This window comes from Caretta caretta, chromosome 7 (genome assembly GCF_965140235.1).
Source record: "Caretta caretta isolate rCarCar2 chromosome 7, rCarCar1.hap1, whole genome shotgun sequence".
Taxonomy (NCBI): Eukaryota; Metazoa; Chordata; order Testudines; family Cheloniidae; genus Caretta; species Caretta caretta.
Window position 1 is genome coordinate 109,750,073 of NC_134212.1, and position 144,179 is coordinate 109,894,251.

Consider the following 144,179-nt stretch of genomic DNA (forward strand, 5'->3'; position numbering starts at 1 on the left):
TCTGTAATCTGCTTTGTTCTGTCTGTTATCTTTTATATTCACTTAAAATTTGCTTTTTATAGTTAATAAACTTATTTCTTGTTTATAATATAACCCTGTTTGTACAATTCTCAGTTGGGAGGGAGTGGGGTAAGAGGCTGTGTATATCTTCCTCCACATTGAGGGAGGAAGTAGATTTCACTCTAAGGGAGGTGGACACCTGAGTGCTGAGGCAAGTCCCTTAAGCTGAAACTTCCCAGAACTGATCTCCGTGTCTGTGTCGTTCTTCAGTTGGGTGTAGCCCTGTCTGTGTGTGTGTGCTGGAGGAGGCTTAATAGCTTGGCTCAGCAAGACAGATAAAAAGGGTGCTCATGTTGGCATAACAGGTAGGCTCAGTGGTAACTCCGCACATCAGGTGGCATCTTAAGGATGCAGCCCATCACACACCCCATCGAAAGAGGCCATATTTTACTGTTGTTTAAATCTAATGCAATATGGAGTTTTAAAGTGTAGGGTGATGGTGAAAACTCACCAATATTACAGGTGACAAAACTGGCCACCTAACTCACCCATTATTTTATAATTTTCCTGCTGCTTGCTTCCTATGTGTGCTATTTTCGCAGTGATAGCAGGTAGCAAATTGTGGTGATTGTCAGCCCCTTACTAAAATCTTTCCCACACAACTTCCCCTCATATGTAACAGAGGTTAACTAAAGAGGGTCTAATGAGCAGAACAGTCACTTCTCCATATATTACCAGAAAAACAAGACCATATCCTTCCCCCAGAGAGACACACACAATATGGGCTGTGAGTACTTCTCTGGGGTGCATTGGGGGTGGGGAGAGAGGGAGGAAGGGAAGGAGAAATTTCTGTCTAGGTTTTTATACAGCACTTAGCATAGTGTCAGAGTGCCTTAAATATTTGGGAATACAGTGATGATAAATGGTACAAGGAACATATTTAGGAAGCCCAACTGTGACAGGCAGCCATCCCATTGTGGCACAACCTGCCCCTACAGGTATTGTTCCCTTAGTTCCTCCTTGATTCTTACAAGAAATTATTTCAAGGCCAGAACCCTTCAGCCATGATCTCCCCTTTGTGAGGTTTCATTTACTAGATCTTACAGCATATCAAATTTGTTTTTAGCACCTAAAGTCCAACCTTTGTTCCATCTTGATTCAGGGTTCCCACAGCCCTCCTTCTGGGCCTGTGCAATACTTCAGGCAGGTAGTTTTCCTTCTTTGAGCCAGAAGTCCCACAGCCCTTTTTCTGGAGTGTGTATGTGTTGCTTCCCATCAGCTCTTCCCCTTATGTGAGGCATCTCACAGCCCTGTTTCTGGGATTTGTGCTGATAACTCAAGTGGGCTTTCCTTCCTTGAGTCAGGAATCCCACAGTGCTCCTTCTAAGGTCTGTGTGGGATAATCAGGCTGGCTAAAGCCCTCAATCAGCCTTTTCTGAGCTTTTCCTCCTCTTTGGCTTTGCCACCCAGCAGGCAGGCCACAAGCAAACTCCCCCTTTAGATCTCTGGAGGCTTCTCTTATCACTAGGCCTGGCCTAATTTAGCCATATGTGGCTACAGTACTATAATTCCTCTCTTCCCCCCCAAGGAGAAGAGCTGAGTCACAGCAGCTAGTCACCACATTCTATTTTTGTGTCTTTTGTACCCTCTTCCCACACTCACGTCTTCTTTCATCCCCCTTTCCTTATGATCTGAACTACCTTCCCACCCAGGTTTGGCAAGTATGGATTTTCCAGGGTAGGGAGTGGTGGTGGTCCAGGCTTTCCATGCAGCAAAGGCGGTTAACTTGAGGTGGGGTGTTGTGATTGGGGTTAGGCCAGGATGTGGTGTGGTTGAATCAATGGTTTCTTTGCAGCATGGGGGAGTTAGGTGGAAGGGGCCAACTTCAGGCTTTCCCCTCAGGATGGGGTATCAGATCTGGCATGTGGGGTAGGTTCAGTCCTTCCACAGCGTGAAGAGGAGCTGGATTCCCTGGGAGAGTTTGGGATGGGTGAAACCAGGATGTAGTTGGGCTCAGTCTTCCCCAGGGTGCAGGAAGGTGGCTCTCCCATGGTAGGGATTGTATTTGGGCTATCTCAAAGTGCAGGGGAGAGGGAGAAAACAGGCAGATAGTCTGGAATTAGGTGCTGGTGGACCCCCTGTGAATAAGAGCTGGGTAGGAATCATAGAATCATAGAATATCAGGGTTGGAAGGGACCTCAGAAGGTATCTAGTCCAACCCCCTGCTCAAAGCAGGACCAATCCCCAATTTTTGCCCCAGATCCCTAAATGGCCCCCTCAAGGATTGAACTCACAACCCTGGGTTTAGCAGGCCAATGCTCAAACCACTGAGCTATCCCTCCCCCCCAGGAGGGTCCCGGGACGAAGGTCAGGCTCAGGGTGTAGGGCGGGTGGCTCCCAGGCTTGGTGTATGTCAGGGTGCGGGGCGGGGGGCTCCCAGGCTCGGTGCAGGGCAGCTGGGTGGCTCCCCAAGGGTACTGCAGGGAGCCAAGGGGCCACCCGCTAAGCTCTGGCTCAGGGCTCGCTCTGGCATCTCTCCCCGACGCTCTCTGAGAAACCTGCCGCCCTGGGCGCCCGCAGTCTATACGGGAAAGCCTGGCTCTGCCAGCCCGCCCCGCAGCGCCAACCAGGCCGGTCCCGCCCCCTGCGCGGCGGCCCCGCCCCGCGGCCGGCTTGGCAGCGCCCCCGGCCGGGCCCGCCTGTCACTCCGCCGGCCCGAAGATGGCTGCTGCCTTGCGAAGGTTGCTGAGGCCCTCGGTAAGTGCGCGGGCTCCGCTCCCGCCCCAGGCCAGCGGCCCCCGCTCTCCGGGGCACGTGGGGGCCGCCTGGCTGCGGGGCGCTCTAGGGCCGGGAGGCCAGTTTCTGGTGCACTGAGCCCCTTTCATTGCAGGGCTCCGGGATGGGTAGGTGACCCCCCCCCCACACACAATCCTGGGGGCACGGAGCTCCCCCCACCCCGTGCACGCTCTCGGCCGGCCCCCTGAGCCCCCCGCTCTTGCACATGCGGAACCTCTGCCCTCTCTCCCTCCAGGTAGCCCGAGCAACAACTCCCTTCTCCTGGGGGGCCTGTGCGGCTGCCCTGCGGCCCCCTGTTCCTGCTGCTGCCGCCGCCGCCGTCGGGAGGGAATGCACGGCTCGGGCAGAGCTGCCCCTTCCCCGGTTCCATTTCAGCACCAGTAAGTCAGAGCCGCCCCTCACCGCCGCCTTGCCAAGAAGCGTCAGCCGCCATAGCGCATGGCGGGCAAGCGGGCGCTTCTGCCGGGGCGCCCACGTGGGTGGGACTGAAACCAGCCGCAGGGGTTACAGTGTAGCTCGGAGCAGATGCGTGGGGCTTGTGGATCAATCACACGCCTGCAAAATCCATTGCCCTCCGGTTTCCGTCTCTTTCTAACTTCTTCACTGATAAAGTAGCCCTTCATCCTAATCTGATGTTGGGATGCTAAATTGATGGTCTAAGAAGGTGACCTCGTGTTGGAGACTATGAGAGCAGGGCAGGTTGGACTGTATGCTCTTGGGATGGTAACGTCTGCAGAGCTGCAATTTCACAGTCCTGAAATGTTGATCTTTGTCTGGATAATATGCAGGTAAAGTGACATCTGCAAGTGTAGCCATGCCCTAAAGTTTTTCTCTTTACAGGATTGAGTGGGAAAGCATACTCTTCTAAAATGTCACGTTTGCACATGGAGTATCTTTGCTTCTCAAACATGTAAACTCCCCCACCCCCCATTGCTATAACGTAAAAAGGCAAACAAAATCCTAACATAATATGATGAGCACAAATAAATATATTCAAACTACAACATGGTGGATCTTGAGCCTGATGTACCCCTTTCAAGCGTTGATTTGTCTTGTGTGCCCCCAAGTTTCACCTCACTTAAATCTTGCAAAATCAGACATAAAAATACAAGTGTCACAGCACACTATTACTGAAAAATTGCTTACTTTCTCATTTTTACCATATAATTATAAAATAAATCAATTGGAATATAAATATTGTACTTACATTTCAGTGTATAGTATACAAAGTAGTATAAACAAATCATTGTCTAAAATTTTAGTTTGTACTGACTTTGCTAGTGCTTTTTATGTAGCCTGTGTAAAACTAGGCAAATGTCTAGACGAGTTGATGTACCCTCAGGAAGACTCCTCTGAGTATGGTTGAGAACCACTGACGTACAGTATGATTCATTCTTTCTAGGTTCTTCAAGGTTTGTTCCTGCCGTTACCCAACATGCCCCATATTTTAAAGGAACAGTTGTTGTCAATGGAGAGTTCAAAGAGTTGAGCCTAGATGACTTTAAGGGAAAATATCTGGTACTTTTCTTCTACCCTTTGGATTTGTGAGTGTAACATTTTTTAAAAAAAATAATATCTAGACTCCTGCTCAATCAGCCAGAAACAGCATGTTGTGGGTTTCTATCTCTACCAACATTTCATTTGACCTTCTCCTGGGTATCCTTGTCAAGCAGAAAGCATGTCTGTTTCTAGAGTGTGAATGATAAACGTTGGGGAGGAGATAGTTTCATACTGCAACAATAGTTCTGCTGGCTCATTTGAGTGTAAAGCTGGGAACAAACCCTGTTGCCTCTGGAGCCTCCAGGGCTTCAGAACAGAATCGGCTCCACTGCATAAGGGGATCCTGGTTGCAGAGAACTCCTCTGCCTGTGTGCCTTGGAGCTCTGTCACCATGAAGGGGTTTACTTAGGGGTGGGCTATGGCAAAGCTGGTAGATCTGTGATTAAGCAGCACCAGTAAACAAAAGCTGTCCAGATTGGGAGTTGTGGGTTGCAACTCACATAAAGTCCTGAGCCCACAATAGTAGCTGTGGAGTGGCTCTGCTGGTGGTGTAGCTGGGAGAGGATTCCATTTTCAATCCCTCCACCTAGGTTCCGCTAATGTAGAACTTTTCTGCAAAATCTGTTCACTAAGAGCTAGCTGGATGAGAACTCATGAAAACATCTTGCTTGTTGAAAATGTAGACACAAAAAATCAGCGTACTATTTAACTGCATTGCAATTGCTGTTTTTCTGAGACTTGTTGAAACTGATTCAGCTACTTGAAAACTTGAATCAGTGATGAAACAGAACTGTAAAACATGCTATATAAGTAATACAGCAGTGTGTTTTGTGCCTGGAAACCAATGTTTCCTCGTTCTTTTAAAAATTCTTTGTGAGGCTTAGATCTGGAATAATTACAACTTACTTACTTTCTTTTATTTACTGTCCTTCTTCCCACCCAGCACTTTTGTATGCCCGACAGAAATTGTGGCTTTCAGTGACAAAGCTAATGAATTTCATGATGTGAACTGTGAGGTCGTTGCTGTATCTGTGGATTCTCACTTTTGTCATCTGGCCTGGATAAATACACCGCGAAAGGTAGGAGTCAGGAGGCTGTTTTCTCACTAACAGCACTTTGGGGAGTGCAATTAAGAAGCTGTGTAAAATACTATGTTTGCTCATGCAAAGACACTGATTGCCTTCAAAAGAGCATTTCAGCTAGGATTCAACTCTGCAAACCCTTACTATCAAGCATAAATTTCCACTCTCATTTTTGAATAATCTTTCTCTAATTGAACACAAGTTCATACAGAGGCATTTCCTAAATATTCAACTTGCATACATTATTTACAGTAGTTTATTTTAGGAGAGGCCTAAAAAAAAAGCAAACAAGAAGAAGGAATTACCTGATTGTAGCATTTGACAGCTTTTCTATGTGAGTATATTTAATATGAAATCTTATTTTAAGTATTAAATTTTGAAGCACTGTCTTCCTCATCCAGTTCTTTTAAAATAAAAAATGTGGCGATAGATAATAGTTTAAAAACTTCTTTGCCATATTTAGCTAATAGTTAACTTCTGAGTTTGAAGTAATAACACAACCAGAAACTTTGCTTTTCTGTCTAGTATGTCTCAGTACTCTTGAAGCTTACACAGTGTGATTAAATGTTAACTCCTGAGTAAAACATATAATGCATATTCTATTTATGAAATACCTTAAATAAAGGTAATTATTACTTGTGATCTTCTACATAAAATTTAGTAGTTACTACATATGTCTGCAGTGTACATGTAACTAGTAAGTAGTTAATCAGTAGCTAACTTTGACAACTTCTTTCTGATTAAATTGAAACAAAGAATAAAAGGTTGTTAGGATTTTCGGTAGCTTTCAGCTGATGCTGTAAATCCCCTAACAGCCTTGTTTAAGACACACACAAAAGCTTAAAACTTCTTGTGTAATAAGATGGTGCACCTAACTCCTTGAGAGAAGGAGGAAGTGCTAGGGAGGACTTGTTCTTACTGTCAGGCCTCTTTACATTAAGTAATGCCAAAATGTTGTTGGTCTTCTACCAGTAACCAAACTAGAAAACCTAATGGGGCAGTTCAAGAAAAGCTCATATCTGATGTCATCAGTTATTGCTAATTTGGTTATGTGGAAATGCTTCATTGTGTTTATACTTCCAAGCAAAAGTGTAGGTGGGTCAGGACCAGTTTGTATAATTGCAGATTCATGTGAAGGACCATCAGCTGATGTTGCCTTCTTCTGTGGGTTTGTGTGTGTGTGTGAGTGTGTGTGTAATATGCAGACAGAGGAGAAAGCTAATTTTGTTAAAGTCTGTCATGCCTAATATACTTGGACAAAGCTTTGCCTTGGGCAAATCAGTTTTTATTCGTATTAAAGTTGGATCAAAACTCCAAAATGTGAATATTGGCTTTGATTTATAACTTTATGTGTGCAATAGTACTTGGCACCTGTTTCATCCATAGGTCTCAAAGCACTCTATAAAGGTGGGAAAGTATTGTTCCCATGGTGCCTTTGAGAGAAACTGAGGTTCAGAGAAACAAAGGCCTTGATTTCTTGAACACTTATGTGAGTAAAGTTTTATGCACAAGTATGAGTTGTTCTGTCGTGGATAGGTATGTGCAGAATCAGGGTCTGTGTGATTGCCCAAGGTTGTACATGGGTTCATTGACAGTGCCAGGAATAGAAAAGCGAACAGATTTATCAGTCTCGTTTCAAGGATAGGTTATCCTGTGGTGGTCAAAATGTTGCACAATTCAGTACACACTCTCACTCGACTGCCCAAATATAGGAAAATATGTGCTTTAAATACTGAATCTATTTACATACAGAAAATGGAATATCTTTGACATATTCTAACTGTTCCAAAATAAACGTTACTAACATGAGAAAAATGCAAACATCTGTACTTGTACATGGATATTCAATTTTTATAATTAAAGTGACATCTCTCTTAGTAGATCATGTGGAATTGATGCTCTTTTATTTAATTAAAGTGATCACCTAGTGCATAAGGGGAAATAATTTCCCCCAAAATCTTCTCATTGCTGTTATGGGTGGTCTCGTATCTCCTGTGTCAGCAGTCTGAAAATCATTAGTGTAGAAGGGCTTCATGCTCTGGAAGGTGGTGTTTTTAAAACCAGCAATTAAATTCACTCAAAGCAAGTGAACTAATTATACCATGTTAAGAGCCTAGTTTAATAAAGGCTCAAGAATGAAAGTTTTATCAGTGCTGTGACTCCTGAAGGGAACTCCTAGTAGGGCAGTGATGCAATGAGAATAAAAAACTAAATAGATATTCAGTCTTCACTCTTTATTACGCTCAAACTTACCTTTCTATTATTTATTTCTACTAGAGTGGTGGCTTGGGACATATGAATATCCCACTTCTGTCAGACCTGACGAAACAAATCTCCCGAGATTATGGTGTGCTGTTAGAAGGATCTGGTCTAGCACTAAGGTAGGACCTTGTTCTCTGGTAACCTCCACTGTTCCCTAGTTATGACAGTGCCAAGTTTAAAACTGCATGGGCCATATTGTACTCCCTTTCCCCGCAAAAATCTGTGCGAGGGTGAAACACAAGAACGCTGGCTTGTTTTGCAGTTTCTGCAGAGTGTTATAGAAGGTGGGGGAAGGGTATATGGCCTTATGGAGAGATAGGTCAGGGTGTGAAGCCTCTGAAACTTATCTATCCAGGAACACTCGTGGGGAAAGAACGTTCTGTTCTGACTCTCCTAACCCAATGCTTGTTCTCTTCCCTATCTCTCTAAGATTCTATTAGTACTATCTATCTAATTGATAGTACTAATATCTATGCAGAGCTCCATGCAATTTTGAGGAGGTCAAGCAGCACAAATGCTCCAATCTCCCCCTTCTTGAATGCCCATGGACTCCTAGCTGCACATGTTTGGCACAGCGGGATTTGCCACATGATTGCAAGGAAGAGTGCACGCTACTTGGCACTGCTTTGTATTTCCCTCCTCTGTGGACTGAGGACCTTTTGTGACCTGTGTATTTGAGGGCGCATGAGTTCTATTTCTTATTGCTATAAAGTAATAGAGAACAATAGTGATCCCAGAGCTCTCTTTTTAACTCTGCTTCATAACCCTTTTGTTTTTAAAAAAAAAAAATGTGCTCAACTTTTTGTCTAAATTATTTGCTAGGAAGGAACTTGAGTATTTGTTGCCAAATCTAATTAATTCCACCACTTTAGTAGTTAAAGGGTGAGATTGAGACGTTCTTTTAAATGCATAACCAGATATCCTTGTAACGAAGGCTTAGCCTCAATCCTGTATTCTATATGCAGACAAAACTCAAAGTAGCACCTTAAAGGGGTTTTGGAGTGCCTCAAAATAATAAGTTTCAGAGTAGCAGCCGTGTTAGTCTGTATTCGCACAAGTACTCCTTTTCTTTTTTCAAAATAATAGGGAGAAGTGGTTTCAGGACCTGGAAAGCATGGGTGGGATTAATGCTCTGATTACACTTTTGTAATCAGCATCTTTAGTTTTGACTATTGTCGTTACTACTTCTTAGCTATCTTATTGTGCAAAGTACAAATTAGCAAGTACTGTACAAATGTTACATATCACTATTCCATACACTATGGTATAAGTGATTTAGAATAACTCTGTGAAATAGATTTCAGCATGCACAAGAAGCAAGATACAGAATTCATATTGCAAAGGTTCAAAACATCTTTGTTCATATACAGAGGTCTCTTCATCATTGATCCTAATGGAGTCATCAAGCATCTGAGTATCAATGATCTCCCTGTTGGCCGCAGTGTGGAAGAGACCCTTCGCTTGGTGAAGGCATTCCAGTATGTGGAAACTCATGGAGAGGTTTGCCCAGCAAACTGGACTCCAGAGTCCCCTACGGTATGTGTTGGTTAAGTATCACCATCCAAAATATGGACCCAATCCTGGAAAATGTTCCACCTTATTGCATGGAAAGTCTGAAGACTGGGCACTATAGTATGAAAGAACTTGTTAATTTAAAAGTCTTTTAAGTTTTGATTGTATGAATTGGTGCCCTCAGTCTGAATCAGTTAATGTGCATACGCAATACTCGAAGTTACATGTGTAGAAAACATTCACATTTGTATTCTTCTGAGAGCACAAAATCCCTCCTTCCACGCAATACGTATGAGTGCATGCAGTCTTCGCTTGCTTCCCTTGTTAACTGTCATGACAGTCTGCCTGGATTTGCCCTGTGTTTTGTATAAATTTAAATTAGGGCTGTCAAATGATTTTAAAAAATCGCAATTCGTTGCACGATAAAAAAAAAGTTCCGATTAATCAGAGTTTTAATCGAACTGTCAAACAATAGTAGAATACTAATTTAAATTTATTATAAATATTTTGGATGTTTTTCTACATTTTCAAATAAGTTGATTTCAATTACAACACAGAATAGAAAGTATACAGTGCTCACTTTATATTTTTTTATTACAGATATTTGCACTGTAAAAAAGTGTAATCTACAAGTTGAAGCATGAAAGGCTATGCAAATGTTTAGCATATCTGGCATGTAAATACCTTGCAATGCCAGCTACAACAGTGCCAATATGAATGCCTGTTCTCACTTTCAAGTGACTTTGTAAATAAGAAGCGGGCAGCATTCTCTACTGTAAATGTAAAAAAACTTGTTTGTCTTAGCGATTGGCTGAACAAGAAGTAGGACTGAGTGGACTTGTAAAACTGTAGAGCCTACATTGTTTTGTTTTTGAGTGCAGTTATGTGGGGAAAATACCTACATTTGTAAGTTGCACTTTCACGATAAAGAGATTGCACTACAGTACTTGTATGTGGTGAATTGAAAAATACTATTACTTTCTCTTGTTTCTTTTCTACGGTGCAAGTATTTGTAATCAAAAATAACAAAGTGAGCACTGTTCACTTTATGCTGTATGTTGTAATTGAAATCAATGTATTTGAAAATGTAGGAAAATATCAAAAATATTTCTAATAAACAATTATAGAATACCAATTTAAATTTAACAGTGCAATTAAAACTCTGATTGATAGTCCTAGTTTAAATTTTTTAATGTCTTGCAGTTAAATATTTTTCAGTTTTCTTTTTGCAGCTGAGAAGCCTGCACTTCTGTTAAAATACCTTTGTACGTTGCTTCTCATGAGTGAGTGGACATTCAGAAATAACTGTGTGGTTTATTAAAGCATAAACAGTATTCTTAAATGGAATCTTAAATATAAAGCCATAATTTTTTTCTCATACACTTTGTGTATATACCAACTTGTATAAAACTGTCTCTCTTTGTTTACAGATCAAGCCAAGTCCAGAAGCTTCTAAAGAGTACTTTGAGAAAGTGCATAAATAGATCATCAGATACAGCTAGGTGGCAATGAAAGAGTCCTTATTATCGTTACTTAGAAACCATATGCTGGATTTCCTAAGGAAGCAGTCATGATTGCATTTAAATGCAATTTTTTTTATTTATTTTTTTGGTGTTTAAGAAAAATTGTTAAATGCTGAAACATTAAATAGTTACATAATCAGCAAGTTTTAAATCATATTCTTGGAGCTGTTTTTTTCCCCAGAGAGTGTGTACTGCCGTCCCGTATGTCTCTGTATTCAGCCATTCTCTTCTTTATCTCCCCCATGTATATGTGCCTGTGACTTAAGGGGGGCAGGAGTACTAACCTTTCCTCCTTCCTTTTAAGCAGTCCTGGCATAGAAATGGTGCCAGGCTTTATGTGCACACATAAAAATTGGATGATAGACTCTTGTTTCTGAGAGCTGGAAATACTGAGCTGTAGAGTGGATGATACAGAGAAATATCTGGAACGTGGTTCCCTTTAATTTGCCAGTAGCTCTTTAGGCAGGGATGGAAGAATTCCTTGTACAAATTATGTTTGTTTTTTTTCCAAACTGCTTCCACATGCAAACATGATTTGGAGGTAGCAGTAACAAATGTCTACAATCGTTCAGCTAAAATGTATTGGAATATATAACATTAAATGAAGAGTAACTGCGTTCCATTTAGGAACTGGTGGAGATGTGAACTTAACTCTAATCGTGGTACATTTACTGGCACTTAATAATTTCTGTTTTGCCTTTTTAAATAGTTGGTCATACATTTAAATTGTCTCTTGCACTAAATGCAGATTTCCAAATATTGTAGTGCTTGATGTGTAATTATGTTGGAAGATTCAGTAAGTCTGTTTAAGATCTAATATGGCTTCCTCCTGAAATGATTTTGAGCATATATTTTTTTCTTAAACTATGAAATCATTAATAAATTAATCTTAAAGCAGACTGTCTACAGTATTGTTCTAACTACCATCTAGGTTGGATGTTCTTGCTCCTCTGCTTACCGGAGATTGGGTGTGTTGTTGAATTAAGTTTTATCTCCCACAGCCCCACCTACTACCACTTATAAGCTGCTAGTGGCTACAGATAAATGCAGAAGAAACTGGACCATATGTGTGGCAAAGGGAGCAAAGGAATAGCTGCTGAAGGACTGGATAAGTGAAAACTCCTTAAAATCCTGGATAAACAAAATGAATCTATCCACCAGCAGGGGTAGAGAAGAAATAATGTGGAAGAATGAAGGTGGAAGCCTATAAGAGCCCAAGTTGGAGCAGTGGATAGCTGGACTAGTTAGTTCTTTGCTAACTAATCTAAGAGAATATTGCTCTAAACTTTAATTGACTAATTTGTCAAAATGCTAGAGTGACCAATGAAAAAGGCTTCTCTTGTATCATGCAAGAGCATGTGGAGTGTTCATTTAGGCACATTGACCCAAAGAGAGTGATAGTCAATGACTGAGCTCTTAGCTCTATATACCTACCAGGAATCTTTTTGACCCCGTCAAACCTCATATTAGTTTAGTTTTTCATACTTGTAGTATTAACCAGGTATTTGTGAAAATTTAAGATCCTAGTCCTGCGAAGACTTGCACATGCTTCCTCTATGCATTGTGTGTAATCCCATTGACTTCAAATCAGTGCTCTTTGTTTAAATATCAAAATTTTCTAGTTAGGAAAAAATCTCTACTTTGGGTGTATTTTCAGTTGCTAGAACTGAACAGGCATATGGTGAGTCACAGCTGGGTCTCACTGCTAGGTAAGTTGTAAGTAATTATGTCTTATCTAGTTCAACTGTAAACCCTTTGTGGCAAGGACTTTCTTACTATGTGTTTCTACAATACCTACTGCAATGGGCCCTGATAGTGTTGGGTCTTTAGGGCACTACTGTAATGCAAATACTAAATAATCTTGATTATTAAATAAGTTCTTGATTATACTATAAATTTTACATATACTATATCTGTTCTCTCCCCTGCTTTTTTATGACCATCAATTTGGCTATCACTGCTTCGGGCTTGTCTACACTACAACACGGGGTCGATCTAAGATACGCAACTTCAGCTACAGGAATAGCATAGCTGAAGTCAACATCCTTAGATCTACTTACCACGGTGTCTTTACTGCGATTAGTCGACAGCTGATGCTCTCCTGTCTACTCCGCTTGCGCTTCTCTTTCTGGTGGAGTACTGGAGTGGACAAGAGAGCGCTCAGCGGTCGATTTATCACATCCATACTATACTACCCGATCCGGTAGGTAGTGTAGACAAGCCCTTAGATTTTTTTTTTCCAGAAATACTGTCTGCTGTAGGATAGTGGGCACTTGTTTCTAGTGGTCTTAAGAGCTCTTTGAACAGATACCATGACAGGAGTCGTATTTTTTTTTTTTTGAGTTATAAACAATTGTCCCGCATGGAAGGGATTTTCTTTAAATTAGTCCACTATTCTCCCTGCCATGTTCTGCTGTCCCCCAAAATCAATTAATATTAGACCACCACATAGTGAAGAAACTGAAAAGTAATTTCAGCAGTTCCTGGGCCAAGGTGGTGAACCTTTAATCCATAGCAGAAGCTAGAGGATTAAAATTGCTGGCATGAAGAGTGCTGGCAGCCCCTCACATAACAGGGAAGTTCACAGCACAAAAGGACCCTTATAATGTATTAGTTTAATCTAAAATTTAAATCTTAACTCACTAGTTGAACTAAAAGGCAGGAGACATGAACAATGCAAATGAGTTCAGTATAAATAAAACCAAGCAGACTTGAATCTGGTGTTCTTGTTTTGCTGTAAGCTTTTCAACTTTGTCAATTTAAAAATAAACCCTGGAAGGTAGGATGTACAAATCATAAATAAGATATAGCCAACACTATGTTCCCTAATCAAGAATTGGGATACCCAGGGGTCAGTACAAGGGCCATTTCCTAAGCATTGGGGAGGGCAGTTGGTTATGGTTTGGGAGTGTTCTATTATTTTTGCCTCCTGTAAAAGGGGCAATGATTTTTTTCTTAAATAGTGCAAGAATCAGGGTTGGTTGGTTTGTTTGTTTTTTCCAAATGGGTGTAGGAGAATTAAGCATCCAAATTCCGTTGTAATTCAGAAGGGATGAGGTGCCCACCTCCCCCTGCTCCTTTAGAAAATCCCACCCTGTCTGTGTAAATTGGGGGGGAATCCCTGGGCAGGTGTAGCGCACGGAGGAATTAAGCTAGGGGCTGGGCTTAGAGGAAGGGGCTGTCTCGGGCCGTGCAGCTACTAGCCGAGGCGGCTGTCCCTCGTTTCAGCGGCGCTGGCCATTTCTGTCCAGGGGTCTAGGCGCATCCAGCTAGTGCGGGGAAAGGCAGCTCAGGAGCCCGAGCTGCAGCCAACGCCCCGCAGCAGGACCAGATCTAAGCGGCCTGCGCTCGCCAGCAACGGGGAAAGGAAAGCGGCTGCCGGGAGTGTGCAGCAGCCGGAGCCTCCCCGTGGCAGGACCTTTTCCGGCGCGGCACAGCGGCTGCTCAGCCTCATGGATGTGAACTTGCAATTCTGGAGCACGGAGGGCAAAGTAGGGAGCGGGAGAGCCCTGCCCGGGCAGCGGGGGCTCAGGTCGCGGGGCGCGGCGGGGCGGGGGGAGAAGCAGGGGGGCAGCCCAGCGAAGAGGCATTTCTGGCAGGGCGGCCGGGAGCAGGAGATTGATCGCATCGGGTCACGCCAGAGCCTGCCGCGGGGAGTGCGGGGTCAGCCATGCGCACTGTGGCCCTGCGGGAAGGAGACTTCCTTGCCCCTGCAATTACCCCGCTCGCCTCCCTCCACCGCTGAAGGTCCCAGGCATTCGCCCTAGGACCGGGGAAGAGGCCGCCCCGACATGCGGGGGAAGGCTGGGTGCACATCCTGCCCGGATCTGCCTGTGCAACCAGCCAGTTTTACAGCTGTGTGCTTTAGGGTGACCAGCCCTCCCCATATGAGGGGCTTTGTCTTATGTATGTAACTCTGGTACCCCATTAAAAAGTCTCCCGGTTTTTCACACTTGCTGTCTGGTCACCCTAGCTTCATTTTATGAGGTGCCTTGGTGGCTTTTGTCTCCTTTTTTGGTTTAGACAGCGCCCCTAACCCGTGATGTCACTCCAAAGCACACAGTTGAACTGCTAGAGATGCCAAACCTACTGCTCCCCAAATGAGGTGGGAAGGAACGTAACCATTGCCAAGTGCATTCCTCCCCAGGGTCTTAGCAAGCAGATTTGCTTTGTTGCAAGTTTTACGAGCTCAAAGGCAACCCTAGTTTTCTCGCAGATAAAAGTTTTTCTAATCATAGCGAAGACAAAAGGTGGCTCTTAGCTTGTGACTGTCATTCTGGCTACCAGATTATAACAAAAAATAGGGGGTTGCTATTGCTCATGGAAATAAAAAGGAGTTGAAAAAACAAAGAAGTAGAGATTCTTGGTTTCTTTCTGACAGCTACAAAAAAGAGTTAATTAAGCTGAACTGCAAAATATTTGTACAGTTTCCTTAATGTATATTTTTATTAGTCTTTTTTCCAAAGATTTCTTCACTGGACAGATATTTTAGACCCTACAACCTTACTGAAATCTAATGTAAGTACTTTACCTCTTTTTACAAAATTACAGTTTAACAGTTGTACCTTTGCACATGACTTGAATGTGTGGGTGATGTGAAGTGAGACATGTAAGCACAGGCTGTTCTGCCCAAGACTCAAAGGATCCGCAGGAGCAAATCCCAACTGTGTTGACTCATCCCTTCCTTACATTGATAAAATGCATTTCATAAGGTTTACTGTGATAAGCCCTTACAGTTGGGGTGTCCACGTTAGATATTAAATATCCCATAACAGTTATTGTAGGAAACTAGGATTTTCCTTGCTGTCCAGCATACTTCCTCAGTGTTGCAGCTGCACTGACGTTCAGGGTCTTGCATGGCAGCCATATAACCTGAAAACGTCCAATTAAAAATACATTGTGTTGCACCTTCCTACAAATTCTACCTTTAGTATTATCTGTTAGAATCTGCTTAGACTTTGGCAGTATAATGTGGCAGTTCACGTTTCAGTGAAATTTATGATTGAATTTAGGGGCCACAAAAGTGAAGGAATAATAGCCCTGCCCCATGCCAGGTACAGTACAAAACGGTGCAGTGTAAACTTCTGTGCATCTCTGCAGTTTGTTTCCACTACGGGCCTGTCTATATTAGGGCAATCTCCCCCGGCTGCCCTTTGAGCTGTTCCACTGTCTGGAATCTCTGAAGTGCTGCCTGCTGCAGCCCTGCCACAGACAGGCTTGTGAAGAGGTCCTCAGAGGACCCCCCTATGGCTGTCCTACACAATGTCTGCAATGGGGGAATTCTTACCCAGCTGGTTTTTAGGGCCCCTTTATGCCACATAAAAGGGCAGGGGGGTAGATCCACGCTGAGGGTAGATTCTCAGCTGGTGTAAATTGCCATACTTCCATTGAAGTTCATAGAATCATAGAATATCAGTGTTGGAAGGGACCTCAGGAGGTCATCTATTCCAACCCCCTGCTCAAAGCAGGGCCGATCCCCAACTAAATCATCCCAGCCAGGACTTTGTCAAGTCTGACCTTAAAAACTTCAAAGGAAGGAGATTCCGCCACCTCCCTAGGTAACACATTCCAGTGTTTTACCACTCTCCTAGTGAAAAAGTTTTTCCTGATATCCAACCTAAACCTCCCCCACTGCAACTTGAGACCATTACTCCTTGTCCTGTCATCTTCTACCACTGAGAACAGTCTAGATCCATCCTCTTTGGAACCCCCTTTCAGGTAGTTAAAAGCAGCTATCAACCCCCCCTCGTTCTTCTCTTCCGCAGACTAAACAATCCCAGTTCCCTCAGCCTCTCCTCATAAGTCATGTGTTCCAGTCCCCTAATCATTTTTGTTGCTCTCTGCTGGACGTTTTCCAATTTTTCCACATCTTTCTTGTAGTGTGGGGCCCAAAACTGGACACAGTGCTCCAGATGAGGCCTCACCAATGTCGAATAGAGGGAAACGATCACGTCCCTCCATCTGCTGGCAATGCCCCTACTTATACATCCCAAAATGCCATTGGCCTTCTTGGCAACAGGGGCACGCTGTTGACTCATATCCAGCTTCTCGTCCACTGTCACCCCTAGGTCCTTTTCCGCAGAACTGCTGCCTAGCCATTCGGTCCCTAGTCTGTAGCAGTGCATGGGATTCTTCCGTCCTAAGTGCAGGACTCTGCACTTGTCCTTGTTGAACCTCATCAGATTTCTTTTGGCCCAATCCTCTAATTTGTCTAGGTCCCTCTGTATCCTATCCCTATCCTCCAGCGTATCTGTCACTCCTCCCAATTTAGTGTCATCTGCAAACTTTCTGAGGGTGCAATCCACACCATCCTCCAGATCATTGATGAAGATATTGATCAAAACCGGCCCGAGGACCGACCCTTGGGGCACTCTGCTTGATACCGCTGTCAACTAGACATGGAGCCATTGATCACTACCTGTTGAGCCCGACAAACTAGCCAACTTTCTATCCACCTTATAGTCCATTCATCAAGCTCATACTTCTTTAACTTGCTGGCAAGAATACTGTGGGAGACCGTGTCAAAAGCTTTGCTAAAGTCAAGGAACAACACGTCCACTGCTTTCCCCTCATGGCCTTTCACCACTGAAAACCAGGTTCGATAAGGATTATTCATGTATGTAAGTGTTTTATTAATGAGGTAAGCCCCAGTGAAATGAGTGTGGCTACTTATGGGGGTAAATATTCTGAAGGTGTGGCTGGTTGGAAATGTCTTTGATCTAGAACTTCTTGTGATTTATACATAATATGTTTCACCTCGGTAAATAAGATTATTTTTTGATGTTAGACTCGATTATCAGATTTTAAGGTGTAAATATTCAGGTATAAAGGTATTTCATTAATTATATAGAAACTGTCACAAACTTTTGTGGCAGAATTTTTCCCCCTCTGGTCTATTGATTCTGCTTCATTAGAAGCTTATCATATATAGAAACAATACATACAGCTGGCATATCTGCTACTATCTAGTCATTTTTGTCCAAAGTGATGGAAAGAAAATATTGCAACCCTTTCTGTATATGACAGGTTTCAGAGTAGCAGCCGTGTTAGTCTGTATTCGCAAAAAGAAAAGGAGGACTTGTGGCACCTTAGAGACTAACCAATTTATTTGAGCATAAGCTTTCGTGAGCTACAGCTCACTTCATCGGATGCATTCAGTGGAAAATACAGTGGGGAGATTTATATACGTGGAGAACATGAAACAATGGGTGTTACCGTACACACTGTAACGAGAGTGATCAGGTAAGGTGAGCTATTACTAGCAGGAGGGTGGGGGTGGGGGGCAACCTTTTGTAGTGATAATCAAGGTGGGCCATTTCCAGCAGTTGACAAGAACGTCTGAGGAACGGTGGGGGTGGGGGATAAACATGGGGAAATAGTTTTACTTTGTGTAATGACCCATCCACTCCCAGTCTCTATTCAAGCCTAAGTTAATTGTATCCAGTTTGCAAATTAATTCCAATTCAGCAGTCTCTCGTTGGAGTCTGTTTTTGAAGTTTTTTTGTTGTTTCATGTTCTTTATGTATATAAATCTCCGCACTGTATTTTCCACTGAATGCATCGATGAAGTGAGCTGTAGCTCACGAAAGCTTATGCTCAAATAAATTTGTTAGTCTCTAAGGTGCCACAAGTACTCCTTTTCTTTCTGTATATGTTTTTGAAATCTTTAATTCATATTTTTAAGTGCAAACCAGATTAAAAAAAATCTGTGAATTATCTTGACTGTGACCAAAAATTGTTTATATATAAATTTTTCTCAAGACCTACAGGGTTACAGCTGAAGTATGAAGTAAGGCAGAGTGTTGCAAAGGGAGATGATATGTTCATGATGCAAAGGGAGATGTGTTCATGATGAAAAGTAAGGTCACCTAGTAGTTCCCTCCTAGAAGATCCTTGGAATGTCGAGCCTCCAAAATTAGAGTCCAATATGTATACAGTCCCTTTTCCTTGTAAGTATATGTGTATTTTTTATAAAGTGGTTAGAGGCAAAAAGGCATCCTTTCAAAATTCGAAGTTAAACCCTACCGAGGAAAATAGAAGGGAGCATAAACTCTGGCAAGTCAAGTGTAAAAGTATAATTAGAAAGTCCAAAAAATAATTTGAAGAGCAACTAGCCAAATACTCAAAAACTAACAGCAAAAAATTTTAGTACATCAGAAAGAGGAAGCCTGCTAAACAATCAGTGGGGCCAGCGGATGATCAAGGTGCTAAAAGAGCATTGGAGGAAGATAAGGCCAATGCAGAGAAACTAAGTTAATTCTTTGCATCAGTCTTCACTGCAGAGGGTGAAAGGAAAGTTCCCAAACCTGAGCCATTCTTTTTAGGTGACAAATCTGAGGAACTGTCCCAGATTCAGGTGTCCATTAGAGGAGGTTTTGGAACAAATGGATAAATTAAACAATAATAAGTCTGCAGAACCAAATGGTATTCACCCAAGAATTCTGAAAGAACTCCAAATATGAAATTGCAGAACTATTAACTGCGGTATATAACCTATCATTTAAATCAGCTTCTGTACCAGATGACTGGAGGATAGCTAATGTGATGCCAATTTTTAAAAAAGCCTCCAGAGGTGATCCTGGCAAACACAGGCCAATAAGCCTAACTTCAGGACCAGGCAAATTGCTTGAAACTATAGTAAAGAACAGAATTATCAGATACATAGATGAATACGATTTGTTGGGAAAGAGTCAACACGGCTTTTGTAAAGGGAAATCATGCCTCACCAATCTATTAGAATTCTTTGAGGAAATCAACAAACATGTGGACAAGGGTGATTCATTGGATAGTGTACTTAGACTTTCAGAAAGCCTTTGACAAGATCGCTCACTAAAGGCTCTTTAGCAAAGTAAGCAGTCATGGGGTAAGAAGTAAAGGTTCTTGCGTGGATCAGTAACTGGTTAAAAGATAGGAAACAAAGGGTAGCAAAAATGGTCAGTTTTCTGAATGGAGAGAGGTAAATAGTGGTGTCCCCCAGAGATCAGTACTGGGACCAGTGCTGTTCAACATATTCATAAATGATCTGGGAAAAGGGGTAAACAGTGAGGTGGCAAAATTTGCAGATGATACAAAACTACTCAAGATAGTTAAGTCCCAAGCAGACTGCAAAGAGCTACAAAGGGATCTCACAAAACTGAACGACTGGGCAACAAAATGGCAGATGAAATTAAATGTTGGTAAATGCAAAGTAATGCACGTTAGAAAACATAATCACAACTATGCATACAAAACAATGGGATCTAAATTAGCTGTTACCACTCAAGAAATAGATCTTGGAGTCGTTGTGGATAGTTCTCTGAAAACATTGGCTCAATGTGCAGTGGCAGTCAAAAAAGCTAATAATGTTCGGAACCATTAGGAAAGGGATAGATAATAAGACAGAAAATATCATAACGCCTCTATATAAATCCATGGTACGCCCACATCTTGAATATTGCATGCAAATCTGGTCACCCCATCTCAAAAAAGATAGAATAGAATTGGAAAAGGTACGGTGAAGGACAACCAAATTGATTAGGGGAATGGAATAGCTTCCGTATGAGGACAGATTAAAAGGACTGAGACTTTTCAGCTTGGAAAAGAGATGATTAAGAGGGGATATGATAGAGGTCTATAAAATCTTGATTGGCATGGAGAAAGTGAATAAGCAATTGTTATTTACTCCTTCACATAACACAAGAACTAGGGGTCACCAAATGAAATTAATAGGCAGCAGGTTTAAAACAAACAAAAGGAAGTACTTCTTCACACAACGCACAGTCAACGTGTGGAATTCATTGCCAGGGGATGTTGTGAAGGCCAAAACTATAACAGGGTTCAAAAAAGAACTAAGTTCATGGAGAATAGGTCCATCGATGGTTATTAGCCAGGATGGTCAGGGATGCAACATTGTGCTCTGAGTGTCTTTAGCTTCTGAAGCTGGGAGTGGACGACGGGATGGATCGTGCGATGATTGTCCTGTTCTGTTCATTCCCTCTGAAGCACTTGACATTGGCCACTGTTGGAAGACAGGGTACTGGGCTAGTTGGACCATTGGTCTGACCTAGTAAGGTCGTTCTTATGTTGCTCTTACGTTAAAAGTTCAGTTGTAATGGAAAGCTGTAAGGTCCAAAACTTAATTTTAAACTTATTAAAGTTAAGATGCTGGAGGATCTGATGATGTAGTGACTCGTATTTACTTGGCTGGCTGACCTATGTTGTGTTTTCATTTAAAATTAGACATTCAGCTGCTTGTGAGGAAAACAAAACAATATCTCTGGTGTGCAAGTTGCTCAAGCCAGCAAACATGCACGTGCATAATTTTAACCAAGTAGTTCCATTGACTTCAGTGGGACTGTTCACATGCTTAAAGTTCGGCACTCGCACAAGTGTTTGCAGGTTTGCCACCTAAAATAACGCACTGGACCTGATAATGCTATAGACAGTGGGGTTGACATAAATAATGTGTGTGCGCATAATCTTGAGGCCACTGAACTGGTGTAGTTCAGATCAGCATGTATGTGTAAAAGCATATGAGCATGATGGTCTAATTTTGTATTTACAAGCACCAGGCCAGCACAGAAGGGCTGTTACAACAGAAGTTTTGGATGGAGGAGTGGGGATGGGAGGAAGGTATTGGAAAAGAATGACTGATCTTTATTTCTGGTTTTGTTTTTTTAGGCAGAAATAGAAAAATCCAGATTACTTTTACAAACCGGTGCTCAGACTCTTCAAGAGCCTTTACGGGACAAAAAGGTATCTAACACATATCCTCTAATAAACTGTATATGTTTGTATATATCCCATTTGAAGTATTTGACTTTTCTTTTAGCAGCCTTATTTAGCTCTTGGAGCTTGGGGGTTTTGTCTGAGTGATGAACGAGGGTCCTTCTTGCTGGACTTCTAAAATGACTTCTTAGGAGCAGTTTATATATAATAAGATTTTAGGAATGTCACTTTGTGTGTCACTCTGAAGCCTAAAATGCCGGAGTTGGTGTGAAGCGATGGAAACAGCTACAAGCATGGCTGAGAGCTCTTTTTGTTCAGAACATCACCAGGTTCAATCATCGCCAGGAATTGCAATCTGTTGCACCCAGTTTTTAAGTTCTCAGCATCTGTTGGCATTTTTACACGCATGACTGTATGACCTATACCCAACCACACAGATTTCAGCAACTAGTTGCTCTTACAGTAGAATCTTAGAGTTACGAACTGACTGGGCAACCACACACCTCATCTGGAACCAGAAGTACACAATCAGGCAGCCGCAGAGACACCGCCCTTCCCCCCCACTCCCCCACGCCAAAAAAAAAAGCAGCAAATACAGTACAGTACAGTGTTAAATGTAAACTACTAAAAAAAATGAGTTTAAAAAAAAAAAGATTTGACAACGTAAAGAAACTGTTTCTGTGCTTTTTTCATTTAAATTAAGATAGTTAAATGCACCATTTTCCTTCTGCATAGTAAAGTTTCAAAGCTGTATTAAGTCAAGGTTCAGTTGTAAACTTTTGAAAGAACAACCATAACGTTTTGTTCACAGTCACAAACGCTTCAGAGTTATGAACAATCTCCGTTCCCAAGGTGTTCATAACTCTGAGGTTCTACTGTAATTAATTTGGACAGACTATTTGCTGGACCCAAATGATATATTTAAGAGTTATACCTGAGTGTGTGTCTATTTGAGTACTTTATAGTATTGCTTATGGAAAATAGAGGCTACATACTTCATGAATGAAACAGCTGTCATGACTGTATTAGAAAAGGCAGGTACTGAGAGAGCCTGAGATACATACGGGGCCCAAAAAAAATTAAAAAAAAGCTTCAACAAGTCTGCGTTACCACCCAGATTTTCTGTCTCTTATAAGCTGGTAGAAGAATTCCTAGGGTAGCTGCTGACCTTAATTTTGGACTCCAGTTCCATCATCCAAGAAAGTATCATACATTTGTGCATAATATTGTTCTCTTAAAAAGTGCCAGAGAATCATAGGAATCAATCCTCTTGATAACCTAATACTTCTGCTTTCTCCCACAGCTCAGCCGTAGAGTCTGTACATTCTTGTCTGATGTGTACTATGCAAAATCTTTATTACACTTATTTTAAATCATCGATGCTTCATTGTCACATGGGCTGCAGATGAACTGTAACTATTCCAGCTTGGTCTGTCCATCAGTTCTCATAAACGAAGCAGTGGCAGGCTTGGTCAATACTTGGATGGAAAACCTCTGCAGAGAATCTTTCTGCAGGAAGTAGTACTGAACTGGGGATTCATCAGGTGGAATTCTTTGGTTCATCACTGAATCACATGTCCCAGCCTGGTGTTAGATAGCGCTATGTCACTAGAGGTGCTGCCTTTGGGATGAGATGTAAAATTAAGGCATGACCCCTTGTCATTATTAAGATTTTCCTGGCCCTTTTTTGGAAGGGCTGGTGTGTTTATACTTTAAGCCAAATTAAGAGCTGGTGGTATTCTATCCTGAAATTCCATTGCTATTTCGGCTGTATTTTTACTCACTTTCCAACCTGATGGTTTTGTATGTTCTAATACTGCTAGACAACAATACACAACATGTCAGGACAGAAAAAAAAATAAAATATTGTATTCAGTAGAATCCCTGGGGGAATTTTAGGGAGAATATAATCAAACGGGTGTGTGTATGACATGCTATGTATAAATGTCAGTTATCGTTACAGAAAGATTATATAGAATAAACAAAGTTAGAAATAAGATTTTAGCCATTAAACCTCTTATGAAGTGCCATTGCTAATCTTATTTTCAAATCATGCTAGGTAAAACAAGCCTGGAAGCTGAGTCTGGTGAGTTTATAAAAGATGTTGGAATTTACTTCTCATATTTTTCATTTAGGCTGAGAGAGATGTCCTAACTTTCTTTTCTTTTTCTTTAAGTCCTCTGTGCACCCTGGTACTGGCGAGATAATTCCCCTTGTGTTTAGACCACCAGGTCAGTTGCTGTAATAGAAGCTTACTGCACATTTTTGACAGGTTTCCAATGACAAACGCTTGGGGGCCCTTCTAGTTACAGAAAAATGAGGCCACTGTTATTCATGTTGGTTATATTTATCTCAGTTGAAGACTATTCCTGTTGTCCTTTAAAGAAAATTGATTTGTATACACCTTTCACATAGTTCATCTGCTCTGAGCAGTGTCTGCACACTGACTCCCTAGGGGGAAATATACTGACCAGTCACTAGTTTTTGGCACCATATGAACGGTACCCAAATCTCTTAATGTATATTGTGGTGCACTGTGTTTTCCCTTAATCCACACAGCTATGGTCTGACACAACCGGCTTTGCTCCAGGCTGGCTGGAGTCCGTCCTGTGGGTAGAATCTGGTTGGGGTCATGAAATATTAAGCCAGGATTGCACGGAGTTTGGATGAGACACAGATATACTTTCACAAAGGCTATTTATTCATTACCTAATGTAACCTCTCACTTTTCTTATGCAAATCTTGTACCACAGTTGTCTTTTGGGAGGGGTGAAATGAATTCCCTATAGAGTTATCAGAGTAGCAGCCGTGTTAGTCTGTATCCGCAAAAAGAAAAGGAGGACTTGAGGCACCTTAGAGACTAACAAATTTATTTGAGCATAAGCTTTCGTGAGCTACAGCTCACTTCATCGGATGCATTCAGTGGAAAATACAGTGGGGAGATTTATATACACAGAGAACATAAAACAATGGGTGTTACCATACACACTGTAACGAGAGTGATCAGGGAAGGTGAGCTATTACCAGCAGGAGAGCGGGGGCGGGGGAGGGGAACCTAAGAGACTGCTGAATTGGAATTAATTTGCAAACTGGATACAATTAACTTAGGCTTGAATAGAGACTGGGAGTGGATGGGTCATTACACAAAGTAAAACTATTTCCCCATGTTTCCCCCCCGCCCCTCAGACTTTCTTGTCAACTGCTGGAAATGGCCCACCTTGATTATCACTACAAAAGGTTTTTCCCCCCAGCTCTCCTGCTGGTAATAGCTCACCTTACCTGATCACTCTTGTTACAGTGTGTATGGTAACACCCATTGTTTCATGTTCGCTGTGTATGTAAATCTCCCCACTGTATTTTCCACTGAATGCATCCGATGAAGTGAGCTGTAGCTCACAAAAGCTTACACTCAAATACATTTGTTAGTCTCTAAGGTGCCACAAGTACTCCTTTTCTTTCTATAGAGTTATGTAGCTTCCCATTAGCACTGTTGCTGCGGGCTGTTGCATTTTGTGAGAGCAGTATCTTGGAGATGCTTCTACCTTCTGGTTAGAGAATGAGAGACAAAAGTCAAACCCCAGTGTTTTCTTTTGGACTAGTCATATTTGTTTCCTCTCCCCTCATCCCCAAGCCAACTACCCAGCCCCACAAGTTGATTTACTAAAAAATTTTGTTTCTTCTTTTAGCTTTCCTGCCCTTAGTCACCCCATTGGTGAGTAATAATGGAAGATTGCAGTGGATCTATGTGTGTATTTATAATTATCTAAATTTTCAGAAGTGATGAGTCATTTTAGGCGTCTCAATTTCTGGGTGCGAGATGTCGAGTTGGATACCCAAAAATCAAGACACCCCAAACCACTGGTCACTTTGCTTTCCAAACATTCAAGAACATTGTTCACACATGAAAGTCAATCATTCACATGTCTTCTGTCGAAATTCATGAGCCAGTTAGAACAAGGCCTGACTTTCCTATGTTTACCCAGAATTGAATTTAGAGAGAAACACAGAAAAGCCTCACACTCTGCTGTTTGGAACCAGAATATTATCTACTTGCAAATAAATTGCAGGGTGCCAGTGAAAATACACATGGGCGGAAAATAATTCTTCTAATAATGCCCCCAAAGTTTATGTACTTGGTATATGTCACAATTTGGGGAGCTTTAATAGATAGGGCTAGATTAAACCTTGGCATAAACTAGTACCACTCCTCATTGACAAGAGTTGTGTATTAAATGAAGTGTGTGTTGCACATCCCTCTCCGTGGATTTGAACTCCACTCATTTGATAACTGCTACATCTTGGTCAACATCATGGATTGAACTAGGGATCTCCAGAACTAAAAGCATGACTCCTGAGAGCTTGAGCCAAAGAGTCAAGCTCTGTAGCTGAGAGCTGTGACAGACCCGTAGCCTGTGGATCAGGGACAAGTAATGCACATTGACCCCTGTGGGTTACAGTTGCACAACTTATGCCATAACTGAATTTGGTCCATAAATCTCAAAATGTAGCAGCTGGAAAATAAATCCTTAAGGATCAGGCCTGGGATCAAATTAGGCTTAGCATCTGTACCCTCCAACGAAGACTGAGTATCTGACTCTTGTTCTTCCTTGTATCTAATATTTTATGATCTGACTTCATTTGTTTCTCTTTGTATCCCACAGCTGTGAAGGTGTCTGTTATTCCTGGTGTGAGAATGTGTCACCTAGCTAGTCTCGTACCCACTGTTTGAATGACTATTTTACTTTTCTATTAAATGGGAAAGTAAATATGCTTGGATATATGGAAGGGATATATGGCTTGTTGGGCCACTAAGGGCGAATGAGGTGTCCACAGCAAGAAACTACTGGTGTCTTTGCACAACAGCTCCCCTAATAAGCCCCTGTCTTGCCTGAGGCCTTTGGTGCTATTGTAAATAATAATAAATAATAGATTAGTCTCCTTCATACTTAAATCAGCCACTTCTGTCCATAGGGCCCTGGATTCACTGAGACTAACTTTCCCTTGGTGCTTTTCTCTTAGGTTTTTGCTAGTTTACTACCACAAAGAGGAGCAAAGCAAGCATTTATTTGGCAGGTAACCATTTTCATTCTACAGTTATAAGTCTGTTACCCAAGATCCAAAAATATACTGTTGTTTACATTCTCCTTTTCTGCAGTTCCTGTTTCATGCATACGCTGCTGGATTCACCATAGCAAATGGAAATGCTACACCTAAAACTGAAGTATGTGGGTTTTTTTAGATTATTATTATTTTTTAGTTGCATGATACCACTTTGAACATGAGCTGATGAAATTGAATTTACATAGTGTGTGTGTTCTGACTTTTAGGAAACAGCATTGCCACAAAAGCTGCCAGAAAAGCAACTCCTTCTGAGCACAGGTGCCATCTCTTATGCAGCATGTATAGGAGTACGTATTTGCATGATCTCAATAATTACTTTCTGATACTCTGGCGTGGGGGACTGATAATGGGATTGTCACAAGGCCTAGTACCCTCCAAGTCAGTTCTTCCAGAGCCCAAAGTCACGCTAGCTAATTTCCTCTCAGTCCTGTTGGGTATAGAAGATTGCAACCTCTGTTGCTCTTGATCAGGAATGCAAGCCTTTACCTTTGCTATTTACTCATCTTCCTCTGAGGTTAGAATTTAGTAGCTTTTTTCCTGCCAGTATTAAATTTTGTTTTTATCATTCTCTATCTCTGTTAGTCTAGAAAAATAGAGAAGAAACCACAAAATGAACACTGGTTCTACAAAACATAAACTAATTTAGCAGGTCATCATGAAATATTATTAGTTAGGTTCTAGATCCAAGTTTTTAGCTTATACCTACCTTTATAACTGACTGAATTGAAATGCCCGAAGCCATGGTAAAGTTTTGGATTTGACGCTATGAACTTTGGGAATATTCAGTTTGGGAGTTTTGGCCTCAGTCTGTTATCAGATTCAGGGGTTTTGATTTATGAGGATTTCAGACTCCTGGGCTGTTCAATCACCACTAAATTCAAGCACACAATAAGTATATCTAAGATTTATTGAATTACACTATAATTGGCAAAACTTCGTGAGTGTGGTGATATGTATTGCTAAGAAAACTTAAATGGTTTTTAGTTCATTTTCCACACCTAGATAACATAGTGTCTGGGTGCTTCATAAATATCTAGACAGATTGTTCATATATTTTTATTCCCATTCATAAGCTCTTTTTAGTATCTGTTAATTTCACAGTTGACATTTTTATAGCCCATGTGCTGATACTGAGTAGTAGAGACTACTGTCCAGAATATAATTATTAATTACCATTTTTCTTTGATAAAGGTTTCATTTCCCCTTTTTTCTGTAAAACGTGTAATCACAAAAAAACCCAGTTATTAGAGAAAATTTGTTCTCCTTCAAATTGGTAAACCAGATTCTTTTTTTAACAGCCTAGTTTTATCAAAAGCATTTAAAATACAAAGCCACAGGTTGTTTTCTTTTTCCAATCTGTGGCCCAAATTTCATTATTGGTTTAATTATTAACAGAATATGTGTTTCTTCCAAATTTCTTAGGCATTTCCTCACTTTGTCATGACACAAAATAGAGTGAATAATCCTTCTATGCAAACGTTCTTCAGAAAAATTTTACCCATTCCACTTCTTGGTGAGTAAAAGTAAATTGAAAACAAATAGCTGTGGATTTGTTCTTGTATCTGTTACAGCCCATGTGCTGCCGTCAATCTACCTTTAGAACTTCTATATCTTTATATAGAACCAAACCAGGATATAGCCCTTCATCTTCACCTGCTGCCTTCACTGGGTACTTTATTTTCTGCATGAAAGTTAATGAAAGTTTATATCTAGCTATTTTGCATTCTCTGTTTAAAGGTCAGTGCTATGAACTGTCATAAAATCCTAGGGCATTCTCCTTACTTCCATATACAGGACATGCAACCATTTCTCTTGAGGAAATAAATTCCTGTGCATGTTATGTGCCACAGTTTTTCTCCGGTGTGCGACCTCTTTGTCAGTGAAGACATTATCTCTGCAGCCACTGTTGTGGAAAGAGTGAGACTCATTACAGCAGGTTCTTGTCAACTTTGTAAGGCTGTCAAGCTAAATTTGTCACTGGCGTAACTCCATTGAGGTCAGTGAAGTTTCACCTGGGATGAACCTGGCCTGTAATTTAATGGCTGAAAGTTGCGTTCATTACTGGCATATTATTTCCCACTGCCATTAAAAGGAAGTGGCAACCTTTTTTAACTGAAATTTATAAGGTACAATAAATGCATTCCATATAACAGACAGGATGACAACAGGGCCTGTGGCTTCCCGACATGTTCTTTGGATCTGCTTAGAAGCCCACTTTTGATGGAACAGAAATGAAAATACTGAGAGTCCAGATCTTCCGAGTTCTGTTTCAAGTTCTGACACTGACTCTCCTCCCCTTGGACTGGTCACTTAGACCTGTGTCTCCTCATCTGAAAACGTACTTAATGATAGGAATGTTGAAGGCAATTGGTGACTATTGGTCTTAGTGTTTGAAACAAATTGTGCTGACAACTTTATGGAACAGCTCTTCAAAAAGTTAATGAAAAGATAAACCTAACATTTCAAAAAGGGCTAGCTCCCCAGCACTCCCTTGGTATGTTTGGCCCATGCTGCTCTTCACAGTTCTTCGGTCACCTTCAGAGTTGAGAGCTTATTTTTGGTAAGAGTTTTATTATGACAGCTGAGGCAGGAAACCCATTGGACTCTCAACTCCTCATATTCTGTATCCCCTTGTGTCATTAGCCTAGGATCACAAAACTTTTTTCAGTGGCTGACACTACACTGGATATTTTAAGACAATGGACTGCTAAGTCCAGAAGGGAAATGAAATATTCTTGTTGTGTACCAGGTGAATGGGATTGCTCTGAATTAAAGCACTGAGGCACATTATTTGAGGTGTGCGGTTGGGGAGCAAAGTACATAATTGAGTTCTGTTAATCATATCACTGAGCAGTGTGCAGCTTAGTGCAGAGGGCAGTGGACTGAGACTTGGGATACCTCAGCTCAATTCCTATCAAGTACGACTTGCGGAGTTCATCCCAGAATATCACTGGAATTTTAAAATGTGCATTAATTATAAATGTCCTAATATTGAATTGGTAAAATCCAATTGGGGCAAAACAACTTTAAAAAACAAACAAACAAACACAAAACCTTTTTACTTTTACAGCCTGCCTGAGTGCATTTAATGTGATGATTGTCCGAGGAACTGAGTGTGAGAATGGAATTGAAGTTATGGACAAGAATGGCAAGGTCGTTGGAGTGTCACAAAAAGCTGGGTTGAAGGTAGGCAACCCAAGATAGGTTCATGCTGGCTTGTTTTCACTCCCAACAAAAAGCTGGCCTTAGTATTGAGAATAGAGCGAATTAAGTATATTGGAGCCAGGAACTTCTGTGTTTTATTCCAAGCTTATCCACCGATTTGCTCTGTGGCCTTGGACAAATGCCTTTAAGCCAGGCTGGCTTTGTGCAGGTTGACAGGGGATAGACACCCCCTTGATCCCAAGGAATCCAGTGCAATGGACAGCCTCAGTGGCACAAGACCAGGCACTTTTCCCTTCCTTCTAACCCTCGTGGTGCAGACCACTATGACAGAAGAGAGAAGGCTGCATGTGGGTTGGGGATGCCGGGGGAGATGGGTCACTTTGAATCTATGAGAGCAGGTGCAGCTCAGTACCTTTAAAAGGCTACTTTTGCAAGGCTGAACTAGTTTAAAATAACTTCCATGTCAGATAATGCATCAGTGGGAACCTTCCCTTTTTGAGATAACACAGAATCCACAACTGGTATAGTCGCCACTTGAAAGAGTTTAGTTTCCCTTTTAGAGAGAAACCCTACCAAAAATGTCGACCCTTCACTTAACTGCACGAAATCCTAGCGTGGTATAGCACCTAAGGAAACGGGGTCCTGGTCCATGACTAGGTATGGTAATACAAATAATAAGTTACCAAGACTAAAAGCAAAGCTGCATGAGTGCAGCGTGGGAGCGTCAGGTAGCTCTAACTTGAATCACATTTTTCTTAGGCAGTACAAGAAACAGCTTTATCAAGAGCAGCCTTTTTTGGGACAGCAGTAATTATTCCAGAGTCTCTTCTATACTTCTTGCAACGGTAAGAGGTTCTACTACTGGGGTGTGTGGCTGTCAAGTTCTGGGGTGCAGTCCAGACCACTGAGGGGCTGTGTCACCACCTGCCCTGCAACCTTGGGCGCCTCACAATGCTTTGCTGCTGCAGCTCCCAACCTGGGATGCTCACAACCAGGCTATAGATCACACCCTGAGTCTGTGTACAGCTGTAGCGCTGGTCTAACAGTTCTGACCCCAGAAGCCTGTCAGCAACACACCACTCACAGTCTGGCTTCCACCAGCCTTGGTTACTATTTGCTGCGTGACCCCAACAAACTCCCAGTTCCCGATTTCCCCCAAAACATGTGTTCTGCACTGTCCAGCCCTCTCCTGTACAGTTCAGATATTAAAGGTCCATTGCCTCTGTAAAGGGCCAATATTCAACAGTTTGCTGCTTTAACTGGAGTCACCAAACAGTTCAGTTTAAACACAACACTAGATTGGTTTAGATTATCACATGTTCCCAGCAATATGGCCGACCAAATTATCAGGTCAGGATCTCTTTTCTTCTCCCCGCCGCAAAAAAAAAATAAAAGAAAGTCCAAGGAATGGTTCCTTTGTCTTCTTAGGTGAAGAGGAGAGATCTCTTGGGGATTTCTGCCTCTTTCTTTTATAGTCCAGTTAACCTTTGAAGTGGATTCTTCTGAGGGTTGCCCCTCAAAGCAAAATTTTTTCAAAAAGTAAAGAAGGCAACATGGAGTCTGGTGGTGAAGGAGGCTCCATGCTCTTTCTTCTCACCTGTGTTTGCCGAAATGCAAATTTGGTTTGTCTGCTACCATCTCCTCTCTCTGCTGTCTCAAGGACCCTGTTTACTAATATGTAAATTGAGGTAAACACACATTTCTTTGTCCAAAATACTTTTGCCTGGGCAGAGCTGTGTGGTTTTGACCATGTTCTAAAAACATTATACAGGGGGATTTCATAACTTCACATATAATGTTGCTGTTTATGTTTCACCATGATATTAATGACCAGTAACTTGTTAGTTTTCAAATGATACAAGAAACATTTTGTACAAAGATTATTACAATAGGGTGTGAATACCGAGGCGCTTTCAGTCACAGCGGAGAGGGCATTAGAATCCTTATTGACTATTCTGACTTCATTGCTTGCTTCTATTTTTCTGCTTGAGTTTTACTTGTATTGCTACAATGTAGGCTTGCAGTATAGACCATGCGAGGAAGGAATTTAAGTGAACTGAGAAGTTATACCAGAAGAATCCTTGGGTGGGGTTCCTAGGCGTTAATGTAACATAATTAATAAAAACATCCTGCTGTTTAATAACTGTGTACAATGTGAAAGTATCATGCTTCCAAGAACTGGCTAAATAGAACAGCAACAGACAAAATGATCCAAGAAAAAAAATCTGAATTAAAGGACTGAGGCATTTCAAACGCATATTGGTACCTTCTGTTTTCCGTTTACGTGTTGTTGCTTATGTCCCAATCCTGTATTGTCATCCATATGTGAACAATAATGTAGGATCTGGGCCCAAAATAAGAGTAAAGAAGACCACGCACATGGTAGGGAGCAAGGGAATAGCAAGAACCTAAGTTATATAATAAAGAAAACACCAGCACGGAATGTAAAATTATTTCACCTACTACAGCACGATAGCTTTAATTTTCTCCTGTAAAATAGTATTTAACGTCCTTTGTTTCACTAGCGATTCTGGTTTGACAGTTAAGCATGTCTGCCTTGAACAATAATTTATCTTCCCAACTCTTTTGACAGCACAAACTTTTTACTCAGCAATCCACACGCTTTGACTCCACTGAGACTGCTTATGACTGTTTCAGCATTGGGTGCGTTATTACCAGTTTCATTCAGTGTCTTCCCGCAGTTGGGAGAGGTATGTCAATTTATCCAAACCGTGTTCTTCCTGTTCTCTAGATAACTTTTTAGGACTGATTGCTATGTGGAACATCTGCCATGTGTCTACTGCCAACATTTTAAGATGAGAGCAATAATCAGCAGGATTAAAATTACTACAGTACTAAAAGTGATCAGTGGTTTTAAATTGTGATGCTGCTTGTCAGATTCCATGGGGCCCAGACTCAGTGTACAATGAATTTGTGTTGAGAGTAGTTACCATATGTACCTCATTCAAATTAGTCTTCTCAACGCACCATGATAAGCTGAAGCAAACAATGAAGCTGCACTCCTGGAGTTCTCTGTGATGAAAAAAAACCCTAGCAGGGGAGTTTTGGTTTTTCCAGTCCTGGAGTTGGCAAGGGTCCTCTTCAGAGGCTTTACTTATCATGACAGTCCTTTTTTCCTCAAACTGAAAGCCAGTATATCAAACAAGCAAACCAGAGGGTAGTTTCAATTCTCTTCCTTATAACTCCCTGAGTTTCATAGAATATCAGGGTTGGAAGGGACCTCAGGAGGTCATCTAGTCCAACCCCCTGCTCAAAGCAGGACCTAATCCCCAACTAAATCATCCCAGCCAGGGCTTTGTCAAGCCTGACCTTTAAAATCTCGAAGGAAGGAGATTCCACCACCTCCCTACGTAACCCATTCCAGTGGTTCACCACCCTCCTAGTAAAAAAGGTTTTCCTAATATCCAACCTAAACCTCCCCCACTGCAACTTGAGACCATTACTCCTCCTATCATCTGTACCACTGAGAACAGTCTAGATCCATCCTCTTTGAAACCCCCTTTCAGGTAGTTGAAAGCAGCTATCAAATCCCACTTCATTCTTCTTTTCTGAAGACTAAATAATCCCAGTTCCCTCAGCCTCTCCTCATAAGTCATGTGTTCCAGCCCCCTAATCATTTTTGTTGCCCTCCACAGGACTCTTTCCAATTCTTCCACATCCGTCTTGTAGTGTGGGGCCCAAAACTGGACACAGTGCTCCAGATGGGGCCTCACCAGTGCCGAATAGAGGGGAATAATCACGTCCCTCGATCTGCTGGCAATGCTCCTACTTATACAGCCCAAAATGCCATTAGCCTTCTTAGCAACAAGGGCACACTGTTGACTCATATCCAGCTTCTCTTCCACTGTAACCCCTAGGTCCTTTACGGCAGAACTGCTGCCTAGCCACTCAGTCTCTAGTCTGTAGCAGTGCATGGGATTCTTCCTTCCTAAGTGCAGGACACTGCACTTGTCCTTGCTGAACCTCATCAGATTTCTTTTGGCCATTCCTCTAATTTGTCTAGGTCCCTCTGTATCCTATCCCTACTCTCCAGCGTATCTACCACTCCTCCCAGTTTAGTGTCATCTGCAAACTTGCTAAGAGTGCAATCCACACCATCCTCCAGATCATTTATGAAGATATTGAACAAAACCGGCCCCGGGACCGACCCTTGGGGCACTCCGCTTGATACCGCTGTCAACTAGATATGGAGCCATTGATCACTACCCACTGAGCCCGATCTAGCCAGCTTTCTATCTGCCTTATAGTCCATTCATCCAGCCCATACTTCTTTACCTTGCTGGCAAGAATACTGTGGGAGACCATGTCAAAAGCTTTGCTAAAGTCAAGGAATAACACGTCCACTGCTTTCCCCTCATCCATAAAGCCAGTTATCTCGTCATAGAAGGCAATTAGATTAGTCAGGCATGACTTGCCCTTGGTGAATCCATGCTGACTGTTCCTGATCACTTTCCTCTCCTCTAAGTGCTTCAAGATTGATTCCTTGAGGACCTGCTCCATGATTTTTCCAGGGACTGAGGTGAGGCTGACTGGCCTGTAGTTCCCAGGATCCTCCTCCTTCCCTTTTTTAAAGATGGGCACTACATTAGCCTTTTTCCAGTCATCGGGGACCTCGCCTGATCTCCAGGAGTTTTCAAAGATAACGGCCAATGGCTTTGCAATCACATCCGCCAACTCCTTTAGCACCCTTGGATGCAGTGCATCTGGCCCCAAGGACTTGTGCTCGTCAAGTTTTTCTAAATAGTCCTGAACCACTTCTTTCTCCACAGAGGGCTGGTCACCTCCTCCCCATACTGTGCTGCCCAGTGCAGTAGTCTGGGAGCTGAACTTGTTTGTGAAGACAGAGGTGAAAAAAACATTGAGTAGATTAGCTTTTTCCACATGCTCTATCACTAGGTTGCCTCCCCCATTCAGTAAGGGACCCACTCTTTCCCTGACCACCTTCTTGTTGCTAACATACCTATAGAAACCCTTCTTGTTTCCCCTATTCCAAACAAAGGGAGATGTTTAAATCAATACCTCACTCTCCTCCCAGCAACCTTGGAAACTAGATGCCCAGCAGTCCCTGAGAGGGAGTGCCAATCGAGTACCATGGAACTCCAGTCTTACACCCTGAACAAAGCGAGGAGCCTGGGATTTCTTCCACAATCATTTTCTCTCCCTCAGCAACTCTGTTTGAGGAACTCTTCCAGAAAACTCTAACATGGGATGATATAGATCCAGGAGGAGTCCTTTACTAACGTTAAAGGTCGAGTGTACCTTGTTTCATCTTTTACAGTGACAAAGGTAGACTAGAGTTGATAGAATTTCTGAAGTCATGTGATGAAAGTACAAGTGGCTTGTTCCTTTTTCCTCTTTATGATTTGCTCACCACATACGGGAAGTTACCAGTTATAGTATAAGAGCCACCCAAAGTATATCAAATGGCAACTGCCTGATACTCAAAGTTGGAGACTATACTGTGGTCTAGATAATGCATTTCTTTAAATGTGGGGAAGATAACTAAACAAAATAGCAGCCAAAAACCACACCTCATTCAGTCTTGTTTTTAGTTACACTTTATTACATGTTTTAAGTTATGTAAAGTTTGGTGTAGATAGAGCTTTGACTTGTATGTGTTAGGACCCAAAGTAACACTAATGACATAAGTCTAATCCTCTTGTTTATATTTCAGATAAAACGAGATGACCTTGAAAAAGAGATTTTGACATCCACAGAAGAAACTGTGCTTTTTTACAACAGGGGAGTTTAGAAAATGGCTTTAACTTATAAGTGTGCTTTTGATCAAACTGAATTTGTACGTCCATACAAGGCTTCAAACTTAAATCAACCTGTCTAGTGTATTTTTGAATAATGAAGTCATGGGAAAGGCTGTCAGACTGGGCTTAGAACAGTACATTTTTAAACGGACAGACTAATCTAAACCATCTGCAAGATCCCCCATAGAATCCTGTGTGTGAAAATAGCTTAATAATGCCTCTACTTTATATGTGATTAACTCCAGAAAGAGAAAAATATTGTATAACTGTACCCATCAGAAACATCCAGCATTCTGTACTTTCTCCTACAGCAATGTGGTTGATTCCCTACTTATTAAAACCTATAACTGCATATTACTTAAAAGGCTTTATTTTTCCATTGTTCCCTCTTTTGAAATACAACACAGGGAAGATGACTGGTAAAAGGATAAACTTCAGTTGGGGAAGGGAGGTGTTTTCCCTTCTTACAAAGCTTTTAATGCTGCTTCACACTTAGTGACTGAGGTAGCAATGTAGTATTAATATTTTCATCTGGGGAGGTGACTTTGAGCCCATAATGTAGGGTAAGAACAAGATTCCCCACTGCACCCCAAAAGTAGAAGTCAATAGATTTGATCAAGGGATAAAAAATAAGTGACATGTGGAAGTCAAGTTGGGTTTACTGGGTAATAAAATTATTTTAAAACAGTACAACCCTGACACAACTTTGCTTAAACTTAATTGGGAAGATGTTCAGGGAGAAGGTGTCCAGAAACAAACTACAGAACCAACCTCATGGACTTCCCCTGAAATTCACTCTTCAGATGAAAGTTTTGAGGGCTGATTCAAAGGCTACTGAAATCAAAGGGAGTCTTTTCCCTTGACTTCAGTGGGCTTTTGGTCAGACCCGAAGAAGACAGCAGCTGTGGTTTTCTGATCCTATAGTGAGAGGGGTTAGAAATAAATCCTTATTTCTACAGAGTGACTGTATTCATCCAAATTAGCTTGCATGTGAAAACCGCCCCAGAGAAGAGAATGAAGGCACGTTTCCTGCATTATTATTGCTTCAAGCAACTTCAGCATGTGTATCTACACTAGGGAGAAAAGGGTGACAATGTAAGCAGCTCCTCTAAGTCTGTGGAGGAGCTTCTGTGAGGGGAAACAAGCTTGGGGAGGGTATTCTGGATTAATCCCTAACCTGTTTATTATTCCTTATTCACTGTCCCTCCACTTAACTCAGAGAGCTGAAGAGAAACAAATAGGTCTTTCATGGCAGAAGGCGAGTAGTTATAGCAGGCCACCAAATAACTGGCAGAGTATCCAGCTGTTATGGTACCTGGTTATGAAGCTGTATGGTGAATAGAACACAGCAGAATCATGGTTAGCAGGGGGCTCCAACTCCATTACTGAAGCAGCTCTGCAAGGTATGGGACTGCAGGTGATAATGCCTACATCTTATCAATTATTTCATAATTGATTTTACAGAAATAATCTCTAAACAAAATACCACTCCCAAATTAGCACTTTCAGCCCTATCATTGCCACGGCCTCAGAGAGAAGATGGCATAAGGCAGACCCCTGCTATTGTAAATCTGAAGGTTCTCATTTTCTCTCACTTTGTAGCTTCCATGCAGTCCTTACAATTCTTCCTTAGAGGAAAGCAGAGGCCAGAGCAGAGGAAGGCATAAAAGAAGCTGGTAGGAAAATAGCTATTTTTGAGAATTTGTGGCATGTTAGCAAAACTGTGAACTAGGAGGCTATAGGAATGGCTGCTTAATCATATGATACACACAGCACCCTGACTGCCACTTAGTGCTACTGCATGCCATAATCCATTTTATTTTTCCTCTTGCCTGATTATATTTAGAGTGACAGTAGAGCTTTTGCTACTCCTACAGAGGATATCTGTGTATTCTGTCGGTGGTATTATATAGCTCTCCAAAGGAATATACTGTAAAAACCCCAACTAGTAGTAGGAAGAAAAAGAAAGCCCTTCTCACACAGTAATGGCAGCAAAAGCTGTACTACATGGATTATGGAGAGAGTTCAGTGATGTGACTATTAAAGGATTGTGAGTAGCTCTTTTAGATCAGCCCCCTCATTAATTGTATTTTTGCCTATTTATATTTTTTTTTAATAAAAGTATCCTGGCCCTATCATTTTCAAAGGGAGGGAAACAGTTCTAATTGCTACAGTAAAGTCATAATAAATCCTACAGTTACATTGTCCTATTGTTCCATCATTACTCCTGTACCAGCAACATACTAAAGGTGAATTTAGAAAGGATTTTCCGATGCTCTTAATACACATATGTTAACCCTCATTACTATCAACAGAATATACTTTTTTTTTTTTTTTTACAATGTTTAATATTAACCACAGTAAAGGCTAGTGTGAACAATTAAGAAAGCAACGCAAAAGTACTATAATGGACCAGGTCTAAACAAACAAATTAATTCCAAGGCCCCATGGGATCACTGTGATCATCTAGACTGACCTCCAGGACAACACAGGCCACAGAACATCCCCCCAAATAATTTCTAGAGCCTATCTTTTAGAAGAACATCCAAATTTAAAAATTGGCAGGGATGGAGCATCCACCATGAGCCTCGGTAAATTGTTCCAATGGTTAACTACTCTCACCTTTAAAAATTTACACCGTATTTCCAGTCTGAATTTGTCTAGCTTCAATTTCCAACCACTGCACAGTTTTATACCTTTTTATGTTAGAATGAAGAGCCTGTTCCCCATGCAGATGTAATCAAGTCACTCCCTTAACTTTTTTGTTAAACTAATCTGTATAAGGCATGTTTTCTAATAATTCTCATGGCTCTTCCCTGAAGCCTTTCCAATTTATGAATATCCTTCCTAAATTGTGGGCACCAAAACTGGACACAGCATTCCAACCACCAATGCCAAATGCAGAGGTAAAATAACCTCTCTACTCCTGTTTGAGATTCCCCTGTTTACGCATCCCCAGGATTGCACTAGCTCTTTTGGCTGCAGTGTCACACTGGAAGCTCATTTTCAACGGATTATCCATCACACCCTCAAATCTTTTTCAGAATCACTGAGTTCCCCATGCTATAAGTATGATCTTCATTCTTTGTTCCTAGATGTATACATTTACATTTAGCTGTATTAAAGCACAGTTTGCTTGAGCCCAGTTTTCCAAGTGATCCAGATTGTTGTGAATCCGTGACCCGTCCTCTTCATCATTCACCACTTCCCCAATTTTTGTGTGATCTGGAAACTTTATCAGTGATGATTTTATGTTTTCTTCCAGATCATTGATCAAAATGTTAAATAGCAAAGGGCCAAGACTCAATCCCTGTAGGACCACTCTGGAAACATACCCACAGAAAGATGAAGACAACACATCAATTTAATTACTCATGCCGATTCTAAACACGCTAAAATCCTCTGGCATTACACATGAATATGTTACAGTCTGTAGTAATTTAAGCTAAATGATACTTGCAGCTCCATGTGTGGAAAGTTACTCTCATAATATAAGCAGAGCTGGAAGAACCTCTTATTATTTAAGGTGCCCAATACACTGCAAACCCTGTTTTCAGTTGTTTATAACTGCCAAACTTTAACCATTCAGGCTAAAATGTTCCATACCAGGTGTTGCATCAGACTTGGAAAATTTTGGCCAAAACGACTAAGCCATTGCCAAGAACGAGGGAAAAATTCATTGATTTGCAGTATTAAAAATTCTGGCAACCTTTTCTTTGAAAAGCTCTAAAGACCCCATGCTTGGGAGCAAGGACTAGAAATTTGGCAGGGGATGCCAATTGTGTCAAGTATGTATCCTTTTGCCATCTCTGTGAAAATCTCCCCAAATTTGGCCAACTTATGTCTTTGAAAAATTGCATTTGTACATGCTCACTATAGACTTTACATTTTAGCAGCAAAAATTCCCTGAAGATTCTGTCCATCCTGGGCATTCTCCAGGTTGGGGCTGAGCAGGACTTAACCAACAAATGCAGCTCTAGGCTGCTATGACATATGTTGGGTCTCAACACCTGAACTGAGACCAGGGATGCTGTCTCTACTGTGTTCTCGATGGCCCTCTGCTGGACCCAGACAGCATGGGGGGAAGAAAGCTGCCTGATGCATGTGCAGAGGGGTCAAGAGACAGAGCTGCTTTTGTGAGGGGGTGGGGACTGTGGAACTGGAGGTTGGTAGGGGGAAGAGGTAAACTGATACCAGGAGTTCTGTGGGGGAGACTGGGATTGGTAGGCAAAGTAACTGGGAGCAGGAGTAACTGTAACAAACTTGGCAAGAAGTCTAGGACTTGGAGGAGAGGGATTGTGACAGGCTGGGATTCAAAGCCAATTAATCTATGAATAAATGTGGTGGGGGAAACTGGGAGCCAGTTGGTGAAGGGAGGAGATTGAAATCAGATGAGCAGGCAGGGAGACAGTGTGAGAACCAGTGAGGTGATGAGGAGGGAGACGGATCTGATGAGGAGCTGAGGTGTAGGTGGAAAAACTGGGACCGGGTAAAGAGTCTGGAACAAGGCATGGGGCAGGGGAGAGACACACTGAGATTGGAGAAGCAGCTGGGGAGGAGATTGGGAGTCAAGGGGAGCAGGCAACATGGGCAGGTATGACTGGAGGCCACGGTGTGGGGGTGGGGGACTGGCTGGGCAATGAAACTAGTACAGGGGGGACAGAGAATCCAGAGGCTTGAGGCTAGAACTTACTGGGCAAGGCGCCTGTGATGAGAAGCCTAAGCAGTGGAGACTGGGACTAGATAGGTGAGGAGAATGTGACAGGAAGAAGGAGCTGGGGTGGGAGAGGAAAAAAAAAAGGACTGGTACAGGTGGGAAGGGGGTGGGGTAGAAGGGGTTGTACTTGAGAAGAAATAGAAGAATCTGAGTCCTCTGGGGGACACATCCCTCCAAAGCCTGGATTGGAATCCAGATTGCAGTCAGCAAATATCTGTGAAATGCACTAGCAGAAGTGTCCCATTCCTCCTCTTATGCTGGTCTGCATGCAGGATGACAACCTACTACTGCTATGTTTTACTTGTTAGCTCAAATGGCAGAGGTCTGTGTGATGAATCTAAAGGTTCCAACCCTGCTGATGAACCATGTGAATGTCAATATGATGCCAGGTGATGGAAATTGGTTTTTTAGGTTGCTTTTTTTAAAAGCATATGAAATTATACACACAAACCTTTAAAGAACATTAAAGTTGCAAAGTCAAACACTTGAAAGTTAGTAAATACCAGTATAAAGTTTGCATGTGCAAAATGAATTCAGCCCCCTTGGGCATATGCATCATGAGACATTCATGTTACATAATCACAAACTTTTTTCCCTCTGCTTCATTAAGTGCACAGGATGAACCTGCTCTGGAGATGGAACAGGGTTGTGTAGTGAAGGAGATTGTGTCTGTAAGATACCAGGTTGGAAGGTATGTAGTGGTTAAGGCAGAAGATGGCAGGGGATTACAGGAAGACAAAAGGATGGTTTCATGGTTAAGGTAGCTGAATGCTGCCCTGGAGAGCTGGATTCTGTCCCTGCCTCTGCCAGAGTTCCTATGTGATGCTAGTCAAGTCACTCTCAAACTTTTCTCAGATATTCACTAATTGTGCATTCCTCATTTTCTGGGTGTCCAACTTGATAGCCTGGATTCTGATTCACAGAAGTGCTGAGCACTCACACCTGCAGCTGAAGACAAAGAGAACTGTACTTTGAACCTATAAAGTGTTATTTAATGTGAAGTACTCGAAAAACCAGGCATCTCCAATTAGGCACCCAAAATTAGTGGATATTTTGACCTTAATTTTTCTGTTCCTCAGCTCCCCATCTTTAAAACTGGGATAATGCCCCCTCACCTCAGATGGGTGTTGTGAAAAGAAATTAATAGTTCTGAAGCACTCAAATATTATATTGTTTGGCACCACAGAAAAGCCCATTAGGAAATTAATTGTTCAGAGCAGGGTTTGAATAGTGTGCAGTAAATAAGGCATGGGGACAAACGTTGAACAATGAGGAGAAAAATAAAATATCCAATAGCTGCTCCTTAAGTTCTGTGCACTGAATGAGACAAGGGTCCTGTGGAAAAAACAGCATGTCTTGTAAAAAGAGTATTATGCATACAAACAAGGGGGCTGAATTAATGTTGTACAGGCAACCTTAATTCTGACATTTCCTAACTTTGAAGTGCTTGACTTGGCAACCTTAATAATGTTTTTAATGCAGTTTTTTGTATACGTAATTAACTCTCATATCTCAAGTTAATCCTTACCTCTACAAAGACTAAGGCCTCGTATACACAGATGCTGTACCGTTTTTACTATACTGGTGTAGTTAAAGTGGTGTAGCCCTTTTATGGATGCAGTTATTTCAGTATTCCCTTTCCCATAAAGGAATAAGCTACAGTGATATAAACTTTTATATTGGCATAACTGTGTCCACTCTAGGAGACATACCAGTATAACTTTTTGGTTTAAAAAATATATTACATCCCTAACTGAAAGTTACATCAGTACAAAATCTACGTGTAGACCTGGACTATGGAAATGGTGGGTAATGGTACGTGCTTTAAAGTGCTGTTCTGTGCTAACAGTAGCTATACAAAGGTACCATGTAACTCAATATGCTCCCAATGTAAATCTGAGTCAGATCAAACTATATACATCCATTTTTTTCTACTTTAAACCTTTGGTAACACTGCAAAGCCAATGCAACTGGGAGCGGGAGCTGGTTTCTCTACTGGGTTGGTTATCAACATCACCATTTAGTTTCAATGGCGAGGCCAAATCCATTCCTCTTTTACCCAATCCTAGAAGGCAATAGAGAAGAAAAGGCATAACTCAGAATTTAACCTGCAGAATCTTACTATTAGGAATGATAAAGGAGTAAAAAAAGGATACAGCTTGACTTTCAGACCCACATATTGCGTTTGTAGGGCTGACAGTTGCAAAAACGGCTATTTGTAGGCTGAACATATCCATTATGGAAATCAGAACTAACCTGGAGTCTCAGACTGTCACTTCTCAGCGCAGAACCACACTTGGTTAACAAAGGATTGCTGATTTTACCAGTTACACTCAAACTCTCCTTTTAACCCTTGTGAAATCTCTAGATGTCAAAAAACCATTAGGAAGAAAAATACTACTCTAGAGGAACACAGTTCACTGACTTCTGGAGATAGAAAGAATAAGTTAAATTTCAACAAGGACATTACCATCTGTCCCTTTGAAAGTTAGCAAAACAAACTGGTTATGATCTACATCAGTTCTGTTTTGTTATATATGGAATAAAGGTTGTAATAGTGTAGGTGATGCATTACTTCATACAAGTGCAAATGGCCCAATTTTCTCCTCACAGGATAAGTGCATCATCTGGGGGCTGGAGGGAATTTAAACCTAATTTTGCACACCTTCCATTGAAATTCTGTCTCCCACCTACTACAAGAGTTTGCTTATACCACCTTGCTGTACATTCAATGTAAACAAAAACACAACACGATTCTTTTTAAACTAGACATTGTGGTTGAAATATTGTAAATGTTTTAAGTTACCACGTTACTAAATATTTCTATTATTTTATTGTAATTTAAGAGCTGAAGCCTGTCACTTGATGACCATGACTATTCAAGCACAATTTACATGAAATACACAGGGCAAGGGGTTCAGGAAAAAAAAAAAGATCATGTTTTATAGGCATAACTTTGCAATATGTATAATTCCTGAAGTGCAAAATTAAGTTTCATTTGTTTTCATACAAAAAACATTAGAAGGAAAGGTCTGAGACAAACAATAAGGAAATTTGCAACTAAAGCGTCTCCAAGACTGAACATAAAAGAAAATAATTAAATATCAAATATTTAGTTGGCAAATGAGAACTCCGCTTTTTTGTGAGTTATCCTAAAGCATGCATGTTATTTCAACTATATGTTATTTTAATAAAAGCTTGCATTTTTTAGAAGAATCCAGGGAAATAAATTTTCACTCTAACCCTGTAGTTATAGTTCTAGAGATGCTCAAGACCTGATCCAAAGCATGTTGAATGAACTCAATGGAAAGACTAACTTCAATGGACTTAAGGCTCAAGCCCTAACTGTGTTTCTTTCTATATGATCTTTAAACTTATCTGGACCATTAAAAAACACCCCTTAGGTTATACAAATGGAAAAAAGTCAGAGAGCACTGATATGCAAAACACAGTTAGTCTCTAAGGTGCCACAAGCACTACTTTTCTTTTTACAGTCAATATGCCGTTCCTTTAAAAAATGCTTCTGTGTCTAAACTAACTGCAAAGTTTCTGTCTCGTGTAAATATCTGAAGTAGGATTATACACCCCTCAAAATAGGGGATTGTAGCAGTAGTTCTCTCGGACTAACTGCAATAAGTAGCTATTTTATATATAGATACCTAATTCCTTATCCATATTCTAAAATAGACTTCCTTACAATACATAAACAAAAATCTTTCTCAAATTAATATGGTTTGTATATAGTTAATTATGAGTTCTTACAGCTTCAAGATACCAAACATTCAATTTTTAATAGTATAAATATGGATTACTAAATTTTTTATTTTAAGTATAAAATCTCTATGTAAAACCACATGCTACACCCATCTGTGCAAAGGCCAGGAAAAAAAGTTCTATTTTTCGTATAACAAAAGCGCTACTGCAGAACTTTTTGACTGGTTTCATAGACATTTCTGCAGAAACATTGGATGTTTGGCTCAGAAAGTAGGTTTCCTTACAAAGAATTTAAGTTCTTCCCAGAAGATTACAAAGCAAAGTTAGTTTCAGACTGCTTACTGAAAAACTGTTACTTTATGGCTATGCAACAAGATAAACAGGTATATTTTTACTGCTCTAACCATTTTCCAGTTTTCAGTGTTACTTTCAGTGTATCGGATTTCAATGTGTTTATACTAGTATGTCCAGTTCTGTGAAGTTATAGTACACCAGGAGTAAGGAAGAAGATTTCAAAGGCACAAACACAGGTAAGGTGCCCAACTCAGGTTGTGTTTTTGAGTATCTGCCCTTGTGTGTATAAAGTCAGAGTCAAAGAAACGTAAAAAGACTAGAAATATTTCCTAATGTGTAGCCGCATGTTCCAGGTCAAATGTCTATATTTTGCATTACATCATTAAAAATGTAACATTTTCTTTGCTACCTTTAATTTTTTATATAAGTAGCAGATAGTCATAGTTTTATGGCAAAGGGAATAGTTTCATATTGGTCCACAACATTTAAGTGTATCAACAAAGTCATATCTTAAGCATTTGTTCAGCAGCTGCTAGATGATAAAGAAAGTTTTCTGTAGCGGGTGGATATCGCTTTTGTTTTAGGGATTCAAAGTTAAGTGTCGGTTTCTCACCATCATCAGAAACTTCAGTAAATGATGCCAGATTAGTCAAAATTTCCTTTGTCTTCAGTGAAATATCCTTAAAATAAGAATAGATAAATAAGCAAGCACGAATGCAGTACTAGGAAAATTATTTAACATTATTAACACCTCTGTATAAGATACTAACACAAATAGTATACAGAGGAAATAATTGATGCGTTCTGACCAATCTGCCACTTAAAAAAAAAAAGAAATTTGGAATATTCTTTCTTCAGATCTGATCATGTGAGATGCTGAACATTTAATTCAGGGATAGCTGGGAGTTCTCAGCATTTCACATAACGCCTTTATTTCAAAATTATTACTGCAATGCAATTGTGTAATAGCTAACAGACTCTATTGGTGTGGGAACAAGGGAAAAAACACAGCATTTTGAAGTCCAATCTTAAATCTGAAGAAGCATATTTCAGGGTTTAAAATGTTAGTTATGAATTTTCCCAAGAAGTTATAGTATAAGTGAAGCAAATAACTGATTATAAAATCGTATACCATTGTAAAATCATTTTATTTTAATACAAGTTAAATATAGTCAAAGGAGTGTCTGGAATTATTTCAACAACATGAAGTGCCAATACACTATGTTTTAGTTAATTTATTTACATACCATTATAACCAGGTCATGATAGCAGAACTATTTTAAGAATTTCAATGTATAGTGGTATTTATAAACTAGAGATTGCAACAGATCAACTGACTTTGGGGGAAGCAGGGCCTGGCATTTCATTATGGTATTTCTTTCTTTTTTTTTAGTAAAATGTTAATGAAAGGAGAACTTTAAACATAAAAGGGACTAACCTTAATGACTTGACTATCTGATTTATCTGGATCTTCTGCAGACTGAACAATGAGTTGACCAATTTCTTTGTGCAATTTTCCCATTGTCATTGCCTCTGGGAGAGTAGAGAAAATATATCATGCATTCATTCTGATCATCTAACCAATCTAGAACATAATATTTTGCACATATAGCACCCTTCATCCAAAAATAGTAGTAGCAGGTCACTAGCATTTGTAACAATGGCACCTCTCACCTTTACTCATATGCTCTCTTTAATGGAGCTTCCTGAAAACATTTATGTAGGAGGAAGAATAATAGGACCACCTATAAGAACTTTTCACAAAAATGTACTTTGAACTTTATCATATTTTCATGTATTCCCATCACATCTTCTTTATTGCTTTTGCTGGGATAAAATTAATATGCAGAGGTACAATTAGACAAAATATTTTAGATCCTACAATGGCATTACAGATAAGTTTACTGCTAGTTTCCAGAAAGTATGCTGAAGTTTTTATATAAAGAACATAGAGTAAAGATAAATCAAGGTTAACCAAGATTAGGCTTTTTTCTTTATACTTTAAAAATAAGAGCTGATAAATATTTTAAAGGATTGTCATGAATTTTTAGTAGTGAAATGTGCAAATGCATTTAAGTGACAAACTGTCATCTGGTAAATTGATGGCAAGCCAAATTATGAGTGCTCCTCATGATCTGTATCTGTCATTTGACATCCATGGAGGAATTAATTTGTGCATTTTTAATAAAACCAAGTTAAGATTTCCTACTGCTCTAAAGGTTTTATCCTCCATGCATTGAGAGTTTTGCAAGCATCATTTCCCCTTGATCATTAGGAGGAGATAAAAAACCCAAAGTTCAGTGGATATGAAAATGGGAAGAGACATTTATAAGGGCTTAGTCCTGGGCTGGATCCAGAACCTACCCATGGTTTAGAATGTAACTTTATGAAAATATGAAATGTTTCAGTCACGTGTTTTTAATTAAGACTCTATGATTATGCACAAGACCACCCTTCTCTAATTCCTTTACTTCGGCATTTATACATGATGACATTATGGCCCAGATTCACCAAAGATCTTCCAGGCTCCCAGTTGAGAAGGACTACGAAAGCTCTAAAGTAATTGCTCTCTCACAACAAGCCTAGAAAAAGGACCAATATTTTGTTGAATCTGGCTCTATGTTCACAGAGTTACAAAGCAAATACCACCACCCTTCGCCAAAACAAAACAAAAACAAATGCTGCCAACCAACCTTTCGCTTGCTGGGAAATGGTAATTTCACTGTCTGCCAAATTCACATACACATCATATAGATCCGGTCTATTGCTCACTTTGGAGTCTATAAATCCAGCAATGTAACCTAGGTGGTAGAGATTTACCAAGACAAATTCTGATTAAAAACTGAAAAACAAAAGAGATGTAGTGTAAACTAAAATCTCTTAAAATTAAGGACTTGATCTAGCACCCATTGAAGTTAATTGACTTCTTTGGGCATTTGATTAGGCACGTAGTGTATTTTTTGACTTATGGAGTTTAAAATTAAGAACAAAACACTATATGTAGTAAGGAAGATTATGTTTTCAGTTTCAAAGCTTTCTTGCTACTCAAAATATTCCAAAAATGTGACTGTATGTTCACTTTCCAAAGGTGAAATACATGAAGGTCTATAACAGTGGTCACCAACTGGTCGATCCTGGAGACTCTCCCAGTTGATTGCGATCTCCGGCCATAGTGGTGCAGGCTCCCTGCCTGCCTGCTGCAGCCCCATGCAGCTCCCAGAAGCGACCAGCATGTCCCCGTGGCCGGGGGGGCAGGTGTCTCCACACACTGCTCCTGCTTGCAAGCACCGCCCCCGCAGCTCCCATTGGCTGGGAACAGAGAGCTGTGGCCAGTGGGAGCTGCGGAGAGGGGCAGTGCACAGAGCCACGTGCCCCTCCACCAGGGGCCGCAGAAGCACGTTGGCGCCTTCTGGGAGTGGCATGGCCACATGGTGAACTACTGGCTGGTGGGCGGGTGGGCGGCCTGGCTCGTGATGGGGAGAAGGTGCCAATGTGCCAGACTGGGGCCGGGGCTAGCAAGGAGCTTGTCTTAGCCCCGCTGCGCCACCAACCAGGAGCTGCCTGAGGTAAGTACCCACCAGCGGGAGCCTGCACGCCAACCCCCAGCCCTGAGCCCCCACCCCATACCTCCTCCTGCACCCCAAACCTTCTTCACCCCAATCCCCTGTCCCAGCCCTGACCCCCCTCCCAGAGCCAGCAACCCGTACTCCAGCACTCTGCCCCAGCCCAGAGCCACATCCCTCACCCACTCCTGCACCCCAACCCCCTACTCCAGGCTCAGCCCAGAGCCCCCTCTGACACTCTGAACCCCTCAGCCCAGAGCCGCACCCCCTCCCGAACCCCAACCTGCTGCCCCAGTCTGGTGGAAGTGAGTGAGGGTGGGGGAGAGCGAGCGACAGAGAGAGTGGGGGATGGAGTGATCAGGACGGGGCTTCAGGGAAGGGACGGGGCCTTGGGGAAGCGGTGGGGTAGATCCTGGGTTGAACTTAAATTCAAAAAGTGATCTTGTGCGTAAAAAAGTGTTGGAGACCACTAGTCTATACACTAAGACTCCATTAAGGTGCCCTTAGTGGCTATTTGGGTCAGGAATAGGACAGTAGTGGCAGCAGAATATTTTCTGATTTACAACATGCTAGCTAAGTTCATCTCAGTATGCCTTCCATTATAGCAGCTGTTCTCCGTGGAAGTGTGGTTACTGATTTTGATGAGCTGAGGTATACACTAGTGGTAAAATAGTCAAACAAACATTAAAAATACTTGTTGTTAACTATAACACTGATTATCTGAAAGAGACGAGCGTGAGGAAATTCAGTGTTAAGAATACTGCTAAATTCTTCATTCCCTCTGTTGTGTCCAGTTTAGGGGGGGAAGGTAGAAGCTTGAGGTCTTTTGATCTATTGTATAACCTTTACACTCAATAGAAATCACAAATCAGACTCTTATAGCTTGTGAAGTCCATTTGTGACTATAATAAACAGCCACCAACTGACATAGTGGAGCACGTTCTGAATAGAATTTCAACCTTTAAAGTGAATTGCTTCTTGTTAATTTAAGTGAAATACCCACGATTACTTTGAGTTACTCTTTTGTAGTTAAAAAATAAGAAAAGTTAATCATTAACAACGTACTTACTTAGAAGATAATTTTATTTGGGTTGAAGGCATGTTATCAACCCCTCCTGTAACACTGCATAATTCCTTCATTCCATCTGACCCAAAACAACATCAAAAGGAAACAAGCTCACATCCCTACCTCCTTTTTATTTTTTAAGCTATTTTTTTAGGAAGTTAATAAGTTTACAAATACCTGCCATGTAAATATCAGAAATAAAATAATCATCACAACAATTAGTTTTTGTTTGAAGAGACATTATACAGGAATCTAGTCTATTTAACAGGATGTTACCATATTACAGAGTAAGCAACATTACAACACCTATGTCGTTCCTAGTGATTTATTAAATTGAGTGAAATCTCTATGTAGACATATATTAAATATATGTATCAAATGCTACTATTCAAATTGGTGTATTAAATTTTTCTGTAACCACAACCTCCCATATTTTTTTTAACCATTCCCCAATGGTTGGGCTATTTTTTCTTTTCCCAATAGGAGGCTACGAATAGCCAAGCAGCTTCTAGCAGATGAGAGATTAAGTCTTCATTTCCTTTCGTGTGACCATTTCCACTAGGAGACCCCAGAAAAATTACCAAAAGATTATTTGGTAATAACTATCGCACAATTTGTGATATTTGGTTCTGGATTACATTCTCTAATGACTGGCTCTATCTTCTTAATAAGTAAAGGAAATCATTTACAGTAGCTTTGGGGGGGAGGAGGAAGTACAATCCATCTGGATGGAACCACCAATAAAAGTATTTATCTGATCTTTAATTTAACATAAAACACATACTTTTTTTCAAAGAAAAAAATATACAGTCTAACTTTCTATGACAGATTTAAAGAATTAAAAATCCTTAAAATGAATTTATGATGGAAATAGCAACAGATTTTCATGACATTATTGCTAAAGGATGTTGCTCCAATACAGATGAAATGAACATTATGAACAAAGTTTGACTGATAATTTAACACTACCTGTGCAGGTCTTTAATGCTTCCAGTTCATCATCATTTAGATGAACATACGAATGAAGAATTGACCAGTCCTGTCGATGCCACACTAAAGCAGGTAGAGTCCTAAGGAAATGAAGTTAGCATTTGAAACTAAGAATATTTTTTTTTGTGCTTATAGGTGGCTTAGCACTTCATATTGTAAAGCTTTAGAGAGAAATATCAATTTTGTGACATTAAGAATCTCTTGTACATGAGAGCACACATACAGACATACACAGAGAATTGAGGGTCCTTATATCATTGGTGGTAAGTAGAATCATTATTTTTATTGGTATCCATTCTATTTTTAAGGCCCCAGTTCAGGAAAGCACTTAAACACATACTTTGGTTCCACTGAAATCAATGGGACCTAAGAACATGTTTAACTTTAAGCATTTACTTTAGTGCTTTCCTGAATATAGATACTTTCCAGAATCAGGGCCTAATGCATTTTTATTTACGGGTATGTGGTATACCTGGTAAACTCCTGGATGACTTCTATTCTTGGGTGATATACAACAATTCTTTTCTTTAACATCAGTGCAGTGAATAGGATAACTGTTTCCATACCAAACTGAGATACTATATCTACGAGACAGAAAAGAAAGACATTATGGTATCGCAAGTGTATCTTCTGGCAATACTTCTTTGATGACAAGTCACCAGATATCACTATATTCAGAATATATATGAACAGTTCATATTAGTTACTTATCTGAACAGAATTTGGAACTTGATATATAAATCTGTTTTATGTGGGTTTCATATTTAAATAAGATATAAGTAAGCAGTTGACTATAGATTTATTTTTAACCTTTGATTGAACCTGCAAGGTAAGCCTTTCGGGCATCAAAATCTTTGCTGAGGAACGATCCATTTTCTTCACTCTGGCAGATCCCCTTTGTAAGAACTGCAATGTAACTCTCCATCATTTTAACTGGACTTCCATGCTTCAGGTAGATTCTGCATTAAAAGAGTGAAAATATTTAGTTTTTGTCTATGATGGTGTGAACAGTGCAGCTAGGTATATGAAAAAGGTCATGGTATCACCAAAACACTGATTTGGAAGAATTCTGATTTTAAGACACATGATTGATGTTAGTTTTAAATACAATAATAAAAAGCCATTCAGCATGTGCACAAAAGCTTGCCTGTTTTTTTGGATCTATGATCAACTCATGTTCCTATTACGATTTCCTGTTTCACAAGTGAGTGGGAGCTATAGTTTCAGTATAAAACTCAAATTAAAAAAAAACAAAAACAAAATATTTGTGGATTTATAAAAGATTTGTTTTGTGAAAGGCAAAACTCCTCATATTCTTCATTTGATTTTTAAATACCAATCATACGATCAGTTACCTCATGACTATCAAAGAAACATTAGCAAAAAAGGTACAGCTGACAGAAGACTTGCTGTACGCGAGACAATCATAGAATCATAGAATATCAGGGTTGGAAGGGACCCCAGAAGGTCATCTAGTCCAACCCCCTGCTCAAAGCAGGACCAATTCCCAGTTAAATCATCCCAGCCAGGGCTTTGTCAAGCCTGACCTTAAAAACCTCTAAGGAAGGAGATTCTACCACTTCCCTAGGTAACGCATTCCAGTGTTTCACCACCCTCTTAGTGAAAAAGTTTTTCCTAATATCCAATCTAAACCTCCCCCACTGCAACTTGAGACCATTACTCCTCGTTCTGTCATCTGCTACCATTGAGAACAGTCTAGAGCCATCCTCTTTGGAACCCCCTTTCAGGTAGTTGAAAGCAGCTATCAAATCCCCCCTCATTCTTCTCTTCTGCAGGCTAAACAATCCCAGCTCCCTCAGCCTCTCCTCATAACTCATGTGTTCCAGACCCCTAATCATTTTTGTTGCCCTTCACTGGACTCTCTCCAATTTATCCACATCCTTCTTGAAGTGTGGGGCCCAAAACTGGACACAGTACTCCAGATGAGGCCTCACCAATGTCGAATAGAGGGGAACTATCATGTCCCTCGATCTGCTCGCTATGCCCCTACTTATACATCTCAAAATGCCATTGGCCTTCTTGGCAACAAGGGCACACTGCTGACTCATATCCAGCTTCTTGTCCACTGTCACCCCTAGATCCTTTTCCGCAGAACTGCTGCCTAGCCATTCGGTCCCTAGTCTGTAGCTGTGCATTGGGTTCTTCCGTCCTAAGTGCAGGACCCTGCACTTATCCTTATTGAACCTCATCAGATTTCTTTTGGCCCAATCCTCCAATTTCTAGGTCTTTTTGTCATTTCTGAGACAAATGCAAAGACTCTCAGTCTGTCCCTTGTACATAGAAAAAAGAAACTCTCCTCCCTCTTAATATCCATGTGTTAATCATTTCTCTTCCTCTGAGCTTTAACTACTGGTAAGTTTCCCCTGGGAAAGGAGAAAGGCATTCAGATGTAGGGACACAGTACCTAAAGCTTCAAAACAGATTTCAAAAATAGCGTTGTAGATGTTTCTAAGTGCCAGCTTCCATTTTAGTTTCCCTACAAAGCCACTGTCACATTTATTTTTAAATTCAACTATAATTTTCAGATCATTTAGAAAGACTATCAGTTTATGTCAACCTTAATAACCTCCACCTTATAAGATACACACACACACACAAAACAAGTCACAGCCAACCTAAATAGTTTACGCAACAGTGAAACAGAAAGATCACAGAGGCTCTTTCAGTATTTATGACATTTTTAAAACATGTTACTGAAAAAAAAGCTGTGAAAAATGAAGAATTTTATTTTTATAGTAACATATGTTGAACATTTGACTATGTTCTTAATTTTATCACATGGACACAGAATAGCCAGTTCTACTTAATCACAGACCTAGAATTTATATAGTTGGAATAACGAATCATAATACAGAATCCCAGCAAACATTCATATTGTTATAAAACATGCATTGTTCGACAACATGTATTGTTCACCCTCCCAGTTTGGCAAGACCTAAGTATTTAAACATTTGCACTAAATACAGCTTTTATACAGACCTACACAATATCCTAGTGAAGGCTGCATATTTCTCCGGGTTAAAATCTTTGGCAGTCAGAACAATAGAAAAGTGAGTCACCTGTCCAAAACACACAAAAAATATGCACGTTGTTTTATATACTTCCATTTGAATTCAGGTAATGTTTATATTACTAAATTTAATGCAACACTCATACAAGATATTACAGTACTAGGAGTGTGCAAGACAGCTGCAAATCTCATTTATACACAGGAAAAAAAAACATAGCTAATGGCTTCTGACTTGACCCGCTTTCACTGAGTTGGCATTATCAATATTTGGTGGATTAAATGCAACAAAAATAAAAAAACCACCCCTAAACATGAGACAGTTACCTCACAACACCCCATTAACCTCATACTGCAGATATGATAGATTACAACGGAGTGAGTAGAAGGACAGAACCATGGTGGGGGATGGAAAGGGTGGGAGAAGGATAGGAGGAATCACCACATTGGAATGCTTTTTACTTAATATGGAATGCCACAATACTACTAGTCTTACAACAACTTATTAAGGGACCTTAATGTCAGAGTATAGAAGAAATGAAAGTGCATCTGCAATATTTCAATTATTAGTAATAGAGATGAATACATACACAATTCAATCCTTCAGAAAAACACAATAAATCATGTACCAAAATAGAGACTTTGAATTCTAAGGTACATTTTAAAATAGACATATATTTGAGCAGAAATGTAGAGAATTCAACAATGAAAAACCTATTATAGCTATAAATAATGAGTGAGATATAACAATGCTGTTCAAAGACTAATTTTACAGCCTGGGTCCCAAGCATTTATGTCTGCATTTTTGTAATATCTAACAAACTGTGCAAAACCCTTTCCATTGGACATATTAGAGATCGCATAAGATGGTCAGAAAATTGGGTGTAAGTGGCAAAATTAATCTCTTACACTCTGAGGGGAAAAGAAGGGGGGGGGATGTAATAGGAAAAGGGATATTTACAGCCAAAAAAATAGACAAGTCAAGGGAAGTTCTACAAAGTCTATCCTTCAGTGATGAAAACTGCTTAAAAACAAACAATGTAAGATAAAGCAAGGATATGCACAGTGTTCCTTCCTGCCTATATCTTTTACCTAATATCAGCCTATTCCTTTCCAAAGCTTCCTATACAACTACGTTCCTCTACATTGCCTGGAGTAGCCTCCCTGTTTTCATACACCAAACAACTACTCCTTTTGTGATCCAAATAATCAGTCCAAATCTGCCAGGTCTATCACCTTCAATCTTCCATTCTGACAAAATTTATTCCATCATAAATTCTATTAAAACACCCCCAAAATTAAAATCCATGATGCACCCAACTTTCTCCTTTTCATAATTACATGGAAATTCCCCTTCTCACCTTTTATCCTCCTCCATTTCTTTACTACTTTTTTCCCCGGAATGACCCATGTCCGTTATTCTTTTGTTATTTCTTGGGTCTAACTTCAAATTGCAAGCGCAGGGAAGCTATCACTAAACATATCTAGGATTAACATGAATAATAATAAAGTTTTCCATGTCATTACTTTAATGACATTACATTACATTATGACCATGCCACAGAAGATATCCTTAATGCTTTAGGAGCCCAATTCACCCATAAGTGGAAACTGATACAATCCCATTGATTTCAAAGGAAGTTCCATCCTCTTACACAAGGACTGCATATATACTCCTTTCTTTGTACCCAGCCACACCCCCTTTTTTGCTGCTCATAGAGAGGCCAAAGAGGGAGTATATATTACACTTGTTTTGCATACACACAGAATACCAAACTGGTATAAAGTACATTAATCTGCTACTCACAATTTTTGCCCAATGACTTCAGTAGGAAAGGACTATCAAGAATCAAGCCCTATTGTGCTAGGAACTCTACAGACTTCTTTCAACCTCTATTGCCAAGATTTAGCGTCATACTATACATGTGATTTTTAGGCAAAATTCCTCATTGTTTTTCAATGCGAATTTATGCTTAAAAACTTGTGCCAGGAAGTGGCCCTGAGCTTTTCCTCCTCTCAAATATTTTTAATTTGTGTGAAAAACAGTGAATTTTGTATTTATTTTCCAGCAAGTGGTTATAGTGTATTTCAACCCCAAAAATAATCTGCAAAAAATAATTTTAAAAAGTTCACAACTGACCAAGACCATAAAACATACTCAGGGACTTTAAAAACTGCAAAATATGGGTCCAATCCTGTAAACACTTACTCTTGAGCATGTGCTTGTTCCTGAGAACAACCCCATTCTTTCCACTAGAACTGTTCCTCAGACCTTCTTATCAACTGCTGGAAATGGCCTACCTTGATTATCACTACAAAAAGCTCCCCCCTCGCCCCCCTGCTGGTAATAGCTCACCTTAAGTGATCACTCTCTTTACAGTGTGTATGGTAACACCCACTGTTTCATGTTCTCTGTGTATATAAATCTCCCCACTGTATTTTCCACTGAATGCATCTGATGAAGTGAGCTGTAGCTCACGAAAGCTTATGCTCTCTAAGGTGCCACAAAGTACTCTTTTTCTTTTTGCGAATACAGACTAACACAGCTGCTACTCTGAAACCTATTACCAGTAGTGAGTACCCCAGCTAGTAGTCAAGGATTTGGAGAACTAGGCCCCAAAACACTGCTTTAGACTGCTTTATTAGTGATTCAGTCCCACCTTTTTCAAGACTGAAGAATCTTGAACTTCCACTGTTGTGATATAGAACCATGATCTTCTATACTGGCCAAATACAAAGGTGTGAAGCAGTTTATTTTCATCTGTAAGGCAGCATTTTCTCAGCAATAGATCCCTCATTTCAGCTGTGGTGGAAGGATAACACCATACCCACAGAGTATCTCCATTGGTGTCTTTTTCTATGGTGGAAAGATGTTCACTGTGAGAATGCCAAACAGCAGCAAGGAAGTAAATTGATTGGTTAATCAGATCTGTTTACTGGAATCATCTTAACATCCCATTTTACACTAACTAGATCAGTATCCTCTCATGCCTCGACTGCTAAAGTTGTCTGTTAGAGCTTCTGTTATTAACTTTTATTTTCAGGTATTTATAACATTTTGTTGGAAAAGTCTGCTCTTGGCATGCAAAGTTCCAGCCAGCTGAGGCTTGTGAGTATGTGGAAAAATAAGAATTGTAGTTTTCAAAGGTGCTGTCCCCAGTTATGCAAACTCTTGCACATTTACTTAACTTTAAGCATGTAAGTAGTCCCATTGACTCCAATGGAATTATTTAACTGCTCAAAAATAAGCATGCACATCAGTGTTTATAGAACCCTAAATTGCATCATTTAAAATCTCCATCCTTCAAACTGTCACAATGCTTTGAAGTGGTATAGCATCATTAACTGTGTATTGTTAAACTAACAGACTTGTTTGGACTATGAAATTATCAATTAGTTCTAAATGGATAAACTCTCTCAATTAACAATACTTTCACTTTGTATTTTAATAAGTAATAACGGCATCTTATATTTATATGGCATCTATATGCTATAGAATGGGTTCGTTATCTGTATGAGAATTTATAGACTTCATTCCCAAATGAACCACCACAAATGTACCAACCATATGCCAAACGTTGCCTTCAGATACCTCCACATATTTCCAATGGCTTGTATCAGAGGGCAGGTTCTGGCTCTTCTGCATGCAGGAATCATTTCATCAATACGTGCTTTAAAATAAACTGGCATAAATAACAAAAACAAGCAACACTTGGGACACTTATGATGCTATCCATCTCCAAACGTATTTTATTCTGAGAGGCAGAGATATGTTGTTAGCTGCACTTTTATGGATGGGCAGAGGGCTACCTGTTGCTGGGCAGTTTTGGGGTTCACACCTCCATTATAGAATCACAGAAATGTATGGCAGGAAGGGACTTCAAGAAGTATCAAGTCCAGCCCCGTGCACTGTGGCAGGACCAAGTAAACCTAGATTATACATGACAAATGGTTTGTCCAACTTGTTTTTAAAAGTTTCCAATGATGGGAACTCTACAACCTCCCTTGGAAGCCTATTCCAGAGCTTAACTACTCTTATAATTAGAAAGGCTTTCTTAATATCTAACCTAAAACTCCCTCCCAGGTTAAGACCATTACTTCTTGTCATACCTTCAGTGGATATGCAGAACAATTGATTACTGTACTTTATAACAGCTCTAACATATTGGAAGACTTATCAGGTTGTGTCTCAGTCTTCTTTTCTCAAGACTAGTTTTTCATGCCTAGTTTTTTCAGCCTTTCCTCATAATTCAGATTTTCTAAACCTTTCATCATTTGTGTTGCTCTCCTCTGAACTCTTTCCAATTTGTCCACATCCTTCCTAAATTGTATTGCCTAGAATTGGATGCAGTACTCTAGGTGTGGCTTCACCAGTGTCAAGTAGAGCAGGACATTTACCTCCTGTGTCTAATATACAATACTCCTGTTAATACACCCCTGAAACATATTAGCCTTTTTTGCAGCTGCGTCACATTGATGACTTGTTTCATTTTGTGGTCCACTATAATCCCCCAGAGTCTTTTCAGCAGTATTACCACCAGTTATTCCCCATTTTGCGGCTGTGCATTTGATTTTTCCTTCAGGTTAACTACTTTGCAGTTGTCTTCATTGAATTTCATCTTGTTGAATTCACACCAATCCTCTGATTTTTCAAAGTCATTTTGAATTTAAAACCTGCCCTCCAAAGTGCTTGCAACCCCTCCCAGCTTGGTGACATCTGCAACTTTTATAAACATACTCTCCACTCCATTATCCAAGTCATTAATGAAAACGTTGAATAGTACTGGACCCAGGACTGATGCCTGTGGGGCCCCACTAAATACTGTCTCCCAATTTAACAGCAAGCCACTGATAATTACTCTTTGAGTACAGTCTTTCAACCAGTTGAGCACCCATCTTATAGTAATTGCATCTAGACCACATTTCCCTAATTTACGTATGAGAACTTCATGCAGAACTGCTTCAAAAAAGCCCTGCCAAAGGTACGTAAGGTGGACAAAAGAGAAAAAGTCCCCCCACCCCACGGTAGGTTACTACCCCAGGCCCCACATGTGAAGGAGAAAGGTTAGGGTGGTGCCACAAAGAGTGAGAACTGTTTGATGGGTGCTACCCCCCTACCCAGGGGCGCTGAGAGCCATTTAACCCAACTGTAAACCCTTCGAGCCAGGGGGTGCAGCAGCACCCCTAGTTCCAGCACCTCTGCCCCCACACCACCACAAGAGCCCCACCCTCAATTCCAGGGGCAGAGGGTCCTGTCAAGGAGCTGGAGCCTGGGGCTGGGCGCGGGGCGTCAGCCCCTCCCCAGCACAGAGAGCTACCCTGGGGTGGATGCACCAGGGGCAAAGGGCCCAGCGGTGTCCTTACCAATCAGCCCCACGCCTAGCAGCAGCTGAATCTCCGGCTCTGCCATCTTCCTGCTGCCCGGCTCTGCTCGCTTCCGTGCCCGGCCCGGCCCTCACCCCCTCTTCCTGGGTCCCCTGCAGCGGCTGCTGCCTGAGCGCCCAGGCCCTGCCCCGCCTCAGACCGGCCCCGCCCGCAGTCCTGGCCCCGCCTTCGCCTCTAGGCCCGGCCCCGCTGCTTCCCCGCCTCCCAGGCCCCACGCAGGGCGCAGGCTCGACCTCGCTCGTTGGCTCCCGCGAGTAGACGCCGGGAGGATCAATGGGTCGCGGCGCAGCGGCTGCCCGAGCCAGGGCTGGGCTTTTCCGCTGCTCGCTTGGCTGGGGCCGTCTGAAACCGTGTGCGCTGACCGGGGCCCCTCCAGCAAGCCGGGCCTGGCCTGGCCCCCCGGGGCCCCTCCGGCGGGCCTGACCTCTCCGCCAACCCGCCCCCCGGGGCCCCTCCGGCGGGCCTGACCTCTCCGCCAACCCGCCCCCCGGGGCCCCTCCGGCGGGCCTGATCTCTCCCCCAACCCGCCCCCCGAGGCCACTCTGCGTGGCCTGGTCTCCCCCCCTCTCGGGTCGCTGCCCTGGGACTCCTCCGTTCGGCCTCCTCACTTGCCCCTAGCGCTGGACCCTCCCGGGGCCCCTCTGGGTGACCTCCCCACCCCCTGGATGCTTTGGGTGGCTCCCCCCCCTTCTGCCTACACCTCCGGGTCTCTCCTCTGTGTGATTTCCCCACCGTGGCTCAGTAAATAATTGATTTCTCGGTTTGGGGGCTGAAGTGAACAATCTGAATAAATAAATAAAATCGGTTAGTTTCTAAGTGAAACAGATTTTTTTTTTTTCAGTTGCCAAAACGCAGAACCGAAAACGTTTCATTCAGGTTGAATGAAACTTTTTGAATGTCCTTCTGAAGCAATATTTCAAAACAAAACCGTAAGGCTTGAAGCAAAATGTTGAAACAAAATGTTGATCTGAAGCGACATTGCTAAATGAAATGGTTCATTTAACAATATCAGACTGGTTTGTTTCAAAAATGTCAAAAGGAACCAGTTTTACTTTTTTTAAAAAAAATTCCTAATGTTGTTCAAAACTGCATTTTTCAACTAATTTACTGGATAATCAAAAAGTTTTGTCCAGCTCTATTTCACACTCTCAGGCTGCACCAATGTGCACACTTGAACTCCATGTTTACTGGTGAATTGTCAATGTATTTTGATGGTTACTTAGGGTTGGTTGCTTTAATAAATTACACTTCCGGGGGGGGGGGGGCGTTGAGGAGGGAGCATTTCCCATTCTTAAATGTATATCATTGATGATAATTATCCAAGTGGATCTCTATTGTTGTTGATATGTATTATTCCTATATGCCTCCTGAAGAGTGTCAGTGTCTCCTCTTAAATATGTACCTGTTTGCAGGATCAGGCCATAGTCTGAAGGCATCTCTTTCTGCTTATTTAGCTTTTTGTCTGTGCCTTAAAGCTTTCTCCTTTGCAACCATGTGAAACAGCTTTCTCCATATCACCACCTTTCCAATCTATTTTCAAATAGGAGATGAAAACTCTTTTTTACTTTTGTCCATCACTCTGAATTTTTCTCTTCCTCCGCTATTAATTTTCTATTTTAACTTTGTAACTATTTGTATTACTGTATTTAACTCTGAGTTACTTAACTCTGTAAATCATTGATGGGTATAGTTTACATGCAAGCTATTATACAAAATACAGTTGTATTGCTTAGAAGTCTTATTTTATTATCAATTGTTTTTATTACGGTTATGTCCAGAGGTTCCAAACAGGATTTGGGCCCAGGAATGTTTGGCACTATACAAACACATACAAAATACAAAAAGAAAAGGAGTACTTGTGGCACCTTAGAGACTAACCAATTTATTTGAGCATGAGCTTTCGTGAGCTACAGCTCACTTCATTGGATGCATACCGTGGAAACTGCAGTAGACATTATATACACACAGAGACCATGAAACAATACCTCCTCCCACCCCACTGTCCTGCTGGTAATAGCTCAAATAAATTGGTTAGTCTCTAAGGTGCCACAAGTACTCCTTTTCTTTTTGCAACATCAGGACAGTGGGGTGGGAGGGGGTATTGTTTCATGGTGTCTGTGTGTATATAATGTCTACTGCAGTTTCCACGGTATGCATCCGATGAAGTGAGCTGTAGCTCACGAAAGCTCATGCTCAAATAAATTGGTTAGTCTCTAAGGTGCCACAAGTACTCCTTTTCTTTTTGCGAATACAGACTAACACGGCTGTTACTCTGAAACCATACAAAATACAGATCTTGCAAAGTCTTATGTAAAGTTAAGCAAACGCATAAATGTAGGATTGAGGCCTACCTGTTTTCTTCTCTTTTGAGTACCTCTTCACTGGATTGTGTACAGTTCTAGAAATGGAAAATTGTGTCTCGCTATTCTTTGAACATGTCAATAAAGTAGTGGATAAAGGAGAATCAGTTGACATAATTTATTTAGACTTCCAAAAGGCCTTTAACCAGGTCCTTGACGAGAAGCTACTAAAGAAGTCAGCAGTCATGGGGTGAGAGGCAAAGTATTGTCATAGATCAAAAACTGGCTAGGAGACAGAAAGCAAAGAGTATGATCAAGTGGTCAGTGTTCATCAGGAGCTCAAGGTTCCATACGAGGTCTTGTTTAATATATTTATTAATGATCTAAAAAGGGGGGTGAGTACTGAAGTAGCAAAATTTGTAGAAACCACAAAGTTATTCAGGTTTCAGAGTAGCAGCCGTGTTAGTCTGTATTCGCAAAAAGAAAAGGAGTACTTGTGGCGCCGTAGAGACTAACCAGTTTATTTGAGCATAAGCTTTCGTGAGCTACAGCTCACTTCATCGGATGCAAGCTGTTATTCAGGTTAGTCAGGACCACAGAGGACTGTGAGGAACTTCAGAGAAACCTAAAGAAGGAAAGTGAACAGGGAACACAATGGCAAATTAAACTCAGTGTTGATTAATGCCAAGTAATGCACATTGAAGGAAAAATATTAAACTACTCTCACCTTACAGGGTTCTAAATGAACCCTATAAGCTCAAGAAAGGGACCCTAGGCATCAGTGTAGACAGCACAGTAAAGACTTCTGCTAAATGTGCAGCTGCAGTAAAAAAAAGCTAGTAAGTTAGAATGCATAAGGAATGGGAATAATACAAAGAATGTTATAATGCATTTATACAAATCAATGGTGTGGCCTCCCCCTGGAATACTGAGTATCACATCTCAAAAAAAGATATAAAGGGCATAGTACAACTCTCATATAGAGATTAAAAAGATTGGGATTTTTTACCTTAGAAAGGACATGCATAAGAGGGAGCATGACAAAAATATATAAAATAATTAACAAAGGAAGTAGATTTGGAATCACTGATCTCCCTGTCTCATACTTCAGGAACAAGGGGATGTTCAGTGAAATTAAAAGTTGGGAAATTCAAAATCGATTAAACAGTTTTTCACACAATGTGTAATTAGACTGTGAAACTCACCCCCACAGGAAGTTGTTGAGGACAAGAAGTTACCAAAATTCAAACCAGGTTTGGATATGGATAAAAGAATATATGGAGTTATAATTAATTATAAGAAAATTGGAAGGAATATTAAACTCTGCTTCAGGGTTTAGGTCAATCTCTAACTATGGGAGATCAGGGAGAGGCCTATCCCACATCTGTCTACTCTGTGGTTATTACACCTTCCTCTGACTCACCTAATATTGGCCACTCTGAGAGACCAGATGCTGGACTAGATGGACCGCAGGTCTGATCCAGTATGACAATTCCTATGTTCTATCTCTCCTTTTTTGAGAGTGGGGGTAAGAGGTGGAGAAAGAGAGCACTAGAACAACTACAGTGCTTATCAGAAGTCCTCCATTCCACACCTACCCTCTGTTTCAATTCCTCCTGCTCTTCCTGCAATTAACAGAAGCAATCATTTATTTCTGGTAAAATAACTATTTGAGAGACTGCTGGTTGCTTCCCGGCTCTCATCCTGTTATTAAACCACCATATTAAAATATATTGTTATGTATGTTGCACTTTAATTGTTTTGAGACTTTATATATGTTTTTGTGGCTGTACAATATTGAAACAATGAGAAAACATAAAAAGAAATCAACAATCGAAAGAAAACTTTATTCTTCCGTTAAAAAAGGAAAAATTCCATTAAAAATATAGCAAAACAAGAATAAATTGTCATCTCACCACCATAAATAGCCAGACTTCAGACCTGAGCCTTCCCCCTACTCTATGTTCTATATAGTTCTGGAAAATGTGCTCATGTTCAGGGAAGCCAGTGCCGGAAGGCTTTTATCTGGTGAGGTGTGCAAGTCTGGGCTCAAGAGTAAAATTTGTCATGTCATGTGTTTTCCTTGGTTTTGTGTTAGTATGTTATGTATAGAGCAACCTTAACTCACACAAAATTTGTTTTTCTGTATTCATTTCCCAGAACTTTTTTTTTTTTAGTTTAAGAACGGCTCTCCAACCTCCCAATGGCTAGTTTCACACAGCACTGAGCTCTAAAGTGATCAGCAAACTGATTCCTGAACTGGCTGAACAGTCTGATGAAGAACAGGCTCTTCAGCTTTAGTGGCTGTTGCTTTCATGAAGAGAGGGAGCTCCAGAGCTGGGTGAAACAACTTCACAAAGAATAAGACTCCTGCTGTGACAGCTGCTGCTTTGTCAAATATGCTGTTTTCCATTAAACTGTTTAACCGGTTCAAGAGCCACATTCATGAACCTGCTAAACAGCTTCACGGAGCTCTACAAGCCAACAACTACTACTAGTCCAGAGAGCATCCCAGTAATCCTGAAACTGTTCAGCTAATTCAGCAGCTGTGCTCAGCCAGGACATAAATCATGATCTCCCCCTCCTAAAAACAACTAAACCATGGACTCAGTCTGCTAGCTGTGATGTAAACCAACAACTATGATGTAAATCCCTAGTCCCCCCCCCCCCTCCCCATTTTTACTTAAGAAAACGTAACTTTGGAGAACCCCCCAAACTCTCACTAGATAATTATTATTTTTTTTTGGTTACTTTCTACAGATTGTAGTTTTTACGCTAGAGGAGCCTGGAAAATCATGACACTCAGGATGAAAAAAGAAAAGGAGGACTTGTGGCACCTTAGAGACTAACCAATTTATTTGAGCATGAGCTTTCGTGACAGCGCTCTACCCCCTCCGCTAGGGGGCAATTCTAGGCGGGACAGTTGCTCCCTGCCGGACTGTACCCTCCCCCCCGGCCCCCGGCAGCTGCACGTCAGGAGGAGGGATTTCCGGTTCTGGGCACGTCGGTGCGGGTGGGTCACGTGGTGCTCTCCCTTTCCGGCCCAGCAGGCTGTCTGGCTGGGCGTACGGAGCCATCCGCCGCCGCCGCCCTGTGAGGAGAAGCTGCTGCCCCCGCCGCCATCATGCCGGTGTATTTCCAGCGGCCCGAGAATGCCCTGAAGCGGGCGAACGGTGAGTGCGGGCGGGGCTCAGGGCCTGCCCCGCTCCCCTCCCCGGAACGTGTCCCCTCCGCGGCCCATTGTAGCTGGGTGGCGAAGGCCCCGGCCTAGGCCTGGCCTCGGCGCAGGGATCAGCAACCTGGGAGGCCAAGGCAGGGGCAGGGGCCTGGGCCGGGGGGCACGTTCAGCATTTCCCTCGCGTTGGGCCTCTCGCCCGCCCTCCCCCCCCCCCCCCGAGCAGCAGCAGACGGCGCCGCCGGGCTCCTCCCCCGTGTGGGGAGTCGCCGCCTCAGCGGGGCCCTACTCGGCCATGTGGCGCGGGCGCGATACGTGCGACAATAAACCCTCACGGCTGCCCTGCGCTGCCTGTGTCCGATTCCGAGCCGGGACGGCAACTGCCCCGATTCCGAGTCCGAGGCGCCTGGGGACGGCAACTGCCCCGGTTCTGTGCCGCACCGAATACGCTGCTGGCCCTCAGCCGATCTCATGTAAACGCCGCCTCTCACACGGCAGCATTTCCTAGACTGCACCTCCCAGTACTGCCGCAACAGCCACTGCCTCTGATGAAGCGAAGGGAAGGGAAGGGAAGCCGTCAGCTATTGTATAGCACACTGCCTGGCGCCAGGGGGAAGGCAGCTCAAGGGCACACGCCATTCAATTTCTCTGTACTGTAGCAGCATCTTGGCACATGAATCCATAATCAGACTCTGGAGACGCTCAGTAAAAGGACAGCCCCTGACTCTAAACATGCACAAATTAAGGTGTGACAGAGCGCTGCCAGATGGGTGAGACAACCAGTGTTACAGTAAAATGAGGAAAGTATTGGACATCGCACAGACCTGCCTAGCCAGTTGACAAACTGTTGTTTACACACAGTAGTGGCTGGGCAACTGACATGGTATTGATGCAGAGTGAACCGAACTTTGTTTATTAAAGGTGTTGTATGAGAGACCTCTGCACAATACACGGTGTAGAACTCTGTTTTTTTTCTCAGTACATTTGGCTGAATCGGTCCTGCTGGAATATGAGATATGTATATGTGGTCAACTACTTTCCCCATATTGTTCTTTACAGGCCCCATATTTAACAATCCACTTCTAGTTAACTGATGCTTATTTTATAGACAGCAAAAATATCAGTTATGAAACTCACTGTATAAACAGTAGTATGCTGGGACATATGCACACTCGGTTTTAAGGCTAATATCACTAAGGACTGCTGCTGAAGTACCCTATACCAGCTTCCAAGAACAAAGCCTGACTGGCTGTGGTTATCAACAGACTCCTACCAAATTGAATGTACAGATTTAACACTTTTTATCTTCAGTTTTAAATAGCCAGCAAAAACCATCTGAAGAGATGGTGTCTGCCTAAGGCTCTGATCCTGCTAGGTGTTGCCAGCTTCAAAACAGTAACGTGCAGATCTGGACCTAAAGGTAGCACAAAGTTATATTGGATGGTACATGGGGTTTGACATGGCACCTTAGGAGGTGGGAGTTGTGTTTTCATGTGGTCCTGAGTGCAGGTTTCTCTGTCACCTTAATAATGAAGGCTGGAATTGTCAAAGCTGCCTAAGGGAGTAGGCCACCTAACTCTTAGGGTCCTTTGAAAATCCTGTCCAAAAAGACTCTGCCCTCCAAAACAATGACTATAGTAATCTTTAAATTACATCTGTCTGAATGACAGACAAACTACCCAGGTTCTGTATTTCCTGCCCTCAAGATTCAGGTCAGTCTTTAGTTATTCATATAATCGCAAAGTGCATAGGCATCTGCCATGATTTTGAAAGCACTTCATAAATATTAATTAAACTTCACAATTTCATTATTTTGATTTTTATGGTACTTTACACAAATTTAAATAATACTGAACATGAAGATTTAAATCAACATTTATAGGACTGCCATGGTGAAATAATCCCCCAAAATGATCTTCATAACTCTGGGATATGGGGGAAAGGAAGATCTGGTGTTTGTATTTTGTATGTGATATATTGAAAAGTGGGTGGCTGTATTTCGCATTTGCTTCAGTTTGTGAATGGGCTCTACATATAGCCATATGTAGAGCATGTTCCAGTAATCTTATCGTAAAGAAACAAAGGCGTAGATAATTGTAGCAAGCTCTATGTCAAAAAAGGATATTTTTTCTGTCTAATCACAGATGGGGTAAAAATCGCAGTTGGCCACTGCCATTGATACGGTTTTTCCTATCCACGCACACAACTAAAACTCTCATTCAGGCTCTCATCATATCACATCTCAGTTATGGCATCATCCTTCTCTCTTGTCTTAACAAATATGGCACCCCTTTATCAAACGTAAGCTGCTTGTCTTCTTTTTCAAGGCTCTTCACAACCTATGCCGGTCCTACCTATTGTATTCACTAGCAAAATGACAACTCCCACTTCTGATTATGCCAGGCTCCATCACCCACACGTTATAGTCAACGGTCACCTTTGTACTTTCTCCCATGCTGCCCCTTATGCTTTGGAACAGCTTTCTGTACACATCCTCAAAGCTATCCCATTTTCCTCCTTCAGCTCTCTACTTAAAACTCTCCTCTGCCATAGTGCCAACAAAAACTTGACCAGTTAGGCCACTGGTGTGTCAAGACTACCACCAGTCACGCTGACTAATACTATCCTTGTACTCCCTTGTCTGTCCACCTTTTGTCTTACATTTAGACTGTAAATTCTTTTTGGCAGGGATTGTCTTTTTGTTCTGTTTATACAGTGCCTAGCACAATGGACTCCTGGCCCATGTCTGGGAGCCCTAGTGACTATGCATAATAACAGGTTTCAGAGTAGCAGCCCCGTGTTAGTCTGTATCCGTAAAAAGAAAAGGAGTACTTGTGGCACCTTAGAGCCTAACAAATTTATTAGAGCATAAGCCGATGAAGTGAGCTGTAGCTCACGAAAGCTTGTGCTCTAATAAATGTGTTAGTCTCTAAGGTGCCACAAGTACTCCTTTTCTTTCTAGTAACTATGGTAATACAAATATTTAATAATAAGACCTGAGAATTGAGAAATGGTAGAGAATTTAATATGGTTTCTAGTGAGAACTTGTATTGCAAATAGTGGACATGCTCCCTCAGGCAAGGGTGTTGCCCAGATTTTAAGAACATAAGAATGGCCAAACGGGGCCAAACCAAGCCCAGTATCTTCTGTTCTGATAATGGCCAATGCCAGATGCTTCAGAGGGAATGAACAGCAGGAAATCATCAAGTGATCCATCCTCTATTGTCCACCTCAACCTTCTAGCACTCAGAGCATGGGGTTGCATCAACATTTATCGGATCTGCTCATCTTGCCTAATAGCCATTGATGGACCTATCCCCCATAAATTTACCTAATTCTTTTTTTAACCCAATTATACTTTTGGCCTTCACAACATCCCTGGCAATGAGTTCCACAGGTTGACTGGGCGGTGTGTGAAGAAATACTTCCTTATGTTTGTTTTAAACTTGCTGCCTATTAATTTCATTGGGTGACCCCTGGTTCTTTTTTTATGTAAAAGAGTAAATAACACTAATTTTTTCCACACCGTTCATAATTTTATAGACCTCTATCATATCCCCCCTTAGTCATGTCTTTTCCAAGCCAAAAAAATCCATCTTTAATTCCTTCTCATATGCAAGCTGTTCCATACCCTTAATCGTTTTTGTTGTCTGTCTCTATACCTTTTCCACTTCTAATATATCTTTTTTTGGGATTGGGTGACCAAACTGCAGAATTTAAGGTGTGAATGTGGGATGGATTTATATAGTGGCATTATGATATTTTTGGTCTCATTATCTATCCCTTTCAAATGTTCCTAACATTCTTTTAGCTTTTTTGACTGCTGCTACATATTGAGTGGATGTTTTCGAAGAACTATCCACAGTGACTCCAAGATCCCTTTCTTGAGTGGTAAAAGCTAATTTAGACCCTGTCATTTTATATGCATGGTTGGGATTATGTTTTCCAATGTGCATTACTTTGCCTTTGTCAACATTGAATTCCATCTGCCATTTTGTTGCCCAGTCACCAAATTTTCTGACATGCCTCTGTAACTCTTTGCCGTCAGCTTTGAACTTTACTATCTTGAGTAATTTTGATTCATCTACAGATTTTGCAACCTCAGTGTTTACCTCTTTTTCCAGATCATTTATGAATATGTTGAACAGCACTGGTCCCAGTATAGATCTCTGGGGGACGCTGCTGTTTACCTCTCTCCATTGTGAAAACTGACCATTTATTCCTACCCTTTGTTTCCTATCTTTTAATCAGTTACTGATCCATGAGAGGCCCTTCCCTCTTACCCTATGATTGTATACTTTGCTTAAGAGCCTTTGGTGAGGGACTTTGTCAAAGGCTTTCTGAACGTCCAAGTACACTATATCCACTGGATTATCCTTATCCATGTGTGTGTTGACACTCTGAAAGAATTCTTGTAGATTGTTGAGACTTGATGCTCCTTTACAAAATCTGTGTTGACAGTTCCACAACAAATCAAGTTCATTTATGTCTGATAATTCTGTTCTTTACTACTTTTCAACCAGTTTGTCTGGTATTGAAGTTAGGCTTACTGATCTATGATTGCCAGGATTGTCTCTGGAGGCTTTTTTAAACATTGGTGTCACATTAGCTATCCTCCAGTCATCTGGTAGAGAAGCTGATATGGCTATGTACTTAGTAGTTCTGCAACATATTTGAGTTCCTTCAGGACGCTTGGGTGAATACTAGTGACTTATTACTGTTTAATTTATCAGCTTGTTCTAAAACCTCCTCTGACACCTCAATCTGGTACAGTTCCTCAGATTTGTAATCTAAAAGGGATGGCTTAGGTATGGGAATCTTCTTCACATCCTGTGCAGTGAAGATTGATACAAAGAATTCATTTAGCTTCTCCGCAATTATCTTACCTTCCTTAAGTGATCCTTTAGCTCCTTGATTGTCCAGTGGCTACACTAATTGTGTGGCAGGCTTCCTGTTTCTGATGTACCTAAAAAAAATGTTGCTGTTAGTTCTTGAGTCTTTTGCTAGTTTTCTAACATTATCTCTATCTTGTCAGGATCGAGCCTCAACCAACTCCCAGACTCTCATAGAAACTGGATCATTTGTTCCAGTCTACCAGCTGGGTCATATCCTATGAGAGGAGATAGTTCAGCCTTTGTATTAGATAGCTGATAGCTTCTTCATTTAGGTGATATAGTTGAAAAGAAAAAAATAGGATTTAAGGACGATGGGACAGAAAACAATAACACAAAGTAGGGTGTTTTGCATAGCCATTGAAGGATGAATAATTTAAATTTGGCTACATTTAGAATGATTAATCTTCCACATCTCAACTATAGTGACGTAGAAGGGCTGTGCTGCAATTTGGCCCTTCAGGAACTCTTTGGGTGCTCTTGCTTTTGTTAAATTACCTGATCTACTGTAAGAACTTGTCCTGCGTGAGCTTAATGCCTATGATTTGAGCTTTTAATTTTTAATTGTGTGCTGTAGTCAGCACTGAGAATCATGACTGGACAGACTAGCATTCTCACTGCAGGACTGAACTAGTCTGTCATGTTTGTTCTCATAGGTTAAAAACCTCCAGTTGAGCAGTAATTGACCCATGCGCTGTGTTCAGCAATAAGAACAACCTAAATTGTAAACTGTCTGTAGTTTTATTTAAAAACATCATGGTGAATTTAAAATTATGCTAAATGTCATGGGCTATCCAGATTTTGTAACACTGTAATTTATATACTGTTTTACCTACAGAGGGAGCAGTCAGTTCCTCTTGCGTGAAATGACTGCTCACATAAGCTAGCCTCCTAGCATTTAGTAGAGTGGTTCCAGAACTGAAATGCCCCTTTTGTTCTTGATTTATATTGTGGAAACCATTAGCCACATTATAACTTTATTTCCATTTTTAAGGTTCTGATCTCTTAAAAGATAAATACTGAATTCACATGTAACTTTCCCATCTTTCACCACTTTCTGACAGCTAGATGTTTTTTGAAGGTAACTCTGACTGTTAGACTGATACAGCAGGTGATGTGCTGCTCTGGCAGCTTGGATTTTCTTTTGCTCTTGTGTTACCACTTTGTCATTTCTTTGTTTCTCTGATCCCCTCCTCCATTGCCTCTGTCCTCACTTATTGTGGGGGATACCACCAGTTTTTAAGGATTTAGGAAAATACTGACCCCATTACAGTATTGTTTACCTCTACCTTTTACCTGATTTGTATTTCTTCCTCCTCTTTTCTGTCATCATTTTTTCTGTCCTCTTCATCCTCTCATCTCTTTTGCCTCCCTTTTCCAATTTTTTTTATTGCTGTTGCACAGTTTAAAAATGCCTTTTGTTAGTGCGTGTGTGTATCTTGGGAGTTTTGTGTGCTGCTCCAAAGTAGTTTGCTCCTGAATGGCTTGGTGCATTTCATGCTCCACTTTACACATGCTACAGGGAGGGCAAAATTGAGCCATGATTACAATGTGAGGTCCTTTTAATAACTGCAACCACTCAGCCTCTGCACTTGAGGGCTGGTAAGGGGTTAGCAGTCCCCCTTGATGGCATGATCCTTAAACCTGGGTGCATATATTTCCCTGTACATTATTAATAATACTTACATAGACCCTGATCCTGCATTTATAGCCAGAGAGGTAGACCTTTGCTTTGTGCCTGTATGGAACTCTGATGTCACTGAAGGACAGAGCCATAGGGTATGTCTACACTGCAGTGTAAGCCTGTGTCTACGGGACTCAAATTCACAGACTAGGTGTTTCAAAGCCCATGCTTAACTGTCCACACTTATTAGTAATCATGAGTTTAGAATTTCTGGTCTTGGGTCTCACACCAGCACTCATGTGTCCACACCGTACTGCACAAACCTGAGTCAAACCAGCCTATCCCAGGCTTCCTAGTACCCTCCCCAGCTGTAGCTCTTGGTTCATAGTGCACTGTGGGAAAACTTCACTCTCCACCCAGCAGCACTTTACTGGAAGTTGCCTCCGCCCACCAACACATCCAGCTGAGCTGTCTTTGGGTCTGTACCAGCGTCTGGAGCCAGTCTGGAGGTATCATTTAAAGAACTTGTACTGCTTGCGCTTTCACTTCAGGAAACAGGCAGAGCATCCATGAGATACTGGTGCACATTTGGGCAGTGTTTTCTGTGCTACCGAAGCACATCTAGAGGAGGAGAACAGTACAGACATGGCAAAGTCCAACTGGCAGATGTTTGCTTGTGGCTCTTGGTATAGCTGCTGATACTCCTTCTCAGGACTGGCGCCTCTGGAGCAGGACCATAAGCAGAAACTGGTGGGATCTTATCTTACGGACCTGGGATGACCAGCAGTTTGTCCAGAAGTTGTGCATGAAGAAAGTAACATTTCCAGAGCGCTGTGAACAGTTTGCACTAACCCTCCAGTATCAAGACACTCACATGAGGGAGGCCATGCTGGTCCAGAAGTGGTTTGCTATAACTATCTGGAAGTTAGCTACTCCTTATGCTGCAGGTCTGTTGCTAATCAGTTTGGTTTGGCAAGTTGACTATAGTAGCAGAAGTATCTGAGGCAGTATTGCATGTGATTTATCCAAAGGTAGTGGGCATAAACAATGTCCCTGAAATAATTGCTGGTTTTGAGAGAATAGTGTTTTCAAACTGCCCCAGGACCATTGATGGGACTAATGTTCCCATAGTTTACTCTCCTCAAGGAGCACAAGAGTACGTAAACTGCAGAAGGGTATTACTCCATTGTTATTCAGGGTCTTTTCGACCACAGAGACTGATCCGTGGAAAAGTGCATGATAATAGGGTTTTCTGCCAATTGGGAGTTTACCTTCATGGGCAGACTGGAACCTACCAGATGACATTGTCATACTGTTGTTCTAGGAGACTCGTGTGTGTTCTCTTTTGCCTGGAGTTATGAAAGAGTACTCTGATCACAGAGACGCTGGCAAAAAAAGGTTTAATTACCTGCTCAGTAGGTGTAGAATGGTGGTTGAATGTGCATTTGGTGCTGTTTACAGAATCGTTTGGAATCCTCTGCATTATTGTGGCTTGCTGTGCTCTTCACAAAGGTTGTGAAGCCACAGGCAAGCCATTTAATCTGAAGTGGATGTATGATAGTGATGGATTGGTGGACCAATACACTCCACCAGAAAGTGCACCTGTCACAACTGGTGCAGGATTCACTCGTGCAACAGAAATCAGGGATGCTTTGTGCACTCACATTATGAACTTGCATGGACCAATGGATGAAGGAGAATAATATGCTTCTGAATGCATCTGAATAGCAATATCAACAATAAACTAAGTATTATCACTGCGGGAGGGGTAGTGATTGTTATGAATTTTTAATTGAGGATGAGATAACTGCTTACAGTGTGGTAGTGGGGATGGTGGGTTTTATGCATTTTTACTTATGGATAAGATGAACTGTGGTTCTTACTTATGGATTTGAAAAGATGTTTTGAGATGTTTTGTCGTATACGACTTCCCAGTTATGCCTCCTCATGTTTTTTATCTTTATTCTTTTAAATATATATTTTATGCAGTTCATCTGTAGTGATAGTAATAAACTTTGTTATTGAATACAAAGGCTTTATTTGTCATTCTGCAATACAATCCTGTTAACAATATTAAAAGCCTTATAGGTAGGCCAGCTGCCATGAAATGACCAAAAGGGAAATTAAATAAAATCAAATGCATATACAAAGAGTGAACAGTGCAAAACCATGAAACTAGTGCAAAAAAATAAATAAATTGAAACTCTCCGACTTATGAGTGTCCCCTACCTCCCCATTCCTTGCCCTTCTAGGGCATGTTGTGTGCACTTGGAGCTGCATGGGGGTGGAGGACTGCACTGGGTACGTTTTCCCAGTCCAGCTAGCGTTCAGTGCTGGTTGCATGGGCCACAGAACCGTAGAATTGTCCAAAGAGTTCCTGGTTTGCAGGATATGGTGGCATGAAGGGGACTCAGGACATGGTGCTGGCTTAGCAGGTGCAGGTGAAGCCAGGAGCCTGCACTCTCTTCGCTGTTAGCAAGCAGCCTCTCAAATAGGTCTTTCTCTCAAGTGACATCCCTGCTCAAAGAACTGCACTGCAAGTATCTCCTCGCACTCTTTGAATCTCTTTGCCTTTCACTCTGTCGTGAATTCTTCTCCCTCTTGTACTGGTGGTTGCCCCTGTCCAGGATGTCTGCCAAGAGGTCATCTCAGACAAACATCCTCTTTGACTGCCTTTTGGCAGTGCGACACCCCAGGTTCCTGCTGGTCTGTGTCTGGCATGGAGAAGTAGAAAATATCAGCTTGAAAACAGAAATGAAACAGGGCTGTTTCAGTATTACAGAAGTCTATATCATCGCAGAAGTGGCTTTGGAATCTCCAGGACAAAAAAATGATACTCTGAAGGAGTTTTACAAAGTATTTGGAGAGCTTAAATTTTAGTTCCCAGATGCTCTGTGAACAGTAAGAGCTAGTATATGTAAAGCCTTCACGCACAACAGAAAGGTGAAATTTACAAATGATATATCTTTAAAAATTGCTGACCACTTCAGCTTGGGGTTGGGGGCAAGGGTATAAACCATGGAAGTAAACTTGCTGTGGTTTACTGCCTATAGTTTCACAATCCTTTCAGGCACTCAGTATTCTGGAAATTTCTGAATATTAAAGGTATATTCTGTTCCAGACTACTGGTGGCAAGCCAGCCATTTATGCTAAGGAGGTTTTCAATTTGCAGTGAGTGAGCAACACATCTATGAGTGGAAGGGGCTGGTGACCTGCAGAAGAGGGCCTAGAAAAATCACCCTGCTCTGAAATGTGACTACCCTTCTGGTGTTTATACTATGGGAAAAGTTTGCAGCACCCGGGATTGGATCAAAATTCATAGGGAAATGAACAGGGCTCCCACTGGCTGGGCTCCCATTGTTAGTTCCCCTCCCTCCCCTTAGGATATTTAGTAAAAGTCACAGGCTCCCATGAATTTTTGTTTATTGCCTGTGACCTGTCTGTGTCTTTTGCTAAAAATACCTGTGACAAAATCTTAACCTTAGTCATGAACCAGAAATCTCTCATTTGTATATTAATAACAGACATGGATACAGAAACTTACCAGGCCTCAGGCTGCTTCTGCCTTTTCTGTTTCTGCTGCTGGTTCTGTGGCAGGCTGCTCCTCTGGAAAGTCATCAAACAGCTCCTGTGAGCATGGCCCCGGATGTGCTGTAGCTGCTCTGGAGGCAAAGTGTCCACAGGGACTCGCATGAGCACCTGAGTCTCTTTGTAATAAGTGATCCGGTGGCTGCTGCCCTCCTTCTGGTGCTGTAATACAGTGCTTCTCAAGCTATCTGATGTGGGGGACCGGCATTTTTTTTTCCCAATGTGTGTGCAGACCGGCAATGGTCCGCGGACCACCACTTTGAGTAACACTTCTGTAGTAGATTCAGGGCGTCAGAAGGTCACCATCCTGGCTGATTGGTTGGCTCAGTGCTTGGTGCAGTTCCCAGCACCTGGTCAAAGTCCTCACAAAAGAGGCAGGATGAGTTCCCAGAGGTGCTGTTCTCATCCCTGGCTTTCTGATAGTCTGTCTGGATCTGCTCTCTGCATTGATCACCTATCCATTGAATCCCCAGCATGCCAGCTTTTCTGATATTTCTTGGTACATGTGGTCATTTCTACTATTCTTACTGGAGTCAGCTGTCTTGTTCACCTCACACCAAAGATGTACCAGAATCTGACTATGGTCCTGTGACCAGGTGTGCCAGCATGCTTGGCAAAGGACTACCTGTTCCTGGCCACAGCTAACACAGAAGGTGATTCAATCTGTTTTCAGTTCAGCAGTCAGAATAAAATGGAAGGATTAAACACAGAATATACTTGAATCAGGGGGGTTGCGTCAATTTCCTGTGGTTAATTTGCGAGACTTGGGATAGAAATGCCAGGAATCACTGGGTCATAGGATTGTGGGATAGCATGGGCAGACTCTCAGGACACAATGCTGAGAACCTGGTCCTGTTCTGACTTGTGTCCACACTGCAAAATGATAGTTTGGACTTGAGTCCCAGTGGGACTTCGGCACTGACCCCACCCCACTGCTGGGCTTTATGGCCTGGGTCCTGAAGGCGTACTGGCCTGAGTCAGGCAGATTTGTGTATGGACAAAAGGCAGGTTTGGGTTTGAACCTGAGTTTGAGCCCAGGCCTGTGTTGTAGTGTATACATGATTACATCAACTGATATTTTCACTCTGGTCAGTAAAATAAGATCAGCCAATAAAATGTGACCACTGGTTTACTTTGTTACAATTATTAATTCTAAATTACAGTGTGAAATATAGAAAATGTGTATCTTAAGTGGAAGAACTTTTGGTTTGCATATGTAATTGGTCTAATGAAGAGTTTATTTTCAGAATTTCTTGAGGTTGGCAAGAAACAACCTGCCCTCGATGTTCTTTATGATGTTATGAAAAGCAAAAAACATCGAACATGGCAAAAAATCCACGAGCCAATTATGCTGAAGTATCTGGAGCTCTGCGTGGACCTCCGCAAGAGCCACCTGGCAAAAGAAGGATTGTATCAGTACAAGAACATTTGCCAGCAGGTAGGAATTGGGAAATGTTAATTTTTTTTACCACCTGCAGCATGATGTACGTTAGAGTTGTATATTTAATAAATAATAACTTGATCTTAGATTTATGGTCTTATTCTATATAAGCCTACTTTAGATATTACCACCCTAATTAGAATATATGCTTACAATATTTGTTTCCCACTGTGTGGAGAAAGCCACTTCAGATGTTCTGCTCTTGATCTAGGTGAACATCAAATCCTTGGAGGATGTTGTTCGAGCCTATTTGAAACTAGCTGAAGAAAAAACTGAAGCTGCCAAGGAAGAGTCCCAGCAGATGGTGCTAGACATAGAAGACTTGGATAATATTCAAACTCCAGAGAGGTAGGAGGTCTTTTTTTCAATTGTAAGCCCTTGTAACAGTTTGTCTCTTTGGTGTGTTTACAGCACCTAGCACAAGGGTATCTTAATCCCCTATGGAGCCTCTGAGTGCTATCATAATATAAATACTTTCTACTACTGCTGAAGGCTATGCTTCTGCTGTCTTTTTAGATAGGACTTAATGTAGCTCTTACCAGTTGTACATTTTAAAAATAGATTTTCTATTTAACTTACAGGTCCTGGTTTTGGATTTGTGGTTAGGTTTGAGATAAGAGGTTTATCTTATTTATCTTAAAATTAAACTATCAGTATTAGAAAAAGTGTCTTTATTGTATAAATGACATATCTGACTTGTAGAGTAAATGTGGTAAATTTTGCTCAATTAATATCCAGATTTTTTTATGATGTGACTTTATTAAGGCAGATTATGTATTTAATAATATAAATGGTTCTGTGAGTGTCTGGGAGTTGTTGGAACCCAATTCAAGCCATCTAAACATTAAAATGCTTGACCATGGTGTCAAATCTTTTCTTGACATCATTTTAAATCTAATTAGGCAGTTCTCCAAAATCACCATTTTAAGAAGGAATGTTTCTGGGGTGTGTTTGTGTTTGAAGTGTCAATTAAAACCATCTTTAGGAAAACAAACTACCTGGTGATTGAAGGGATTTGTCTGTTGGCTGGGTGGTGGGGAAGAAATGATTTTAACAGCCTGTGACAAACGTAACCTTAACAAAAATGATTATTTAGTCAAGCATCATCCTGTTCAGAACCATGGAATATGTAGTTGGTCAGGTCTAGGCAAATCAATAATTATTGGTCTAGTGCATAGGCATGTAAATTCACAAATTTAAAATTTGTTGGGATATTCCTGAAAGTGTAAATTTACTTTGTATTTGTAGACAACTTGATATCTTGCAGACTTTAAGAAAAGGGTGGATTTAGTTAGAAGTAGAAAAACAGACATTTTAAATAAGTAGGATGTTGAGCAAATACACATGGAAGCTGTCACTATCTGCATATCTTCTAGACTTTTAGAAAATGTATCCTTTCATATTGCTTAGGCATATCGCTTTAAGGCTCGCGGTCTGTTGTGAAGGTTATAGAAATCAGTGACTATGACCTTAAACTGTTTTCAGATCTGTTTTGTCACATGTCAATAAATACAAGAAAGCATCTGAATCAGTTGCTGGTCCTTCTGGTAGCATTGCAGGGTTGTTGGGGAGGAAGTCTGGGCGGGTAGGAGAGCAGATCACAAAATTCCAGATGTCTGAATCTGGTAGAGGAGTCTACTGCCCTCTTGGTGGAAGAGGGAAAGACTTTGTAGATGAGGTGTTCCTAAAACAGTCTTTTTTTCTGGTGTTGTGAGGAATACCAGAAGCAAGGAAACCTGGGTCTTTCAGGGCTGCCACCCAGTACCATCAGCCATCTAATTAGGATGCAGCTTGAGCTGGAACAAGTTTTGAATTTCACTGACAAGCATGTGACTTCTTTTTAAATTCTTCATAACAGCCAAAGTCTTGGGAATGTGTAAAAATATACAGTAAACCTTAGCCGTTCAAGTTTGACTGGGCTGTTTTGTAGGTCCTAATAAAAAAGAGGTAAGTGAGTGATGAGGGTGGGAATTGTGGGGACTAACTGTAACTTTCTCGATTATAGTGTTCTCTTAAGTGCTGTAAGTGGGGAAGACACTCAAGATCGCACAGATCGGCTGCTTTTAACTCCCTGGGTTAAATTTCTATGGGAGTCATACAGACAGTGTTTGGACCTTCTTCGAAACAATTCTAGGGTGGAACGCCTCTACCATGATATTGCACAGCAAGGTAAAATCAAGCATGAACTGTAAATTACAGTGTGATTTAGGAATATGTGTGTGTGCACACCCTCAGCTGAAAAATTACAGGTTACTTTTGCTTGAATAAAGCTATTGGTGGAAAACATTAATCTCTCAGGCTTCTGTGTGTTCACGCAATATTTTAGAAATTCCTGAGGCCCCTTGACTCCAGGATGGCTGGATCTGTAGTTAATACCTTATTTGATGCAAGTAGTTTCTTATAACAGATCTTCCAAGGGCAGTTTTATTTTTTCCAGGAGTTTCCTCTACTAAAAATGTTTAGGAGTGTTGTACCTGTATTAATCTCTAACCTATTTTCTCAATCACAAGTAGGAGGCACATTTCCCTCTTGTTATCCATTATGGCAAATGTTGTCGTCCCCCCCTACCCCCCCAAGTAGATATGACGTAACCAATTTTAGGTGGAATAGCTGACTAGCTGAAATAGTTGTTCTTTCAATCACAAATTATTGTACTTCATGCAGAAATACCTGGATGAACTGTTTTGGGCTGTGCTGCGGAGAAGGAAAGATGAGAAAGTCAAGGTGGCCTTAATATCTGAGCTTTGAAAGAAGAGAAGTGGGCATATAAAGAATCTCCTGGGTTTTTTTGAGTGGGATTGTGGAAGAAATAATCTAGATTTATCTTCCTCCATTTTCATAACAACATGGATATTTGTATCTTTGTTGAAAGTTACTAGATTTTTTTTTTCTGTGTCCCAAAGTTGTGCATATTGTGGATGGGTTTCTTGGAGGGGTCTTCCTGTCATGAATCCAGTGTTCCCTGCCATGGTGATTTTTCTCATCCAGAATTGCTTTCCTGTCTATCACTGGGGGAGAAAGGAATATTTCATCTGTAGTAAGTTAGAGTAGAAGTGTCCCACCGCAGGCACTCTTATTTTAAAAAGAGAATTAAAAAGAGGGTGAAGTAAAAAACTAGAATTTACCTCCTTTTTGTGAATGTTGAAGTAACTTGCCACAGTGGAATAATCTGAATTTCAGCAGTAAGGGCTTGATGAGAATCTCTTCCTGCTTTTCACAGAACCAAAAACTTTTAGAGTCTACCACCCAGACAGTTTTATTCAGAATTAATTTGGACACTTTGTGAAAGGCTGGTACAACATAAAAGCAAGAAACCGTGTTTCCTGTTAAACATTTTAAAAACAGTCTAATAAAGTGATCTTGTCAGGTTTGTAATTGAGTAATTCTGCAAAAACACTCAAGATAGTATTATTCAGCATAGTCTCTGGTTTGTCTCTTGAGAGGCTTTCAGTGGACTTTTCCAAATCAAGAATCTTTAGGCAACTTGATTTTCATATCATGCAGTTTTGAAGCTATAGCTAATTTTGTAGTTATTTAATAGTTAACATTTAATAGTTAATATTTCTAACATGAACATCATTCAATTTCACAGCTTTTAAGTTCTGCTTGCAGTACACTCGTAAGGCTGAGTTCCGTAAACTCTGCGATAACCTGAGGATGCATTTAGGGCAGATCCAACGCCACCATAACCAAAGTACAGCAATTAACCTCAGTAATCCTGAGAGCCAGTCTATGCACTTGGAGACAAGGCTTGTACAGCTGGACAGTGCTATTAGCATGGAATTGTGGCAGGTATGTGTTAAACTTTATACTTATTAACAGGACCCACAATACTTTACTGCACCAAGATCCATAGACCCTCTGTCCCAAACCGGCATCAAATTTTGAATTTCATGGTGTGTACTCCAAGATCTAAAATACATACAGGGATGCAAAGATATAGAGTGAAATTTTAATGTGTTGAATTTATAGTTATATGTGTATTAAATATCAAACATCTGATGATCCTGGTGCTGTCTAGAAGCAGGACTTCAAGATAAGCCACTACTTGCAATGGAAAATGAATTTTTATGGGCGTTGATGTAGTTGCCAGAGACTGCTTGGAGTATAGGTGAATGGGTGAGGAAATCAGTTAGTTGACCCTCCTCATCTCTGAAAATTTGCTTTCTCAAGAGGGAGATCAGGTTTTCTGGAGGCAGTCAGCAGGGACCTAAATCTGTGATGGGGGTCCCCATTCTCTAACTATTTTCAAGGTTGCAAAATTGTGGAATGCGACCATCCATGATTTAGATACTAATTTATTTTGTTATTTCTACTCAGTCTTTTTCCTTTAGAGAAATACCAAAGTCAAAATTACAGTTATTAATGCAAGTTCTGTTAATTTGTTTTACATTAATCTGAAAAATATTATTTCCATTATGTTCCTTTATCAGGTGTAGATTTGTCATGCTTCTAATATAATAAATCTAAGGCCGTTTTGGTCACTATTGATGAGATGGAGAGAAGGGCAAATAGAGCTCGTTAAAAAAATTCTGAGACATTTTATCATTGGAATTTGCCAATTTGTCAAAATCAAAATGTTTTGCCAAGATCTTTCAATTTTGATGAAGTTCTGATGGAAACCAGGCAGACTTCTGACAACTTTGTGTGCTTGATTTCTTGTCAGCTCATCCACCTGGCTCCTTTGTATCCTACCTGGTGGGCTGACAGAGAGAGCTGAGAGCCTCGCTGGGAGTCCAGGCTCGCTGATCTTTTGTAGCCTTGGGCTTCCAGAGTCTGTGGCTCCAAAGCAGCCCACCAGGCAGACTGCTCCAGATCTGGTGTTTATTCCCTTTTATAGAGAATTTGGAAATCTTCTCGCTTTGTGCCAAATCGGAATGAAACCAAAATTTTCCATGAAACAGAATTCCCTTTGCTGCCCAGCTCTAGCAAATAGCTTTAAATTATTTGGAATATATGTAAATCATTTCTTTGTTAGAAAGGAATGTATTTATTTTTGGGTAACTGATCAAGTTGAAAATTACAGCTAAAGATATATATTCAAATGATAAAGCTTTGTATATTAAACATGCTTCTAAAAGCTTTAGCTTTTAGTTTTCTAATTTTCTTGCAAGTAATATACTGAAAGTAATTCTTTTGTTCATTATTTTAGGAAGCTTTCAAAGCAGTGGAGGATATTCATGGGCTATTCTCCTTGTCTAAGAAACCACCCAAACCCCAGCTGATGGCAAATTACTATCACAAAGTTTCCACTGTCTTCTGGAAATCAGGAAATGCTCTTTTCCATGCATCCACACTTCACCGACTGTACCACCTGTCAAGAGAAATGCGAAAGAATCTCACACAAGAGGAGATGCAGAGGTGGGGAGACATGCTTTTCACTTAGCTTCTGGTTTTAATCACTTATGTACAAATTAATTCAATTTAGCATGTCATAAGAAGCAGATGGAATGTGTATTTGAGAGGGTGGCATCAGATACTGAACAGCTTTGCTTAAAGGGATAAGTAAAGAATGTCCCAATAATAAGGGCAAGAAGGACATTCAACAAATCTTGTAATGAAGGTGAGCATTGGGACCTCCTGTGTGTTATTACCATATTGGCCACAGACTGAGACCCTGAGCAAGTCACCAAACCTCTGTCTTGCCTCCATTTGTGAAATGGTGAAATACTTACTTCACATGACTTAATTATTGTTAGTAAAGTTTTGAATGAAAGATACTATGTAAATGTACATTATTAAGGCATACAATAGAATTGGTGCTGAGTGTGACCTTGAAAAGGCTTTTGAGGCATGCTGGTGCATTCAGTGAGCAGCAGTTAACTATCCATGGCTGATCTCTGGAGTTTGTAAAGCTGCAACGTTCACCTACAAACCCTTGTCAATTCAAAAATTGTGGGAAGGTACAATTTAAGGAAGATGTTTACGTTCCACTTAAATGTACTTATCTGGGAATTCAGCACATATTTCAAATTTTTAATATCACCGTCTACAGTAACATATTCAAGTTAGACTTATTTTGAATTTTTTTAAATTATCGCATCAAATTAATCAATCTTATGGAGCTGTCAGTAGCTATTCCATAGCTTGGGGGCTTTGTGATTGTACTGGAAGCAGGACTAAGATGGCTCTGGCTACCAGCCCTTTACTGGATATTCTTTAATTTTTTTTATTCTATTTTATTTTATTTGGAGAGGAGGATTTTTTTTTAAAGGAAGCTGCATAATAAAGGGCTGATATCAACTAAGTTATCCCCTCTAGAAATTAAGAAGCACTCAGAATTAGTCTGAACACTGAAATACTAACATATCTTGTTTTCTGGTGTTGCTTGCATTTTGATATGGCGTAGTTATTGAAAGAATAAATCATTCACCCCTGAGCTTTTACACTGATTGGATGCTTCTGTTTTACAACTGAAGTGTGTGCAAAAAAACCCAACAAAACACACACACAAAGATTTCTATTTTATAATTCATCTTTTGTGATTGTACTTTAACAACAGGATGTCAACCCGAGTCCTTTTGGCTACTCTGTCAATTCCTATAACTCCTGAGCGAACTGATATTGCTCGTCTTCTGGATATGGATGGTATCATCGTTGAAAAGCAGCGACGTCTGGCCACGCTGCTGGGCCTCCAGGCCCCACCTACACGTATCAGTCTTATTAATGACATGGTAAATAATTGTGTTTGAGTGAAAGATTTTATATTTAATCTGTAGTTTCCCTCAAAAGCTGTTATAGTTAGATATGGTGCTGCAATTCAAAATATTCCAGTAAATTTAAAAAGTCCATTAAAGTAAAAGAATTCAACATGATCAACTGTGAAGATGTTTATAATTTAACTGTGCAGTAATACACTTTCTTCTGATGTGCTAGAAAGTCAGGCTAAAGTAGTCCCTCTCCTTTGTCTGTATTTCTGTCTCCATTTGAAAAACAACATGGATAGACTAAAATCCTAACTCTGTGTCTTTGTATCCAGTGAAAATTAATGTTCCAATATAGTGATAAATATTGTCCATTTTGTGACAAAAGCAAACCAGAAACCTGCTGTGAATGATCCTGCAATGGCTTTGGAGGGGGTGGAGACCAGGAACTTTCATTTTTTTTTCTTTTGATTTACCATATTGAAATTGGAGGATAATTAATTAGATTAGATGTTTTAATATTATATTTTCAATGTGTATCAAGGTAAGATTAGTACATTAAGCTGAATGAAGGTTTACAAGGACCTAGGCCGGGGGGGGCAAACTACGGCTCGGGGGCCGCATCCGGCCCTCCTGACGTTTTAATCTAGTCTTCGAGCGCTCCCGCCAGGGAGCAGCAGCATGCCTGCCTCCAGCTCCTACGTGTAGGGGCATCCAGGGGGCTCCGCATGCTGCTCCCACCCCAGGTGCCTCCCCCGCAGCTTGCAGCATCACCCCAGAGCCCGCACCCTCTCCCCAACCCCCAATTTTGTGAGCATTCATGGCCCGCCATACAATTTCCATACCCAGATGTGGTCCTCAGGCCAAAAAGTTTGCCCATCCCTGACCTAGGCAGTTAGGAAAACTTGCCCTTGTTTGATTTGAGAGAAGGTTAGTGAGATATAAATTGTCTTCTGGTGATACCTTCCAAGTCTTCATGAAAAAAATAGCTTTCCTTGAAATCAGTTACACGCATTAAAAAGTGTTACTTCTTGTTACCTCTCACAATTTAAGCATTTTTGTTTGTGTCTAGCAATTTTTTTTGCCACTTTTAATTTTAGAACTTTGGGAATTTACCAATAGGCTGTAATATGTGCATCTTTAGTTCAGATCCACTCCTGAATATACTCATGCAGGGACTGTTTTCATTTGTGTCTGGGAAGTGCCTAACATGCCGTGCACGCTAACCCAATCAAAATACTTTTCATAGACTAGATTATTTTGTTTTTCTCTGTTCTGACATTTGCAACTGAAAACGACATTCCATAAATTCTGTGCTCTAATTTAAATAAATTATCATATTTTTGATTAATCAAAATGGTTTTAATTAAAGCATAATGAATTAAGCATTTCATTGGCTTTGTTTAATTTCTTAGTTACAAAGTTGCAGAGTGTAATTATTGTTATCTTAAGCAAGTATTTTTTTCTTCCATTATGTTGACTCTAGGTGAGGTTTAATGTAGTGCAGCATGTTGTTCCGGAGGTAAAGGAACTTTACAATTGGCTTGAAGTAGATTTCCACCCACTAAAGCTATGTGATCGTGTAACCAAGGTAAGTCCTGTAGGAGTATATAGAGACACATGAGTCTGGGCAGATGATATTAGCAGTTAGTGAGGTTGGATTGTCAGTTTTTTGGGTCAGGGACTTCATTTGGCCCATTTTCATTATTGTTGTGTTTACATTATACACTGCTGTGTATGTTGCTATATAAATAGCATATAACATTCTTTTCAAAAGCATTTTTGACCTGCCATATCCGTTGGCACCACTTAAAGTGCTCGTACAAGGAGATATAGTTTTGGGAGCAACCTTGAAATTCTTGTTCTCTGGGCTGGTGAAGGTGATATTGGGGAGGCAGTTGAGCTAAGCTTTTGTTGGTTGACACAGTCTTAGTCTCACCCTCTTCTGGAAAGCTACTGAAATGGTTGTATGGGATAGGGAAAAACTGCAAAAGCCATCTGCATTTACTTTTAAGCCAGAGTGAGAGTAAAGTAAGCACTGTAAATTTGGTCCACTGAATTTTTCTAAATTCCACAACTGGTGAAGTACATTATATTGCCTTTGTGTCTGTACGAACAGGAATATTTAATCTAAACAGTGAAGGTAAATTCACAATGTGGTTAATATGGCCAGTGCTGTCAGTCACATTCCAACAAAATCTAGATCTCCATTGTGTAAAAAAACAGTAGTGTGTTTATCAAAAGATTTGCATCAGTAATAAATTTATAATTAGGCAGTGCTTTGCTTCATGAATTCTAAAGTGGCGTTATTTTGGAAAGTTTGTTTAACTTGAAATTTGAAGAGTATTTTGGGGCTCTCAGATGAAATAGATATTGTAACTTTCTGGTCATTGTGACAGGTTCTAAACTGGGTGAGAGATCAAGTTGAAAAGGAACCTGAATTGCAGCTGTATGTCCCACATCTGCAAAACAACACCATCCTTCGTCTTCTGCAGCAGGTATGATTTTATATATAAAAATAAATAAAAGTAATTGAATGTGCACAGAGATGACTGAGTTTGAGAATCTTTTGGAAGATTCTGAAGCCCAAAACGTAACATTTTATTTCATGGCCTAAGTAAAAATTTGCCATTGAATGTAATGCTCTTACTATGACTTTGAGACAGTCTTTTTTTCCCCATCCATATAACCCGTCCTTCCTGTCTTATACTGCTTTGTTAAACACAACTCTAGCTGCTAACTATTTTAAATAATAGCTGTATACGCTGGTGTAGGATTTTATCTAGACTTATTTGTTCCTTTATTTAGCTTTTCAGTCTTGCCTTATATCTGTTCAATCCTTTGTTTCCTTGTAGTTAATTTGAAAAAAGCTTATTTTGTCAAATGCACATTTCATTGACCTGAACCCATTTCAGTGGTGAGCAGTGTTATTTCTGATGTGCCAGACAACAGCTGAAGGTTAATTAGCAGCGTTGCTGTATATAGTTACTGCTGCCAGTCTCCTTCAGACAAAGAACCTAGTCAGGAAAGGTTTCAGAGTAACAGCCGTGTTAGTCTGTATTCGCAAAAAGAAAAGGAGTACTTGTGGCACCTTAGAGACTAACCAATTTATTTGAGCATAGGCTTTCGTGAGCTACAGCTCACTTCATCAGATGCATACAGTATGCATCCGATGAAGTGAGCTCTAGCTCACGAAAGCTTATGCTCAAATAAATTGGTTAGTCTCTAAGGTGCCACAAGTACTCCTTTTCTAGTCAGGAAAGTCACTTGATCCTAGATTAAGATTAAATAAAATATTGGAAGAAAATGTTGAAGTGTTGGTAAAATATGAATAATAATTAAACACATCTTCGTTAACCTGTTGCCCAACTGTCAATTAATCAGGCTAACTTTACAGCATGTGCGATAGTTTTAGCTTCTGTTAACCTGATTTTTAATGGGAAGAAAACTGAATATTCATATATTATGCAGGTTGCGCAGATTTATCAGACCATCGACTTTTCTCGTTTAACTACCTTGGTTCCTTTTGTTGATGCTTTCCAATTAGAGCGTGCTATTGTTGATGCAGCCAGACATTGTGACTTGCAAGTAAGTGCCATAAAAAGACTACTGTAAAAGTGTGTGTGTGTATTTATAGCTTTCTGTTACCTGGTCAAGCTCAGGGGTCAGGTAAAAAGTAGCAGGTTGACACTCAACCCAGATAATAGAGAGTTGATGCTGATGAACAGGGAAGGAGCAAATTGAGGATGTGATCTCTTTTTGATACATTAATTTGTTGCTGTTTTTATGTTCTTAAGTTGTGTAGCCCACTTGCAGTAGTGAAGAGGAATTCAGTATGTAAATACAATAAATAAATTTCAGCGAAACTTGTTTAAGTGACTGTCCAAGGGATCAGCAAAAACAGATTGTCTAATACAGAAAGTCCTTCACCAAAAGTCTGAGAAAAAGTACTGGAAACTTTGGTAACGCTCCAAAGTAATCACTTAGGACCACTTCCAAAAAGCTATACTTGGTGGACAAAGTGTGTACCTGTAGGTATGATATAAAGCAGCAAATAGCATGAGACATTTTAACTCCTGCTGTAGATAACAGATGTATTGCCAGTGGAAGTCAAGTATATACTTTAACCTGAGCTGTAGCCTGCACTACCATATTTTTGCATATGATCATGAAGAAACAAACTGTTCTTATTTCAGAGCACTTCACATCTGTTCATTTGATTTAGGGAAGACATTGAGCCTAGTTAGTACCTAAAATAAAACACTTGCAATTGAAGGCCTCATTGAAGTCACTGGCAAAGCTTCTCGTGGCTACATTGGGATCAGGCTTTCACTCTAGGTGTCTACTGCCAAGTTTAAGTGGAATGAAGTAGGGCAAGTTATCTGTCTGTAATGAAGGGACAGTAGCAAGAACTATTCATGTAGTTGGTTTTCACCTCATGCAGTGTTCCTTATATTGAATCATTGAATGACTCTGTCTTATAGCCATGCTTCTGTACTTATCTTTATTCAGACTTTGTAGAGTCACTTCTTTACGGGGGTGAGCTTTTTTACAAGCCATTTTGTTCTGTTGAATATAGGCCAGATGTAGCAACAGTTTTGTTCCTTAATTCTTCAAACATCATTTCCAATGTCTAGGGCAGTTGTTTTTTTAAAAAGTAACTTACGCTTAGAGCTTGTCTACATGCTGAAGTTGCACCATTTTTTAACTTATCTTGATTTAAAACAAATTTAGTTAAACTTGTGCAAACGCCTTTGTGGACAAACTTCTGTTTTAAAATTGATTGCATTGTTTCACCTTGCATCTGTAAATTTAAGCCAAATTTAAACCTGTTTAAGAAGGATCACATGCATTTGCGCCACATTAACTCAATAAGTTTAAAATCACATGACCAGTTAAATTGATGCATCTTTGTGTGTTGACCTGGCCTCGGAGGCACAATCAACTTAAAACCACAGTTGCGGCAATGCAGTGGTTATTTATGGCAGTAGAATTGTATTTACCTGTTACGAGTACCACCTAAGTTACTATAGCTGAAAGAAATAATTATTTTTTCAGTTTTTGTATATTTTATAGTACTTTGTGTGTAGTCAATTTTACGGTTTCCTGTGTATTGTCATTTGCCCAGCTATGGGTCACTGGCACAACAATGAAGAGAGAGACATTATTTAAATGTAATAATTAAAAAAGAAAAAAAAAAGATTTTTTTAAAACCACAATGAGGAAGCTGGCTTCAGATACTGGTCACTACTTTTAACTCACTTTTTGAAACTGACTATATTTCAAATTGATGTCTCATTTTAAATATTCAGTGGTGCCCTAATTCTGATCTTCTGAATCTTTTTTCAATGTATTTTGTAAAGGTTCGCCTTGATCATACTTCTCGAACGCTGAGCTTCGGATCAGATTTAAATTATTCAACTCGGGAAGATGCACCGCTTGGCCCTCAGCTGCAAAGTATGCCTTCTGAGCAAATTAGAAATCAGCTGACTGCTATGTCCTCTGCTCTCGCTAAGGCTCTTGAAGTGATTAAACCACCAAACGTAGTGGTAAGTATTTTTAAGTTTTTGAAATTTTTGTTGGGGGGAAAAAAAAAATCTCAACGTTCCGTGAAGGGAATTGTGTCTGTCTCTTGAATTTCTTCTGTTCAACTTTTTCTTGCCTAGTCAAATGCACATTTCATTGACCTGCTCTCATTGCATTGCTGAGCAGTGTTATTTCTGATGTGCTAAACAAACAGGTGAAGGTTAATTAGCAGCATGACTATATGTAGTTACTGTTGCCAGTCCCCTTCAGACAAAACAACTGATCAGGAAGGTCAGTGTGTACAAATTTAATGTAGTAGTAAAATGATTATTAGTGGCAGATGGCTAAATGTGTCTTAGCATCCTTTTGTCCTCTCAGTTACATGAATCTCACCCTTCTAATTCCACTAGCTTTTTTGGATTGGTCAGATCCACTTGTTTTGAAGCTGTCGGTGTCTTTGTAAATATTAATAGTTTGTTTAATTTACTTTTCTGTGGCACAGGAAAACCATTTGACTGTCTATAGATAGTTAAATAAATTAATGGGCACCTCTAGGGTTTGAGTGGCCCAAAGCTTGGTTGTTGCATTTTTTTTTTTTACAGTAATACTTTGCTCAGTCTTTCTCTTTTTTATTGATATTATTACTGTTCTAGAGCATTGTGCCTACTGTTGTTTTTAATACCCTCAAGTTGTAATGATGAGCTGTATTTGTATACTTTTGAATTAAGTAAAAATATAAGCTAATAAAGTGATATTTTGTCAACTTTATATTTCTTAAATTTTAGAATTTAAGGAGTAGATAGTTTGTCAGATTGAATTATGTTATTGGTCTGTTTGGTAATGTCTTCATTTGGCAGTAGTAAGTTATTGACACTTCTGAGGGAAGCCAAAAATTCCATGATGCATCCAACCAGTTAGTATGTGGCCATGTAATTAAAGATTGTATCACCATGTATACATATGAGAGGGTAGAATTAAGATTGCCTGGGCAGCCTTTATTCTGTGGCATATACTTGCTTCTGAGTGCTTAATTTTACAACCGTAACATTCTTTTACTTTTTTTTTTGGCATATAATTAAAGATATAGGATCCTGATTTATCTCCTCTTCCTGGAGGACTTTGTCAGTGTAAAGGACCTGGAATGTCACCTCATAGCTGAAGCTAGAAACCTGACATAAGAGTTTCCCTGCTTTGGAACCAACTCCCCTTCAGTTGGGGCTGATAGTTGCATGTTGGATTTCAACCTCCATCTGTGATGTCACTCTTCAGGTTCTCCAGGAAAAAGTGGTGTTTCAGAGCCTGATCTCTCAAATACTTTTTTTTGGTGGAGCGAGATCTTTGAGTTAATCTTTACCTATCATAAAGGAACAAAAAAGGGCAAACTTTTTTTTTGTTTTGCAGATGCATTTTGAGAGTGGATATTTAAAATCATAAAAATATAGGGATGGAAGGGACCTCAAGAGGTCATATAGTCCAGCCCTCTGAACTGAGGCAGGAGCAAGTATACCTAGACTAGCCCCGAAAGGTATTTGTCCAGCCTGTTCTTAAAACCTTCAGTGAAGGGGATTCCATGTTCCAGTGTTTAACTATCAGAAAATTTCTCCTAATATCTACCATAAATGTCACTTGCTGCAGATTAAGCTTTCATCTTCGGTGGGCATGGAAAATAATTGATCGCCATCCTCTCTATAACAGTCCTTACCATATTTTAAGACTATTATCAATATCCTTTTAATCTTCTTTTCTCAAGACTAAACATTCCCAATTTTTTTAACCCTTCTTTATAGGTTATGTTTTCTAAACCTTTTACAATTTTTTTATTGCTGTCATCTGGACTCTCTCTAATATGTTCACATCTTTTCTAAAGTGTGGTGCCCAAAACTGGACACACTGCTCGAGCTGAGGCCTCACCAGTGGGGACAGTTACCTTCTGTATCTTGCATATGACACTCCTGTTAATGCATTCCAGAATATTAGCTTTTTTTGCAACTATATTACATTGCTGAATCCTGTTCAATTTGTGATCCACTATTGCCATGATCTTCTTCAATAGGTCTAGTGCTTAGCAAGTTTTCCCCATTTTTTTAGTTGTCCATTTGATTTTTCCCTTCCCAAGTATAGTATTTCGCATGTCTTTGTGGAATTTCCTCTTGTTGATTTCAGACCAATTCTCTAATTTGTGGAGGTTGTTTTGAATTCTAATCCTGTTCTTCAAAGTACTTGCAACCCTTCTCATCTTGGTGTTATCTGCAGATTTCATGAGCACACACTCTATTATCTAAGTCATTAATGAAAATATTGAATAGTACTGACCCAGGATAGACCCCTGCAGAACCTCACTAGATACAACCCCCCCCTAGTTTTACAGCAAACCACTGATAACTGCTCTTCGAGTACTGTCTTTCATCAAGTATTATACCCCCTTATTGTAATTTCATTTAGATCCTGTTTCCCCAGTTTGTTTCTCAGTATGTAAAGTAACAATATGTATTGAGTGAGCACTAAGTCATCTTTAGATTTTTACGTTGCATTCAGAGTAATCATTTTATACATGTAGCGTTTCAGCCTTGAGTAGACTTCTAGATAAATTATTTAGAGGTGACTACCTGCATGATTAAGCACTACTACTGATTGTCATATTGGCTGTTCACAAAGCTTTCTTAGGTCTGGGTCCAAAGCCTAGTTAAGTAAATAGGGCTCTTCCCAGTGATTTCAGTGGGCATTGAATTGAGCCTTCTAACTTTAAATTCTTAGTAGCCTTTGGTAACTGATTTATTGTACAGCAGGGGAGAAACAGAACCCTACAGGGTTAATTTCTGAAAGATATTTAACACATTTTCTGTTTCCATGTTTGTTCTATTGATGTGTTTAGACTTACTAAATGTTCATATTCAACATATTTGACTTTACAAGCATTTAGTGAAAATGCCAATTATTTTTTAGGTGATAAGTTTGGAAAGCGCACTAGATTTGAGATTGGCTTTTACATTCTATTCTTTAAATTGCTGTTCTTTGTTAGAGACAACTCGATCAACATATAACGATGTCTAGTAGATATTATGGTTGTACACAAGGCCATGCTTATGTATATTTTTATATATAATTATTCACCGTGTTTGACCCAGATATAGGCACGTTACACAGTCAGTAATTTTAAAGAGACCCAAGTATTATGACCCACTAGCTAGACCCATATTTATGTAGTGGAAGTTTAAAATAACTTTTCAATTATAATAGTGTTTAATGTGTACTTTTATTTTTAGAAGTCTCAAAAGGTTGCCAATCTTTATCAAATGATAAATGTTTTCTCCATAGGGACAGAAGTCCTTTAACAATGTGTACAAGTTACAGTATTACTCCCTTTTGTAGCATAATCTTAATATGATCTATCAAGAATTTCCATCTATATAAGTATAATGTAAGCAATAACACAGTATTCCAGGATGTATGCTCAACAGTCTTATGAGTGCATATTGTGTAATGCAAGTTACCCAATACTCATGTTGGCTGAACAAATCCTGAAATGTTGTACTTAAACCGTTTCTTTATAATCCTTTAAATAATGTTTTCCAAGTAATATAGTTTTGTTATGATGTTGGACAACAGGCTGTGGACCAGTTATTATGAACGGGCCTAATCTGGCCCACAGTTTAAACTTTTGCTTGACTTGAAGGTGCAGTCAGCTAACTAGACATGTAAATGCCTGCTATTGTACCTGCAGAAATTGAGAAATGCAGAGTTCTGATTTTAAAATCAAGCCCCCTTTGTGGTTACAGTTGCAAGCTTGGGAAGCTGTAAACCAAGTAGACTTTTTTTTTTTTAAAAAAATGTTACATCCAGAACTTCGCTACTATATCAACACACTCTGTAACTGTGTCAAATTCACTGCTGTGCATATGGGTGACATTTTTAAAATTCTCCTTAAGCCTTTCCTCCCTTCCCACTTTCTTCCACTTACTCCTGTTGCCTTCTCCCCCTTTAGCAGCACATATAAGTGCCTTCAGAGAAATCTGTTAGTCCTTAAGGTGCTACCGGACTCCTCCTTGTTTTCAAATAAATGTACGTGCTGCTTCTCTTTGATCTCTTTGTAAAGCTTTGCAGTGGCTGATTAGCTAAGGTGTGGTGGTGGGGAACGGATGGTGAGTAAAGAAAAAGTGGCAGAAGATACTTAAAAGGACACAATCAATGTGAACCCTAGTTATTTTTTATAAATGAATTTAAAATAGTCTCAGATACTGTGCTTGCTTCTGAGTCATCCTGTCAATTTTTGACAGGTTTCAGAGTAACAGCCGTGTTAGTCTGTATTCACAAAAAGAAAAGGAGTACTTGTGGCATCTTAGAGACTAACCAGTTTATTTGAGCATAAGCTTTCGTGAGCTACAGCTCACTTCATCGGATGCATACTGTGGAAACTGCCAATTTTTGTGATCTTATAACTTTCTCTCCCCTGTTGCTGTATAAAAGATCCATAGAAATATGGAAAAACGATTAAATGATTGTACAGGTGAAACTGGCTATACATAAAGTGCTATTTAGTACATAAAAACAAACTGAAAAGTGTTCTTTTTTCATCTCTCAGTTGTAGAATCATAACTGTTGTTGTTACAAGCGTATGTAAAATATTTTTAAGGAAGTTCAAAAATTTCACACCTAGGACACGCTTCGTAAAGTGTTGATCTGATACTATGGAATGCTTAACATGTTTAGCTTTTGTGCATGTGAGTAATCACTTTGAGACTACTACTCGTATATGTTTATACGATTGGGAACCATGCTTTCAGTTTCAGTAAAGTTTTTCATGCAGTTCCCAAATATAGGAAATAAGATGACTTTGAGTTGTCTGTTTTATAATGTTTCACTTTCCCATGACTTGGAAATTTTAAAGGGATGCTAATCAATTTGCTGTCCTGTTCTTTATTTGCATTCAGCAAGAGAAGGAAGAACAACATCAGTTGGCTGTCACTGCTTACTTAAAAAATTCAAGGAAAGAGCATCAGCGTATCCTTGCTCGTCGTCAAACAATAGAGGAGAGAAAGGAGCGTCTTGAAAGTCTAAACATTCAGCGTGAGAAAGAAGAGTTGGAACAGCGTGAAGCTGAACTTCAAAAAGTTCGTAAAGCTGAAGAAGAGAGACTGCGCCAGGAGGCAAAAGAGAGAGAGAAGGAGCGTATTCTGCAAGAACATGAGCAAATCAAAAAAAAAACTGTTCGTGAACGTTTGGAGCAGATTAAGAAGACTGAACTGGGAGCCAAGGCATTCAAAGATATTGATATTGAGGTAAGCAACTTATTACTGGAATATTGAATTTATTCTAGATTCCTGTACTGTTACTCAGCTGCCTAAATTTCATATTCTCCACTTGTTTTGTTTTTATGTCAGTAAGACATTCCTAAAACGATGAGACTACCAATTTGGGCAATTTAAATATTTGATTTGTTCGATCATTGGGATAGGAGCTATTTACATGTAGGAAAGAAGTCCAGCCGTTTGAGAGGGGGCTGAAGATTTCTATCATCTCGATCAGTGGTCTCCAAAGTGGGGTGCGTGCACCAGACCATCCCTGGGGGTGCGTGGCAGGAGGAGTGCCGCTGAAGGAGCACTGCCAGCACGGCTGGACCTTTGATTCTTCGGCGGCACGCAGGCAGCAGCTCAGCTCTCCCTGCTCCGTCTTGAGGGGCACGCTGGTGGCAGCTCTTTTTTTTTTTTTTTTTTTTGGCTTCCCTAGGGTGCGTGATCCAAAAAATTTGGAGACCACTGATCTAGATACCTACCTAGGAATAAAACATGAAATAGACATCCAAATTGTACCGGTGACAACTGGACTATATCTTAGTTAGAATTCGGATCAAAATCCATGAGATGTCTTCAGAGTAGAATGCAGGTTACACAACAGACATTAACAGGAGCCTAAAAATGTTCAGAAAGTCAACTAGTTTGAAAGTTAAATCAGAAATTGCAAAAAAGTTAAAGTGAACAGAGGAAACTGCATTCATGCCAGGAAACAACTATTTGCTTTCTGTGCTGTTTATTAACTTTAATATCTGATTGTAGGATCTTGAAGAATTGGACCCTGACTTCATCATGGCTAAACAGGTTGAACAGCTGGAGAAAGAAAAGAAGGAACTCCAAGAACGTCTGAAGAATCAGGAAAAGAAGGTATATAAAGCAATAAGAGTATGGGCTTGGCTCTGTAGAAATTTACACAGGTTTAGTTAAACTATTGTGAACCCCTGTGTGGATGTACTTTTATATTGATTCTAAAACAATATCAGTTTACCTTGATGCCGTAGAGATATGGTAGCAAGCTGAATTCATATAAGCCAGGTTTTAATTGATTTGAGTCTCTACACACAAATCTGCACCAATTTAACTAAATTGGTTTAAAATCACACCTTGGATTAAACTGGTGCAACTTTGCATGTTTCAAGGATGAATATGCTGGGAATGCTGAGGTAGCAAATATATTGGGTGAAATAGAAATATTTTTTTAGCATACCAGATTTGGTCTTTATTTTATACAGTATAGATATAATATGTTTGGTTTTCTATATTTAGATTGACTATTTTGAAAGAGCAAAGCGCTTGGAAGAAATTCCTCTGATAAAGACTGCTTATGAGGAACAAAGAATCCGAGACATGGACCTATGGGAACAGCAAGAAGAAGAAAGGGTAAGGATATTTTAATTTCAGATAGCAGCATCATTTGTTGCTCGATATAGAAACTAGGTCTGTGCCATATGTATGCTTTCCCTTGTCCAGCTCAGTCCAAGAAGGGGAGATGTGATTTAGTTCATAGGGGATTCTTTCAGTTCCTCATTATTTTCTTCATACTCATGGATAGCAGTGTCTTTTGTCAGTCCAGATAGAGAAAGAGGCAGCTGTCTGATAAGCTGCCTCTGGTTGTGGGTTCTGAGGGTTAAACAACCCCAGGGGATTTGTTGTGTGTTATAAAGACAAATACGTAATGTCTAAAATTTTTAATATTTTTACTTTTGCATATTTGTAGATCACCACAATGCAGCTGGAACGCGAAAAAGCGTTGGAGCATAAGAACAGGATGTCAAGGATGTTGGATGATAAAGACTTATTTGTATCTAGGCTCATGGCAGCACGACAATCAGTTTATCAGGTAAACATCATGTGTTCTTGTTGGAAAAGCATTTCTATAAAGTACAGGACTTAATTTGTGAGGTCAGTGTTCCACTTGAAAAATACAAATGAATTAACAAATGGAGCTAGACAAGATAATGTCTGTTTAAATTACAAAGATGTTGCCCTGCTATCTTTCTGAAACTCATGGGGAATAAACCTTTCTGACAATCTAGAAGAATTCAAATTTATATAGTTGACCCTTTAAAAGACAAATGGTGATGGCCACAATGTGACATTGAGCCACAAAACAATTTTGTAATTCGAAAGAGCCATCGTTCTTTCATTGAGAGTTACATTAATGAAGTGTGCATGGGGTGGAGATGTCCACAAGATGATCTGGCAGACCCTGTCGCTTCCCAGGCACTGTCATTTTAAAATTGCTGTGGCATCTACCACAGTTGCTTACATGAAAAAGTATTATTAAAACATTAGATGTATTTTAGCTGCCTTTTAATGTAAATTAGCGACTGGAAATGAGGGCAAGCCAGCAGCACGTGACCAGTCAGCTTTTCTGGACCACAATTTGGAGTTGCTCATCCGGTTAGAGTAATCTTGAAAATGTTTCTAATCTAAATAACAGACTTAAATTAACAAAATTCTTGTGGTTCAGTTCTGTCTTGTTAGTTGATTCAGCAGATCACTCATGTTACAGAGGTATCTCTGGTATTTTAGATGTGAGACTAGGTTCGTGACCTGAACAGGTAATACCTAAATTAGATAAATGAAAGGGGAGAAGAGATACAATAGAAATTGTGTGACTGAGTTTCCTGTTCTGGCACTTTGAAAACTTCACTGAATTTCTCTGTGGTGTATTAGAGATGTAGCAGTTTTCCTCCCATAAATATTATGGAATTTAGAAGGGAAAATTATGTCAAAAATGTATCGTCTTTAGGGGTTACCACTACAGAGTTTTTTCCTGAGATTTTTAGGGATATGAGAAACTGTTAAACTCAATATTCCGCAAAAGTAGGAATTTAAATTATCTTGTTGTTTATAATTATTAAAGAGGGAAGAAGTTTTAGCACAGGGGTGGGCAAACTATGGCCCGTGGGCTGGATGCGGCCCACGGGATTGTCCCCTGTAGTGCCGCAGGCTCCGTGCCACTCTCAGAAGTGGCCAGCACCACGTGCCTTGGGGGGGGGGGGTACCTGGAGGCGTGGCAAGGGCAGCGCGTGAAGCCCTGGGAGTGGCCCAGGAGCCGCGCAGGGATGTGGTTCTGGCCTGCCCTAGCCCCAGTTCGTGCTGCTGCCACCCTGGAGCCACTTTAGGTAAGCGGTGCTGGGCCGGAGCCTGAACCCCTCCTGCACCCCAGCCCCCCAACTCTCTGCCTGCACCTCGCACCCCTCCTGCACCCCAACTCCCTGCCCTGAGCCCCCTGCTGCACTCCCGTGCACCTCAACCCCCGCTGTGAGCTCCCTCCGACAGTCTGCACCCCTTCGGCACCTCTCCTCTTCCCCAATCCCTTGCTCCGAGTCCGTTTCTGCACACTGCACCCCCTCCCACACCCTGTACTTCCTACCGCACTCCAACCCCCTGCCCCGGCCCTGCATACAATTTCCCCACCCAGATGTGGCCCTTGGCCCAAAAAAGTTTGCCCATCCCTGTTTTAACAGCTTTCTGGTAGCTATGTCCACCTCTTTTTGTGGCACTACATGTGATTTCTGAGAGATTGGGCATCCGTTTATCTTACTGGGGTTTCTGAGGAAACAAAGCACTAGCATTGTGGATGCTGATTCCATTTCTCAGGGGTAGACATTGCATCCCTTTATTCTTAACTTCCCAGAAGGGGGTTGGCAGGAGGAAAGTTTAACCATCACCCCGTAAAATGGCCAGTGGATGTGAAGATGTCTATTGGAAAATTTGTTGACATTACTATTTTGTGGTTCTTCGCATCTTTGTTCAGTGACCTAAAGAACTCTCCAGTTGTTGGATTGAGTTCTGAAGGTTTTACTTGTACTCTTGCTATTTTTCAGGAAAAACTCAAACAGTTCGAAGAAAGGTTAGCAGAAGAAAGACATAATCGTTTGGAGGAACGCAAGAGACAACGCAAAGAGGAGAGGCGTATTTCTTATTACAGAGAAAAGGAGGAGGAAGAGCAGAGATTGCAAGAAGAAAAAATGCTTAAAGGTAAAAATTAAGGGACATGCACTGAGTAAACAGATTGATATTGTATTTCATTGCTTCTTGAACCATCCCAAAATCCTTGAGGCAAGTATAGGTCACTGTGTTCCATCAGATAGTAGGAAGTTTTTCTGTTCCTTTCCATTCGGAGGAAAGTTCTATATTCATTGCAACCAAAAGACAGTCCATCTTGTGAGATTCATGCTTGTGCAACCACCCAGCCTGCTGGCAGTCTCTCTCTGTGTACACACAACACACTTGGGGCAGAGGTGTGTGGGCTGAAGAGAGAAAATGAAGAGGCAATAATGATTGAGGTAGAGGATAGAGTAAGAATAGGAGTTGGAGAGTCTCTACTCAAAGGTTTCAGATTAGAGTTCTCACGGTCTTTCTTTTTGTACATGAGGATTAAAAACAGAGGGAACATTGTTGCCATGCTGAGAACACGAGAATTACCATATCGGATCATTGCAGTTTTCTCTGTAGTCCTGTCTGTGGTGGCCAGTACCTGAGACTTCAGAAGATGGTACTTGGAAATCCTTAGATTGGACAAATATGAAATAACTTTCCATAAGGCAAATATTTTCCCAACCCCCTGTTAGTGGATGGCTGAAGCCCTGAAGTGTCAGGTCTGTATCCTTTATAAAACATCTTAAAATCTTATCTTCATTCAGGATTTTTGTATCTGGTTTATGAAATAATTAGTTGCTTTTTTTGACGCATACTTGAAGAGCTTCTTGCCCATACTTGAAGTACATCCAGGTTGTTACGGTGTTAACTAGTATTTCACACCTTTAGTGTTAATAAATTGGATCTGTGCAGAGATATATAGGTATCTGCATGGTTTCTTTATTAAATATCCAACAGCTGTTGTGCCAGATATCAAGTTGATCAATTATTTTTTGTTTTTTCTGTCACTTAGACGTTAATTACTTTCAAAAGAAGAATGCCGCTGTTCACAAATACTACAATGGTTACTTAGATGTTTGTGGGTGTGAGGAGGACTACTGTGTACCCTTTCTCTTTTTTCCTCCGGTTGTTATAAACTGCTCTCAGAGAGGATTTGCTATATTGGTAGTTTGTATTCTTTTGAAAAAAATAAACTAAATTCTTGTTGCAGAGCTTGAAGAGAAGGAACGTATTGAGCGTGAAAAACGTGAGCAGGAACAGCGGGAATATCAGGAGCGTGTCAGAAAACTAGAAGAAGTAGAGAGGAAAAAACGTCAAAGAGAGCTGGAAATTGAAGAGAGGGAGCGACGCAGAGAAGAGGAGAGGAGGGGTCTTGATGACCCACTTTCAAGAAGGGTATTCTGATTTGTTTGTTTTTGTAATGGGCTGGTTTTTCTTCCTCTCTATATTTTGTCAGGAGTTTGAAAATGCAGTTTAGGTGTGCTAATGAAAGCCGTGTAGAGGTGTACAAACCATAAGGAAAAGTTTCATTAAATTCTATGTGCTTAGTTGTTTATCTAGTTCAGAAGTTAATATTTGGGTGTCAGCTATTGATGATTTATTCATTGGCCACAGAAAATTCGTTGTCATCAAATTGAACCAATATATTTAAAAGGATAGAGAATAGATTTAATTGTGGTAAGCGCAGATGAATTGGGAGGGACCAATGAGGAACAAAATTGTAATGGCTTTTGCTAAAATTGTGAATCAGAATAGCCATTAAAGGGAAACTCCAGTCTAAACATAAAAATAAACCTACTCACTATATCAGATTAGAAGAGTGAAAGACTAAAAAATATCTTTAAAAAATCAGATGTTATCATTTTGAAAATATAATAGAAAATAGGACTGAAATAATGCACTAGGGCTAGGAGAATGATCTTTGCATCTGTGATATGAATGGGGCACAACTGCATTTGTCAAGGCCAGAGAAAAGGAAGTTGTATTTGAGATATGAGATGAGGTTGGATGAGAGTTTTAGCTGTGTGGATGGATAAGAAAGACTTTGCAAGATTTAGACGTAGCATGAATGTAGGAAGCTGGAGAGAGATCCAAGTCAAAGATGACACACGTTACAGGTCTGAGTGACAGGCAGGATGGTGGTGGTGATCACAGTGACTGAAAAAGGAGGTGAGGTGGGAAGATTAGGAGCTCTGTTTTATCCATCTTGAGCTTGTGCTTGATATGTAGACATCTAGATAGACTTCACAGACACACAAATGTGTAAAGGTACTCTGTATCCACTTATTGTAAAACACTTATTGTATAAGCAAAAAGAAAAGGAGGACTTGTGGCACCTTAGAGACTAACAAATGTATTTGAGGGTAAGCTTTCGTGAGCTACAGCTCACTTCATCGGATGCATGCAGTGGAAAATACAGTGGGGAGATTTATATACACAGAGAACATGAAACAATGGGTGTTACCATACACACTGTAACAAGAGTGATCAGGTAAGATGAGCTATTACCAGCGTGGGGGCCGGGGGGGGGACCTTTTGTAGTGATAATCAAGGTGGGACATTTCCAGCAGCTGACAAGAATGTCTGAGGAACGGGGGCGGCGGGAATAAACATGAGGAAATAGTTTTTACTTTGTGTAATGACCCATCCACTCCCAGTCTTTATTCAAGCTGTAGCTCACGAAAGCTTTTGCTCAAATTTGTTAGTCTCTAAGGTGCCACAAGTCCTCCTTTTCTTTTTGTGGATACAGACTAACACGGCTGCTACTCTGAAACTTGTCATTATTGTATAAGGTTTTACTTATAGTGGATCATATCATGTAATAAATGAACACCTTTTAAGAAGTTGGATTGAAGTGATTGGATGTCGTCTGCTGTTTATGATAGTACATTCCTTTAACATGTCTTTGTAGATTGAGTACTAATATATTTCTTAGCTATAAAACCTAGCTGCTGCTTAAAGTCACACTACAACATTGCTCATGTACTTAATTAACTCTAGTCAACTTTTTGTTTTATTAATATAGAATTTAAACTTTAAAGAAATATTACTTGTATTATCTGATAGGTCTGTTCCTTAGCTCAGCCAATTTACAGTTATTCAAGTGTTACATTGTAGAGAACATCAGATTAATTGGTGCCAGAGCATGGTGTTAAGTGAATGGATTGCAAATATTAGAAGTTCTGTATTTTTGTGCTCCCAAAGCTGATGCTGTTGTTTACCTGTGGTGAATATAGGAATCTCGTTGGGGTGATAGAGATTCTGACAGCACCTGGAGACGAACCGCTGAGCCAGAATCAGAATGGAGACGAGCACCACCAGAGAGGTAAGTAGAGGGAAATCAAGCATCTTGGCTGTTGGATCCACAATTTGTGGGCACTCTTCCTGTTGTCAGTCTGAGTAGCCTTTGCCTCTATTATGTCCAGCATTTGTATCTTTGAAAGTTATCCTCAAGGATTTTTTTAAACTCCTTTGTAAGTATTCCAAAGTAAGACAGAAGGAGTATAGCTATTTAAAAATGCAAATGGGGAAGAGGGGACTTGTGGTAAGATAAACACCCATCCAGACTCTATCATACTTTTATCTACGCATCCTTTTATCTAGAACATTGAATACAATTAAACTTCCTGGTTTATTTAAACCTTTACATTAAATCCAGCTGATGCCACCAAACATCTAATAAACCAGCAGCTGCTTACATGGTTTTTCCTTTGCTAAATCTGCAGCCTAATCAACCATAATCCCTACTTAAATGATTTGGTGCAGAGTTCAAAATGAGGGAAAGAGAGTGACTAGTTATAGGCTTTGTGATGACCTATCATATTAGGAATTTTCCATTAAGGAATTGAGAGAGATACCAAAGAACTAAAACAAAAATTCCCAAACCCTTGATTCAAACTCGAGGATAATTTACAGAAGCTGAAAATGTATGCTGCAAGCTGAAACTAACATCTAAAGAAATGTCATGAATTGAGAAGGGAAACAAACTGAAAAGGGAGAGTTTAAGGACTCAGTATTTGGAGGCTGTTCTTTTGCTAAAATCAGTAGTTGCTCAAACTTTTGTACTGGTGACTCCTTTCACATAGGAAGCGACCCCCACCCCCTTATAAATTAAAAACACTTTTTATATTTTAACACCATAATAAGTGCTGGAGGCAAAGCGGGGTTTGGGGTGGAGACTGACAGCTCACGACCCCCCATGTAATAACCTTGCGACCCCCTGAGGGGTCCCGACCACCCAGTTTGAGAACCCCTGGCTAAAATGCGTATCCTGGGTCTGAATATTTTAGGATTTTGAGAATGACTAACTGCATAGAAGGAGAAATATAGGTCTTCGGGAGCTCTATGCATCTGTTAGAACTTTTCTCTTTCTCTTCCATGCAGTTAAAATGTTGAGAGAGGAATCAAAATCAGTACAGGCCAATATGCAAGGGTAGTGAACGTTCTCTTGATCAGTTCTTTTAATTTGTCCCAAGAGAGTAACTAAAATCAAATCTAGCCATAATACTTTCTGACATAGCTTGAAATGAAGGGTAGGGGTCCTGTATTCTTTGTACACCCAAAAGTCTCATTGGTTTTAGTGGTAGTCTGGGTGTACAAGGAGTGTGTTAATTTATATTGGACTCTAGTGTGGTAATGTAGATTTGACTGTAACTGAATAAAATGTTCAGAAATCTATTTGTGAATTAAGTGGCAGAGGCAGTGATATAGAGGGCAGAACACATAGCAGCAGCAGGAACACACATTTAGTTTATGCCTACAGCTCCTTGCACAAATGGTGTCATGATGGAATCATCCCATGGACACTAGTAAAGGTAAAGAAATTCAGAGACTGTCTTGCAAACGTAGACTTTTCACTTGACACCATGTTGTTAATCACTCAAATGCCGAGAGCCATATGAGAGTCCGTAATCGTGGAACTACTTGTAGAGTGCAGGCAGGCCTCCCACTGATTACCCAGGACTTCAGGGTGGTCATCTTAGCTGTCAATTTGTTCCAATTGTCCTCAACTTTTTCTGGACCCTGACCCTGTGTTACAACAGGAAAAAAATTGCAGATTCCCCTCCCTAGCCATAAAGAAAGAGAGGGTAGTCCTAACACATGCTGGATGTGTTTGCAAATCCCAGGTTGAGAACCTGTGGTCTAGTCAATGGAGAGGCAACCTTCACCAGTACAAGGAAGATGGTGAACATAAGAAACAAAAGAAAGCATAAATCTCTTAGAATCCGGGCAACAAAATTGGTAATCTTCCAGATAATATCTGCAATGTGCCAAAACAGCCAAGGAAAATAAGTTTATTCCTGAATAGAGGCTGTGCAGTGTGTGTCAGAGTGAGGAACTTATCACCCCTAAAAACATTATATAAAATATTACCTGTCCATCAAAAACGTAGATTGGCCTTAGAAGGATGGCAGTTGCACTAGAATGCATCCTCAACAGGAGTGTCTGTTTCCACATCACCCATTTTAGGGAAAAATCCATAGAGATTGTTCACAACAAGCACGTCTAATTCCTGAGGGGGACCAGAGGAAGACCCTGGAATTCATCAGAGGGGGTGATAGCTGAAATAATACCATAGAAATGTAGGTCTGGACAGGACCTCAATAAGTCCTCTAGTGTTTTTCCCCTTTGCCAAAGCAGGAATAAGTATATCTAGACCATCCTTGATAGATGTTTGGCTAACTTGTTCTTAAAAAACATCAGTGATGGTGATCCATTGCTTTTGCATGACTCATATTGCTCCCCAGAGGAGCCCCAAATAGTTTGTTTCACGTGCTTCTGATAATGGGAAAAAAGACCTGACGTCTATTTCATGTGTGTATCTTATGTACTTTTTGAGTTATGAGTGAGCATAAGAATTCTCAAACTATTATCATCCACCAGGATTGGGAAAGAGTTAAGAGATCCTAATACCAGATCTCCCCCCTTTTGATTAGCATGAACTTGGTAGAAAAATTCTACCTGAATTGCAAAGGCATCAATCATACTTGGGAAATGGCCCAACTTGATGATCACTTTAGATAAGCTATTACCAGCAGGAGAGTGGGGTGGGAGGAGGTGTTGTTTCATGGTCTCTGTGTATATAGTGTCTTCTGCAGTTTCCACAGTATGCATCCGATGAAGTGAGCTGTAGCTCACGAAAGCTCATGCTCAAATAAATTGGTTAGTCTCTAAGGTGCCACAAATACTCCTTTTCTTTTTGCGAATACAGACTAACACGGCTGTTACTCTGAAACCAGTCATACTTTAAGCCGCACAAACCTTATCATGGAAATTGGGTTGCAGTCTTGAGTGTGGAGTGGCTACTGCCATTCTGTAATGAACTGAATAATAATCTTTTCTGATCATTCGTTTTTGTTGCAAAAAGTTATCCCCCTATAGAACATTCTGCATATTAGTCTCACACAAGTGTGCATGTCATTCCCTCTATGGTAGTATGTTTGACTGAGATTACAATTCATTTTCTAACTTCAATAAACATATTTAATTTCAAAGGGAATTTTAGTAGAGAGCCACATTCAGAGTTGAATGAGCTCCCAGTTTCCCCTAATTGGTACCTATCACCTGACTTTTCTTTCCATCTGAAAAATTATTTCACAATCATGAAGGTACAAAGATTAGCAGAAGTAACTGGCACAGTATTTTACAATTACCTTCTTAAGATCTTGAGGAATCTGAGTTGTAGACTTTATTTTGCTGTGGTTATAGATGTCACAACTTCTGTCAATTTAAACACTTCTTAGAGCACCAATACAGCTAATTTTGATAGTGTTCCTAAACAGTCACCTTTCATAGAATCAGAGACTTTCACCAGAGACTGAGTAGGAAAAACTTTAGCTTGAAAGAGAATTCTCCAATTCGAGTGCACATAGGAGTCTAGAATAGAATTGCTGTCTCATTGTGAATTAAAGGTAATTATACTCTCCCTCATTCTGGAAGAAGAAACAGGAAGATGTAGCTCAGATTTCTCAAGATTGTTGAGGTACGGGTTGTGTCAAATTAACAGCTACATACTCTTCCCTTCTTGTTGGAATCCTACATTAATTTTTTTAACCAAATCTTTGTAGTTTACCTCTAAGTGGTCCAATAATGTACATTTCTACTGTTTCATTTCTTTTCAAATTCATGAGAAATTCAAATCCAGGTTAACACCTTGACTCGTAATTCCTAAAAAAGGAGACACCACCCTCCATCTTCATAATAAACTGTCCCACATTCCCCACAAATAGTGAAGATGTTTTATGGTAATTAATTTCCTAAAATGGGGAGAAACCTTCACCTCTTGACAGAACCATGGCTTGTGACTTGTGTAAATATGTAAAATGGATGCCATCCTTTCTGTAGTCAGTGCTGTTGTGAATGAAGAGATGTAGTACACAGGCCAAATGTATATAGAGCACTTGGTGAAGCATTAAAATAAACAATATGTCTTGAGTAATGATGAGGTAGAAAGCTCACACTCATATCCAGGCGGTATCCAATCTTTTCAGCTTTTGTGGACCAAACATATTTCAGAAGATCAGGGAGCCACAATCAGTATTATGGGGCAGATTCTGCCATTGTTGTACTTCCTTTGCCTCACTTCAGAATGGGGGAGTCCCCAGAGGGCATAGTCAGTCTGTCAATATCCTGTACCTCCCTACTTGCAGCCACCTAGCGCAGAGGGTGAGGAGGATGAGAGGCAGGAGCGCATTGTCCTCTGACCATTCCAAGTTGGATTATGATTCCTACAGGACTGTTGACAGTTAAAGCATCCAAAGGCTGCTGTGATGGACCTGTACCTGATTGTTGGTTACCAACTTCTGGACTGCACTGTGAGGCCGGGAGGAAGAGATGGGAGCCATCCTTTAACAGTCATTCCCTTAAACTAGTGGTCCCCAAACTTTTTACCTCGTGCCCCCACCCCAGAGCCGGGGCCTGGAGCGGGGCCGCGGCTCTGGGATGATGGGGGCGGGGAATGCGGCATGGGGTAAGGGAGCCGCCTGTCTCCCCCCCCCCCAACATTCTTTGGCACTCCCCTAGGGGGGTGTGCCCCACAGATTTGGGATCTTTGCCTTAGACTCTGGCAGAGTCCCTCAGATTCTTTTCCTGCTCTTCTTGGATTCCCACAAATCAGCAGGGAAGAGGCAGTGAAGCAGCCAGACTTATTCCCTTTGCAGTTCATCAGGGGAGCAGCTGAAGCCTGGAAGCTACTCAGAGCATTTCCTGGGGCAACAGGGGAGGTGATACCTCCTACCTCCTTCTGACAGTGATGAGGCTGATTCAGACACTTCCAGTTAGAAATAGCAAGGGGACTGGTTGGGGAACGTATTTTCAACTTGCAATCAATTGCATGCTTTCTTCGTAACGTGCATCTTCAAGGGCCAAAGGTGGACCCACTGCTCTAATACATAAACCTTTCTTCACTTTTCATTCTTGTCATGTGGTTTAATAGGGAATGGCGCCGTGGAGAAGGGCGTGATGATGAAAGACCTTTCCGAAGAGGAGATGATCTACTTAGACGTGGTGGTGCTGAAGAGAAAGAGCCTTCTTCCCGGGAAGCAAATGAAGACAGAGCCCCCAAGCGAGATGTGGACAAGGACGGGGAACTTAGGCGGGACGAGGACAGGGAACCCAAGCGGGGCGTGAACGGGGAACCCAGACGGGGTGTGGACGAGGACGGGGAACCCAGGCAGGAGGAGAATGGGGAACCCGCGCAGGGTGTGGATCAGGACAGAGGGAGTTGGCGCACTGCAGATGAGGACAGGGGGCCCAGGCGCGGGCTGGATGAGGACAGGGGGCCCAGGCGCGGGCTGGATGAGGACAGGGGGCCCAGGCGCGGGCTGGATGAGGACAGGGGGCCCAGGCGCGGGCTGGATGAGGACAGGGGGCCCAGGCGCGGGCTGGATGAGGACAGGGGGCCCAGGCGCGGGCTGGATGAGGACAGGGGGAGTTGGCGCGGGCTGGATGAGGACAGGGGGCCCAGGCGCGGGCTGGATGAGGACAGGGGGAGTTGGCGCACTGCAGATGACAACAGGGGACCCAGGCGGGGCCTGGATGACGACAGGGGACCCAGGCGGGGCCTGGATGACGACAGGGGGAGTTGGCGCATTGCAGATGACGACAGGGGACCTAGGCGGGGCCTGGATGACGACAGAATTTCCAGGCGAGATGAGGACAGAGGCCCCTGGCGTAGTGCAGATGAGGATCGACTCTCAAGACGTGATGATGACAGGGGTCCATGGCGTGGTGGGGATGATGACAGAGGGCCCAGGCGTGGTGATGATTCAAGACCTGGTCCTTGGAGACCATTTGGTAAACCAGGTAACATAATTTTGTAATTAAACTATATGGATTTTTTCATAATTCTATCCCTCTTCCAAAAATGAAATTTGCTGAGTTTAGTAAGATGTATATTAAGTATCAGATACTTGAGATAGCAGAAATAACTGGATCCAGTTGTGTGTATTATCTTTAAATCAAGATTAGGTGTGTTTCTGAAAGGTATGCTCTAATTCAAACGAGGAATTAGTATGAGTCTATTAATTTTCTGTTGCAAATGGCTGGATCAATCTGGCTAATTTATATGCTCCTCTCATTTTAAATGATCATTTTCATTTTATTGATTTTTTTTAAAAAATAAATGTTTGTTGCTTCTGTAGCAGATATTTAAAGGTCAAATATTAATGCTGGGAATTCACTTGTCTTGTGAACTAAAAACTTAATGGCCTCATGGGGCAGAATCAGCTTTTTACTGGACTAATGCAGCTTTGGCTCCCTTTACTTTTTAAACTGTCGCAGAGATCAGCCTCTTTTAAAGAGAATTTGGAATTAATCTGCCAAGAAGTTGGACTGTAGTACCTCTGTGGTTTTGTGCATCTTTTTATTTATAGCGTGCAAAAAATATTTTCACTCAGTTATTTGAAGTCTTAGCTGATAATGGCTATAACAGTTGTTTTCTGATTTCCTGTAATGCTTAGCGAGGTCTGAACTGTTGACTGTCTTGCCAATACTTTTATTATCTTCTGGTCACTTTTTTAAAGTTGTAATTAAGAAAAAGCACAGATGTTAAATGGAAACATTTAAACAAGTAATGTAATAATTCTGAAATCCAATTCCAACATGATCATAAGTAAATAAACCCCAGTGCCACCCTCCAAAAGCTTTTCCTTTCTCCCTCCAGAAGAAAGACAGGATGAACAATGTGTAATAGAGGAGTATTACTAATACATGCAACTGAGAATCATAGATCACTGAGTGGTATCGCCAGAGGCATTGGGCAAATAGATCTTATTTGAAATAGTAATTCAAATTTTAAAAGTAGGCGCCATGATCCCCAAATTAATGATGATTTCTGAAGTTCAGCGTGTTTAAAATCTTTTTTCCTTGTAGACAGGGCTGAGGAAGCCTTGGCTGTTTGAGGTTATACTAATGCCCTGTTATTTAGTGTTTAGTTTGACATTTGTGTCAATGAGCCCTCTGAGATGTTTGGCATTCCATAAACTGTTTGAACTGACTAAGGGCTTGTCTACACTGGCACTTTACAGCTCTGCAACTTTCTCACTCAGGGGTGTGAAAAAACACCCCCCGAGCGCTGCAAGTTTCAGCGAGGTGACGTGCCAGTACAGACAGTGCACCAGCACTGGGAGCTACTCCCCTCACAGAGGTGTCTTTTTCACAGCCACGTCAAAGTGCTGCCAGTGAAGACATGCCCTAAAAAATACAGATTTGTTCAGCCCTTTGCTGAACTACTATGGGGAGTATGGGTTTCTTCACGTGAATGAGGCACCTGACTTACATTAAACATAGGTGGTTCTTCGAGTCTTTGTGGATCCCACTCGAGGTGGGAGCCAAATGGACAAAAACTTGAAGCGGAATCACAGTTACTGTAAAGGCAAGTAAACCTCTCTCTCTTGACCACTCCGAGTTTAGTCAGAAAATAATTTGATTCCGTTTGTTACTAACAGGCGGATGGAGAGAACGAGAGAAAGCTCGTGAAGACAGCTGGGGACCCCCGCGAGACTCCAGACCTTCAGAAGACCGTGAGTTGGATAGAGATAAAGATTGTGATGAGAACGAAAAGGATCGTGAGATTGACAAAGAACGTGACCTTGATCGGGATGATCGCTTCAGACGTCCAAGGTTTGATTTTTCTGTTGGTAACAATAGTGATAGGAGTTTTGTAAAAGCCATCAGCTTTTTTCCTCTTTCATGAAATTAGTCACATCTTTAAAGCAATAAACAAATTATAATGATTTTTCAGATTGCGAAGAAAACCCTAATTGTTCCCAGAAGCAGCCACAAAATGTTTTACTGCTCACTTTTAAATATTATTGCATTCCTTTTCTTAGTCAAGATTGAGCATTGATCTTAGGTTTCACTAAAATGAAAGATCTTAACTTTAAACACGCCAATAAATTTTTCTCATAAATGGTGCCCTGTGTGCCTGGTACATCGTCACATTGAAACCGTCTGTTTTAAATAACTTGCCCTTTTTAACGCTGCTGGGTTCACTGCAGCAGAAGCCAGATAAAGGCTTAGTCTTATTTTTAAATGGCAAAAGGGATGAGGCTGCCTGGAGAAGAGGACCAGCTGAGGAAGCTTCCAGCTGGAGAGATTCAAGTCGTAGAGATGAATGGGACAGAGGTGGTCGTGACATGAGAGATCGGCGTGGTGATGATAGAGATAGAAGAGGACCTTCGATCAGAACAGACCGTGAAGAAAGTATGTTTGTTTACCCTTATCAGTTTAAATATTTATCACCGGGGATCATTTATAGTGTGGCCCCTTTACATCGCTCTGGCCATGGGTATACATATATACCCAGTTAAGGTCCCTTTTACTGTCAGTCCCCCCTGTCAGTGTGGTAGAAAGGAAAGGAGCCTTGGTGTAAATGTGAATCTAGCCCTAAATCTTATTTAAAAAAAAAAAAATTATTCCAGTAGATTCTTGGCATTTGAGATATAGATCAGAAATGAAAGAATGAGACTATTAAGATTGTCACTTGGAGTGCTGGGTGAAATGTTTGGGGCAAATAGTTTATTCACCAAAACATGCACCATTGGCTGACCTGAAGCTATTCACGAATTTGACCCGATTGTGTTGGCTAGGGCCACACTCTGTCAGTCCATCCCCCTTTACACTCTTTAGCCCAGTGGTTAGGGTATTTGCCTGGGATGCTGGAGACCCAGGTTTAAATCCCCATTCAGGAGCAGAGACTTGAAGTCATGTCTTCACCCATGTGAGCATTCTAACCACTGGATTACAAGCTGTTGTGGCATGAGTTGCTCTTAATCTGTCCTAGTGAAGCAATTCCGTTTTGTAGAAATACTTAAATATTAATTGAGCCAAAGAGAGAGTTGGAGATGTGGATTCAGAGGCGGGATTTGAATCCACAACTGCCTCACCACATGAGTACATGTCCTCATTACAGCCATCCATAGTGTATGTGTATGTGCTTATGTCCCCTTTGTTTCAATCCAGAATAGGGATGCTGCCCTGAATCTGGTCCTCATTGATAAAATGGAGCAGAAAATGCAATGCAAGACCTCCTGACAAGTGAAAGGAGGGGGAACTGGTTTTCAGCTGAGATTTTTTTATACTGTTAAGCTTGGTATTTGAAAGTGTCTTCCATTTAGCTTCCGCGTTATTGCAAAACTGATTATTTTCTTCAACTTCTTATCTTTACTGTGAAATAAATAGTTTCCTATACAGTTTAGCATTCCAGAGCACTCTTATGTGCAGGATGAGGTGGTGTTAACCCAGTGAAACTTCTGCTACTTTTAACTTTGCCTACAAGCGGATAGAATTTGCGTTTTTTTTTTTTTTTTTAAGACCAGGTATACCTAAAACCTTCTCCCCATTTACATAAAATTCGGGGGGTTTCAGTTTTTAGGATTCATTTTGTTATGAAACCCAACTGTTTTCTAGCCAGATATTTTAAGTTGTCTCAAGATTTGGTACTTATGGCCTAATAATTTTTTATTTTGTTGTTTTTTAGCTACATAAACAGTGAGTTTATTATGTACATTAAACAGAGCTCTAGCCAGATTAAGGCTAGTTCTGAGCGACTGAAAAAATAAGTCACTTGACAAGCTTTCATTACAATACTGTAAAATTAAACCATGGGCTCTGACCCTGGGTGTCACCACCATTTTGCTGTATTGCTACATGGGAGCAGTGGTTCCAGTATGGCAAAGTTCGAGAACCATTTAATTATACTATCAGAGCTGGGCTTGTTGATTTAAACTCCTGTAAGGGACTGTAGTAATACAAAAAAAGTGGTTTCTAATGATCTTGCACATTTTTAGCAAGTTCATGGCGGCGTGGTGATGAGAGAAAAGAAGAACGTGGGGAAGAACATGAAACTACCCGGCGAGCTGCTCCAGCTCCTGCTCCTGCTCCTACTCCTGTTCCTGCTGCTGCTGCTCCTCCTATTTCAAAAGATAGGGAGAGAGATGCAGAGAGCGAGAAGGGGTCCTGGAGAACTGAAAAAGAACGAGAATCTCTTCGTCGCGCTAAAAATGAAACAGATGAAGATGGATGGACCACTGTACGACGTTAAGTCAAAACCTAAACACAGTTTAACAGGTGTTTTAGAGTTGATTTGATCAAATCCACAGATTATTATATTTGTGCTTATAAACATTCAGAATTGGTATTCTTTGACAAATGTTTTGAGAACATGAAAGCATGAGCCTGTATTACTTACTCATATATAGATTGATCATGCACAAAACTAGCAGCAGAAGGTTGGAAATTGAATGCCGGTTTCTGAAAATACAAATGTTGCATATTTCACGGATCACTTGTTGCTAAAATAGAAATGTGAACTTTATAGCTATCTTGAGCACCACTTATCTCTCAAACTAAAACAGACTGACCTTTTAAAAAAATTCTGAATTTGGAATGGGGTATGATTTATCACAGAACATGCAGTTGAAAAATCTCACATAAAATGGTCACATTATTGAAAAGATGGAGCTGGATTAATTTCCATAATTGGCCAAGATGAACTATAAAAAAACCCCTCACCTACTGAGGTATTTTTGAGGGCAAGAGATTTCTGTGAGGTATTTTAGTGTCATCTGAACTCAGTAAGTTGTTTAAATTTAAATTACAATAAACATTCTGAACATTAGCTACACTGGGATATTTTCTATGATTTTACTTGAATGCATATGAAACCATTTTGCAGTCCTTCTAATAAGGAATATTGCTGCAGTGTGAAACAAAACATCATTAGACTTTTAAAACTCAAGCGTTATGGTCAACATACTGCTGAGTATTTTGTTTTGCCAATAGCATAACTGCTTTTTCCATTACTGGATAATTCATGCCTTTCAAGCATTTATAAATATTGTCATATTTAAAATGTGTGGTTTTGGAGGAATTCAGATTTTTTTCCCCAACTTTGTCTTCAGGGTAAATGCTTTCCTTTTCAACAAGTGCTTTGTAGTAATGGCTGTGTTGACTGACTTCAATTTTGGGGTGCAGTAACAATGTTAATCATTAACTATCTGGTCTTATTGAAGCCAACACAGAACTTGCTGCTGTGTTTCTCTTCAATGAAAAATAAACTTATAGAATTAGCTTCTATTGTGTATTGACTTTTTAATTAACATTACTGATGTATTTTTATATGAAAAAGGCAAGCTGCTTAACTTATTCCCTTCCTCCATATCTACTCTTTTCTGTCCCAAATGAAAGAGAAAGAAACTTGCCTCTTGTATGGTTTTCTGACTGGGAAATGGGATGATTCATTTATGGCAAACATGAACTTAAGTTATTGTGCTCCTTCTCTTGTCCCTTCTCCTGCATCCTCCATGAAAAACCTTCACCTCCACAGCCGTCTTCCTTTGAGGGTTGGATGGGAGTGTCTTTGGAGTCCATCAGCTCTGCTCCTGGCTTGGCCATAGCAATCGCTTTAAAGCAACATTTGTATGCTGCTTAGCAAAGCAATACTCTGGACTACCTCTGTATCCTCTTATTCTGTGAGAGATGGAACTAGACTGGGGCAGGCAAACTTTTTGGCCTCAGGGACGCATGGTGTTTCCAAAATTGTATGGAGGGGAGGCTGTGCCTCCCTAAACAGCCAGGTGTGGCCTGGCCCCTACCCCCTATCTGTCCCCCCCACTTCTCATCCCCTGATGGCCCCCCGGTACTCCTGCCCCATCCATCCACCCCTTCTCCCTGACTGACCCCAGACCCCCCACCCCTAACTGCCCCCTGCTGCCCCATCCAACCCCCCAACTCCATTCTGACCCCCCCCCAAGGAACTCTGCCCCATCCAACCACGCTTTCTCTCTGTCCCCTGACCACCCAACCCCTCCTCTTGTTCCTGACAGCCCCCCTGGGACTCCTGCCCCCATTCAATCCCCCTATTTCCCACCCTCTGACTGCCCTGACCACCCACCAAACTCCCCTGCCTCCTTACCACACTGCCTGGAGCACCGGTGGCTGGCGGCACGGCTGCACCAGGACAGGCAGTCGAACGCCGGGTCAGGCCAGGCTCTGCAACTGCGCTGCTCCAGGAGCTCACAGCCCTGCTGCCCAGAGCGTTGTGCTGTGGGGGAGGCGGAACAGCAGGGGAGGGGCCAGGGGCTGCATGTGGCCCCATAGGACCCATGTCTGTGATAACATAGTATACTACCCACAAGTACTCATTGGACAGTCTCTTGATACTTGCAGTTGTCCCGAAAGTGCACTCCTAGTCTGAAAAAGGACTATACAAATCAATTATTTTTCCCTTTTTCTGAGTAAAACTATACTTGTTTGGGGTACATGATATGTATAGTCATGACTCTCTTTTCTAAGATTCTGCCACCATGGAATCCTTCCCTTGGCAGCAGAACTCAATTCCAGAATCTGAAGTTTACATTTAAAAAAAATTTAAGTCCTTGACACAACTTTGAGAACATCAAGTACACACAGGCACAATGTCTTCAGGTCTGTGCACAACCTAAAGGAGTCAGAGACGTGAACTGATGCCACTCATCTCAGTGGCCTGTTAACTCTGAAACTTAAAGGTGGCAACTGTAAATGTTAAAGTTTACTGATCATTTTAGTAGAAATATCCTCTGATGTACCTGCCATACCTCTCCAGGTTTGAAAAGCTACAAATGACCAGCTCCAATTGCTGAAACCTCCCCAACAGCTTCTGATGATGTGACTATGCATTAATACATAATTGGACATTTAAAAAACCCTAACTGTGACCATCAAGTTGTTTAATGCAAATTAAAAGCTACTGTACTGATTCACTTTCATAATTAACCCTCATTTTTGTAAATTATCAATTGAACTGCTACAGAATGTAAGTTCAGCTTGTTCATTTTTAGGGGTGTATACAATTTGTTCTATAGTTGCAGGTCACTCTTAAATTACTTCATCTTAATTTGTGTGAGAAGAGAGTGAGGTGAGATGTAATCAGAATTTTTTTTTAAATCTGATTTTGCATTATGTCCCACACTTCTGTTGCCTGTAAGTATCAATACATGCACTGCTAGCTGTGTGTTTATTAATTCCCTGTGTATTGTGAGTCATCTTGGATTTGCAAGTTACAGAGGTTTAATATATATCACCAAAGAAGGCATGTATTAGAGGAACATTTATGGATCACTTGATAGTGAAGTACTGCGGATACATATTTTCTGAGTCTGTGGTGAAACATCTAGCCAGCAGGGAGAATGCTATCACTTTGTTTACTCTGCTTTTCACTTAAATTGGAAAGTAGGCTACTTTTGTAGTAGTGGAATGCTTGGGTTGCAGATAATGTAAAACATTCCCCCTACATCTAGACAAGATTTACCAGTGCATTAAAAAGATACAGCTAAATTATGTGAACTTTTAAAACAAAAGCTAAAATTTAAGCTTAATTTGAATCTTACACCTCAGTAATGCACTGCTACTACAGGACTATGTCATCCTGCTGTTGCAATACACTTCACAGATGCTTGGCTGTACAAGCATCCCTGTAAAATGTTACTGTGATACAGCTGTCAGGCTAGCTTACTAGTCATCTTGTATAAATCCCTCTGTGACATGAGCCATCTTAAGATTGTCATTTTAAATGCATTTCCATTTGTGTGAAAATTGCTTCTGTACCCCCCCGCCCCACTACTTTTATAAGACAAAGGAAGCAATTCTTAAGACTAGCTCTTTGCTTAACCCTCCTGTGATTCCTAGGGTTTAGATTACTATTTATTCAGGTATTTATAGGTAATTTAATAAATCTAAATAAAGCCACTTGCTGAGGGAAACTGATAAGTTACAACATCATTCACTGGGCATGAAGACAGTAAGGAAACACCCAGTTCTCAGACAGGAAGAATAAATTCTCATATAGAATAAAGATTATCTTAGATTCTAGCATTGGCTGTAGTGTATCTAGACTTAATCTAGTGGAATAAGCTTTTTCACTGGATAATTTGTTTTAAAAAAAGTGGTTTCCCAGCCTCATTAGCGACCTGAGGATGGTGCTTGGAGCATGGAAATACTATGAGTGGCCAAGGTGAAAAAAATACCTTTTTGGAAAGACAATTAAGTTAGATTTTAGAAGTTTAGTCTTAAGTTTAAACCACACTTTTTTTTAAAATAAAATTAGTTTCAAAGGGAGTTATTTTACATGAAACAGACCTTTTTATAAAAAGTAATATCATGCTCATAAGAGGAAATATCTTAATCTTAAACCATTGACCCTAACATTGTGAGTTCAATCTAATTACTATGGCAAGCTAGTACATGCATTTGTTAGTCTAAGGTGCCACAAGTACTCCTGTTGTTTCTACATGTGGTGGGTTCTTCAAGCAATTCTGGCCCCTTCAACTACCAGGCTTATGTGTGCTGCAGGATGAGTAAAGTGTCAAGAACTGGTATGTACCTGTAGAGGTGGTTAGGTCACAGTCACCTGATTTTTCTCTTCAGGGAGGAGGAATTTGCAAAGCAATGGCTCCACTAAGAGGGAGCTTATTTTAATTCCTTGAAAGATTCCAGTCATGCTAACACTTGTTGGCATAAAGCAGCTTGTTCTAGATACCACACTATGTCATGCTAGCACCTTGTAGGCACCTCTGCCTACACATTTGACAGTATTGCCCTACATTCCCTGTATGTGGGATGGGTAAAACTAAGAACACTTTTCATATGGTCTTTTTGCTCCCTTTAATGTTTACACCAGTGCAGTAGGTAACTTGCACTAACCTTGATGGATAAAACATTGCTGAAGGAAATACTGATAAGTTACAACATTCACTGGGCATGTAGGTAGTAAGAACATTAAGGAGACACCCAGTTCTCAGACATAAGAATTCATTCTTCCTATAGAATAAAGACTATCTTAGATTCTAGCATTGGAGGTAGTGTATCAAGACTTAATCTGTGTACTCAATTTCCACATGAAATGCATGCTAAGTAATACCCAAATTTAAATGGACATTGAAGAGTGGGTAATCCTGATATTCCAGTAAAATTGTTATGGACAAGTTTGTACAGTGAACTGGTCTATCAATTTACACTAGTGTGTAGCCTCTTAGAAGGTGCAGGCCCCTGGTCATATCTGCTATTGTAAGCAAAGTTTTTGCATTACAACTCAGTTTATTAAATTCTCACCTACATATGAATGCAAATTCTCATAGGCCAGTGTAAGTTCTACAGAGGAGGTGCTCTTACAAAGATCTGTGAAATCCCACAGCAAACAAGCAGTTTGGAGGGTCTGTAAGTACAGCTTTGAGATAAATAGGGATGTATCTATGAGCCAAAACAGTATATGAATGGATATCCAGAGTGAGAAAAGTATAAACAGCATATTGTTAAATAAGTTGTATTGATTTTAACTTTATACTTAATGAGAGTCTCCCTTTAATGAAACAAACCCAACACTAGCTTTGGAGTTAAGTGAAGAATTAGCAGACTACACTACTATTAGAAACAAGAGCTTCCTAGCTTTTAAGAATTTTAGAAAGTTGTTCATATGTACTGAGTATTTCAGAATGTAAATATTTTTACATAACTGTCCTGATAGCATTCTGTCATACAAGATGGCATGCAGCCTTAAAATAATCTTATATGCCATCCAGTTGCAACTGGAAAATTAGCCTGTCTAAGCCACATACATGCAGTTATGCTCTGCAATACTCTAGAGCTTCATCAACTCTCTACCTACATAAGAGAAATGAAGTGTGCAAAGTATATTACTAAAAGAAGAGAGGGATTCACTGCATGGAACATTAGTAAGTCTTTCCCCTATTCTTTTAGCTTGTAAGTAGTGAAGGGGAAAATGCTTTGCTTGGAGGAATCTAAATTTGCTCTGCTGAGATTAAACTCCCATCCCGAGCAGATTTTAACTTTAACCTTTTGGATCACGTTGCCCAATCTAAGACTACAGTACGCAAGTCAAAATATAGTTTAGCCTTGTTCTGTAGTAGAGAACAACTATTTTCTAGCTATGACCCCCATTGTAAACAGTACCTCAGCACAGCCCTGAGGTAGTTTCAAAGAAGTCTTGCACAGAGAAAGCAGCAGGGGGCGTATTCTCATTTGTTTATAAATGATTTCTTGCAAGAGCCCTCAAGCAGCTTTCCCATTAAATAAAACAACCAACCAAACTAGGGCTCCTTCCTACATCCACACTTTCTGTTCTTCACAGTAGAAGAGCATGGTAGCTATTAGAATCCACACTACAAGTCAGAGGAAGGCAACAAGAAGTTCTTCCCACTAATTATGGATTAGACAGGGATGCAATGCATTGTGGCTACTATAAAATGGTCCAACAAACCCAAGGGTGTTGAGTGATAATCTATAAATAGCTACAGGGTAGCAAAAACATGGTTGTCATTAAGATACCTTGCCGCTTCCTCTACATTACCACCTTATAGTAGATCAAACAGCACATAAGGGGGGGAGAGAAGAGAGAACAGGCTTAAGTCAAATTTGTGACGCCTTTACTTCACTCTAGAAAACAAAAATTCAAATTTAAACAGCACCATTGCCACCTGTGGCCAGTATGGGGCTTTACAATCTCGACAGTGTTTATTTTTGGCTGGGGGGTGGGAGGGAGGGAAAGGGAATTTAGAGGAATAAAAGTTAATTTCTAGACTAAGGGAAGGGGAAAAAAACAGAAGAAAAACAAGAACCGTAGATTAATACAAAAGAACTTGTGAACACAAAGGGGATCTCCCCCAACACGGAAAAGTGTCATATGATCATTCCTGATCTCAAAATCCCCACAAACATTAGTAACTAACAATTTGTACTACCTACTTACAGACAACGTTGTTTTGTTAGAGGACAGTGCAAACACAACCACGAGCAGCCAAATACAGCAGAATTCCCCTCCCTACCCGGTCGAGCTCACCCTTAAAACATAAAATTTAAAAACATCAATGCTTCGTTTGGCTAGGATACTGCAAAAACAGAAATTCATTTGCTTAGCAGTACAGAGGCCTTTTCTTCAGAGATTCTGTAAAAAATTTTTTTAAAAAATGCCTCCTCTCCAATAAACCAACATAAACGCCCCCATGGGAGCTCTCTACCATTCAATTTCATCTTACCCCTCTTTTAAAAATTAGAGATATATATATTATACAATAAACAAATACAGTGCATCTAAACTGCATATTTATAATTAATGATATAGAATTAACTTCAGAGCCCAGCTTCCCTGGATGCTGAGTATACAAACTAGAAACTATCATTATAGTACATAAGCCAAGGAGCTTTTTACATTCTAGTCCCCCACGTTGAATATATTAATGTGTTAAAGAGAACAAAATGCAATCCGCTTTAAGACACTTTTAAAAAAAAAAATGGGAAAGGGTCTTTTTTTGCGGGCCACACAGAAAACTGCTGCCGGGTCACTTTCTACTGAAGCGGCCTCAGTCGAAAGGGGGAAAACAAAAAACAAAAACAAAAAAAGCCACCAACCCAACAAATCCATCGCCAGCAAACCGAGCAGTCCCGAGGCCAGGAGGCTGCAGCCCCCTAGCGGAGTTTCTTGCCCAAGGCGGTCCGGGCGTTTCTGAGCTGCTGCTTGGCTGCACTGGCCTGCATTTTGGAGAGGGGGCAGTACTTGATGGTGTGGGCATTGTCCCCACTGGCCCCGCAGAGGGGGCACGTGTATCTCCGCAGCACCGGGCACAAGACCCGGCCGTCGGGTCCCTTGAGGATGTGAGTGGTGTAGAGGGCGACGGCTTCTTTGTTATTCCGGCAGAAGACGCAGACCTGCAGCTCCGGCTTGAGCAGCCGGGAGCCGGGCTTCTGGGGCGCCGGGAGCCGCCCGCCGCCGCCCCACGCGTGCGGGGAGCGGTCCCGCGGCAGGTGAGCCGGGGAGCAGTTGAACACCAGCGCGGCGGGGCTGGCGCGGCCGGAGAAGGGGCTGAAGTCGGCGAACCGCTCCTCCAGGAAGCGCTCGCCGTGGTGGTGGCTGCACAGGTCCAAGTCGTGCAAGTGCAAGGCGCCCTCGAAATAGGGGGGGCCCGCGTCTTCCTCCTCCTCCTCCTCGTCCTCTTCCTCCTCCTCGTCCTCCTCCTCCAGAGCCGGCTGCACGGCGGCGGCCACCACCACGGAGCGGGGCTCGGTCCCGAAGCCCTTCTCCCCGTCCACGGCCTTGGTGATCAGCGTGGCCAGCCCCAGATAGTCGTTCCAGGAGTTGAACGCGTTCCCGTACGCGGGGTGGCTCTTGGCGCCGTAGCGGGCGCCCTGCAAAAACTCCACGGGCTGGTGCTGCTCCAGCTTGCCGGGGGGGAACGTCTCCATCGGAGGCTTCACGCCGCGGGGGGGGGACCCGAGTCCCAGCCGCCGCCTCCTCCTCCTGCGCGCTGCAGCCGCGACTCGCTCCGCACGCACCCGGACCAGCCCGCACCCAACGCAGCTCTGCGTGGCGGCCGCTTCGCTCGCTGGCCGCGGCGGCTCTAGCCCCATTCGGGGGAGGGGAGAGAGGAGGAGGCTCAGCCCAGGGGCCGCGGCAATTGGCCACCAGCCAACGCAGCCCGCCCGGCTCCACCGCTCTGGCCGCCGATTGGTTGATGCGCTGAGCGGCGTTCCCTCTCCTGCGGCTGTGTGTGCACGGGCGGGGCCGCCCCTCGCCTTTGATTCGGAGCAGGTGAGAGGCCTCCCGCCCCCCTGCGACCGTGTCTCGGAGAATGCGCGCAGGCACACACACACACACACACGCTGCGTCACATGGGGTAGCCAGAGATGGGCCCAACCCAGCCCAACCCTTCCCCACCCGCCACTGGCAGCGGAACATTATGTTGTGCACAAATCAGCATCCTCATGGCAAGTTGTGGCTGCCTGGAGCCAGGACACTGCACTAGGCATGGCTCTTCCTACCTAGCGGGGGCTGGGGTGTTTTTCTGTCCTTCACGTCCTCTGCATTGCCCGTAAGATGGATGCAGTGATACTGGCCTATCTCAAAGGGGTGGTGTGAGGCTTAAGGAGGCCCTGATCCTGCAGAACTGTGCTGCCCGTGGGGGGACTCTTGCACCCGTGCTGAGCCCCTTGATTTCAGTGGGGTTCTAAGCCAGTACCAGGCTCCTCTTGCACAGAAACGTTCGCAGGAGCCGGGCCAGAGTTAACGTTTGCAAAGCGCTTGCTGGTTTTCAGATATAAAAAGCCTTGTAGTGAAATGCTAAGTATCACTATATACAAACCTTCCCAAACAAAACAAGACAAAAAGCATCCCAAAAAGCCATCTCGCAAGGACCCCCACACAGAATTGTCCTAGCCCATATACTGATACGAGCAGCAATACAACATCAGCCCCCACTGAGTACTTGGCGAGGCGAACTGAGCTTTCCAAATGTAGAAAAATATGGGGTCTGATTCTGTCACAAACGGAGATATTACCCCAGAAAAGGAGAAGTGCCAGAGACTCCATGAAACCTGCTGGGACTCCACTATGGCCACTGATTTTACATGGAAGACAGTCAGATACTATGGTGATGGGTGGCAGTATAAAACCCTAAGCTAGCTAGCATCTGACTTCACTTACACTTGTGCAAACTAGGATCGATTCCCCTGAACTCAACAGTATCACACTGGTTTTAATTCAAGATCACTGGTTTTGTCCCCCCTTTCTTGGCCCCCCGTCTCTGAGCAGCTGAAAGGTACATTCCTATTTTTTAAACAAAACCTATAAACAGTGCTAGAGCCTGTGTCTGTGTTATATAAACTACAAGGAAGACAGGCAAAGGCAAGAAGAAGTTTGTAGAACTGAGAAACTCATCCTCCCAGATTATGCAGTATAGCTTTCTGCAAATTCAGGATGGTCAGGAGCCCATCTGGCCATGAAGAAACTGGAATGGTTTTGAAAATAAAGTATGTAATTACAAATGGCCTTTTGCTGGCTGCCTGCTGCTGATAGCCATCTTGCAGAAGAGACATCGCTTGCAAAACTGAGCTCTAGTTAGTTTCCAACCTTTCTTAATATTAGCGTAACAAAGAAAAAAGCTCATGTTAAAAATAACAGTTGGTTAAAATATAGAACAATAAAGTTCTTTGTAAGCAGCCTAGGACTTTTATCTATCTATCTACTTTGAGCTTAATTTGTGCCAGCCTGGACCCTGGCAGAATATGCTGAAGCAGAAGAAAGTCTGCAGGGGGAAGAGATTATGGGATCTGCAGAAAACAGCTGTGATTTTCCGTGCATTAAGGAACCTAAAATCAGTGCAGCTCTGAAAGTGTGTGGAACTGCCTGGTCTAGAAAAAAGGTATATGCAGATTCACAGCATCTACTTTACAATCTCCAGCTGCATCAGGCTGGTGTAGGGGTGCTATTAAAAAAGCCTAAGAGAGCCAGGAGTTAGGGTCTGGCATAGAACCACTTGAGATCAATAGGTGTTTTTCCCCCAGTGATGATGGTAAGTAAGATCTTAAAGACTTTTTTGTTCTGTGTCTGTAAAATGTCTAGTATGAGGGGGTCCTGGTCCTTGACTGGTGCTGTTACAAGACAAATAAATCCTGAATTAATAATGTAACAGACTTTGGATCAGGCCCTTATATAGGGAGTGTTCTAGTAGTGCGGGGGAGGGGGCGTGAATCTGGCCCACAGAAGTTAACTTCTCATACCGGTAGGGTCACACAAGTAATGGGTGCAAGAGGGGTCAGAAATGCAGCTGCAACTAAAAATATAGTTAATTTCAAGCTCATAGTAAGAACTGCTGGGTTAAGCAAAGCAGGTTCTGTTTTCTTTTTAGTGGTAAATCTCTCTTTTCAGCTGCCTCCAACACCTTGGTTCCTAGCTGACAGACGTTTCCCTGGTAATTAAATAAGGATTAGAATGGAATTTGTTTGCTATTTAAATACTTGGGATTAACTAAATTAAATATCAATAACTCAAGTGTCTGATTCTCCTTTATGCTAAGGCTGCTCTGTGCCACTCTGGCAGTGTAAAGGAGCCTTGGAGACGAAGTCTGGCTCAGAGGTTAGAGCAGTACTAGCCTTGCACTTGGAGGACTGTCTTCCATTCCCTGCTTTGATGCAGACTTCCTGTGTGATGTTTGGCAAGCGAGTCATTCCGGTTTTAGGCTTCACGGTGATGCAACAAAAAAAACCTCCCAGTGAATGCTTTAGGTACCTAAACTCAGCACCTAAGCTTTCAAGGTAGAAGTTTCCTCTGCCTCTGGGCACGTGCAGTTCTGTCTCCCACCTAGGCCCCAGAGTGATCCATGAACTTAGGGAAGATAAGCGTTTGCCTGCCTAACTCATGTGCAGGCCCAGTCCAGTAGGCCTGCTTAGAGCCAGACATGTTGACACCAGCCAGAATGTAACTTTTACCCAAGTGGTGAGAGCACTCTCCAGGGAGGTGGGAGACCTAGGTTCAATTCTCGCTGCTGTCTTAGTGGGGGAGAGGATTTAAATGGGATACTTTAACCATTGGGCTAAAAGTTATAAGGCAGGTGGCACCATCTTCTCCTCCAGCTGCTTTGTGTGGGGGGAGGCAAGTGCCTAAGTCATTCTCACAGGAAACACCTGGGGTGCCTAAGACTCCAGGAGAGGGGTTCCCATTGATGAATCGGTGGCAGAGCTTGGCGCCTCCCTGCAGCTTGGACTTCGATAACTACTTTTGTGAGAGGGGCAGGGCTTACAGCACTCCGCTCTCCTCGGCGTCTCCCCTTGCCTGGCTTAGGCAGCTCGCCACCTAATGGGCTAGCTTTTGAGGCTCACATTCTAAAGTGCCTCTCTCTAGGGAGCCTAGGCCCCTAACTCAGGCTTTGTGGATCACAGTGTTGTTCCTGTGAGGTTTTTTTTCCTACGTGTTAAAAGTTAGACATGATTCTAAACATTGCAATACCTAAGTCCCTTCCTTAGCCTCGCTGTCCCTCAGCTCTCTATCTATAAAATGGAGACAACAGGGGTGTTGTGACAATAAATGTTAAAAGCTTTTTTAAAAGAGGCACTCCAATACTACAGCGATGGGGGGGGGGCCCACATAAGTACCTAAGAGACAGACGAGCATTATTGACTATAAAGGAGTATTCACGGGACTATAGTTACTAGAAATAGTTGGAATAAATTGAAATTTTTCAATGAAAACTTTAGCCCATTTTTGAGTAGCTCTAATAATGATGCTCATGCTTAAGTGTTGGTATAATCACACATAGAGAGGTGCTGCACCGTTGGCCTCAGTGTGGGGTTTGACACTGGAAAACTTTGTGAACTTTCTGGAAAACTTTTTGTGAAGCAGGAGGACCCTTAAGGGGATAGCCAACCAGTGCTGCTACACAGATGCTGCCTCGCTGAACATAAGCGAATGGCCTGATTTTGTTCAGAGGGTCTGAACGCTTGAAGAGTCCAAAAGTAACCAATGAGTTCCTCTCCACAGTACTTGCACTCTTGAAAATCCGGTCCTTATGCAGCTGACACTGCTCACCCTCTTTTTGTCTAGGCATTGACGGCCTTGGGTCTGAAAGTGAATAATCTCCTAACATTCGTGCTGTGATATTTATGGCTAAGTATCACAGAAGTCAGAGAGGGAAAAGACATATTGGTTTATTCTGTCAGTTTTTCCATTCTATTGTCGGGAATAGTGTGAAAAATATCTACGCCATGAAAATATTGTAAAAGGATAGGTCTATTGTTAGCCCTGCAGTAGCATTGACATCATGTCCACTGACAACTCTGGTAGAGCTAATGTGTGATGACAATGCAACGAAGCTACTGTGCATGAGGCATGTTGAAAGCATTATTCTATTGCCTTGCCTGTCCATGTTTTCTTTTAATAACCTATCATGTTTCATATGTGGAATGAGACCCCTTCACTGAGTGTGCTATTTTCATGGAGATATAACTTCAGAACCATTAGAATTCACTCTTCCTATAGACCTTGGGTTGGCTTGTTGGGTGCCATATTACTGTGCAAGTTGGTAGGATGACCAGATAGCAAATGTGAAACATTGGGACTTTTTTTTTCGCGGTGGGGTATAGTTGCCTATATAAGACAAAGCCCCTAATATTGGGATGGAACCGATAATATCTGGATGTCTGGTCACCCTAAATGTAGGAAACCTCTCTATTGACATTGGCAGGATTAGTGCATCAGTGGAACAAACAGTTTTATTGGCCATTTTCATGCTGTAAACAAAAAATGCTATGAAGAGTAGCTGCTGGATGAGGCGCGACAGCTTGACATAACATGAAACCAAAATGCCAGATTTTCATTTTTATCAAGCAATGTTAACAGACACTAAGGACAAAGGGTCCTTCAAAACTCCATTTTTAAAATGAACCCTCATTCACACACTCACCCCTTTAAATTTAAGTTGAAGCCTATATCTGAATCCACCCCAAAATGCCCCTTTAACAGGTCTGGAAAGACAATAGGAGGAAGAGCATTTTTGGGGGGTGCCTTGTTTCAGCCTCACACGATTTATAGTGGCTGAGTGTATAGAAACACTGGAGAATGCAGAGGAAATGGTCCTTGTCATTGTGAATGTTACACAATGGGCCAAATTCTAACCAGTGCCGAGAAAGGTGGTTTAATCATCCCCTAAAAGAAGTGAGATCTCGTGTTCTGGCTCCATGCACAGAGAGTGGATTATTTCTGCTAGGAGCATGAGTAATCTGCACAGGAAGGCGTGCAGAGAAGCCATTGCTGGGTTTGGGAGCATATGCACATAAATACGTCCTTTCACCTTTAAGCCCCATCCTGGCATACTCTCATCTGGCATGGCTGGGATTGGAATGGTGATCTTTTACCATGTGATGCAGTAACATAGTAGGCAAGTACATTAACTGTGCCTGACCTGTAGTAATAACCAGAACCTGCTAAATACCCCACTACGGGGTGGCTCAACTGTTTTTTAGATCCCCTGGACATATCCAAGCACCAAGTCACTCTTTGCTCTGCCTGGGAGAGAATCCTCTTGGACCAGTGTTTCCCAGCATGCAGTAAGAGAAGACTCCCTGTTGCACCGTTGGCTGTCCATGAGCTCTTTCCACCCTGCAAAGACACAGGCTGCAGTATCACTGCCATTGGCATGCTGCACACCTGCATAACTGGTCAGTGAAATCTTTCTATCCGAAAGCAAAAATGATCTTATTCTTTTAATTAGAATGACTGAAGGAGAGAGATACATACATTGGGAGCACCATACAGGAGAGTGGTCAAGTTGGGAGATTGAGTTGGGAGAGAGATCTTACTCCAAGGAATTGTTTGGCTTGGGAGGATTTAGTGTCTGTGCATGGTGATGTATGGTGTATCTTATGAAGCTTGCAGTCCTGGCAACTTTGAATTATATTCAAGCTTTTCTTTGAAACCTCCATGGACGATGAAGCTGCTTTTTATTTAACGTGGGAGATGCTGACAAGCACGCCCAAGAGACTGGAGATCTCTTGAAAGGATCTTTTAAACTATTAGCTTCACTGAAGCTTTTTGATGATTCCACCCTTCTCCCCACGCCCTAAGGATCAAGGAGCTGTTTGACTCTGTCAGCAATGAAAAATACATTAGGTGCCCGCATAAGAAAGATACTTTGTGTTGATAGGATTGCTGGTGACCTTGTCCAAAGCCTTTGGTTTAACAGATCGTGTATTGTTTAGAAATAAAGTTTATAGTACAGTGTTACCCTTCTGGTTAAGAGATTGGAAACAGCTGGTGGGACAAAAATAGGTAGGTTAGATTTATTATAAAAGACATAAACAGAAGAGTAATGAAAGCAAGGACTCAATGATTGGAATATTTTCAAGTGCTCCAGTTCTCCTGTTAAATATTTGGGTAAAGTATAGACCCTATTTAATTTTTGCTTTCTCTGTAGAGAAAGAGAAAATTAATGTTTAAAAGCTAACTGCAAAAACAATTGTCATTCTTGACCAAAATTTCTTTGTGGATTATTTTTTTAATTGATTGTCTTATGGTAGTGCCTGCGAGCTCCAGTTATAGACCAGGATCCCATTGTGCTAGGTGCAGAACAAACACAGAACAAAAAGACAGCCCCCGCCCCAGGGGACTGGCATGTTGAATTTTAAAATGCCTTGAGTCATTTTCCCATAAAATCAGTCTGTTGGAACAGAGGTATTGACAATACTCTCAGGCTTTTTCTGACACACTGTTGAGCAACACTGTAATTTCTTTATAGGCAAGGAAGATGATGGAAGATGTCAGACGCTGAGCTATCAACACCAGGGATTCTCAATCTAAATTTTGTAGTGTGGACCATACCTGTCTCACTCCATCATTTGAATCCACCCACACTCCCTCTTGCAACTGCTTAACAACTCTGTGGCACCTGCAGCAATCGCTAATGTGCACAAGCGACAGCCGTCAGAAATTAAATGGATTTTTAGCTGCCTTTTAATTTTATTTAGCAGCTGGAAACGTGGAGCAGCACACAGCGCCATCTGACCAGCCAGCTCTCTGCAGAGCACAATCTGGGCACCTTTGCTCTACACCCTGCAAACACAGCAAAACAGAAAAAAGATCAGATAAAAAGGATGCTTCTGAATATAGGTAATTGTTTGGAAACGTGACACCTTCAACTTGAAAATTGCATCTGTGTATGAATTGGTGTTTAGGTTGCAAAGTCAAGCACTTGACAGCGAGTAAATGCCAGAATTTAGGTTGTTCACATCATCCACAGGATTCGAACCTGAGCCCCTAGCAGTGCAGTCCAGCCTGACCTATGGGAGTACTAGCATTAACTGGCAGCAGAAGGCTATCACCATGGGGATGGCAGGAATTGGGTTTCTGAGGCTACATGGTGGGCCCAGGAGGAATCTTTCTTTCTTTCAGGAGGCTGGGGGAGCAACCTTCCCCACTTGGCGCCCCCATAGTGGGCATTGATGGAGGAGCCTGGGCTGGCTTTCTCTGAACTTCTGGAGAGCCTGTCTACGTCGGGGCTTCCCAGAACAGTGTGTGCTTCTGCTGTCACTGTTTTAATGATGGCATGGGTATGACCTTAGCTTAGAATGTTCACCTCCACTTATTATTTTGCCATGATGCTAAATATTTCTGGGCAACACAACAGAGGGAAATTGTGATTCCCCCCCCCAAAAAGAAGAAGTTTATTGCTCAGCTAAACTGGAATGGAATTTTCTGGGACAAAGAAAAGGCACTTCTCTGCACCTGGGGCTTTCTCCCTGCCAAAAGTCAAAGGCCTTCTGCAAACAATGGAAATGGTAGCATTAGTCAAATAAAGGGTCACAAGAATATTTTATAATGGAAAATATTAGCCAGACTAAATGTAGGGGCTATTACCAGGTCCCCCTATAACACACACACACACACACTATACATTTTTTCCTGCCTTCATATATATTTAATATAAAGAAGAAAACCTAGGTTATTAAAACTAACAATTTCAGATTTATCCACCTGAGCTACAGCACAACATAAATGCAACCAAGCAAGCTAATGTTTATCATCAGAAGTATATTTTCCTGAGGTTATTATAACTCACATTGATAGCTTGGGGGTGGGGAATATGAAAGCACAGAAATTCATATATCCTGATTTAATGAAAATCAAACAGTTTTTATGGAAACTGAAAAGGATCTCTTATTTTAGAGCAATTTGTGCTTGAGCATTTTGCAAATGTGTCAGAGGAGCAAAACACGACAAATTCTATAAGTATGTCAGTTCTTAAATGTAGAATATGATTTTACTTTTAAAGACAATGAGTTCAGTTTAAAATTTAAAAAAACACTCCTTTGTAGATGTCCCATTAATGAGAAACAGCATAATACAATTGTACATTTTGCAAGTTTAAAATCAGAGGCAAAAAACCATACAGTACTACAATGACCTATTTCTGTATGATATAACTGAATGATATAGCAAGGTTTTTTCATTTTATTTTTTATATATAGCTCTGGTTTGCAAAAGGTATGTATATTTATCTGGGCTGTAAGCATACAACAACCTTTCCATTCTAAAGACGCAAGTTGTTACCCCTCTAACACTTAGTCCTTTTATCCTGCAAATTGGTATGCAAGTTGGGGTCCAGAAGGGATATTTTGGGTGAATTGGCTAGGCCAGTGTGGAAATACAAGGGCCAGATCCTCAGCTGGTGTGGGTCAGTATAACTTCACAGAAGACCATGTAACTATGCCAACTGACATGATGTGGCTCATGAGAATATAAAAATATCCAGGTGAAATCCTGGCTCTCATTCACGTGGGAGTTTTGCCATTGACTTCAGTGAGATCAGGATTTTATCTTCACAGTTTATCATGGCTGAATGATTATGATGATCAGCTGTCAGACTGAATTTTGCAACATAAGAACGGCCATACTGGATCAGACCAAATGTCCATCTAGCCTAGTATCCTATCTTCCGACAGTGGCCAATACCAGAACAGGGAATCATTAAGTGATCCATCTCCTGTTGCCTATTCCCAACTTCTGGCAAAGGGAGGCTAGGGACACCTTCCCTGCCCATCCCAACTAATAGCCATTGATGGACCGATCCTCCATGAACTTATCTCGTTCTTTTTTTAACCCTGTTCTAGTCTTGGCCTTCACAACATCCTCTGGCAAGGAGTTCCATAGATTGACTGTGCGTTGTGTGAAATAGCACTTCCTTTTGTTTGTTTTTAAACCTGCTGCCTATTAATTTCTTTTGGTGACCCTCTAGTAATTGTGTTATGAGAAGGAATAAATAACACTTCCTTATTTATTTTATCCAAACCAGTCATGATTTTATAGACCTCTGTCATATCCCCCCCCCTTAATCATCCCTTTTCCAAGATGAATAGTCCCAATCTCATTAATCTCTCCTCATTCAGAAGCCAGCTGTTCCATACCCCTAATCATTTTTTGTTGCCCTTTTCTGAACCTTTTCCAATTCTAATATATATTTTTTTTTTTTTGAGATGAGGCGACCACATCTGCATGCAGTATTCAAGATGTGGGTGTACCATGGATTTATATAGAGGCAATATATTTTGTCTTATTATCTATCCCTTTCTTAATGATTCCCAACATTCTGTTAGCTGCCTAGGGAGGCCTAGGAAGCTTTGCTTGTTAAATTTTAGCAATGTTAGTGCCTTTTGGAATTTTGAGGAGAGGTTGCCATATTTTGGAAGTTTCACACTTCTGAACTAGGAATGTCAGTATGATTTATCAGCATGTAATGGATGCTTCACTTCTGCTGTTAACTCTGGGATAAGAAGGGAGGACCCCAATTCAGCAAATCATTCTAAGCACGCGCTTAAGTGCTTTGCTGAATTGGGGAGAAGTTTGGCAGATTCATAAAGCTGTTTGATTTCAGAAGTCTGCAGAGTTTCTCAGGCCTAGAGGGAAACAATGTTGACTTGTGACACTGGGTGAAATTTTGGCTCCATTGAAGTAAATGGAAAAATTCCCGTTGATTGCAATGGGGGCCAGGATTTCATCTATTTACTTTAAAGGGACTTAAGCATATGCTTATGCTTTGTTGAATAGGGGCCTAAATGATGATACAAAGTTAAAGGAAATGGCAAATCAGGCCTGATGTGCTTTTTTTCTTAAGGGAGTTAGAAACAAAGAGAGGGGGTTCAGTTTTTGAAGTCTTTGGCTGTCTTGTTTGAAAGGAATATTTCAAACAAAGTTTAGCCTAGAAACGCCACGTTCCTTTTTATTCATCTGTCCTCTCTGAAAATTAGTGCCCTGGAGAATTTGTGGGAAGGTCTGATACATATGTTTGGATTTATCACTGTTAGTTTCTGAACCTCATTGTAAGGACTCTTTTCAGAGGAACAGCCGTGTTAGTCTGTATTCGCAAAAAGAAAAGGAGTACTTGTGGCACCTTAGAGACTAACCAATTTATTTGAGCATGAGCTTTCGTGAGCTACAGCTCACTTCGTCAGATGCATACCGTGGAAACTGCAGCAGACTTTATATACACACAGAGAATATGAAACAATACCTCCTCCCACCCCACTGTCCTGCTGGTAATAGCTTATCTAAAGTGATCAACAGAAATGGCCCACCTGTTGATCACTTTAGATAAGCTATTACCAGCAGGACAGTGGGGTGGGAGGAGGTATTGTTTCATATTCTCTGTGTGTATATAAAGTCTGCTGCAGTTTGCACGGTATGCATCTGATGAAGTGAGCTGTAGCTCACGAAAGCTCATGCTCAAATAAATTGGTTAGTCTCTAAGGTGCCACAAGTACTCCTTTTCTTTTTGTAAGGACTCCTGTAATTCTTCTGAGAACTGCATGGCTGCTTAAGTGAAGAGGGTACTCCTGCAGCGTCCCTAAGAAGAACCGGCCAGGTTAAAAGACTTCAGGAAGTCTGCATATTTAGCTTTGAAGAATTTTTGGTGCAAATCTAACTAGCAGATGACCAATACATGTTAATTAACCGAGCTGTCCTGTAGAGAAGCAATCTAACTTACAATTTATATTGATAGTTTCTCTTGACAACTTCCTTAAAATCATAAGAAAATTCCCACATAGCTTTGTTAAATCACTAGCTAAAGGTAAATATATTATTAAGAGGGGAAAACATTGAAATTAAAAAAAACAAAACAAAAAACCAACCCCTCAAACACACTGGAAATCCCAGATAATGGTAACCTGCAAAGGAAATAAATTTGTGCCTCTCTTTTTGCTTCCTTAGACTGTAAAAAGAAAGTCATATAGGGTTGCTTTGTTTGTTTTACATTACAAATTCAGATCTTGTCTGTTGTGGAAGCCTGATGGAAAAGTTAGTGAAATGAATACATCACAGAGGTCAAGAGAGTTCAAGTTATGCAACTGCGAGGGGAAGGAATTTTTAACCAGACTATGATTTGCATTTATTTTCTTTGTTTCTCCTAGTGTTTGTTTTAAACGCCCATTAAACTTCAAAGATTAACATTTTGGATAAAGGAAGCCTTTATTAATGATTGAACACTGCCACCCTGAGAGTTCACAGTAAACATATTCTATCTGGGACATCTAAGGGTATGTCTACATGGGAACTAGGCACCTGAAGCTGGCCTGTGCCAGCCAACTCGGGCTCACAGGGCTTGGGCTGTGGGGCTGTATCATTGCTGTGTAGATGTCTGGGCTCAGGCTGGAGCCCAGGTTCTAGGACTCTGCAAGGTGAGAAGGTCCCAGGGCTTGGGCTCCAGCCCGAGCCCAAAGTCTATGCAGCAATGAAACCACCCTGCAGCCTGAGCCCTGCAAGCCCAAATCAGCTGGTATGGTCCAGTTGGGGATTTTTCTTTGCTGTGTAGACATGCCCTAATAGGCCCTCTAGCAAAAAGAGACCAGCAGACCAGGTCTGGCATCTCCCACTCTTGTGAAAAGTGAGACTGGATCTTAATGACCACAGCTTCTCAGAGCTTCAGTTTTGCCTCATTTGAAAGACCGATATAGCCCAGTCTCTCTAATTATATATTTTTCTACTAAGGTTAAATGCATTTTGATTTATGGGGAGATTTTCAAAAGTGCCTAAGGGATTTGAAGCACAAGTCCCTTTGATTTTTTTTCAATAAGAATTGTGCTCCTAAATCTCTCAGGTGCTTTTGAAAATTACCTCCTAAAGACACAAACCACTAATTAAATACCAAAACTGTATTTCAAATTTTGTTCTCAGTAGCAATTATATTGTTAAGAAGTGACTGTTAAGATTACATGCATGATTGCACCTTTCAGCCATTAACCAGCATTTTTGGTTAAACTTAGTTAGTACAACCTAGATTGTGATTTCTTGGAATGTTTTTATAGTATCTCCTTATTTCTAGAAACTGTCAGTATTGTGGTAATAAGAACATGCAAAATGTTGTGTGGCTGAGAAAGTAGATGGGATGTTTAAAAAAACGGGCAAACTCTGCTCTCAAACATGCATGATAGATTTTGAGATTCTGGACTGCCTCTTAACACTGATTCAGTGTGTATTTGCACATGCAGGGGGAGCAGACTCTAATATATAGGGTCACAGATGTGCCTGGTGCTTTACAAACGCATAGACCAGGTCTGAAACCAGATTCTGCCCAAACAAGTTCCAAAGAGATTGGAACAAGTTAGAGCCAAATCTCCAGAACTCTTGACGGAATGAATGGGGGGAGGGGGGAAGGTATGTTTGAAGGGGAGGGGATGTGGAAGATGCCAACTTTCTGCCTGGATAAACTAACATAGTAGGGCAAGATCTCACTGGCAGGCAACTGATGGAGAAAATTGAGAGCTTAGCTTGTAAGTTAGGCATTCCTGATTTCACTGTAACTAATGGGTTGCTAGAAAGATAGAATGACAGATATTTTATACAGTTCAAGCAGCGGCATAGCAAAAGTACAGATGTGGATGACTGTGTTCCAGAATGTTGGATTATAGAAGCTCCCCTGGAATTCATGGGGGGGGGGGCGGGGAACAAGACCCAAAAGATGCATTAAGTGCTAGAGAAAAAAGGAATGGACCGATGTCCTTTGGGTGGAATACTGAAATAAAAATGTTAAGATTGTGGCTCGACTTTGTGCATAATTGGCTTAAGATAGCAATGGTCTGTAGTGAACAAGGATGGGGAAATGGATCACACTGCTATAGGAACAAGTAACGGTTGCTTTAAGGATGTGAAGATAAGACTGGTGCTGTATGAAGCCAGCAAGAATGTACAGGTGAGAAATATGGAAGAATTGTTTGTATACAATATTAGACTGTTTTTTCTTCAGAGGCAGGAAGTTTGACGCCATGTGCTACCTGCACAGCAAATGCAGATAATAAAAAAAAAGTGTACAAACATAATATTTGATTTACCACCAGCCAAAGGATCCTGTGGAGCACCAACACTTAGAAAAAGCAAGCTGGGTGAAATGCTGGCTCTACTGAAGTCCATGGGAGTTTTGCCATTGACTTCAATGGAGCCCACATGTCACGTTATGCTTTTTCTCAGGCCATCGATGTAATTAAGACAAGACAAGGCAAATTATGGCCATCCTGCCAAAACATTTCACTCTCTTTGTCTTGTTACACGTGCAAAGGGAGAACTGTACCTAACCAGAGCAATAATTGCCAGATGCTACAGAAGGATTAGCACCACTAAACACCCACGGCCTGGTAATAGGGGAAGGAAGTCTATGCTCCTCCTGAGATGTCAGAACGGGATTTTGATTGTTCTGAAGAAATTGACAACAGGGGCATTAGAGAGGGAAGATAAAGGGGGACATAGGCTTTGTGCTGAGTTATGATCCATGCAAGAGGAAGAATCAGTTGAAAACTTATAATGAAGCAGAAAATCAGCCACAGAGCTGTGTATCAGCATGACAGGCTGTTTTCTCAAATGGTGTGACTGCATAGCCATCAGAGGAGTGATTGCTGCTTAGGTGGGTGTACATGCACTCGCTCTAACCTAGCTAGCATAGCGACATACAGCCACAAAGACGCAGCAGCATGCGCTTCAGTACAGGCTGCACAAGCCCACCCAGGACCCTTGGTATGTATTCACGTTGCTAGTCCTCGTTCAACTCCATGCCACTGCATCTTCGTTGCTATGTGGGGCTGTGCTAGCTAGCATAAAGCTGGTATGGGTATCCTACCCTAGCTGCAATTACACCTCTGATTCCAGTGCAGATGGACCCAAAGTCTTATGTGACAAGCTTGAGGTCTTTCACAATAGGCTCTTCTGACTCACGCTCTCAGGCGTGTGCGGGCAGCGGCTATTCGCTTTCATGCATACTGTTCTTACGTGGGTGAACGTGGCAAAGACGCTTTCATGAATATACACCTCTACCCCGATATAACGCGAGCCAGTATAACACAAATTTGGATAGAACGTGGTAAAGCAGTGCTCTGGGGGGCAGCGCTGCGTGCTCCGGTGGATCAGCGTATCTGGCTCTGACACACTGCTCTGAGCAGCATGTTAAGGGTGCTGGGCCGGGGCCGAGGGGTTGGATAAGGGGCAGAGGGTCTCTTGGGGGGTGGTGGTGGTCAGGGGACGGGGGGTTGGATGGTTTGGAGGTTCTGAGGGCAGGGCAGTCGGGGAACGGGGGCGTTGGATAGGGCGTGGGAGTCCTGGGGGGCCTGTCAGGGGGCAGGGGTGTGGATGGGATCGGGGCAGTCAGGGGATAGGGAGTGGGGGGGGGTTGGATGGATTGGGGGTTCTGAGGGGTCAGTCAGGGGGTGGGAAGACTATTAATAACGGAAATGCTTGAGGCCAAAGCAAGTTCGATATAACGCGGTTTCACCTATAACAGGGTAAGGTGTTTTGTTTTTTTTGTTTTTGGCTCCCGAGGACCATGTTATATCTGTGTAGCGGTGTACTTATGAACAGAAACTGACTTCATTTTGCTAGTGTTTAATGGCCTCCTTTTAGTTGCTTTGGATAAAATTCACATGGCCCATGCACTGCAGAATTTCACTTTCTGTGGAGAATCTGTATTGGCAAATTTTTGGTTTACAGAAATGTTTGTGGAAAGCAAAGATGGTTACTTACACACATTAAAGTGTCTGGAGAGTCCACTTAAATTTGGCCCCAACATTACATTTTGTAAATAAAAGTTTATAGCTTTTATAAGACGAATAGAACTGTGCCACATACACCCTTTTTTAAAAAAAAACCCAAAAACCTCAAACACAGTTTGGTTTTTAAACAAACAGCTCCTAAGCCCAAATGTTACAGCACGAAGAGCTTGAAAGTGAAACTGGTGATCAGTAAAAATGAAGCTGAAGTAACTGATTTTCATTTGCCCAAGATCAGAAGAATGTAAGAAGTAAACAAAAAAGAAGTGAGTAAATAGTAAGTTTTTAAAAATTTCCCTTTTCTAATGATCTGTGGTGTTATTGGTACCATAGGTAAAGAAATTTTAATATATTGTGATATTTAAGCTCACCTTGAAAAATAATCAAATGCATAATGTGAAACTGAAAACATTTCCTGGGAACATAACTATTTCATTGAAACGTTTGACAAACATTATCAATGTTTTGTTTTGAAAAGGTTAAAGCCCTTCATTTCAACTTGGTTTCAATGTATGTATATTAAAAGCATTCAAACAATAAAGTCAAACCAACAGGGTTTGACCTTACTGAAATGAAGCACTTCAGTAAGCTTGCCTCAATATTTCAAAACCAAATATTTTATTTTGTGGGAATTTTGACTTTCTTCTGGTATGGGATGAAAGGAATTTCAGAATTTCCTGAAAAATGGAAATTGAGTTTTGAGCAGGAATTTTGTGTTGTCACCTGTTAATACATTGCAGTTGAGAGGAGAATATGGGTTTAATGTAAACTTTTATGAGTTCATCAATGCAGAATAATATATCATTCAGATACTTACACTGTGTCTGAATGCTAAGGCTTAAACATCATCTAGATGCAGATGAATCTTGGGGAAATGCTGAGGATGGCAAAGAATGGCTGTGATGACAGATTTCATTCAGCTGATAATGAAAGGGAAGCCGAAAATCCATTATGGAACAAGGATGTCTCACAACTGGTTATGGTGATTTTAATAGTTACCTGCTTTTCACTACTGCTGTTTCAGACAGTAGATTAAACTAGCTGTTTGCATTGCTGCTGAAGGCCTGGGAAATGTCACAAACCATCATAGCACAGGAATTTGAAGATGTGAAATTATTCAGCATGCTTTACAGCATGATTTTATAATTGGAAATACAATAATATCTGAGGGTTAGTTTCTGTGGAACGAAACAAATAAGAATTTCATTAACTCTCTTTAAATCTAGCCCAGTGAATGGAACTCAGTGTCTTGCGGTTAGGAAGTCTTTGGGTGTAACTTGGCTGGAATTTTCTTACTGTTTTGGGAGTGCTACAGAAAGACTGCTATTAATATTTTATTGTACAAAAGATCTGCATGAGTTTCATCTTTTGGCCATGTGATCAATCCGACATTTTGTGCGTGGGGATGTTTTTTGTCTTTTTTATTTAATTTTTTATTAGAGCACACAACCACATGTTTTCTGAAACCCTGCCCCATGGTCCCACTTCAGTTTGTTCATTCTCCTCCTGGAATCACACACACAAAATGTAACTCCCTGTGTGGTTGTTTGGTGAGACATACTTGGTTAAAAATTCAACTCCTGTCCAATAAGTTGTTTGGGAGACTGTCGCCTGTAAATAGTACATATTGTGTCAAATGCTACTGAAATCTTTGGAATTGTATTAAAAGCTACCTGAAACTCAGTCTTGTAAGTGAGACATGTTCATGTAGGGCCAGATTGTTATACTCTTGCTCAAGCTGAGTAGCACTTTACTCCACAAGTAGTCCCATTGACTTGAACGGGATTACTGATTTGTGAAAGGTGCTATTCTTAGTGAATAGTACCTTGCACTGTCTGGCCCCTGGGTTTCAACTGTCCTACTGGATAGGTTACATATGCATTTATATTTCTAATTTGGATGCCTATGCAAAGCAGCATGCAAGTGTAAAGATTTTCCCCGTATATATCTTGCTTGCTAGGATGCTCAAACTCATATCAGTGCAGGCACATTTTTATCTTCTTATAAAGAAGTTTATAAATAAAGTTCTATGGAAAGCACTACAGATACCCCAGGGATGCTGCAAACCATGCTCAAAAATTGACCTACATTTAGAAATGGGAAGAGACCCAGAAGTAGGAGTTGGGGAAACTTGGCATCCTTTGCAGCTGTGTGACAAACTTCTTCAATTTGTTTAGGCAAGTCACTTCAGCCACAATTTTCATGTGTGCACTAATTTTTGTTTGGATGCATCATTTTTTGGGGTCCGCACATGGTGTTGCAAATTGGGGATCCACTTGATATCAGAGGGCACTCTTGAAAAGATTAGCCTCTAGGTTTGATTCTCCACTGCCTTGCACCTTGTGTGGTCAATCACCTTCTCAAAGTAGGAGTGACACTGTTAAATGGGAAATCGCCACTCATTTGGACTTGAGACAGTGCTCGAAATACACCCTTTGTACAGGGGTAAATGACTATCCAAAGGCAGTAATGGATGAGAAATCTGACTCAGATTCCACATCTGTAAAATGGGCATAATAATACAGTACCTTTCTCACAGGGAGGGTTGTGAGGCTGAATTCATTATGCTGTCAACAGAGGTCAGAAGGAAGGTGCTATATACAGTAAATGTAAAATTTGTGTATCTATTACTCACACACACATCTGGATTAAAATGATGGATGAGATGGATTATATCTATAATCCATCTATCGAATATCATTGTTGGTCTACATATCCTGTTTTAAATTCACATCTGTCGTTAAAATACCCAGAAACCGCTCACTCCCAACAACTCCTGTACAACTGAACGCTCAATTTTAATGCATGACGATAAGTTTTTTTGTTCTCTTACTGTGGAGACAGCCTGCAAAGAAAGCACAAGCTAGCTAACAAACCTAATCCCAGGATTGGCACCATCTTGAAGCTTCTTATGAAAACAAGAAAGTAAAATAAGAAAATCCAGGTTGGCTTTTACCCTATGGGAAAAACAGAAGGATAAAATTTGCTAAATTCGAGATGGTAGAAGTGATAGTCAATACAATTATTTTCCAGCTTCAAAGTGGGTGTGTTAGCAGGGAGGAGAGAGAATTGAAAACTTTTTTTTTTAAACTGCACTGCTTGACAGTGTTAATAAAGTTGCATGGGTTGAGCTAAATAGATCTTAAATTGGTCCCTTTAAACTAGTGCATCTTTTCTAATGTGTTGTTGAGCTTGTGTGAATAACTGACTGTTTGTTTGTTTTGTTTTGCTGGCAGTTATGAAAAATATATTAAACTGTTTTGGATCAACTAGAACCCAATATTTGGGGGGGGGGGGAAGGGGGAGCAGGTTCAGCAAAATGAAAAGATAACCAGAAACCTCGTGTGATCAAATAAAATATTTTGTTCAACCTGAAATCCTAGAATGCTGAACTGTGGGGTTAGAAGAGACCACAAGAGTCATCTAGTCCAAGCCACCTGCCAAGACGCAGGATTTATTGTGTCTAAAGCAAGATAGATGGCTATCCAACCTCCTATTGAAAACCTCCAGCGAAGGAGCTTCCATGATCTTGACAGTCCATTCAGTTGTCCTACTGTTCTTTCAGTTAGGAAGTTTTTTCCTGAGATATAATCTAATCTAAATTTATGCTGTAGTTTGAACCCATTGCCTCTCGTCTTGCCCTCTGTGGCAAGAGAGAACAAATTTTTCTCCATCTTTATGGCAGCCTTACCAGTATTTGAAGACTGTTATGTCCTCCCCCTCCCCGCTTAATCTCCTCTCTTTCCAACTAAACATACCCAGTTCCTGCAGCCTTTGTTCATATGGCTTGCATTCTATCCCTTTGATCATCTTTGTCACTCACCTTGATCCTTGCCAGTTTCTCTACATCTTTTCTATACATGGGTGGCCAAAATTGGAGCTAGTACTTCAGCTGATGCCTAACCAGTGCTGAATAGAGCAGTCTATTACCTCCCGTGACTTGAATGCTATGCCTATTTAATGCACACACACAAAAAACCCCAAATATAGTTTTCGGTTGCAACAGCATCACACTGGCTCATGTTAAGGTTGTGATCCACCACAACTCTCCAGTCCTTCTGAGCAGTATTGATGCCAAACAGCTATCCCCCATTCTGTATTTGTGCATTTGGTTTTTGTTGAATTTCATTTTGTTGTATATAGGCCACTTCTCCAATTTATTAAGATCACTTTGAATTTTGGCTCTATCCAAAGTGTTTGCAACCCCCCTCACCCCTCTTTGTGTCATCTGCAAACTTGATCAGTATGCTCTCTATTTCTACAGGTCACTAATTAAGATGCTAAATAACACTGGACCCAGAACCGATCCCCGTGGACTCCCACTCAACACCACCTTCCACTGTGACATCATTCCATTAATAGTTACTCTTTGTTTGCGGTTGTTTAACCACTTATGTATCCACTGAACAGTAGTTCTGCTGAGCCTGCGTTTCTCCATCTTACTTGTCAGAATATCATGTGGGACTATGTCAAAAGCCTTGCTAAAGTCCAGGTATACTATGTCGACTGCATTTCCCCCTATCCACCAAACCAGTTACCCTGTCAAAGAAGAAAATCAAGCTGGTTTGGCATGATTTGTTCTTGGTAAATCCATGCTCGCTGCTAGTGATTACCCCTGTATCCTCCAGGTATTCACAAATTGAATGTTTCATACACTGCTCTAGTAGCTTCCCAGGCTGACTGGTCTATAGTTCCCCAGCTCCACCTTCTTCTCCTTTTTAAAAATGGCCACTACATTATCCCATCTCCAGTCTTCTGGGACTTCTCCTATCATCTATCAGATGGCAAATATTATTGCCAGTGGCTCTGAGATTCCTTCAGCACCTTGGGGTGAAAAGCATCAGGCCCCGCTGACTTGAGTTAGAAGATGTAATGCACCCTACATAGACCAAGGCTTCTGGCACAGGGCCACAAGCATAGATAGGTGAGATCACATCATCCTGCAAACCTGGAATGTTCAGCAGTGGGTCCAGAACCTTTGAATGAAGAAAGGTACATTCCTGGAGCTTTGTGAGTAGCTTGTCCTGATCCTCCAGTGTAAAGACACATGCATGAGGGCACCCTTGCTGGCCCACAAGCAGGTTGCTATAGCTGCCTAAAAGCTGGCTACCCCAAAGTGCTATAGGTGTGTTGCCAACCAGTTTGGTGTAGTAAAGTTGACCATGGGTAAAGTGCCTCAGAAACCTCTACCACCAATCAGGCATGTAGCTTACCCCTAAGGTGGCAGGCATAACAGATATTCACAAGGTAAATGTTAGCTGTGAGAGAATGGGGTTTCCAAACTGCATCGGAGCCACAGATGGGACTCATGCCCAGGTTTGCTCTCCTCAAGGAACCTGAGTACATAAACCACAAAGGGTGCTACTCCATTGTTATGCAGGCCCTCGTGGGTCACAGAGGTAGATTTATGAATGTCAAGGTCGGTTGCATTGGGAAAGTTCACGTTGCCAAGGTTTTCCACCGAGCAGGAGTCTACATTCATGGAGGTGCTGGGAGACTATTCCCACCAACTGACAGTCATAAATGGGGTTACTGTCCCCACTATTATTCTGTGGGACCCCACCTATCCCCTTTTGCCTTGGCTTATGAAACCATATCCTGATCTCAGCAGCCCTGGCAAAAGATGATTTAATTACCCTCTGAGCAGCTGTAGGATGGTGGCTGAATGTGCATTTGGCCGATTTTTGTAAACATCAGCAGGATTTCAGAATCATTTGGATGCCAGTGTCATCAGTGCTGTCTGCATGACTGTGACTTGCTGTGCTCTTCACAGTCTTTGTGAGGCCAGAAGTGAGCCATTTTCCCCCTGAATAGACCTGTGACACCCCAGGGGCCCTGAATTGGTACGCTCAGCCATCCTACTACTGCTGGAGATGGATGCACCTGGACAACAAAAGTCAGAGATGCGTTGTGCTCTCACACTGTGGACTCGCACAGCCCAAGGAAAGAGGGGGGAATAATACCTTTTATGAATGTGTTTGGGGATAGGGGGCTTGATTGCCATGCAGTTTACGTGTGAATGACATGCGGAATTATGAAACTTGGGGTGGGGATGTTTAACAGTGTGGATTCAGATAAGGAAGTGACTGAAGTGTGGACTGCTGTATCTAACTGCATAGAGGAATAGTGTTTGCTTACTAATTTCTAGTTGTTCCTGATGATGCATTTGCCTTTATTATTTCAAATACAGGTTGTATGATGAGATGCAGTGATGGCGCTGATCTTTGACATACAAAGCTTTATTTATAAACAGCACAATACTCACCCGTTGCCAGACAGGCCTGCTGCCATTACCACACCAAAACACCACTTACAACAGAACCTTTCCAAAACAAAAACGCAGGAACAAGTGTAAACCGTGAAACCCAGTACACGACACAGTCCCTAACGTTGCATGTCCCCTAGCTCCCTTTCCCTGTTTTCTGGGAACATGGTGCCAATGGAGGAGGATGGAGGCAACCACAGGGAAGGAGGGGGGGAAGGGTCAAGATGGAGGAGTGCATGAGGCTCTGGTGTCCTGCCTAGCCCCTCCTGGGCCCCGATTGCCAGAAACTGTTTCTGGACTGAGGGTACATTGCAGGAGACACAGGCTGTGATGGGGGAGAGGCAGCAGGAGCCAGTACTTTTGCAGCCCTGGTTGAGATGAACCACACAATTCTCTCTGCTGAGCTCCGTCCTGTTCCAGCCAAAGCCAGGACCTGCTCCCGCACTGAAACCCTGTCCTCAAACTGTGCAGCCAGGCTTGCCTTTGCTCCAGCCACAAGTCCCTCTGTTTTGGGTACTGGACCCACTTGGTGTCCCTATCCAGAACTTCAACCACAAGGGTCGTCATGGAAACACTTCCTCTTGACATAGTCCATGAAGGTCCATTGGCCCAGGCTTGTACTACTATGGACAAGGTGTGGAGGTACAGCATCCAGTAGAGGTCGAGGGGCCAGGAACAGGATGTGACACACAAGGTTATTGTCTTACACAGCTCAGTGCAGGAGCACAAAAATAATTATTGTGGAATGTCAAGGACATAAAAAGTTGTTTTACAAAACTGAACTTCAGTATATTGTGACAGGCAGGCTTCAGTCCATAGAAGTTCCCTTGACACAGCCTGGTTAATTGCACTGGAATAAGTGCAGAGACAGTTGTAAATTATAAATTCAAGGCTCCTTTTTTAGTTTCTAAAAATTTTCAGAAATACTTTGGGGGGGGAGAGCAAAAAAAAAAAAGCAATCAGTAGCCTTTTATCAAAGCTTTTTCTATCATTTCAGGCCTTTCATCTTTTGCACAGCATAACTGTTCTTGTGGTGTCCAACTGGCAAAGGGAGATGTTGTTTCGGACTGATGGTGGGCAACCTGCAGGATATACAGCCCAATTATTAAAATGTTTAGTGACTGAGTAGCACATCTATGAGTTGAGGGGGGCTGGTGAGCTAACGAGGTGGACCTGGAAAATACATCCTTCCCCAAAATGTGACTACCTATCTGGAGTTCCTGTTTCAGAAAAAGTTTACAGCTATCAGCAGCTGGGATTGGGTCAGAATTTATGAGGGAATCAACAGGATGGTGCATTAGCTTCTACATGGCTTACCTTGTCCTGGCTGCATGCAATCACGCAAAACTTCACAGCCGGCATGTTTCTGGATTAAAAACTCAAAATACCCATCGTACTTGGGACAAATGATCTTGTCACCTATTGTCTGCCGAAATGGACTAGATTTGTAAATGGAACACATTTCTCTCCCCCCCAACCCCTCGAGTTCACTGTTTGCAGGTTGTTGACAGACTGTGGAGTGGTTGCAGAACAGCAAACTTACAGGCATGGCAATGGAAGGTTGTTATTTCTAAGAAACAGGAATGGCTCTAGCAAAAATCTGCATCTTTCCAGTAAAAATTCACTTTAAAGCGCTTGTTTGTGTTTGCCAGTCCCCATATTGAACGACATATGGTGGGTGGGAAGGAGGGACACCAAGGCGCTAGGATACAATCCATCATCAGCAGATACATACTGCTAGCTGGAGCGTCTCACCACTTTTGCATTGGTTCGTAGAGTGGAAATCACCGCCATTACAGTATTATCAAAGTTTATGATGCATCCATAAACTTACTGGGCTCAGGGGCGGCTTCTGTGTCTGCTGCAGGCTCTGCAGGGGGCTGTTCTTCCAGTGGGGCATCAAACAGCTTCTCTGAGTGTGGACCCAGAACGTGCTGCTGCTGACCCTGTTCCAAAGCCTGCTCTGAAACCAGTTTCAGCAACCTAGTGATTTCATGGTCCTCCCTCGCTGCTGGCTCCCATCAGTGCCCATGCTGGATTCTGAAGCCAAGAGGGCACCATCCTGGCTGACCAGGTCATCATGCACCTCCGTTGGCTCCGTGCTGGACACAGCGCCCAACATCCCGTAAAACGCCTCATAAAATGGGCACAATGTGGGTGACTTGCCGGAAGTCTGTTTTCTGGTTCCCAGTTTTTCCGGTACTAGCTCTTGAGCAACTTAATCCACATCCTGCACTGGTTACCGGTCTGGTAAATTGGGAGTGTTGTCAGTTTCTTTGCTGGGATGCACGGTCATTTCTGGTACTCTTTCTGAAGTCCACGGTTTTGCTGGCCCCGCACAAGAGATTCACCAAAATCTGGCTGGGCTCCCATGACCGTGAAGCAGCGGGCTTTGCAAAAGGCTTGTTCGGGTCAGTCGCCATTGCAAGCACAGAAGGCACACTGATGGTGTGTTTGCAGAAGACAATGGCAGGGTTAACGTGGACTCACTGAGAGGCTGCTGTATGCTGAGGGGGTTCAATTTTGTTTTCATTGAAGTGCATTGGAGATTCTTGGGAATAGAGAGAACAAAGGAAGTTGGCCTATGGGATTGTGGGATACTTTTGGCAGCCTTCCAGGACCTAAGTCAACTGGAGCTGCATCTACACCGCAGAGCAATAGGGCTTGAACCCTGTGTCGTGGTTTGACTCAGGCTCCAACCTTCCTGCATGGTCCTGGGACCAAGCCATGGATTAGTATGATTTGTGTGTAGATGGAAAGAAGGGAGGGTTAGGCTTGAGGTTGAGCCTGGGATTACACTGCAGCATATCCTAAGTGAAGTTCTGTAGTATGCTTTGATCTACCCTGCTTTGAAACAGGAGTAGATGAAGCATGCTAGGGAAACTTTAGTGCATGGCAGCAGGGTCCACACAGAACTTAGGGTATGTCTACACTGGAAAAAAAAACACAAAAATACATGCAGCAGCAAGTCTCAGAGCCTGGGTCAACTGAGTAGGGTTTGCAGGGCTCACGCTATGGGGTTAAAATGTCAGTGTAGACGTTTGGGCTCAGTCTCAAACAGAGACTCTGAAACCCAGTGAGAAGGATGGGCCTCAGAGCCCGGGCTCCAGCCCAAGCCCAAATGCCTACACTGCTATATTTAGCAGTATATACGTAGCTCGAACCCAAGTCGGTTGACCTGAGCTCGGAACTCGCTATCACCTTTTTGTGTGTGCAGTATAGATGTATCCTTAGTGTATAGCAGGCTAGTGCGGGTGGACTTACACCTCAGCTTGCTGTGAACGAAGTGTTCATGGAGACAAACCCTAAATGACTTGCCCAAGGTCCCACAGGAAGTCTGTGGCAGAGCAGGGACTTCAACCCAGCTCTCCTGAGTTTGAGGGAAGCACCCTACACACTGGGCCATCCTTCCTTTTCTTGGATCTACGCTGAAGCTCTAATTTCATTTGTAGGGTGATGTCCAAGTCTGTTGTGCAGAGAAGATTGAGATATCTCAAGATTAGGATTATAAACAGCATTGGAGGACTGAATAGAAGCAGAGAATGATTGTGCTTTAACAAATTCTTAATGAAACCCAGATATGTTTTAAAAGGACACAGCAAAAGTGCTGACGTATGTTATTGAAAATGACAGGCAAGGCAATGGATTTAGGTCTAAATATGTGATCTTTCTCAGTACTAAGGTCTCTGTTTTAAGGAAAGGCTAGAAGGAGGGGAGGAGAGAGAGAGACTGGAACAGTCTGGGGAAAATTGGCATTAAGATGGGTGATTATAAAAAAAACACAATAGCCTGCAGACAGTAATCAGCAGACTGGGGAGGAATCCAAGAGCATCTGCTGAAGACCAGAGGGGCTAAAATTCAGTAACTGGAGACATTTATGGTGTTTGATGAAAGAATTAGGTGATTCCTTTGATTTTCTTGCCCAAAGGGGTATGGAGTGGCTGACCACTGACTTTAGGGAGAGATGGTCTTGTGCAAGGAGTACTGGATTGACCTCTCTTTGGTGGCTACTGCAGGCCATTTTGGTAAATTCCATGGGCCACAGAGCTGTTAGAGCCTGATCCAAAGTCCACTGAAATTAACGGAAAGACTCCCTCAGACTTCCCACAGGGGCTTTGGTTCAGATCCTTAGCTTGGAAAGCACTCACTATGGAGTTTGATCCTACAACATACTGCATGTTTTGGCTTGATCTGGCAAAGCCCCTAGGCACACATTGAAGCCATTGAAGGCAATGGACTACTGAGAGACTTAAAGTTAAGCACTTGCTTAAGTAATTGTCTGTTGAGTGTCAGGGCTCAGCAGGTTCAATTCCCGAACTGATGTAATACAAAACCATGCTGGATCAATTGTTTCTACCAAATGTAAGGTTAAAATGCATTACGAACAAACAAACCCCTCCCACACCAAACAAATTGGACCTCACCACTTAATCTCTGGCCAAATGCAATGGAAATAGCTCAGATACTTTCAGTGCATTGGCATGTACACACAATTCACAGGGT

General features: G+C 41.3%; 5 protein-coding genes and 2 non-coding genes across 12 annotated transcripts; 5 read left to right on the forward strand and 2 right to left on the reverse strand.

Moving 5' to 3' along the window:
- Positions 1-2,632: 2,632 nt before the first annotated feature.
- PRDX3 (peroxiredoxin 3) lies at positions 2,633-11,572 on the forward strand. The gene is made up of 7 exons (XM_048858251.2): positions 2,633-2,757; positions 3,032-3,176; positions 4,199-4,340; positions 5,240-5,375; positions 7,656-7,759; positions 9,011-9,176; positions 10,583-11,572. Exons 1-7 carry the CDS (start codon positions 2,722-2,724, stop codon positions 10,634-10,636), a joined length of 783 nt encoding a protein of 260 aa, XP_048714208.1. The 5' UTR covers positions 2,633-2,721; the 3' UTR covers positions 10,637-11,572.
- A 2,278-nt stretch (positions 11,573-13,850) lies between these two features.
- Positions 13,851-35,800, forward strand: SFXN4 (sideroflexin 4). 2 transcript variants are annotated; one of them, XM_048858246.2, is made up of 15 exons: positions 13,853-14,166; positions 15,142-15,193; positions 16,947-17,295; positions 21,335-21,409; positions 23,442-23,468; positions 23,559-23,613; positions 25,069-25,094; positions 26,402-26,455; positions 26,538-26,603; positions 26,710-26,790; positions 27,926-28,016; positions 29,574-29,689; positions 30,428-30,513; positions 32,262-32,379; positions 35,364-35,800. In XM_048858246.2, the coding sequence occupies exons 3-15, from the start codon at positions 17,290-17,292 to the stop codon at positions 35,439-35,441; spliced, it is 879 nt and encodes a 292-aa protein (XP_048714203.1). In that variant the 5' UTR covers positions 13,853-14,166; positions 15,142-15,193; positions 16,947-17,289; the 3' UTR covers positions 35,442-35,800. The 2 variants fall into 2 exon arrangements, with proteins under 2 accessions (XP_048714201.1, XP_048714203.1); XM_048858244.2 differs by lacking the exon at positions 16,947-17,295 and having other exon boundaries at positions 13,851-14,166; positions 15,128-15,193.
- A 7,179-nt stretch (positions 35,801-42,979) lies between these two features.
- Positions 42,980-58,333, reverse strand: DENND10 (DENN domain containing 10). Of its 5 annotated transcripts, none has more exons than XM_048858242.2 (9): positions 58,185-58,333; positions 55,481-55,677; positions 52,793-52,872; positions 50,615-50,751; positions 50,265-50,376; positions 49,772-49,872; positions 46,867-46,974; positions 45,612-45,706; positions 42,980-44,853 (listed from the first exon to the last, which is right to left on the reverse strand). In XM_048858242.2, exons 1-9 carry the CDS (start codon positions 58,228-58,230, stop codon positions 44,677-44,679), a joined length of 1,053 nt encoding a protein of 350 aa, XP_048714199.1. In that variant the 5' UTR covers positions 58,231-58,333; the 3' UTR covers positions 42,980-44,676. The 5 variants fall into 5 exon arrangements, with proteins under 5 accessions (XP_048714199.1, XP_048714198.1, XP_074987160.1 ...); XM_048858241.2 differs by having other exon boundaries at positions 50,603-50,751; XM_075131059.1 differs by having other exon boundaries at positions 50,603-50,751; positions 55,481-55,697; positions 58,185-58,269.
- Positions 58,334-63,520: 5,187 nt separating this feature from the next.
- Positions 63,521-111,145, forward strand: EIF3A (eukaryotic translation initiation factor 3 subunit A). Its single transcript, XM_048858239.2, has 22 exons — positions 63,521-63,678; positions 75,032-75,222; positions 75,437-75,573; positions 77,231-77,394; positions 78,818-79,017; positions 80,378-80,586; positions 81,728-81,899; positions 83,356-83,460; positions 84,269-84,367; positions 85,341-85,457; positions 87,233-87,418; positions 92,324-92,671; positions 93,446-93,550; positions 93,950-94,063; positions 94,401-94,523; positions 96,520-96,673; positions 97,785-97,969; positions 99,811-99,899; positions 105,009-105,877; positions 107,521-107,695; positions 108,117-108,277; positions 109,864-111,145. Exons 1-22 carry the CDS (start codon positions 63,630-63,632, stop codon positions 110,115-110,117), a joined length of 4,206 nt encoding a protein of 1,401 aa, XP_048714196.2. The 5' UTR covers positions 63,521-63,629; the 3' UTR covers positions 110,118-111,145.
- On the forward strand, positions 84,753-84,883 carry LOC125640726 (small nucleolar RNA SNORA19). Its single transcript, XR_007357878.1, has one exon. It is a non-coding gene; the product is annotated as a small nucleolar RNA SNORA19 (small nucleolar RNA).
- Positions 87,540-87,671, forward strand: LOC125640725 (small nucleolar RNA SNORA19). Its single transcript, XR_007357877.1, has one exon. It is a non-coding gene; the product is annotated as a small nucleolar RNA SNORA19 (small nucleolar RNA).
- A 5,331-nt stretch (positions 111,146-116,476) lies between the features above and the next one.
- NANOS1 (nanos C2HC-type zinc finger 1) lies at positions 116,477-118,658 on the reverse strand. The gene has a single exon (XM_048858250.2). The coding sequence runs from the start codon at positions 118,469-118,471 to the stop codon at positions 117,533-117,535; it is 939 nt and encodes a 312-aa protein (XP_048714207.2). The 5' UTR covers positions 118,472-118,658; the 3' UTR covers positions 116,477-117,532.
- Between the last annotated feature and the right edge of the window lie 25,521 nt (positions 118,659-144,179).

Coding starts and splice junctions, on each gene's coding strand:
- PRDX3 (XM_048858251.2), top strand. CDS start 2,722: ATGGCTGCTGCCTTGCGAAGGTTGCTGAGGCCCTCG. Junction 3,177..4,198: donor CCGGTTCCATTTCAGCACCA/GTAAGTCAGAGC, acceptor CATTCTTTCTAG/GTTCTTCAAGGTTTGTTCCT. Junction 5,376..7,655: donor GGATAAATACACCGCGAAAG/GTAGGAGTCAGG, acceptor TATTTCTACTAG/AGTGGTGGCTTGGGACATAT.
- DENND10 (XM_048858241.2), bottom strand. CDS start 58,230: ATGGCAGAGCCGGAGATTCAGCTGCTGCTAGGCGTGGGGCTGATTG. Junction 50,752..52,792: donor TTCACTAGGATATTGTGTAG/GTCTGTATAAAA, acceptor CTTTTAATGCAG/AATCTACCTGAAGCATGGAA. Junction 46,975..49,771: donor AGCATTAAAGACCTGCACAG/GTAGTGTTAAAT, acceptor TCTACCACCTAG/GTTACATTGCTGGATTTATA.
- NANOS1 (XM_048858250.2), bottom strand. CDS start 118,471: ATGGGGCTAGAGCCGCCGCGGCCAGCGAGCGAAGCGGCCGCCACGCAG.
- SFXN4 (XM_048858244.2), top strand. CDS start 14,128: ATGGATGTGAACTTGCAATTCTGGAGCACGGAGGGCAAA. Junction 21,410..23,441: donor AGCCTTTACGGGACAAAAAG/GTATCTAACACA, acceptor AAATCATGCTAG/GTAAAACAAGCCTGGAAGCT. Junction 25,095..26,401: donor TGCCCTTAGTCACCCCATTG/GTGAGTAATAAT, acceptor CTTTTCTCTTAG/GTTTTTGCTAGTTTACTACC.
- EIF3A (XM_048858239.2), top strand. CDS start 63,630: ATGCCGGTGTATTTCCAGCGGCCCGAGAATGCCCTGAAGCGGGCGAAC. Junction 93,551..93,949: donor TGAAGAATCAGGAAAAGAAG/GTATATAAAGCA, acceptor TTCTATATTTAG/ATTGACTATTTTGAAAGAGC. Junction 97,970..99,810: donor ATGACCCACTTTCAAGAAGG/GTATTCTGATTT, acceptor TGGTGAATATAG/GAATCTCGTTGGGGTGATAG.